Source organism: Xyrauchen texanus, chromosome 24 (assembly GCF_025860055.1).
Source record: "Xyrauchen texanus isolate HMW12.3.18 chromosome 24, RBS_HiC_50CHRs, whole genome shotgun sequence".
Lineage (NCBI taxonomy): Eukaryota > Metazoa > Chordata > Actinopteri > Cypriniformes > Catostomidae > Xyrauchen > Xyrauchen texanus.
This window is the reverse complement of record NC_068299.1, coordinates 5,722,654-5,856,617: the sequence shown is the minus strand read 5'-3', so window position 1 is coordinate 5,856,617 and position 133,964 is coordinate 5,722,654. Positions and strand designations below refer to the sequence as shown.

At 38.7% G+C, this 133,964-nt stretch overlaps 3 protein-coding genes across 9 annotated transcripts; 1 reads left to right on the top strand and 2 right to left on the bottom strand.

The window, feature by feature from the left end:
* Positions 1-12,920: 12,920 nt before the first annotated feature.
* LOC127617947 (actin-binding LIM protein 1-like) lies at positions 12,921-62,666 on the bottom strand. 6 transcript variants are annotated; one of them, XM_052090133.1, is made up of 22 exons: positions 56,189-56,473; positions 48,278-48,412; positions 39,789-39,972; positions 39,569-39,681; positions 38,066-38,192; positions 36,638-36,731; positions 34,062-34,149; positions 33,341-33,399; positions 29,145-29,222; positions 28,356-28,511; positions 26,354-26,398; positions 25,958-25,984; positions 24,139-24,268; positions 23,054-23,101; positions 18,691-18,776; positions 17,670-17,775; positions 17,471-17,532; positions 16,895-16,955; positions 16,676-16,683; positions 16,362-16,436; positions 15,770-15,850; positions 12,921-15,645 (listed from the first exon to the last, which is right to left on the bottom strand). In XM_052090133.1, exons 1-22 carry the CDS (start codon positions 56,415-56,417, stop codon positions 15,532-15,534), a joined length of 2,106 nt encoding a protein of 701 aa, XP_051946093.1. In that variant the 5' UTR covers positions 56,418-56,473; the 3' UTR covers positions 12,921-15,531. The 6 variants fall into 6 exon arrangements, with proteins under 6 accessions (XP_051946093.1, XP_051946089.1, XP_051946088.1 ...); XM_052090129.1 differs by lacking the exons at positions 12,921-15,645; positions 15,770-15,850; positions 56,189-56,473 and adding exons at positions 20,024-20,152; positions 62,387-62,666 and having other exon boundaries at positions 16,367-16,955; XM_052090128.1 differs by lacking the exons at positions 12,921-15,645; positions 15,770-15,850 and adding an exon at positions 20,024-20,152 and having other exon boundaries at positions 16,367-16,955; positions 56,189-56,492.
* Positions 62,667-65,252: 2,586 nt separating this feature from the next.
* fhip2a (FHF complex subunit HOOK interacting protein 2) lies at positions 65,253-84,546 on the bottom strand. Its single transcript, XM_052089916.1, has 17 exons — positions 84,262-84,546; positions 83,322-83,400; positions 82,945-83,114; positions 82,423-82,527; positions 81,847-81,969; positions 81,425-81,667; positions 79,994-80,190; positions 78,538-78,652; positions 78,274-78,350; positions 77,484-77,676; positions 76,267-76,439; positions 75,248-75,391; positions 75,036-75,126; positions 74,315-74,458; positions 70,396-70,536; positions 69,982-70,085; positions 65,253-69,532 (listed from the first exon to the last, which is right to left on the bottom strand). Exons 1-17 carry the CDS (start codon positions 84,304-84,306, stop codon positions 69,421-69,423), a joined length of 2,256 nt encoding a protein of 751 aa, XP_051945876.1. The 5' UTR covers positions 84,307-84,546; the 3' UTR covers positions 65,253-69,420.
* Positions 84,547-85,776: 1,230 nt separating this feature from the next.
* LOC127617828 (zinc finger FYVE domain-containing protein 21-like) lies at positions 85,777-94,927 on the top strand. Of its 2 annotated transcripts, XM_052089927.1 has the most exons (8): positions 85,777-85,930; positions 86,620-86,670; positions 87,979-88,147; positions 90,397-90,472; positions 90,551-90,642; positions 92,338-92,388; positions 93,061-93,191; positions 94,251-94,927. In XM_052089927.1, the coding sequence occupies exons 1-8, from the start codon at positions 85,805-85,807 to the stop codon at positions 94,284-94,286; spliced, it is 732 nt and encodes a 243-aa protein (XP_051945887.1). In that variant the 5' UTR covers positions 85,777-85,804; the 3' UTR covers positions 94,287-94,927. The 2 variants fall into 2 exon arrangements, with proteins under 2 accessions (XP_051945887.1, XP_051945888.1); XM_052089928.1 differs by lacking the exon at positions 92,338-92,388.
* The last annotated feature ends 39,037 nt before the right edge of the window (positions 94,928-133,964 follow it).

The window sequence follows — 133,964 nt, the reverse complement described above, 5'->3', positions numbered from 1 at the left end:
GATAGTTCACCCCAAAATAATCATTCTGTTATTTACTCACCATTACGTTACTTCAAACCTGTATGACTTACTTTCTTTAATGGAGCACACAAGGACAGAATTTGCAGAACTTGCGCTTACTTCCGCATTAGACATCTGGGAATTTGCACATGATGAAGTCGTACAAGTTTATGTGAACAACATCGTGTGAGACCATAAGAAATAGCCAACTTGTAAATTATGTAGACTTTTCATGGGATCGGGTTGATTGCATAGTTAAAATGGATTATGCCATCCAGACTGGCAGAGGGCGCTGCTTGCTCATACAGTGCTTACTGATACTGAAGTGCTGAATGTAGACTATATTTTGAAACATAGCCTTTTAAGGTTTAGCAATCGTACAAGGCCATATTGTCATTTTAATTCAAACAATTCAATGAATTCATGAAGCATTAATGGATATTAATCTGATGTGTTAGTAGTCAAAGTCTGCTGGTTTCAAAGCATTTGGGATGGTTTCCCTTTATCATGTAGTCTACAGGTAAGTGTTACTTTAACAAATGTGACATCCGTTTATGGCATTTTCTTCTACATTAACACAAGACAAGAGAGAATACAATTTAAATATTACATGTTCTAAGGAGTGTCAACCCTTTTACATATTGTGGCTATTATTATTTCTGGACTGTGCATATAATTCACAGCGTTTTTATAAAGTTTGTTACTAATTAATTATAAATCAACCATCGGTTTTTAATATCTGCGTTTCCATGCTTATAACTGTTAAGCTGATGGTTTTAATTTGGTCAATAATTGGCAGATAAATATCAGCAACCGATACATCGGTGCATCCCTAAATGAAAGTCAGTGGTGACTGAGACTGACCTACTCCCTAACATCATACAAGTGTTCCACTAAACTAAAACTTCATACAGGTCTGGAGCAACATAAGGATACGTAAATGATTACAGAATTTAAATTTTTGGCTTCAACTATACCTTTAATATAATGGGTATACAATACTAAACTTAGTTTTAATTATGGAAATCATATTAATTTGTTTTCCTTTAAAAGAAACATGTTTTCATTGTAAGGCCACAGCCTGTCACAGATACATGTGGATACAAGTACACAGGCATTGATGGGTCAATAACCATGGTTGCCAATTGCACCAATTTCCTGTGGAAAATCCCTCAAGGTTTGACATATGCACCAATTTTAGATTTTTGACCAACAAACTTCAGCAAGAAAATAGGTAGAATAAGGTAAGATGGATACTGTATGGTTTTATGGAAACAGGCAAGCCAAGAAATAAGGCATCTACTGGGCTCAACGCTAAGGATTGTTTCTACTGGACCGGTTGGGCCAGTGCTTCAGATTTTTACTGGCCCTTGCAAATTTTTCACTGGCCCCAACAGAAAAATTACAAATAGCTGTTTTTAGCTCAGCGAGTAAAGACGCTGACTACCAACCCTGGAATCGTGAGTTAGAATCCAGGGCGTGCTGAGTGAATCCAGCCAGGTCTCCTAAGCAACCAAATTGGCCCAGTGGCTACGGAGGGGAGAGTCACATGGGTAACCTACTCGTGGTCACTATAATGTGGTTCACTCTCGGTGGGGCATGTGGTGAGTTGTGTGTGGATGCCGTGGAGAAAAGCATGCTATGCCTCCACGGTAACGCGCTCAAAAACCGCTTGATAAGATGCGCGGATTGATGATCTCAGATGTGGAGGTAACTGAGATTCGTCCTCCGCCACCCAGATTGAGGCGAGTCACTACGCCACCACGAGGACTTAGAGCACATTGGGAATTGGGCATCTTGTGGGTGCACACGACTGTGCCTTGGCGCGTCCAGTATATTATTCAATTTGCATATAAATATACTCACACTCGTTCCTCGGTTAGAAGACTTAGTTCACTCCGTGTAATTTTTGTGCTCTCTTGCTTGTTGTTTGCTTGCACTAATGACATAAATGCAGCACTGGCCCGATCAGGCAATTGACACAATAAGTTGTGAAACTCTCCGACATATTAATCTGCTTTGCCATTCACATCTCATTCACATCGAGCACGTTTTTGAATAACAAATATAAGCATAGGTTATGTTGACAGCGTTGCATGAGGGACAGAATTGTAAAGTAAACACAGTTCTTTCTGTGAAAGCCATTGCAGATCATTGTAAAGACAGGGTACAAAGAATGATGGATCTCCCGCTTTTAATAGTCCCAACTACATTATTTTGGTGTTTAAAGGAATACTCTACTGAATGCTGAAATCTCACTCTCCTATTCTGAATTATTCAATGAAGCTTTAACCAAGTCAGACAGCTATAGATAAGTGTATTAAAGGAAACAAAGACGAGATCTTGTTCATCTAGTTTGTGTTGTGTTTGTATCTGTTTTGATAAACAGCTGTGCTCTCACGAACCTGTCATTCAGAAAGAACCAAAGTACACATACAGGTCACATTAGTTCCCAGGTTCCCAGAGTCCCAGACTTTGTTTTTCAAAAGTTTGAGACTCTGCGTTTACATGTTGCAGTAAGTCTGCACATTGTACTGAGGTTTAACACTTGCCCTGTAAAGTGCATTGCATCATTTGTTCAATAGGTGTTTGGGATCACAGCTTGAGCATGCAGAACACCACTTCTAAACACAGGAGGAGACAAATCCCTTCACTTCCTGTACCAAAAGGTAAAATCTCCACAGCAACCCACAATGGAATCTTAAAGGAACAGTTCACCCAAAAATAAAAATTCTGTCATTCACTCACCCTCATGTTGTTTCAAACATATATGACTCTTCTCTCATCCGTGGAATGCATTTTTCTACTTTTTTAGGTATACATAAATAAAAAAAGTACTTTTACTTTTACTTGATTCGATTAAATATTCAACTTCGCTACAGTTATTTTACCACCACTATTACAAAGTACAAAAAAAAAAAAAAAAAGAAATATACAAAATCTCAGATTTTTTAGGAAAAAGAAAGTTACAAGTGCTAAATCTGTTTATAAACTAAAACAGGCTGTGCGCAGCAGCTTGCATAAACTGCCGCCGGTGTCTTCTCTTCTCTAGCTTCTTCAAGACTTTCTGCCCTGTCACTATACAAGAACTGTAATACTGTGATTTTAGGCATATTTCATTTGATTCTGGAAAGACGCCGTTCATTCAGGTATGAGGGACCCGTCTGAACACGTTTAACCACTGATCAAACCTCACTTTGATTTGATTTGACTTGTTTTTAAGTACGCAATGTTTTAACTGTGTCAAACATTAACACAATATAGTTTGACATACTGTATGTGGGGATATCTTGTTAACATGCTAATATATGTCTAAAACAAACTTTTAAATACCAACAATGCAATGCCAATACTGTCTGAAATTAATGGGGACTCGGGGGCAAAAATACCACAGAAATGAACAAAAATATCACGCGGAAATCAAAATATGGTGGCAAAAAATGCCCACTCAACAAGTTCCCGTGCTTTATTAATAAAATCTGTTATTTTCACAATTACATACATTGCAACCTTCTTTTGTCTTAATGAAAAGTCTACAAAAAAAATAATTTTTTTTCCCGCTGTCCAGTTCCTCATGCGCACAGACAGGCTCTGCTTCTATCAAATCGCATCAGTTCGGTATTGTACTCCCGTGTTAAATTCCATATCCATTCGCCCCTCTTGTTTAAAATAAACTGTCCTAGAGGGTAACACTCTCGCTCACGGAGCTGTACTGTACTTCCCTGCCCTGTGCTGCTGTTTATCTGAAAAGCCTCACCCGCTAGAGGCCAAAAGTGCGCAAGGGATGGATGTTATATAAAGAAGATATGAGAAATCACACAAAAACATAATTTAACCAAATGCTACAATTTATTTAACAATATCTCAATATGTTAAATAACCATAATGTTAATTAAGACTTTATTTTTACAACTGTAATGCAATAATACATATACAGAACAACCAATTTTAGTGTTTGAATCAATCATGTCTCTCACTAAACAGTGTGTGAAATGTTTATTTTTGCATTATTTTATTCAGTTGGCATGCAGGAGTTGGTAACAGTGTGCTTAATAATCTCATTCCATATCTGCTGCAATATTATTGAGGATATATTTCCTCTCTATGATACTGCATTATATTAGTTTTGTACAGTTAACTTAATAGCCAAAATAATTGGACATACGTGAATGAGAATTAACTTGAAATAGGAAAGTGTTTCAGTCACAATGCACATTATGTAGATTAGAAACGATTTAGACACATTTAGACAATAGCTACAAATGGCCATTTCTATTTAATTAAATGTATTCTAAAAACTTTCTGTTGGTCCAAGAATCCTCTTGCTGCAATGCAGGTATTTAGAAGCTGCTAGTTTAGGACCAGTGGAGAGTCTGTTTCTCAAACTAGAGTCTGTGTTTTGTTGTGCATCTAGGCCATCCACTTCCCTCTCTGTCCTGGTTCGAGATACTTTTGTCAAAACAGTAATGCATGGAATAGCCTTCATCTCTCTAAAACAATAGAAAATATTATTTCAGTAGAAATGTTCTTTTTGCCTATTTTTAAAACCAAAAATTTACTTGCAAGTGTAAGAACTCAATACCTCAGCAAACGGCTACCAAATTAGCACTTTAGAATGCTTTTGTAAGGAATAGGTGACACAGTATGTGTTTGCCATCACGCGTAAAGAACAAATTTAATAAAAACACAATTATTTCAAATCGTAATTATAATTTGCAATTAATGATTTTGCTAGTTTTTTTTTTTTTTTTATCAATTTAAGGCATCTTTGTGAAAGGAAGAATTAATAGTATTTTGTGTTCTAAAAATGGAAGCGTATATTCTATATATAATATCATTTTCATAAAGTACCTTGTAACGTAATTACTTGAGTAGTTTTTCAAGAAACTATTTATTTACTCTTACTTCAATGAGTCACAATATTTCTCATTATACTTGTACTCAAGTGAATTATTTCTTAAGTAGCAGTACTTTTACTTAAGTAAAACAAATCTGTACTCTTTCCACCACTGCAATGGTGACTGAGGCTAACATTCTTGCCTAACATCTCCTCTGATGTACTTTTTATGTACAGCTCAAAATAATTAGCGCACCAAGCTCTCATTAGTCAGGTGTCAAAGGATCAGGTAACTAATACTGGTGTAAGTGGATCTGGTCACTAGACTATTGTTTATGTATATATGACTATGTACAATCCTGTACATGCTTGCTTAATCTGGCTTGATTTAGAATATTTGTGTACAGGTTGTAGTCATGCTCTGATGGGACAGTAAAGCTTGAGGTGTGATATAAAGTGCCCCAATGTTTAAGAAGAATTTAGCATCAATACTTACGTACACACACTTAATGAGTAGTGTGAGGTCAGTGTAGTACACTCATTAAATCATGCACAGCTCTTTACCTTCACTGGGTTTAGCAGAAACGCCTCTCACCACGGGTATAAACTGAGTGCTAATTGGCTGTTTGTTCCAGGAGGAATCTGTAAACAAGGAGTTGATTGAGAGGGAACACATTTTATACCCATCTAAATACGGAGTTTTCTTGGTGGCCTCTTCAATCTGATCAGTGAAACAATGTTTGTCTTCATGTTCTTTTTGCGTACAGCTGGCATAAATAATCTGCAATGGTAACCTTGTCCTGCAGAATGGCAAAAGCTGTAAGAAAATTATAGGGCCCAATCCATCCAGGCCTCAATATTGCATGAAAGTTTTGGAAAATGAGATTACGTGGTTCATTACACGTATCGCCGCAGTTCTAAGTTGAAATGTCAACTCTGTGGCTCTATAGAGCTCTAAACCAACATCTAACCTAAACTGAACTGATTTCATTAAAAGCGTAACAATAATTTTCCAAAAATGTAGGTATAGTAACTTGATTCTAGACCAGGTTTGCCTAATCATCAGAAAACAGTGCCCTTTGTCCTAAGGCTTACTCCTGGACCTGGTGTAGTGAATTAACAGGAAAAAATGTTTATTTTCTCTGTTTATGGTGTAATGAGAAAGCATTTATTGCAAATTTAAAACAACATTTTTTAGGATATAATTTTTTTTAAATGTTTGTACTTGACAATATATCAATTTGCATGTCCCAGTTCATCACTCTTTTACAGTTTTTGATTGAATTAAAATACAAAACTTCAACATATTTCTAGATTTTACCTCTATGTTAGTTAAAGGTGCAGCACAAAATTCTGGGTTCTCTATCCACATCTGTGGTTGAAACATAAAATTGCAAAAACCCGCAAGGACGAATGACAGAAGCCTGAAATTACTCACCAAATCTTGAACTCGACATCTCTGAATGTAAAATCATTGAACACAGATTTTTTTCTTACTTGCCAAATTATGGTATTTTGCTAATTTCTTCTGCACTATTCTACACTTCCCCCTTTCTGCCATTGCTCAGTCAAACAGGTAGTCCTACCCCAATCTAGCACCGTTGACTAATGCTAATGCTGTTATGCGTAATCACTTTTTTTTTACTACTGGTACATGTACCTCTAAGGTTAAAAAATTACTGAGTACTCAAGAAACCAGATCTTGACCACACAGATTTGAGAAACTTCAGGCCTATTTCCAACCTCCCTTTTTTTGGCCAAGGTCTTGAAAAAGGCAGTCGCCTCTCAGTTACAGTCACACCTGGAAAATAACATGCTACATCTGTTTTCCACCCCGGCCACAGCCCATAGTAAATGACCTTCTTCACTCACCTGACTCAGGTGCCATTAGTTTACTAGTACTTTTAGACCCCCCATTTCATTACTTCTTATTTGTTTATTGACCATTGGTATTACTGATACTGCTCTTCTGTGGCTGACTTCATATCTCTGTGACAGGCAACAATCAGTTCTCGGTCCTATTCTGTTTCTAAATAACAGGATCCTCCTTCGCCAAGGACTGAGTTTTCACAGTTATGCTGATGATACGCAAATTTACAAAATCTCCCAGTCCAAATATTATTTTCCACTGTTACTGACGTTTTTGGATGGCAGCAAACTTTCGAAAACTAAACTAAAATTTTACAAGCTGGCCCAAAATCCCAGGTTTCTTCTAATAAACTGTCATCCATGCTTTCATAACCTCTCATTTAGATTATTGTAATTCTCTTTTTACTGGTTTTCCCACCAATGTGCTTGATTACCTACAACTTGTTCAAAACTCTGCTGATTGTGTTCTTACACAACCAAAAATCAGCTCACATCAATATGATCCTTCACCTATTGCATTGGCTCCCTTCATCCCTGCAGCTGCACTTATTTGCACTCTATTTTTCAAATAAATGATTCCTGCAATGCTGTTTTTGTCTCTGTATTATACTTATTATTATTATTTTCTTGTGCATCCGTATGATTATGATTGTCCTTGCTCAATATCCTTGGCTATGAATTTGATTGAGCATCCCTGCTTACATGTTTAATTTATTTGTACATACATTTCTACATTTGTCCATGGTTTGTGAAGTGTCCTTGAGTCCTTGAAAGGTGCTATATAAAATAAAATAATAACAACAATAACAATAATAATTGTTATAATAATTATTATTTTTATTCGTCCAGCTCAGTTGGGCTGCTTAATGACGGATTGCAGTTCTGTTTGTTGCCAGCAGTGGTGCCAAAATGACTCACTGCACCATTAATAGCAGGTGTAATTGGGGCCTGTGAGTAGTAACAACAACGTGTAACTTTGACTATGGGTTCCATAAACAAACGATTACTGGACTCTCTGTATTAAAATTAACAAGTCGACAAGTTAGAACAGGACAGGGTTTTCAGTGAAATGAAAACACATTATGTAACACATATTCGTTAAAAAAACACAGAGTAATTATTTGTGGTCTGAGGTTAAGACCCATTCATCCGCTCTTAGAATCAACATTCACAGTATTGTAAATGGACGGGTTTGAGTGGGATAGTTATGAATAGAGTTTGGGAACATGGGTTATGCTCCATGTGTTCTGACTCCCCGGAACAGACGGGCGGAGACGATTTCTCTTTCTGCCTCACTGACTGTGAAAGGTTCATGTGGCACTCTGACATTTCATGTGGCCCTTTTTGTGTCTACGTGTGAATCATGTTGATTTGCACGGTTACGTAAAATTGTTTTTGATTTCTCATTCATTTCGTCTGAAACCAACAATGCTATGATGAAAGTCTAATCAAGTTTTGACTAGAATCAAGACACGTAGTCAGAAATAGTACCAATAATGTTGCACAAATAAACTAGTAAAAGGACATTTTGTCAAGACAAATGTTGGGATGGATGGATGGAAGGATGGGAATTTTAACTATCCACAGATATATACTTTAATTTTATGGATGGATGGATAGTAGTGCTGCACAATGAATCATATCGCAATCGTGATGTCAGCCTGTGCGATTATATGGCAATTTTATGTGTGGACGTGACAGCCCATTCTCTCTGAGAGCTGTTTGCCCATTTTCTACACCGCTAATGAAAATGACCAGTCAGTCTCAGTTTAGGGAGTGGCACTTGTGGTTATGTTAGTTTCCGGTGTGCAGCATGGAGGTGAAGACAGATGCCGAGCAGACCGACACTGAACTGTTGGTCAGGAAAAATAACACAGAAACACAGATCACAGCTTGGCGATATGTCTTCATTTCATAAATAATTATAGTTAATAAAATACGGGAGCGTGACATGTAAATAAGCACAAACTCCAAAACTGTCATTCTCTGTGTGGTCAAAGCTGCTTCAACCAGTCGCGGAAGAGACCCAATCTAAGCGGGAGTCGAGACCGGGAGAGATATAAAGTTCCGCCGGCTGATGCGCCCTCTAACACGAAGACGCACGTCTCTCAGCTCGCGACGTGTTGCATCATTGATGAGATCATCATAAGATCAATCTTAGGTGAAAAATAACATTAAAATTACAACAACAATAAAATGTGTATGTATGTATATGTACACAACAACAACAACCGTTTTAGTGGTTTGAATGAACCACACTTTTATATCCAGTTTCCTTTTCAAAAGAGTTTATACAAAATGTTACATCCTGCTTAAATGTCCCTGTTTGTTTGTACAATCTAATTTCAGTGAAAATTTGTATGTTCTTATTTATTGTTCTATTTTATTTAGGTGTAATATTGAGAATATAACAAGTTTGCAGTAATGCAAAGATATTATTTAATTTTGTAAAAATATTTTAATTTGAAATCACTGTGCATTTATAGTTGTTGTTGTTGCTAGTTTGTATGTTTGAGTTGAAAAATACACATTTCAGCATTATCAGTAATCTATTTGTGCATTTTCCTTGATAACCAAGCAAGTTGACTCATGTTACCATTTGTTTATTATATCGCAATCGCATATCGCAATATTAACCTCAATAATCGCAATATGACATTTTCCCCAAATCGTGCAGCCCTAATAGATAGATCGATTTGTTCTAACTGAACCACATGTTTACTGAACCTGTGTCACCTGCTCCAGATCACACCTGAACTAAGGTTAATAGGTTCAACATTCACACTCTCTGAGTAAGAGCAGGAAAGAGAGACAAAGAGAGAGAAAAAAATAAAAATAAAATAAAACAAATCCTGTCACACTGCAGGAACAAGATTCTCTCATGCACTGCTATAGTGTCCCATTTGTTCTCATGCATTCCCCATATTGATAAGTATGTAAATACTGTAGCTACGGTTCAGTGCATTTGACTGAAGTGATCCGAGACACACTGAGAAAAACAAGAACAAGGACTGAAAATACCAAATGGAACAAGAGAAAATGAGTCACAAAAAACATCAACAGAATGACTGCACATGAACACACTGTTAAAGGAGAGAGTTATGTCTGTTGAGCCGGTTTGCTCGGGACAATAACCCTCATCTTTATGGCTTTTTATAATCTGAATGCTCAAGAGATCCTGCTAATCCAGGTTAACATCTTACTGATAACACACAACTCATTCAGTCTTTTCAGTCTCTCTCTCTCTCTCTCTCTCTCTCTCTCTCTCTCTCTCTCTCTCACACACACACACACACATGTTGGTCTACCTATCATTATGAGGACTCTCCATAGACATAATGATTTTTATACTGTTCGAACTATAGATTCTATCCCCTAACCCTCATAAAAAAACTTTCTGCATTTTTACATTTAAAAAACAAAATGGTAGAGTAAAAAGCAGATTACAGTTTTAGATATTTAATTTCAAGTTTATGTAATTTTTACATTATTTACAGTGCCAGTGTGCAATGCAAATTACAACAGTTTTAAACTGTAGAATTGACAGTTTGTTCTGTAAAGTTGTTTAAATTTTCAATAAAACATAGTTTAGTATGTTTAAGTTATTTTAATTATGGGGACACTAGAAATGCCCTCATAAATCACATTTATAGCATAATACCCTTGTAATTACCAGTTTATAACCTAAAAGGAACTCCTCATAAACCACTTAAACCTCTCCAAATCTCCAAAGATCAAATAAATCATCGGATATTGTGTCACATTCATCTTGTGTCATTACATAATATAAGCCTATTTGAAAGAAAACTGTGAGCAAACTTGTGATGCCAGTTTTGATTCATTTTAAAGGAATAGTTCACCCCAAAATAATTGACTCATCATAATGTCGTTCCAAACTCATATGACTTTCTTCCATTTTAACACAAAAGGAGATGTTTTGATGAGTGTGTATGCTGCTTTCTACAAAATAATCAGGATGTGAGGCTTGCAAGCTTCACAAATAACCAAAAATGTTCCATAAAAGTAGCCCATACAACTTGTGTGCTATATTCCAAGTCTCCTGAATCCATTATAGAGATTTGTGTGAGGAACAGACCGAGATTTAAGTCGTTATTAATATCTTCTCCTCCACCATAATTCTTTAATTCTCAATCATCTGCACACATTCAAATCTTGACAGGCCTGGAGCACTGTCTGCTTTCGATGTATGGAAAAGAGCATTGTGAACATACTGGGTGAGAAAATGTCAGAAGTTACATTTTTGGGTGAACTATTCCTTCTGTCCAGTGTATTTGACCTGCTCTCCTGTGTGTTTTCTGCAATACTGCAGGGGTCAAAGAAGACTAACACTCCTAGAATGGGTAAAACACTCAAGAGATCTATTCAAATAAGGAATAAGAGTGAGAGAGAGAAGTCTGTTTGCTTAGGGTTATTACATGCCCTGCTGGTTCTGAGCTAGACTAAGACAGCATGAGTTTAATTAAAGACAGGGCTGTTAATAGCCCAACATGTAAAGAGACACAGGAGTCACAAAATTGTATATCAGTCTGGCAATAAACACGCACACACACACACACACACACACACACACACAGCTCCAAAATGGATCAAAATACAGTGCTGTATTTATGAAATAAAGGCACTGTAAAAGAATCCAAACAAATTTTACACTCTTCTAAAGCATCTTCTGAGGAACACATTCAAAATGTGGGCTGTTATTATTTACTGAAAATCTTCCCTCCATTCTGCATATTTGAACTGGCCCATCATGTTTGTTTATAACACATGCAAGAACCTAAACCACTTTGGCCTCAATGACATCAACCATTTTAAAATTTAAACTTAAGCTCAAATGAGAATTTGAAAAAGATTATCAGTGAATAACGACCAAAATTGGCACCTGTCCATCAGATTGGATTTGTGTTAGTAAAATAAATCAAATAAAGTGAGAAAATAGTGGTCACAGTGTGGGTGGTATTTTTACTGATTTACTTGAGTGTCTATCTCTACCTTAAAGGCGTTTTTATGATTTGTGATTAACCATCTCCATTCACGCATTATTGAAGTGATTTTAATTAACATGGAGATCAAATGATAGGGACCAAGATGTCAAGGGCAGCTGTACTGATTTAATCCAAAGAGATACAATCTTTTAAAATGCTGCAAATATATGTAGCTAATGAACATTCTGGAAATTATCACATTTATATTGAGACAAAATACTTATTTTGAATTATCAATTTTGTTCAAGGTGATTGAATCAAAAGTTTGCAATAACTATCCAGTAAGAGAATGAATATTATCTGGGGTAAATAAGACCCCCATTCAACACACTGTTTTTCTATTACATACTTGAGATGTAATGAAATGTAAAATGTGAAATTAACAATAAATTATGCACCGTTTTAAAGAATCATTATCTTAATTTGTTACTCAAAAAAGCACCTGCTGTCTCAAAAGCTTTTGCATACGTTTACAGAATTGTGCTCTAGAAATATTCAATAACAAAAAATGTAATTCCTAAATCTTTGATACACTTTGTGACCATATAAAAACACATTACCTTTGGTGTGCCTTTAACCCTGCTGTACATTATTCGTTTGGACACCAATTCGCCATGACAAGATCACGATGACACACTGCCCTCTAGTGGAGAACAGCAGTATCTGCATGTCAGAATGAACCTTTCTTATGCAGTACCTTTTGAACTTTTCAAAAATAAATTTGATCAAACAGCATTGAATGCTTTATATTAAAATAAACTAATCATACCATAGAAGAACATTCGGACTTTGTTCTGACTTTACAGTAGGATATATTACAATTCTTGCAATTGCATGAATTGTATTTCTTTAACAGGTGGGGCCCAAAGCAATACAGTCAGGGGGGCCAGAATTCCTTGCTAATGCCCTGTGATTGATATTAAGTTGCAGTTGCAAGGTATTAATCTCTCTTTATCTCTCATAACTGCATGTTTATAAGTTGATATTGCACAATAAACCCTGACAGGGTGATCTGGACCCCGCCACGAAGCGGAAGGGATTTATTTTGCGATAACAACCTGTTGACTGTACATTATCCCATTTATTACACGTCTACTAACAAAATAAATAAATACATAAACATAAAATATCCATTTGCATTGAAACAATCAAATTTGAGAAGAAAGAAATAGCTGAACAGCTGAAATCCACTTCCTGTTGGTGTTTTCTTTGTAAAAATGTCCGTCTGACTCCTCATTATTCAGCCTAGTACAAGTTTACTTGTATGGGGGTCTGGGTAGCTCAGCAAGTAAAGACACTGACTACCACACCTGGAGTCGCAAGTTCGAATCCAGGGCATGCTGAGTGACTCCAGTCAGGCTTCCTAAGCAACCAGCTGGCCCAGTTGCTAGGGAGGGTAGAGTCAAGTTGGGTTAACCTCCTCGTGGACGCAATAATGTGGTTCGCTGTCGGTGGGGCGCGTGGTGAGTTGTGTGTGCAAATTTTTTATCCAATATAGCAAGACACATATGATGGGCACATGAAAGCGTAGGCTTCTCCATATATGACCCATATAACTTTCCTGGATCGTTTTTATGTATTTCTTTATTTTTGCAATGCTGTTATATGTTCACTGAATTAAAAAGAGAGATACGAGGAAAAGGATGCATTGCATTTGCCTACTAAGAATTCAATGTACAAGTTCAGTGTTTTGTGCATGAAGAACTCAACAATACAGTGATACAACATCTGATTCGTTAGTTAATTAAAACCATTTTTAGAGCATTGACCCATTATAATGCCTTTGGTTTAACAGAGTTGCACATTGAAACATTTCCCTTTACTTGGAAATACAACTGGCAGTGTGAGAATCAACTTTTTCAGAAAAGTCAAATGTAGTTTATTGTTTACTTTGTTGTCAATTATTTAAATATATAGTATACTTGGGAAGGGACATCAGCATTTATGTTACAATTAAATTTAAACCAGAAAGCTTTTAGTGTATTTTCTGCACCACTAGTGGCACTAAACTGCAATCTGTTTGTTGAGGGGCCTGAATGAGCTGGACATTACGATTGCCTGAGTTTGCCAATGGTGTGAATTTGGCTGTTGGGGTGAATAATAGAAGTATGAATGTTTAATGGTCATTCATTATTTTTGCATTTCTGTTTTGTGCTGCTAGTGGCGCAGAAATGTCACATCTTTAACAGATGTTTGGAGTCTGATATAGCAGTAAAGGGTGAATACATGGATATGTGCTGTTATGAATTAAATCACTTTGAAAGCATTCAGAACTGTTTTACAAAGACATAGACAGATAGAAAGAGACACACACACACACACACACACACACACACACACACACACACACACACACACACGTGCATGCGTGTTGGTGCGGCTATACTTATGAGGACTCATAATGATTTTTATACTGTACAAACTATAGATTATATCCCCTAAACCTAACACAACCCCTAAACCTAACCCTCACAAAAAACATTTCTGCATTTGTACATTTTCAAAAAAAACATTGTTTAGTATGTTAAGCGATTTGAATTATGGGGACACTAAATGTCCTCATAAACCACATTTATAGCATAATACCTTTGTAATTACCAGTTTATAACCTAAAATAATTGTCCTCATAAACTACCCAAACCACCACACACACACACACTCACAAACACAAACACACACATACACACACAGACACACATGCAAACACACACGCACACACACACACACAAATACACACACACACACGCAAACACACACAGAGACAAACCCACACACCCACACACACAAATGCACACGCAAACACAGGCACACACACACACACATGTTGGTCTACCTATCATTATGAGGACTTTCCATAGACATAATGACTTTTATACTGTACAAACTATAGATTATATCCTCTAAACCTAACACAACCCCTAAACCTAACCCTCACAGAAAACGTTCAAAATTTTACATTTTCAATAAAACATTGTTTAGTATGATTTTTAAGCGATTTGAATTATGGGGACACTAGAAATGTCCTCATAAATCACATCTATAGCATAATACACTTGTAATTACTAATTTGTAACTTACAAAATTGTCCTCGTAAATCACAAAAACACGCACACACACACACACAGACACACACACACACAGACACACACACACACACACACACACAAGCACACACACACACACACACACACGCAAACACACACAGAGACAGAAACACACACACACACACACAGACAGACAGACACACACGCACGCACGCACACGCAAACACTCACGCAAACGCACACACGCAAACACACATACACGCACGCAAACACGCACGCACAGGCAAACTCGCACGCAAACGCACACAAAAAAACACAGACACACAGACAGACACACACACACACACACACACACACAAACAATCCCTCCATGCACAAAAACTGCTGAAGCAAACAAAGATGTCTGCTGGAACACAGTGAATTATATAGATTGTAACCGCAAATTTACAAAGAATCAGATTATCAGACAACATTCTTACCTGCATGAGAGATTTACTATATACAAGAAGAACATACAGTGGAACAAAAAGAGGAAGTCTATGTTCTAAGAGAGGGAAAAACAAAGTGATAGAGACTAAAATAAAGAGACGAGAACTCTAGAGCTTGTCGGGAATGTTTGGACCGAACTGACATCATCTGATATTGCAGCACAGAACTTTCTTGTGGTTACAGTTTTGCATTTAGTTTTGACCTCTGAGCATACAACAAAGGAATGACCAGCAGTAAAAAGCTTTATGATACATAATGTGAGTGAGTGTAGATGTTTTCTATATCCTGTTTAGAAGAGCTTGGCTTTCTTCTTCAGTTCATTGCGTTTCCAGAGAGGTAACCTGTCGAATTCCTTAATTTCCATCCCAAATATTTCAAAGAACATCTCTGGTGTCAGGTGGCGCTAGAAAAGCATTTGTAACAGTCAAAAAAAGCAAATAATACCTAAATATATCTTGATTAAATGATAATACGTGTTTAGTATATGATTGCGCTGGATTCTTGTGGCACATGTTCAGAGTAATTACCTCTAGTCGGGTTCTGTCCACATCTCGGGGCAGTTTAGAGCGACTACGGCTGGTAACCCTGAGCATTTCATATGGATATACCTTTAAAGAATGCATATAATTCAAAGGTAAATACACTACAAAGAGACAAGTCCTGTAAAAGCTTATTTAATGTCTGAAATATTAGATGCCTCTGTTTCAGTTCCCTATCATAACACTAGTGCAGATAAGGCCACACACAATGGGATGTCACTCCCTGTTAGTGGCCAAACTTATACTCACTATAAGGCAGGGGCGAAAATTTCATCAAAATGTTGGGGGGGACAATAAACATAACAATTCTCAAGAGCAATTTTTGAAGGGGACACCAAGGGGTTTTTTGTTGTTGCCCCGTTTGCATTTGTATTATTTTATTTCTTAAACAATTATTTTAAGAATATATCATTATATTATTTACAATACACATATTTTAATGATATTTTAGGGGGGGGACAACCCTCAGATGGGGGGGTCCTGACCCCCGACCCCCCGCGATTTCCGCCTATGCTATAAGGGATAATACCAAGTATGAGAATAACTTTTGATTCACAGGGATAATCAGACAGATACTTGCTTTTGGTTCCAACATATTGGGCATAGACACCCCTCTGTCCATTCTGGTGGTTGAACGATGGCCATCATGCAGGGGCTAAAAACAGCATAGATAGCAAGCTGCTTTTCAAAGCGAGGCTAACCGAATCTTTCAATTTAATTCACAGCATGTAATTCACAGCAAAGCAACCATGTCTCTTATTGCAAGTATGATTTTTAGAGAACAATTACGTAGTCACTATAAGGATGCATTTAGTCTAGTTAGACACAAATTAAAAACTCTCTTTAATTAGTTTAATTCAGCATTCACAAATTAATTACAATTAATCTACATACCTGAAACTCTGTAAAGAAGACAAAAACAGAAAACAGAGCTTTAATATTCTAACATTGAGACAAACTGTATCATTATTTCTGCACACGCCATATCATCCATATGCATCTGCACTATTTCCAAAACACACAGGCCTATATGTGATTCTTATGCTATCGTGACAGGTTCATGGTTCAAGTTCATGTAAATTAAAAGATAAACAGACAGAAAGAGAAACTAACCTCTCACCCCACTGCAAACGTCCGCATAACTGTTATACTGAATGAAATCAGTCGACTGAGGCTGGAAAAAAGATGAGTCCAATAGTTTTAATTAGTGCAGTTACTCAGTGCAGTTATTCAGTTACTCAATATATAGGGGCGGCTGTGGCTCAGTTGGTAGAGCGGGTCAGCCACTAATCACAGGGTTGGTGGTTCGAATCCCGGCCCACACGACTCCACATGCTGAAGTGTCCTTGGGCAAGACACTGAACCCCAAGTTGCTCCCAATGGCAGGCTTGCACCTTGCATGGCGGATCTGCCACCATTGGTGTATGAATGTGTGTGTGAATGGGTGAATGAGTCACAGTGTAAAGCGCGTTGAATACCGTTATGTTTAAAAAGGCGCTATATAAGTGCATTTATTTCAATTACTTTTTACACTGGGAAGGATGTTTTCAATTTTGAACATGCATGTTTTCATAGTACAATAAACTCTTTTATCACAAAACATCAAGGAACAATTTAATTCATTATGATTTGACCCCTTTAAAGCAACAGCACCACGTCCCACAGACCCCACAAGAGAATGGGGCTTACCCGATGCAGTCCATTTCGCCCGTATCCAGGAAGCGAGCCTGTTATAGAGGGTGAACTTTGATCTGTAATTTTTAGAAAACAGCACACGTTCACTACAAAAGAAAACAGGCACAGAGATAGCCTTTCCAGAATCACAAAAAAAGGCAAGATGCAGAACATCACAGTTGAAAGTGGTCCACTGTACGGAGGTCTGGTTTACCAGCATTACTGCAGCGTTGAGCCGACAGGCTCCGTGCATGACGCTCTCGAATCTTCTCTTTCTCCTTCTCCTCTTTAAGGATCATCTTCCCCAAACCAGACTGGATCTGGAGTCAACAATTTTTGACAGGAACACAATGTCATGTTAGCAGGATCGGTCAAAATACCCAATTTAAGAATTGGCTCACTTTCATGGAAAGTTGGGCCCTACCTAACAGGGCGTTGACTTGGAATTTGACAGGAAGAGGAATTTATTTGCAATTCAAAGAAATCCCCCACAGTCAACGCAACAGAGAAATCTCATTAGTCCATTGGTTTATTAGTTAAACTTGACTTATTATGCCGATTTATTCCCGAATATGTACAATGATTACAGATACTTCTCTAAGTCAAAAATAAGCACTTTTTCAGATAAATGTATACAATTAAAATGTATAAAAATATATTGATTATATAATATACAAAAAAAAATTCAGCTTTTAAGAAATCTGCTAAAGGTGGCAACGATTAATCATTAGCTCTTAATCGACTATTCAGCTTGTGCCTTGACTTAAAATGCTGTATTAAGATAGTGCCTCTGTATTTACTAATTTTGTATTTCTGTCTAATTTCCTAATACTTTGTGATCTACATCAACTGAAGCTGTTTGGAAAGTCTGGACAGCGAGCAGTGTTTTCTTCCTCTCCTCAATCAGGTGCAAGCTGTGGTTGGTGCTCATCTTGCACCCTCATTAGAGTTTAATGTGATCTCATGTTAAGTTAAATGTGATCAAACGACTATTCGTCACTGAAAATATTCAGCGATAATTGTTTCAGGCCTAGTTGCCTTTATGTGCTTTGAAGCTACTACATTTTGGTACTTGCAAAATTCAAACATCTGGGTTGGCATGAGGGTGAGTAAATGATGAGCGAATTTTCACTTTTGGGTGAACTATTCTTTTAACCTGTATTGAAATTCAGGAACTGATTTTAAAAAGCATTACCAATTCTGAATGGTGCACAACCCTGATAGCTAGTCCTGACCTTGTTGAGATGTTCCTCTTGAAGATGTCTACGTTTCTGTACATCCTCTTCATCCTCCTCTCTTGATGTTCTCCTGCCATCTGTCCCTGAGCAGCACAATAACAAAAACACATTCAAACACATTCAAAAACAAAAAGTCCTAAATCAGGGATGAAGGGGGAACAAGTGCAAAAGCCAGACAAAAGCTTGTCTATACTTTGAGACATGCTGCATGTAGCTTTTCAAATTGATGTAGCACACATGAAATGATCATGCATTAGGGTAACTGAGACAAGATGTTACACAACAGTTACACATGGACAAAAAAAACAACACAAAAGTTTGAAGTCAATCTCAGTACTCAGTTTCAAAACATACTAGCATTTTCTACACAATTTGTTGACTCAAATATGTCAGTAAATCTGCTCTAAATTCTCTATGCAGCATTAGAGGGGGTATTATTTTCTTTCCTCCATTAAACACAAAAGGAGATCTTTGGCACAATATCTTAGGTTCTGTTTTCCAAAAATGACAATAAAGCACCTTAAAAGTATTATAAACATAGTCCATACGAGTTGTGTGCTGCCTATTAAAACCATATGATAGCTTTGAGTGAGGAGCAGACCAAAACAGAATTCATTCACTGATAATCTTCTCCTCAGTCAAGCTCTCAATTCTCATTTGCGGTCACACTTTTCAAATTTTCCATGTCACAATTGGTCACGCACAGACCAATGGCGTCACTGATGTCAAACCTTGTGCAATGCATCTGAAGTCGCCACTAATTAAATTAATGAAAGGGCAAAAGGGATTTGAGAGCTATGGCAGTTGTGAACATTATAAGTTTATTATCATGGAGTGGTGGTGGCGTAGTGGCTAAAGCGCAGGGCTGTTAATCAGAAGGTCACAGGTTCTAACCCCACAGCCACCACCATTGTGTCCTTGAGCAAGGCACTTAACTCCAGGTTGCTCCAGGGGGATTGTCCCTGTAATAATTGCACTGTAAGTCGCTTTGGATAAAAGCGTCTGCCAAATGCATAAATGTAAATGTATATGGCTTCAGAAGAATTTGACTACAGCACACAAGTTGCATAGGCTGCAGTTTATGATGCTTTTATGGTACTTTTAAATATCCTGTTAATAGCTATCCATTTTCATTGCATGGAAACGAGCAGCTCGGACATTTTGCCCAACATCTCATTTTACGTTTCACAGATTAAAGAAAATAATATGGGGCTGAAACAACATGAGGGTGTGTAAATGATGAGAAAATGTTTATAACTGGGAGAACTATTGCTTAAAGGCCGAAGCAACAAGGCTGTGGAAACAGATGTATCATGGGTGACCACAGTACCTAGGGCAGCATGGGCAATCGGGAAGGACCAGCACTCTGTCTCTATCTTTGCTGGGTAGTCTGGACCACGAGCATATGCTGGGGGGAATTTTGCCGATTTGATGATGTCATCAGCAGACTTGCTCTGGGCTGCAAAGGCAGCTGAATCTAGATCAATAAATCAGGGGGAGCTGGACCATCAGAACAGTGTGGCTACTTTAAACCAATATGTAACCAAGAGACAGCAGAATATGCCTACTGCAAGCCATATGTGGCTAGGGTTGGGAATCGATAACCGGTTCATTGCAGATCCGGTTACATTTTTGATAAATGAATGGTTCTTGATTGTCTGCATTCTTCTTTAAATGTGGATGAAATACTAATGTGTTTTCTGTGCCACTGAATCTACAGGACCATGGAAAAGGTATTGTTTTCTAGTTGTGAGTTTGCAATCTGAATTAAATGTGACTGAACTGAATGGAGCTAGTACTGCAAAATACAATACAAATAAATATATATATATATATATATTAGAACACATATCTATCTATTGTATTGTCCTCACTGGTTACTAACAGTGAATACTTTTTAATTTTATGTAAATTTGGAATGCCCAATTCCCATTACTTATTGGGTCCTCGTGGTGGCACGGTTACTCACCTCAATCCGGGTGGCGGAAGACAAGTCTAGCTGCGCATCTTAACACGTGGCTCATTGTGCATGACACCGTGGAGACTCACAGCATGTGGAGGCTCATGCTACTCTCCGCAATCCACGCACAAATTACCACGTGTCCCATTGAGAGTGAGAACCACTAATCGCGACCACGAGGAGGTTACCCCTTGTGACACCACCCTCCCTAGCAACCGGCCAATTTGGTTGCTTAGGAGACCTGGCTGGAGTCACTCAGCACACCCTGAATTCGAACTTGTGACTTCAGGGGTGGTAAGTGGTATCTTTTTACTCAATTAATCAATAGCACTTGTGGCATAATGTTGAACTAGAGGTTACAGTGAGGTAGTGGACCTAAGTCGGAAAGATTAAATAATACATTTATGATTTGAACCCTTTAAATGCATAATATTTGATGTTTGTCAGTGCTTGATAATCAATACTAGGGAATCATTTCTATACTGTAATTCCAATACAACAAGCTTTAATTTTTTTTTTTTAAATGTATAAAATAACCAAGTATGTTAGAACAAGTTTTACTTTTTTTTTGCAATGATTGATATTATCGATATGGATGAAAGCTCATTGGGTACTTAATAGACAATTAAATGATGATTGATTGGTTGATAAATGTCTATAGTGAAATGAGCTCAGTTGAGAAGATTTCAAACAGTACTTACATGTTTACATTGAGGTAGTGTTAAATAGCACACAAGCAGACATTAATGAGGTGGATGGACTCACATTTTCCATATAAAAACAAACAAACAAAAAACAGGATTATGGCAATTTGACAAACAAACATAGTCATGGGGTGAAATTATTTTAAACATTTAAAAGTTAATATCAAGGTAATGTTATTAGCCAGTTTACCATTGTAAAAATGTGCAACTTCATACACTAACAAGTGTTTATAGATGAAGTGTGAATTTCTGCACCACTAGCATCAACAATCTCAGGCTAAATTACAAATGATTTCAACCTTCAAATTATGGCTTATTTGTAGTTGACCCTGCATATTAGGCGGAGATAGGAGAAACTATTTATCAAAGAAAAATGTATGCACTTCACCTTTATGAATAGAAATATCCTGCTGTTGTCAACCAGCCTTTATCTTCACAGGACATATTAAAAATTGCATGCAGCCTTTGCATTGTATACATTGTTTAATCTTGCCTGCGCATCCTTTGTGCTGTAGTAAATATCATGCACATGCTGAATATTGACTGAAAACAATGAGCAGAACAGCTAGTTCTAGAAGCGTGTGTTTTAATGCTTGCAATGATAAAATAATAATTGCAGGCAGGGGCAGCGCTAGGGTTGGGCTTACCGGGCTTAAGCACCGAATGTTTCAGGAAAAGCCCTGAATGAACCTTGTAATAATCACAGAGTTTTCATGCACACAGTAAAATAAAACCCTTTTGAACAGCTATTCTGCTCGCTGAGCATCAAACAGTGTCTCCTTTTACGTTCATTCACTCCTGACAAGAACTGCCAACATAGACAAGAAGTTCTGACCGACATGTAAACTGGCCAATCGTCGATAAGTAGTTTTATAAGATCCAGCCAATGAGACTGGAACTTTTGGATGTAATTACCTTGATTGCTTTTACAGTCAGATGGTTCGTAGGTGTGCACTTGTCTTGGTGAAGAGATTTATCAGAACATAATTGAAGTAAAACCTGTTTCAGGTATGTGTAACTACTATATAACTTATTTATTGCATTGTCAAATGAGGCCAAATATTTGTTTATAACAGCCATGTATCTGTTATGCGACAACTATAGATTTCATCATTTTATTATTTAAATTTTTTTAAATTGTGATTGTGCATTTTTGCTGATGAATATGAGAGTGGGTGTTCTGTAAGCAGGTTCCTAATTAGACAAGGAATAGCAGCTTGGTGTCATGGCTCTGGATTTGTAGGTTTTAAACATACACTGTAGCATAAATGTTAACAAATGGTAACATTGAGCAGTATTATTAAGGAGGATTGCGGATAATATTGAAAGATTTACTGGACTTGTTGCTGATGTAATATTAAACATTTTTAAATTGTATCCCGTGTATAATGATGCACATGGATGTCTCTGGTCGAAGCCCCAGATGTCCACTGACCCTAGAGCCGTCCCTGACTGTAAGGTCATTTTAAAAGTTGATTACAAAATTGGATGTACATTGTTTTTTTTGTTTGTAAATATTGGCTAGAATTTAAGAACTCAAGCACATGCAATATTCACAATGCAATGCAATGTATTTAGAACATAATAAAGATCAACAGGCATGTGCCAAAATCTGAACTTTCAAATCATTCTTATGTAAAAATGATGTAAATGTAAAAATGAATGTGATGAATTAAATGATTCTAAACGACTGTACCATGATGTTTGTAGATAGGAGGTTTTCTGTAGATGTTCAGCCCTTGATCTAAAAGAAAACAAAAGACAGTTTTTTAGTTACGCTGAAAGAGAAGGGCCTTAATAATAATAATAATAAAAATCTGATTTTCAAACATTTAACTCATAATCAGAGAAACACAATTAACAACACATAAGAAAATGCATAGATGAACAATCACGTCTGAGGCATTGATGACTGTGGTACATGCGGTTTGTATTTCACAAAAGCATTTCATGAAATTGATCAGAAAACTAGATTATGGTGAATTGGTGTTTTCCCATGCAAACATCACCACCACAATGGGTGTTGTGGGTGGTTGCCAGTGCATTGCTACTCTATGTGGTTTCTTAGGTTTTCTGTGTGCGTTCGTAGGTCATATGGTTGTTAAGCTGCTCTTGGTGGTTGCTAGGTGCTTTATAATGATAGAACTTTCATATTGGGCAGAGAGAAAGGGATTTGTATTGTGACAATGTGCTTTGACACAGGAGCATGCTGGGATTGACCCACAGTGGGACAGTGACTGGGCTGCTGTAAGACTCCCAACAGTACCTGGCAGGTGAAAATGTTTAGGAGTCAGAGAGAGAGGGGGGGTTCTATCCCCTGGGGAATTCAGACCACTGGGCTCAGTGCCTCCAATCAGAAACAGGGTTAAAGGTCAATGAAGAGAAGAGTTCAAATTAGGGCTGGGACGTACAGCAAATATGTAATAAATAAAATATATGTATACTGTATATTTAGAAATGTTCAGCTTTCTAATTATATTTAATATCTTGATATTGATCTGAAAAGGCTTAAAAGGGTGTTTTTTTCTTTTTTTTTTTTTCTTTTTTTATCAGAGACATTGGTACATATAAACTGTTGATATATATATATATATATATATATATATATTGGATTCTAAGGGAGAAGAGTGGTGTCAGATCTGCAAAACTGTACTCTATGAAAGAAAAAGTTCATATGAAATATTGATTTGAGCATTTTAAACACACCAGACTGATGGCCAAACACATATGTGCGCACACACACCAAACTTTAGATTTAATTTGATTGTGAGAATAGCTCACCAGGTCTGTGGAAGTGCTGAGGAGAGCGTGAGAGGGTGGGCGTGTAATTGTGGCGGCTGTAAATGGGTGAGCCAATGGAGCCTTGACTTGTAGACCTCTGGAGGATTCGTTCCCTCATGTCATAGTAGCCCTGAAGAAACACAGGAAACATCTGGAGTTACAAAAATGCCACCATGCAATAACACAATACAGTGACTTTTGCCAATACCATGAATAAATATTCTCCACTTGCAATACAAACTGTTACTTCAGGGTCGGGAGGGTTACTTTTAAAATGTATTACACTATAGATTACATAATACATGCTGTAAAATGTCATTTGTGACATATTCAGTTAGATTAATCAAGGTCAGTAATGTAATCTAAATATTTTGGATTACTTCTTCAGCACTAGCAGATTTTTTCCACTTGTTTTGACTATAAACAAGTGAATAATAACGAGTGGGAAAAGCAAATGCCTGTACATTATGACAAAATATACTGAAAAAAGCCTAAATATCTAAATATGCGGAGTTGCTCCTCCAGTGAATGTATTATTTTATGCATTTTTAAACGTTTTACAGTAAACAATACAGAAGTTATTACTGAGAATACAATGGATTACCTAATATCATGTGCCTTACTGGAGAGAAAATAAAAGTGATCTAAAAGGGAATTTTCTCAATAGAATTGATTATAAAACATAAACGTTCCTAGCAGGTATGGGCTGCAAATAGCATTTTATCTTAGCATAAAGTAAAATGTTCACATGGCAATTTACACAAGGTTAACTATTTCTGCTGCTCCAAACTTACTTCAAAACCCCCCAGTGTGTACACAACGACATCTTTTTCTGATTGTTTGTGGATTCTGTTCATAGAACGAGGCAGAAAATATATATTTGTAGCTTTCTACACGATGCTAAAGGCTACATTTGTTAGCATTTCTCATATAAACATCCTTTATTCTTGTAAAAATTCCCAAATCACATAAACAAATATTGACAAACCATATTTTGTTGTAATTCTGTATTTACTGTATTTACGTTTCATCTGTCAAAGCATTTCTAACTGTTTTCTGTTAAGCTGTAGAAACATGGTGTAGCTTCTCTATTTAGCTCCCAAGTGAACCATTTGTCTGCTCGTATGAATGTAATCGCAAAGTTTGCAGACAACAATTACACTTAGTTAAATGCTAAACATTGGTGGTGTCATAGTGGGCTAACGCACTAAACTGTTAATCAGAAGGTCGCTGGTTCGATCCCCACAGCCACCACCATTGTGTCCTTGAGCAAGGCACTCAACTCCAGGTTGCTCCGGGGAGGATTGTCCCTGTAATAAGGGCTCTGTAAGTCGCTTTGTATAAAAGCATCTGCCAAATGCATAAATATATTTGTAAAAACCAAAGCATCCCAAAGAGGCTAATAAACCACAGCAGTGTAGACTCCACACACATGGCAATACTAGGGTTTGCTGCATCACGGAACTGTGAACCTGCCTGGGCAGAACACATATCAGGTTTGGCACTTAAATGACATGTTTTCCATTGGTTAAGAATACCATGTTGCATGAAGTGACAGCTTGATTATTTTTTGTTTGAATTTAATTGTGAGGGATTTTATCATTTGAAGATCTACATACAGTAGATTCTATGTATTGTGCCATTTATGCTCATAGCTCACTGTGCACTTTATTCACTGCTATTTTGATAAGTGTTTGACACACATCCATTGGAATAAACATTCTATATTCCCGAGTCTCGACGCCAAACGAAAAACCTTGCGGTTATCCGAATATTACAAAGGGTTACCGTGCACATCCCTACTCTAAATCCGTCTTACCTCAGCAGTCGGTGTGGGTGATCTGGTCTGAAACAACAGGAAAAAATACAAAGACACAAAGAATTTATGAATTAATTCACATTGTCACTGGGACACTACTGAAAGGATATTTTGGATGCACAAACTAACTATGAGGGCGAAAGAACAATTTGGGTCATATTTCACCGAAAATCAAAAGAAAAAATCTGAAATTATGTTTTATCTTGGTTATCTATATGTTTCAGTATATTTTAATAGGCCTATATTGTGATTTGTTGTACTGCCTTTATATGCATCAATGTAGTAATCTTTTACAACAACAGTGTAAACTGTTCCTGAATTGTGCAATGACATGAGAATAATATAAGAATGAACAGCCTACCAATGCACAGGTGAAAGGTCATGTGATTAACTTACTCTGTCATCTGGCATGGGGGAACAGTCTCTCCTGGAGCTCTGCAGCTGTCAACACAACAGTTTTATATTGCGTTAATTAAACGTAGGTAAATTCTAAGGCAGCATCGCATGTATTGTGCCCCTCAAGTGGGTAATATCGTAATTACGAGTTCCGAGCACATAAATGACCACGCTAAGTCGTATTTAAGTGGGAAAATAATAATTCTAGTTGCGACGTTGGAGAGGTACGTATATATGAAAGTTGATAGAAACCAATGATTTTGACAAATTATTTAAAATCCGGTTCCTTATTTCAATAAAATTAATTTGTTATATATGGCAGTCATCTAATGACTCACCCTTAAAAGTATAGATAAAATAATTAAATCAAACTAAAAATTTACCCACAAAAGACTCTATTGAAAATGATTGTGAGTCGAGTCTCCTTTGCACAATGACATTTTAGTGCCACGTCAAAAAATAAATAAAAAATAGACTATTTTGAGAATGAAGTCAAAGCATTACGAGAATAAAGTCGGAATGTTTAGAGAATAAAGCAAAAGTCGGATCATTATGAAATTAAAGTTTAGTAAATATTTTATGTTGGAAGGAAGGTAACATAAAAGTTATGTGGTGGACAAAAGCAAAGTGGGGCATCTGGGTCTTTGGATACAGTAAACACCACTAGCTAGGGAAATAACACTGACTATGCAATTTTTTTGTCAAGTTAGCCGAGCTGAATTTTTGCAAACTCCCAGTTCATAAATGAGGTGTGCATAATACATGACTTTTCAACATGTGGGTGCCTGTCAAGGGAGGCGTAACTCGCGCGAGATGCTAGTCTTACACTCAACTGAAGCGTAAATTAACTGGAAATGTAAGCGGAGCGTAGTTCTAGCAGGAAGAGTAGCAGGTGTACATCATTACACCATTAGTTAGGTAACTCCTAGCCAATCACATGTGAGCCATTGCTTTATAAGTCTGCTCACAATCTATCACATTGCTGTTTCAGTGTGCTAACACAGCAACCTCCACCACCCCACCACCACCAGTTGAGCCTCATCCTGTATGGGGGTAGACTCCTCACCCCTGCCTCCCATCTCCGGCAGGATATGATGGTTCTGAGTACTACAACTTCGGACTGCCAGACGGGGCTTATGCCAAAGAGAGACATTACTTTTCTGTTTTATATTAATCAAATAAATGTCACCTAGTTTCACTCGGTCTGCGGGTCTTCCTGATAGAACTGCAGTGATTATAGACCCATTTCAAGAAATTGTAAATGGTGCCATGCCCTCAGTTATAATATTGTTTTGAGTGCAAATATCAACAAAAAAGGCAGACCAAGCATCACCCACGCCGAGCGGGACTGCACAAATGTCTCTCTGGTTCTTTCTCCTGTATCGATTCAAATTCTTACATAACTGCTGCGGTGTCCGGATACTAATAATAACTCTTGATGTGCCAAAAGACCAAGGACTTCTTTATAGCTAATTCCTTGTATGATTTAACTAAATCCTCAACATCAATTTCTTGCATTGATGAAACTGCTGACTAGCCATCCATTCTATCGTTGTGATAATCATATGCTGTTTAATTCGTAATTTTTTTCCCTCTAAATATTTCTACTTTATTCACACAATATTCTACTTCATTCTCATAAATTCGACTTTATTCCCTTAATTTTTACTTTATTCTCAAAATGTTATGACTTTAATCTCATGATGCTAAGACTGTTCTTGAAACTTTATTACTTTATTCTCGCAAAAGCATGTAATGCGATTATTCTCAAAACATTTAGACTTTATTCTCATTTAAATCTTTATTTTAAGGTGGCACAGCTACGCCTTTGTAGCTGTGCATTTCTCACGAGGTACAAATTTAGAGTGACACACAAATTATTTTCTGCTTTTCAAGTTTGTCACTTTTAAGGCCCCATGAGGGTTAGGATGCTGCCTTTGATGGCATAAAATGACTACGTACTTGGGTTTCAAAACGGAGCTTATATTTGACTAATTGTTACCTCTCCCACACTCTTTCTCTCATCTGCCTCATCCAGTGAGGTGGTGTAAAGTGGCTCGTAGTTGATTAAATCTGGATGCTCAATGTCATAAATGGCTTTGACCTTGGGAATGGCTGCTAAATCCCTGTAATCAAGGATTTCATTGTCTACTTTTGCCTAGTGGGAAACAAATATACACACAAACACAGATAAGGTGTTACATAGCTATGTACATGACAGCAGTGAGTAAACTGACAATTTTCAAAACTGTTAGAAATTGAAAAAAATATATTTTTTAACAATTCGATAAACATTTAATGGAATACAACACTCATATTTTTATTGGTATGATTTGTTACATAAGACCATTTATAATCTCTCAAAATACAGCTATGAAGAGTTTCCAGAGCATGTAGAGGTTTCAAACAGAAAATATGGCAAATGTTTTATTACACCACTGCTGTCAGAATTCAGGCAGACAGGAAATCTATGTATCAGAACTATCTATTGGGACATCTATCATTTATGCAACTATCTTAAAACAATTACAGGTCTGCTGTATGTCAAGTGTGTAATTTCTGTACCACTAGTGTTATCAAATTGAATTATAAACAATAAAGAACGTTTTCAATCAGGTTTCCCCGAACACTCCCCCAATCGTCCATAGGTCTGACAAACCGATAGTCCTGCCCCAAATGAATCTAATAATTTTCCATAAATATATACTGTGTTTTAGGTGGTTTTGGTAAAGAATGTTTATTCGTCTGTGTGTGTATGTGTGGACATGTATTCACACGGTGATGCACTTACATATATGGTTTGACCCGGTGATCTAGGTATGCTTGAATCAGGTCTGGAGCTAATACTCTCGGATGATGAGTGTGCCAGCTGTGGAACAAGCAGAGGTTTAGAATCAACAACATACTGTATATTCACCTGCAGGCAGCATGAATGAAATGCTTGTACAGGAAAACAAATTGATACATCTTGTGACTGCTTGCTCAGTCTCTTGAACAAGAATCTTTATATAACAAGATACATTATATTATATGAAGAAATTCATGGTGTACTTTCACAGAGGTTAGCCAATTATGGCCCGGAAAGTAGGTCAGTTGATCAATGCTATGCCTCAGCAATTCAGTGACATCTTAAAAAAACAGTATAAGAATGAGGGCCTCTATAGCTAAGCGAGTAAAGACGCTGACAACCACCCCTGGAGTCGTGAGTTCGAATTCAGGGCATACTGAGTGACTCCAGCCAGGTCGCCTAAGCAACCAAATTGGCCCGGTTGCTAGGGCGGGTTGAATCACATGGGGTAACCCCCCCGTGGTCGCTATAATGTGTGGTTCTTGCTCTCGGTGGGGCAAATGGCGAGTTGTGCGTGGATGCTGTGGAGAATAGCGTGAAGCTTCCACACGCTTTCAACAAGCCATGTGATAAGAAGCGCGTATTGGCGGTCTCAGACACTGAGGCAACTGAGATTGGTCCTCCTCCACCCGGACTGAGGCGAGTCACTACACCACCACAAGGACTTAGAGTTCATTGGGAATTGGGCATTCCAAATTGGGCAGAAAAGGGAGGAAAAAAAACTTATAAGAGCAAGGAATCAACACAAATCTGAAATCAATGAAATGTTAATACATAAATCCTTCTTTGCAGATATATCTACCAATGTTCTACAACAAAAACATAACTTTGACATAAACAATGACATATATTATAAAGAAGACACAAGACTGATGACAGAATCCTTGAACCAGCCTAAAAACAAACGTTTAATCATGGAATCATTCATTTGCCTCCTACAAAAAATGAATGACACTCAGCAATGGGAATTTCAAATTTCAAACAACAGGAGATGCATGAGGACCGAAATGAGTGTCAGAAATTTCACAGCACACAAGGCTTGATTACAAAGTGTTGCAAAAAAGGCATGCAAGTCTGAGTTTCCTATTATTACACTAATAACTAACTAACTTACATTTATTTAAGTTATCAACAGTTAACAAACTGTGTCTCTAACAGAAATGAGAACAATAATAAAATAAGACATAAATGTCCACTGAAAATGGTAAAAACGGAAAGGTGTCCAGTGTTGTCACTAACTACAAGTTGTAATGCAACAATATTAGTATATTAGTCATTAGTTAATAATAGTCAAACATTTCTTGCTTTATATACACACACACACACACACACACACACACACACACACACACACACACACACACACACACACACACACACGGCCAAAAGTTTGGAATAATGTACAGATATTGCTGTTTCGAAAGAAAATTGTTACTTTTATTCATCAAAGTGTCATTCAAATGATCACAAAGTATAGTCAGGACATTACTGATGTAAAAAACAGCACCATCACTATTTGGAAAATGTCATTTTTGATCAAATATGGACAGGCCCAATTTCCAGCAGCCATCACTCCAACACATTATCCTTGAGTAATCATGCTAAATTACTAATATGATACTAGAAAATCACTTGCCATTATATCAAACACAGCTGAAATCTATTTGGTTTGTTAAATGAAGCTTAACATTGTCTTTGGGTTTGTTTTTGAGTTGCCACAGTATGCAACAGGCTGGCATGTCTTAAGGTCAATATTAGGTTAAAAATAGGCAAAAACGAAACACCTTTCTCTAGAAACTCATCAGTCATTCATTGTTATGAGGAATGAAGGCTATACAATGCTTGAAATTGCCAAAAAAACAAAGATGTCATACAAATGTGAACACTACAGTATTCAAAGACAAAGAACAACTGGCTCTAACAAGGACAGAAAGAGATGTGGAAGGCCAGATGTACAACTAAACAAGAGGATAAGTACATCAGAGTCTCTAGTTTGAGAAATAGACGCCTCACATATCCTCAGCTGACAGCTTCATTGAATTCTACCCGCTCAACACCAGTTTCATGTACAACAGTAAAGAGAAGACTCAGTGATGCAGGCCTTATGGGAAGAATTGCAAAGAAAAAGCCACTTTTGAAACAAAAACAACATGTTAGCGTGGGCAAAGAAACACAGACATTGGACAACAGATAATTGGACCTTTATGTTATGGATCTTAACCCCATTGAGCTTTTGTGGGAGCTTACAGCTAGACTGTAAGGTGCGTGAAAAGTGCCTGACAAGACAGCCACATCTAAGGAAAGAGCTACAGAATAGAAGAATAGAAGCCTTTATTATGGTCACACATTTTATATTTTTTGCACATATACAGGGAAATTCTTTTTTTCATATATCCCAGCTAAACTGGGGTCAGAGTGTAGGGTCATGATACAGTGCCCCTGGAGCAGATAGGGTCAAGGGCCTTGCTCAAGGGCCCAACAGTGGCATATTGTCAGTACTGGGGCTTGAACTACCGACCTTCTGGTCAGCAACCCAGAGCCTCAACCGCTGAGACACCGAAGCGTGGGATGAAATGTCAACTGAGTATTTGGACAAACTGACAGCTAGAATGCCAAGGAATTGTAAAGCTGTCATTGCTGCATGTGGAGCATTTTTTAATAAGAACACTTTGAAGTAGTTAAAGAAGCTCTGAAAATTTTATTTAAATTGTAATAGTAATTTTTCAAGATATGAATGTCCTGACTATACATTGTGATCAGTTGAATGTCAATTTGGTGAATAAAAATTCCAATTTCTATCCATAACAGCAAAATCTGCACATTATTCCAAACTTTTGGCCACAGGGTACATGTATATATATACACTCGCACGCACGCTGATTGACATAAATGGTTTCATTTATCACTTAATGTCATACAAAGTCCAGTATACATAAAAAAGCTAAATCAATATTCGGTGTGACCATCTTTGCCCTTAAAACAGCCCCAATTCTACTAGATATACCTGGACACAGTTTTTCTTGGTTGATGGCAAATAGGATGTTCCAAGCTTCTTGGACAATTTGCCACATTTCTTCTTCCTGTTTAGGCTGTATCAATTGCTTCTGTCTCTTCATATAATCTCAGACTGACACTGGGCTTTGTGGGGGCCATGACATCTGTTGCAGGGCTCCCTGTTCTTCTATTCTAATAATTTCTATTTGCAAAAGAAATGTTTTGGAGTCCAACATTTATATTTCCTATTGACACACTAAAGCTGCAGATATAAATAACCATCTTAAGATAAATGCTTTAGTGAAACATGTGCCTAAGAATTTTGCACAGTACTGTATATTGACAATCCACTTTACAGAAGTGCCTGTGCACCATTGTTGGATTTTTGGTCTTTATTAAAGTTAAATATTAAGTTAAATGCTATGTTTTTGACTCACTCGTATAATTTGCAATGCTTTCTAGCTTTTCTAATTGTAGTTTGAGTAAATTTAGATTTTTAAGTAATGGTGTCAACCTAATAGTGATATGTTTTAAATCATTCTACGTAATGTGCAGCTTTGTCAAGCTATTGTTTCAAAGTAGCTTTCCCTAGCACTGTAGTGACAGTACATATTTGGCCTCAAAGACGCAATGACATTATGATTATACTGTTATATGTAGCATCACTGTCTATGAGATGGAACAAACCAGATGTTAATGTTTATGGCTAAATCAGTTTGTCTGAACTCTACAGCATCCTTCCAGTGAGGAAGTACTGCAGCCTGACACCTCCAGAGGGCATCACATGGTCCTGAGATGCCATGGGGCAGCTAACAGCGAGTACAGTACCTGCCTTTCTGATTTGCTGAGTAGTGCTAGAGATGCAGGCAATAGCTGTGGATGAAGACACTGGGGTCTGCTTGGACATCAAACATGATTCTTATTCACCTATTTTATAGCTGGCATTCCCGAACAAGTTACAACTTTCTTTGAGTGATAGGACTACTAAAAACCAGCATGAAGAACTGCATAGTTCACAATGAGGTAATATCCGTTTACTTTCACGACAGGGTAAGAATCCAGCAGAGAAGAACATAGTGACAGCAACAACACAGGACAAACATTAAAACACTGGACATGTAATGAGTTGGAAAAGAAGATCTTACCCTCTGTCTCTCCTCGCTTCTAGGTGAATTTTTACAGCTTGGATGCCAAACTGTTGATCCTGCATGTGCAATGAAACAGATGATAAAGTAAATCATTCAAGCCAACCAAGGTAAGATGCCACTTTTAGGGTGAAGTAAGGTAAATTGGGACACTTCTGACAAATCATATTGAGCAGAATTAAAATGTCTATGCATGTAAATAACATTTCCAGAATTGCTTTTTTTGACAAGTCAGGTCTGTTCAGTCTAAGCTCTCTCTTCAATGCTAAAATTATGTAAGAAACAAATTAGTAAATTATGATACAATTTTTATTTTTAGGTTAACTGTCCCTTTAAGTACAAAGCCTTTTTTCTGAAAATTACAGTAATTGGGTTATTCTCCAAACTAATTTTCTTATAGAGCCCATCAACATATAATTCATGATGTTACTTTTAGTAGCTCAAATGCATGTTTTTCTTCCATTCAGTCTCTGTAGAAGGAATTTATCTATCCATTGTTTGTTTGATTGTTTGTTTTTAATGCCAAGCCAGATTCTATGGCTTTTTATTCTGGGTGAAATCCAGTTTAAAATATAATAATTGTTAAAACAGCTAAAAGCCTAAATAAAAAAAACTCTTAAAAAGGATTCTAGACTGACATTTATCTATCCGTCATAGCTTTATCCACCCTGCTGGAAAATGATCTGCTTAAAGCACATGTTGAGTATGCTCTTAGACTTACCTTGCAGGAACATTTCCTCTCCTTCAGTAAACATATGATTACACCTGCTACAGCGAGCACAGCTTGGGTGGTAGTGCTTGTCTCCTGCCTGTAGAATACACAAACACCTTTGTGCATACACTTGTATAAAGTCAGCTGAACAGATAAACATTTGCATGCCACAATCATTTAATGGGTTATTTTAAAAATGAATGGTTCAATGTTTTGCATTCATATCATATAAGACGACACATATTTTATTCAAATGACCATAACGACTGTGCTTATCAAATATAATGCAGAAATGTTCTGTTCACACAGTCTCTTCAGAGAACAAATCATCGGACAACTCCAGAGGGCTACTCTGCATTTACATCAGTCCCACAAAATTCTCAGGTGTTTGTCCGCAAGCAGAAAAGTCTCAATGATGTCACTTCCTCACTCCAAAGGCACTAACTAACTAACTAGACTGAATGAACATAACAGAGTATCATGGTTCAGGGTATCATGTCACATTAATTTCACTAATCCACCCTTTGGAAATGCATACACAGTTTATAATGAAATAACACTCAGATACGCTTTGTCACATACATACGCACTGTCCTCACTCTGCATATACAATGTTTTAGTCTTAAGGGATACTGTACTTACTGAACCTCTGGCCTTGTGTAGTATCCCGTGACCTTAATCTACACTAAGTTCTTAGAGTCCATTATACTCCAGAGCAGCTATACACAAACACATCCTATCATAACAAACAGGAAAGTCTTAAGGTGTCAAAAGAAAGGGCAACTCTCTCTCGTACAGCCAATCAGGTTCAATTAGCTGGATGAAACTTCCTGTACTTCATCCTGTTGCAATACTGTAAAGTCTGCTGCTGCGGGTCTGTTGTGAAACTCTTGTTATCTGTAAGCGTTTTTGTGTCACAATCAGTGACCCCAATTCCACATTGTATTAAGATAAATGTTTGGTGATCAAATCATGAGTGGAGAGCGCTAAATAAAGGTCTAAACCAGGTCTAAAACATTTTGTGATCGGATTACAAAAATCACATACGAATGTGGTCAAAAACAGGGCTGGACTGGTAATCTGGCATACCAGGCATTTTCCCAGTGGGCCGACGCACTTTTGGTCCGATCAGGGCGGAATGTCCAGAACCGAGCGGGCCGGTGGTTTGGCCGTGAAACGTTACATATGCCCCCCCAACAACATTTGGCTCACCCCCCAGCGCACCGTTTTTTTGCGCTTTCTTTGTCTTTTCTGATTTTGTTGCACTTTCATGTCATGCTGTAATACACTGATATAGCGGTTGACGTACTGTCATCATGAAACAGAGACCCTCCCCTTGAAATCCTAACACATGTGATCACAGGAGATGCATTTAAGTGACCAGGTGTGAACAGCGATGTGTCTCACCTGACTACATGTGATTGGATCACCCGAGATGCAACTTAATACAAGGTGTAAACAGGGTCAATGTCTTTGGTTTGGGACATAACTTCATAATAAAGTAGGGTGTCCTTGTCAAGTAATTAATATCTAAAACAGTGGTTCTCAGTTGGTGGGTCACAACCCAAAAATGGGTTGAGGGACAGCAGGTAAAACAATGCTAAATGCAAATAACCCAATTGTGCATAGCTATGATCGCAAACGATATGGGTTTATAAAAGGGAATGAGAAAACGCTTCAAAAATCACTAATAAAACAATGCAATATGATTTTGTGCAAATGAATATTTAATTTAGTGTGATGGGTCACAGCTTGATGCAATTTACACAATTTGCCTTCCTCTGTTGACAAATTTCCTATTAAAACAGGAAGTTAGATATCTGAAAGAGCTTGTCTTTCTTTTACAAATAGTCAATAGCCTTTATTTCATGTCTCAAAAACGTATTTCCTTTTGTTGATATATATACATAATTCATAATTCAGCTCAAAATGTTGCATTTGTGCTTCGATTACATTTCAGCTGCATCTGGGAGAAACAGTTCACCTTTTTTTGCACATTCTTTGTCTTTTCTGACTTTGTAGCACTTTGTGGTTGGATCACCGAGACGCTTAATACAAGTCAGTTGTTTTGGAATTAAAGTCAGTGTCTTTGGTTTGGGACGTAGCGTCATAATAAAGTTGGGTGTGCTGGTCAAGTTATTCATATCTAAAACAGTGGTTCACAATTGGTGGGTCACAACCCAAAAACAGCAGGTAAAACAATGCTAAATGCAAATAATATCATAATCGTGCAGAGTTAGAATCGCAAAATATATGGGTTTATAAAAGGGAACGAGAAAATACTTTCAATATCTTTTGTTCATCAGAAGATGTGCATCCAATCAAATTCAACAATATTTTGGTGCAAATTCATCTGCCACTTGATAGAAGCTAGACAAATCAGGCAGAGGACAAAAACGTTCTGTTCTGTCTTTCTTCTGCTCTAACTTCTGTTCTTTGGTGGCATTTGAATGACAAATTGCTTTTGTTCCTAATTAAGTAAGTCACTTTGGAAAAAGTGGCTGCTGAATGTAAATGCCTACCACCAGCCCAGAACCTTTAAACTGGGCATCCGTTGCACCAGTGTTTCTGTGTTTGTTCTATACCTCCAGTAATTTCCCAGTGATGAATTGCTGACATGCCTCACACTGCACACCAAACAGGACCTGATAATCCCTCTCACAGTAGGGGGCGCCATCTCTGTGCACACATACATAACAAGTGAATAAATGGGTGCATACAAGCTGAAGAGAAAGAAGGGATATTGGATAGTACTGAACAATGTTTTTGATTTAAATGCTTCAATTTTGATATCAAAATCATGCCATTTTGTCATTAACCAAATATCTATTTGATTGTGATGGCATAATAGTAAAGAAAATGTTGATGCAACTTGTGTACAAGGTAAAAGAATCTAGAAAGTTCAAAAGCACAAGTACATGGCCCTGTCTACATAGGCAGCTGTCTTCTAAGGAAGCACCCTAGCCGTCAAGGATCCTATTAAGTAAGTGGTTTAGGTTGCGGCTACATTCATTATACTGTACATTTGTATATACAGTACAAATGTACAGTATATACTGTACTGTGCTTTGTATGCATACATAGATACAACAGTGTTCCTCGTGCAAATTTCACAGTAGACTTTACCAGAGACAGTTTAGCAGAGACGAACCACTGGTATTAAAATTAATTGGGGAAATTAGAATGGCCAACGGATGTAGGCCGTTACAGGTAAGCTTTGGAATTTAAAATGAAAAGAGCCAATCACCTTTTAGATATAAACGTTGCATTAGCTGAACCAGCCTATAAGCTTTTTTAGCATGATCTGAGCTAAAGAAGTTACATTTGTGATACAGTTGTTAGATTTTTCTGCTAATTTGAAATACAGTATGTTCTTTGATAGTAATCTTGACCAACCGTTTTGGAGATTTTGTTTTTTCCCTATTCAAGTCTATAGAAGCTGTACTTTTATGGCACTTGTTTACATAGAAAGTAGCTGGCCGGCCTGCCCTGGGGGCATTCTAAAGATGACCACAGAGTGGATTGACTTGCCTTGAAAGGGACTTTGACTTTACTCAGTTGATTCAAATTTCAATGGTCAAGTTGCTAAGCTAACAACAGAATAAAAAAAGCATAAAAATAGTCTCTCTCTCTCTCTCTCTCACCACATGTTTGTGTGTGTGTGTGTGTGTGTGTGTGTGTGTGTGTGTGTGTGTGTGTGTGTGTGTGTGTGTGTGTGTGTGTGTGTGTGTGTGTGTGTGTGTGTGAGCGTGTATTTATCACTTTGTGGGGACCAAATGTCCCCATAAGGATAGTAAAACCCAAAATGTTTGACGTTTTGGGGGACCTTTTGTTGGTCCCCATGAGGAAAACAGCTTTTAAATCATACTAAATTATGTTTTTTGAAAATGTACAAATGCTGAGAGCTTTCTGTGAGGGTTGGGGGATTGAATATAAAGTTTGTACAGAATTAAAACCATTATGTCTTTGGAAAGTCCCAATAAACATGGAAACCCAACGTGTGTGTCTCTTACTTGCTGATGTATTCTCCAGTCAGGACTTTGGCACAGGATTTACATTTAAAACAGCCCAAATGCCACTGACTTTCTAGAGCCAACAGAGCCTGACCATTCTTAATGCCTCTGCCACAGCCCGCACAACCTGAAACAAACACACAAGACAGAAAGTTCAAGTAAAACTGATTTGTTATTCTGAATTAGTCACTAATTGACAATGGACTTTTTCTCCTATTTACTTTTTTCAGTGCATGTTATTCCAAATTAAAAAAAATATATAAATATTTGTCTTTGTAATCTTAAATCAAAATGTAATAACTTCAGTTCAGTCTCTGAATTGACTTTCAGCTGATGTCTCAAATCCCTCTTACTATACAATCAACTCCTGAAGTTTAAAATCTGTTCCTGCCTTACATTTTTCAAATTGAAATTCCAGTTTCATTTCATTCTGACTTTAAAAGAAAGAACACATCATTCACCTGACCAGAAGCAATGATTTATAATTAAAAAGTCCTTAAATATTGATTTTTTTCTACACCAGAAGCAATCATGTTACTTTAGAAGACATTTATTTAACCGCTGGTGTCGTATGGATGATGTTTATGCTGTCTGTCTGTTATATTTAGAGCTTCAAATGTCTGATCACCATCCACTTGCATTTTAAGGACCTACTGAGCTGAGATATTTTTCTATTTTTGTTCTAATGTTTTCTGCTGAAGAAAGAAAGTCAAGATGGCATAAGGGTGAGTAACTGATTAGATACATTTCATTTTTGGGTGAACCAACCCTTTAAAGGCTTATGGGGAAATAAATAAAAATGATTTATCATAGGTCGATCAAGACCATGTAGCCCCAATATACAGAAACATGGAACATGGCCAAGAGAAATGGATGGTCTGATAATTTACTGTTTCATGTGTTTGTTTCAAGTCAGTGGCCTTAAACATCTCTAAGTAGCTCTACTAGATTTTCTACAATCATCTTTACTTCTCTACATGAATTTGTACAGTTGTCTGTATGCAATCTCTCTACCAGGTACTTCACAGATAAGACAAACATACAGTGATTGTTATTTGTTTGTGACACTATGTAGTGTTACTGCATTAAATAAATGCTGGCAGAACAGAAAAATACTTAACAATTAGAAGTATGGTCTCTTCAGTGGGTTGTACTTTTGTCTAAATTTGTATTAACCCTTCCACTGACGAAACACTGAAAAGAAAAGTCACAAAAACTGCAGAAAACTCAATGTAGGACCTTAATATGGCTTTATGTAGTGCATGCCATACAATAGACTGTAAGTATATCCCTCAAAGCCTCGACATTTTCATCAAAAATAAAATACACGCTATACTCTGAATAAGGTCAATGCAAAAAATAAATGAAAATGGTCAATGCTTCAACGTCATTAAGCAAAGTATTTCCTCTTTTTGGCGGGCTGAAATGTGACTGACTGGCTTCATGAGATTCAACCATACAGTAGTTTAGATGTATGATGCTGTGTTAGTGTTTTGCACTCACTGCTAGGTCCTGTGACATCTTTGGTGGGTCCAGGAGACATTGGCTCAGAACAGTATTGACACAGACAGTCTTTACCATTGAACGTCACTCTGTCTCCTGCAGGAAACGGCTTCCTGTAGGTCATTTAAAAAAAACAGCCCGCTTTAAAATCCTCCTAGACTCACCATAAGCCACAGTGTCAGTAATGGCTAGTCTGTGCTGGTCGGAGAGTGTCTCTTACTTGCAGATTGTGCACACAAAGCATGCTGGATGGTAGGTCTTTCCAAGTGCGCTCACCACCTCTCCCTCCACAAACTCTCCGCAGATGTTACAGCGGGTGCCATGGATCCGCTGGTAGTCCACAGTGCACAGGTATTCTCCATTCTTCATGAAGAATCCACCTTGTGCCAGATCACAGCCACATACTAAACACACACACACACACACACACACACAGCACACACACGCACGCACACACACACACACACACACACGCACGCGCGCACACACACACACACACATGCACGCACGCGCACACACACACACACACACACACACACACACACGTTACTCAGCAACAGTAGGCAGCTAAACTCTACTTTGTGTTATGCAAATTAAAGGGATAGTTTACCCCAAAAATACAATTATCTCATCATTTACTCACCCTCCTGTTATCCCAGATATGTATGACTTTCTTCAGAAGAACACAATCAAAGCTTTTTAGAAGAATATCTCTAGCTCTATAGGTCAATACAATGGAAGTGAATGGTGACCAGACTTTTGTAGGTCCACAAATTACATAAATGAAACATTAAAGTAGTGGACGGTAGTGGCGAGAACTCTACTACGGCGTATCCCTCCTCCTTCCTGGGTTTCAGCACCAGTTTAACGTAGTTCAATGGAAAGGAGGAGGCGAGAACCGACTTGACAATATAAATAATATTTTAATAGCAAACTTAAACAAAAGATACAAACACACACGACGGACATGTCCGTAAACTATCTCTCTCTCCCGCACCACCGCCCGCAATCGGCCTTTATCCCTCTCGGAGGCTTAATTAGCCTGATAAGGGACTGGGTGTGTATCATCACAACCAGGCCCCCCACCTTCCACCCTACCACACTCCACTTTCAGATGTGAAAGTAAAAGTGGAGATTTAGAGTAAAAAGTGACTTAAATTTGTATCTCTTTCTCACCCACACCTTTTATATTGCTTTTGAAGATATGGATTTAAACACTGGAGTCATGTGGATTACTTACATTTTTCCTTGTGATTTTTGGACCTTTGGGGTTATGGTCACCATTCACTTAGAGTTGCATGCTCTTGCATGGACCCACAGAGCTAAGATATTTTTCTAAAAATCTTTCTTTGTGTTCTTCTAATGAAAGAAAATCATACACATCTGGGATGGCATGAGGGTGAGTAAATTATGAGAGGATGTTTTTGGGTGAACTATTCCTTTTAATAACTTCATCCTCATCTTGATTTTTTTTTGTGTGACCTGACCTTCCCTGTATTTTCACATCACTCCATGTTTCTTCAAGCTCTCTCACTTGTAAATGGCGAAAAGCTGTCTTGCCCACTGATATTTACACAAATATGTACAGTAGTATAAATGGTATAGCAAAATCTCAATCAGTAAACACATTTCTATAGCTACATAATATATACCACCATACTGGCCAGCCGTAGCTGGATGGGTTGATTATGACCATCATACATTCATACATACATCAACCATTTTTTTAACATCGAACATGCCATTTCTAACAATAGTTTAAACAGGATATAAATTACAATGGCTCAACAATTATGAACAGCTACTGGCTATAATGGTTTCATTGTCATGTTGCTGTTCTTGTAACAGGATAATGCAGCATCATTGATGCACTAGGAATAGAAACTCTTAAAAATAAACCTCCAAAGAGGACAATGACCACAGCATGATCTTGAGAAAACATAATGGACAGAAACCTTGACATGTCTAATCTGAGCTCTCTGAAACAACAGCCAGTGTGAAACACATTTAGAGCTCATTGTGTTTCATTTTAAGCTTTTTAGAGTTACTTGAGTCATATTAGCACATTTGTCCGGATGTTTAAAACCCCAAAATGGGTTGTAGGTCTGTTCTGAGAAACAATGCTATATGCAAATAATAACATGAATAGGGTTTATCAGCTGATGGTTCGTAATGTTATTTGCAGTGGAAATCCTTTGAATTTAAATGTTTTTTTTTCCATCATGGTTCTACCGAAATTAGGCAAATGCCAACAGGGACAGACTGTAACATGCCCTCATCCTTAAACATGATGAACAAAAAAACAAGGAAAAATGTAATAAAAACCAGACTACATTACCCACATACATACACACAAACAATACGGATAGTAACCCCCTTTCACAGCTTTCTGCACCTCACAGTGGCTGCCTGTTGGACGAACCCTGGTCGTGACTCATGCAGTATGTGAGATTTAGAGAGTGGCACTATAATGGATGTGTAGAGTGTGTACATATGCAGGCAGCTCTGCAGTGCTGTTATGTAACTTCACGGAGCTCCTCTCAGCCACATTTCAACAAGATCTACTCCGATAAAATGAGTTTTTGCACTGGGGAACTCCTACAGAGGCCATTTGCGGACAGTGAGTGTGTTTACATGCACAAAAGCACACCGATAACTTCAACAATCTGGCCATTCTAAAAATCCAACAATACAAGAAAAGTGTTTACATTACATTTAAGTTTATCAGGTTTTTCTCTGGTTTTGACATCAAAATGTAAACAGACATGCACACAACATATGCGCACATCGAAGCAGGGGAGGTAAATATAGCAGAAAAGATGAAGTACTTCCTACATTGAATACATTAGTAGAAGCGTGAACTTGAAAATATTAAGTCAATTCTAAATTTGTACTCAATTCAAACATGACAAAATTATAGTTTAGATTATAAGTAATTATAATTTTATGATTTGTTATCTTTAAAATGCATAATCATGCACCAATCCTGAAGTAGAAAACCGTGTCATATTTATTTGCTAATTTGAGTAAATTTCACAGGTAAATTAAATAAGTATATTTCCGAAGCGGGTGTTACCAGCATGCACCAGGCACAGTGAATAATTAATGAGCTTGCATGGTATTACATTTGACATTTTATGGGTTTATTTTATCATTATGTTTAGGAACTTCTTGTTTTGTGAAGTCTGAAATAAATTTTGTATTAAAAATGACCCGTTCATGATCAAAAAAATGATCTGTTGATTGTTACCATTATCATGTTTTGTGTACCAAGTGTTGAGGTCTACGTGTACAACTCTGGATCTTGTTTCTATTGCTGTTTAAGCAAGGTGATGTTGTCTAATAGACTACATAGCATGTATTAAGCTTATCTGTGGAAGGCTTCTATGAGTCATATGTGCATGACTATGTACATTAAAAATGCATTGAAATTCTAGTCAATTTCTAAAAGAATGGCTTAATTCAGTGTTAAAATATTTAAGTAAAATGCAAAAAACAAAGAGTAAAATATACTCGAAACAGAGTATTGTTAGGTAAACTTTACTTGAGAATTTCGAATTAAAGCCTCCAAGAATTGTGTGTAGCCTTTACTTGAAAATATAATCTGCTAAATTAACAAGCAATTTCTACATGAAAGTTGTTTATTTAATTTTTTTCATTTAACCCCACTTATTTTTTTTTTCGGTGTAACAGTGTTTGCATGCAAAGCTAAACTAGCAGGTTAGCGCTGTTCAGGTTGCAGTCTAAAAACATAATTTGTTAAAAGTACTATTAATGTTTTTACAGGTTAAACTTTTTTACATGGAAAAAGTGACTTAGTGCACATTTAACACACCATTAACATTTAATTTTAAAATGATCTAAAAACATCTGGCAGATTGCAAAAAGACACATACACGTACTGTTAATGTGTACTGTATGTAGCACACAATTTAAAAATATGGTTAACATTTCACAATAAGAGTGAGCAAATGCAACACTTATTAATCTTGGTTAATGTTAATTTCATCATATACTAAAACGTCTTTAAAATTAAAAGTTGTATATGTTAACATTAGTTAATGCATTTCGAACTAACAAGAACAAAAGTGAAGATTAATAAATGCTGTTAAAATATACTGTTCATAGTTAGTTAATGATGACTAATGCGTTAGCTAATGTTAACAAATAGAACCTTATTGGAAAGTGTTACCAAAATATGTAGCTAGCCCAATGTCATGAGGTTCATCAATAAACATATCAATCTCATAGGAATGAACAATCATTCATAGAGTATCTATGAAAGAGAACACACCAATTCCACAACAATATCCATCATGATATGCACATGACAGTTTCTTTTTTGAAAATTAAAATTCAGCACTGAATAATTTTATCTGATGCATAAATGAATAATTAATCAACTTGGTTAAAAACTTCCTTTGAGGCATTTCTTACAAAAAAGACTTTAATCTCTGAACGAGTCAGACACAAAAGAATTAATTTGCTCTAAATTGGCCGTGTTCACTTCCACTGTCCATTCTCACTGTAACCTTCATTTTTGGGTCAATAATTATTTGTGGAAATCAACATTATGCCACAAATGCTGTCAACTGAGCTTAACTTGCATTGAACCCGGAATATTCCTTTAACTAGTTTAATAATTATTAAAATTAACTAAATATAAACAACAACAAAAAACACATTAAAATGTTGACTGTACATGACATAACATAATGATCTATTAGGCTGTGTGTTATTCTCGAACAATTATATTGATGATTATTACACAGATTTACAGTAAGAATGACATAATCCTTGAGGGTGGCCAACACAAAGTGGATTATTCTCAAAGCTCTTTACAGTGATGTTCCTCACACACTCTGATTAATTGCTCAGAGCACTACAGGTCATGTTCAAATTCAATTGTAATATTTGTGCAGCATGTTTTCAAATAACATTCATTGTCAGTTTGTGTATTTGCAATTCATAAGCTCTGCTCCAAAATCTAGTGAGCTGTTACGGCTCCCAACGTGACAATGGCTCCAAAATGTAGGCAGCAAGCATTTGCGATCTACTAAGGATACCTTGATTTCATCTAAATCTAATGCAGCATCACACATGTCCATCCTAGAATAAAATCTATTAATAGAAATAGTTTAATTAAAAATGTCAAAAAATAATAAAACATTTTAAATTTTTGAGTTTGTTCGGAATATGATGCACAAGTTGCATCGACTACTTTTAAGAGACTTTTGGGTCTTTTTTTAAGCTTTAAAGTGAGGTGGACCAGAATGATTTTACTTTTGTGTTCCACAGAAGAAAGAAATTCATACTTATGAGGTTCCAGAATTACTGAGGTTAGCATACTGCTTTAAAAGGCACCTTCCTAAGCAGTAGACAGCAAGGCTGATCACTTCATTTTGGAATGGAGCCATTAACTGTTTATACCCTGTTTATAAATACTGGTGAAACCTTTTTTCAGGTAAATCCCTAGACTAACATAGTGCTGCCAAGTTCCTCTATTTCTATCTCTCTCCCCATGTTGGAGTCTCTGTCTGTGATGTATTAAGGGACCAGTGAGGTCAAAGAGAATTGCATTAAATCTGACCTGTCTTAGGAATAAGGTCCCGTTGATGTGGTACACCTTTACACTAGTCCTGCATTTTACTAATAACAGGCATTGTGTAAAAAGCAAACTAGTCTCATAGCAGTACTGTAACTACACTGTATTCAAATGAAAAATTTACGGTAACAAACTGGCAGCTGTTGTTGTAAAACTGTAATATAAACCATACAAAGTACATGTACTCTCGTTAAACATAATATACATTTTTACCGTTAATTATATGGTAAAATCAAACATTTTACTGTAAAATTTCACGTATTGTATTTTACCGTAGCATTTTTACAGTCTTTTACTGTTAAAATGACAGACATTTTTTACAGTGTACATTTTTGCAAATTTTATGTGCCGCATTGTACATTTCAACACTAGAGGCACAACAACAACAAATGTGCGTTTTATTTACTTTCACACAATTCACGAGTACAACAGCAGATTATGACTTTATAAACACTTATTTCTCGCTCTCTTACACATTGCTATGTAATATTGAAACTTTTATTTGAAACATGACACATTTTAACTATTATATTACAGATATGCAGCTACATTTACACTCTTATTCCTTCATGATTAGCTTGAGCGGTAGCTCACCTGATAGAGTGTTGGACTGTAGCTTCAGAAGACCAAGGTTCGAGCCTAACCAAGCACGCAAGCTGACATGTGTAAGACCAAAGTGTAATAGAAACAACAAAAATTGAAATGGTCGCTTAGATAATGTCATATTTGCTTTTAGGACACTGTTTAGGTGAAGGTTTATGGTAACCATGTTTTGTTTGTCTCTCATTTGCTTTTAGGACACTATTAGTTAGGTTTAGGTTAAAGTTTCAGATTAGGGAGGTAAATTTCACTCATTAAAACCTTTATCTTTACATTCTCCTTAAAACCTTGTCTGGTTATGACAGCATTTTCATTTTTAGGTAAACTATTTAACATAGCCTGCAGATTTCTTAGCCTATTTAATACACATACTGACCATAAAAACTACTTGACTTGACATTCTGTATATTGTAAACTTTATTGTGTGCTTGCAGTTTCCCTGCCACAACTATTTAATATAAACAGACAGGGTTGTGAGGGTTACTTTTGAAATGCATTCAACTACAGATTACAGAATATATGCTGTAAAATGTAATCTGTAACGTATTCCATTAGATTACTCAAGGTCAGTAACGTATTCTAAATACTTTGGATTACTTCTTCAGCACTGGAAGATTTTCTGTCTGACCCTCTGGTATAGTAAAGGTATAGTAGTCACCCTCATATAATCCAAAAACCATATGACTTTTTTTCAGCTGTGAAAAAAAAAAAAAAGTTGTTAGGCTGTATTTTAGTCTCAGTCACCATTCACTTTCATTGCGACTTTTTTTCCATACACTGAAAGTTAATGGTGACTGAAGCTAACACTCTGTTTCACGTCTGCTTTTGTGTTCCATGGAAGAAAGGAAGTTGTATGGCTCTGGAACAACATGAGAGTGAGTGAATTATGACATAATTGTAATTTTGGGTGAACCATCACTTCAATGGACAATATTTGCTTCTTGAAACTGATTTTAAGTAGCAAATGTAACTTTTGAATGCAAATAGTTTCCTAACCATATAAAACACACACAGCATACTGCCCACATGTTAAATATTTCAACATGATTTCAATTAAAATAAATAAATTCTTGATCTGAACAATTATGCCTGTTATTTATAAAACCATCAAATACAATTGTAGCACTACTGATGGTAGATTTTGATTATCGATCAAAATAAAAAAAATAAAAATCACTGACATGCTTGAATGCATATGAAACTACATTTACACTACAGTATAACTTCTGTTTTATTCTATAAATGAATAAAATGTTGCTTTGTAGAAGTTGTCAATATCCAGTCTTCCAACCAATGTTATTAAAATGGTGACCTGCTGTTTGTGACCTCGTCTGTCCCTATAGAGTTAATGCTATATAGACAACAAACACATGTGGGTGGGGTTTATTCTAAAGACTTATTGATGCAGATTCTGAGAAACACAAGCTAAGTAAGTCAAGATGGAAGTTATCTTTAACAACCTTAACAATTAAAAGGTCAGCCTGATATCCGTCGGTGTAGATGAGTCATGTGAGACTCAGGGAGGAGCTTTAAGACATGACTTCAGAAACAATCGAGCCAGAACTGGAGTGCCAAAGACACAAAGGATTGTAACTTGAGTATGCAACCAAAAATCGAGCAGGATGAATTAATTTGTTAGGTAGGTAGTTCATTGGTAGGTAGTTCATTCGGTAGGTAGTTTGTTTAGTAGTTTGGTAGGTAAGTAGTTAATTTGGTAGGTAGTTTATTCAGTAGGTAGTGTGTTCAGTAGGTAGTTTGTTCAGTAGTTTTGTTGGTAGTTTATTCGGTAGTATGGTAGGTAGGTAGTTCATTCGGTAGGTAGTGTGTTCGGTAGTTAGTTTGTTCAGTAGTATGGCAGGTAGGTAGTTCATTCGGTAGGTAGTTCATTTGGTAGGTAGTGTGTTAGGTTGTTAGTGTGTTAGGTAGGTAGTTTGGTAGGTAGGTAGTTAATTTGGTAGGTAGGCAGTTAATTCGGTAGGTAGTTCATTTGGTAGGTAGGTTTGTTCAGTAGTTTGGTAGGTAGGTAGTTCATTCAGTAGGTAGTGTGTTCGTTCGGCAGTTTGTTCAGTAGTTTGGTAGGTAGGTAGTTAATTCGGTAAGTAGTGTATTCATTCTGTAGTTTGGTAGGTAGGTAGTTCATTCGGTAGGTAGTGTGTTCAGTAGTTCGTTTGTTCAGTAGTTTAGTAGGTAGGTAGTTCATTCAGTAGGTAGTGTGTTCGGTAGTTAGTTTGTTTGGCAGGTAGTTCATTTAATTGGTACGTGGTTTGGTAGGTAGGTAGTTTGATTGGTAGTTCATTCATTCATTCGGTAGTTTGTTCATTAGTTAGTTTGTTCTGTAGTTTGTTCATAATATACTATTCCATATATAGAGTATTTTATTATTCTAATTTGCTGTAGAGATGCCAGTACAGCAATAAGCATTAGGTTTCATGGCACTGCTCATGAGTCTCCTCTATATGTAACAGGGACACAAGCTCCATATGTGCATATTTTCATTCACTCACCTTTGCATGTGAAGCACTTGATGTGGAAGTGTTTGGCCTGCACTTGTAACACCTCTCCCTTGCAAACCTCTCCACATTTAGCACAGCGTATTAAAGGCTTCTCCGTCTGGTGTTGCGTTTGCTGTGTATGGGCCACTGTATAGACACAAAAAGAGGCCTATTTTATATCATGGTATGTTCCAATATCCACATAGGTATGGCATAATTATGAGATTACAGATTTGAAAGTAAAGAAGCACTGCATGTTTAACACATTATGGCCATTTTTGGCTCATGCAAGAAAATCAAACTTGTATTTATTGAATGCAGTTCAATTAGTATATAATATATTTCTGCAATATAACATGCTTTCAAGTGAAACGGGATATTAAACAAGAACAAAATGTGTGTAGAACAGAACTCAATTTTACCCATTGGGAATTGATTGGATCATGAAAGTGGCCTCCTATATACCAAAATGTAGTCAGGTTGCTTGAGGGGAGGGGTTGAAACATGTCACAATGAACTGTCATTGTGACGAAAACAGCTGTGCTAAAAAGTGTGGAACTCCACATGATGGTGAATAAATAATGACAAAATTGTCATTTTTGTTTGACCTATTCCTATAAAGTGCATTTTTAGGACTAATAAAGCTGCAAATGGAGAAACTGTCTCTTGGCTGAAGTTGTATCATATACTCAACAGAGGGGCGCACACTCTCTTCCCACAATCACTGTGAGTTAATGAGGCATTTCTAAAGATACTCACTCCATCACTCAGCTGTGTCTTCACTAATCCAGGAGAAAGTCCTTCTGAAGAGTGTTGAATATCAAACAAAGCTAATCCCTGCTCTATTGAATCAACATCACTGGGAAGGCTGCATGCGTGTGCTTCCAAGTGTATGCATGTGTTGGATCGTACAAGCCCCATGGGGCAGACACAGAACTTTAATGCCGACACCATAAATATTTATGAGCAGTCTCTTTTCCCTGCCTCCTCTCCATGCCCCCTCCATCCTCTGTCCCAGCCTAAACAAAGCACTGGATAGACAGAACAGAGTCATATCTCTCAATGAATATCCTCAGTTGAATATCCTTAGTTGAATATATTTGTGGAACTATTATCTGTCATAGACGTAGAAGTGCTTAACATTACAATTATTATTGGGGTAACAATTATGGTGAAAATAAACCAACCAAAACTGAAATATTTCCTCACTCTTATATATGTTGATGACTCTATAAATAGATTCTATACATTTTTTTACATGTGAAAGTGGTACTTGCCCATGCAAGAGTCAAAGATGCAAAGCCACAAAGGTTATCAGGGCACTGCTATGAAGTTGCAAGTGTGTTTTGGGTGGTTGCTTACAAGCAAAGGTCAAAAGAGCCCATCAAGACTATAGATATTGCTCGCGAGCACTATAACCATGGGCATATACTATACAGTACATGTATGTTAAAGAAGGCCCTGATTGGCACTATTGGAACTGATACTAATCATTACATTTGTGAGAATTAAATATTGATTTCAAAAGCAAAACTAAGTGGGAGATATATCATTTATATATAAAATCATGTTTGTGATGGACTGTTGCAGAATAAAAACATATTTACTCCCTTGCATTTACTCTTTTACTATTTCTCTTTTACAAAAAGCATTTACAATATACAGTACCATAGTGGCCCTAATAGTTTTAATAGTGTAAAGAGGAAAAAATCTTATATAATATCATCAAACATATCAATAGTGAAAGTCTACAAGGATATTACAACAAATAGAAGAATAGTTAAAGTGATGGTTCACCCTAAAATAAACAAATAAATTAATTAATTCTGGCATCATTTACTAACCCTCATATTGTTCCAAACCTGCTATGACTTAATTTTTTAAAAGAGGACAACAAAAAGAAGAGCACTTTCCCATAAAATGTAAGTGAATGGTGACTGAGGCTGTCAGTCTCTAACATTCTGCCTAACATGTATTTTGTGCTCCGCAGAAGAAAGTCAAACAGGTTTGGGACATTATGAGAGTGAGTAAATAATGACAGAATTTTAATTCTAAAATTCTAATTTTTTCATTTACTAACTCTAATGTTACTCTTTCTTCTGCTGAACAGAATATCTCAGCTCTGTAGGTCCATTCAATGCAAGTGAATGTGGCCAGAACTTTAAAGGTCCAAAAAGCATATAAAGGCTGCGTAAAAGTAATCCACACGACTCCAGTGGTTAAAACCATGTCTTCAGAAGTGATATGATAGATGTGGGTAAGAATATTAAAGTCCTTTTTTAACTATAAATTTTCCTCCCTGCTCAGTAGGTGGCAACATGCACAAAGAATGTAAATTACAAAAACAAAAGAAGAACTCTTGGAGCGAAGAGCATACTTAGGAGGGTTGGTGAAATTGGACATTTATTGTAAAAAAAAAAAAAAGTACCTAAATATTTATCTGTTTCTAACCCACACCTATCATATTTCTTCTGAAGACATGGATTAAACCAGTGGAGTTGTATGGATTGCCTTTTTGCTGCCATTATGTGCTTTTTGGAGCTTCAAAGTTCTGCTCACTATTCACTTGCATTTAATGGACCAACAGAGCTGAGATATTTTCTAAAAATCTTCATTTGTGTTCTAGAGAATAAATTCATACACATCTGGTATGTTATGAGAGTGTGTAATTGATGAGAGAATTTTTATTTTTGGGTCAGCTAAGTCACAATGTACTACAATAATGTTTTTGTTTAACTCTACTTGAATTTTTGTTCAAAGGCATGTGAAGCTATTAAAATTTCAATGTAATATGGATAAACTTTACAATTGCAGTCTTTCTTCAAAGGTTTTTAAAAAAAAAAATTTTTTTAAAAGAAACTTTTTTACATTCACACTCTTCAGAGTGAAAGATGCTATAATTCTGCATCTCTGCAAATGAACTGCAGCGGGGATGATACCTCTTTAAAGTGACACCCAAAAACCTTCCTGCGAGCATTGCTATGGTTACGGCTGCATAACTACCTCACAGGTCTGCGTCCCATTTAAAACTGCCGGAACAAAACCAATGATGGGAGAATGGAGAAGACCTTTATTCCAATAACTTGTGCACCTTGAGGGGTCAGACTGCAACACATCACGGCTTAAGAAAGGGCTTTCTCTTATTTAACAGTTTCTGTGATTCAGATAGATTACTCACAGCGGCTAAATCCAATCATGGTTCAACCTGGACTCAAGCATAGATTGTCATTCCACATTGACAGAGGGAGAACAAATTACAAACACATATATCACCTCAAGAATCAGATCAAACAAGCAACTCTGGAGGTAAAGAATCTTTCATTTCTTTCACTCTACGTGAATGGGAAGCAAGACTTGTGTATAAATTCTTGGATTAGAAACAAATGATCAGGTTCTGATAAACTTCTTGAAAGATATGAAAGTGACTGTTCTCCAAGGTCATAATGGACTATTTACTCTGAGAGAAGATTATGGATCAATAACTTTCACCCAACCACACACCCAGCCACAAACACACTTAATTACCTTTCTTCTTAACCATGACCATCAGTGATATTTGAAGGTGAATCAATGATAAGTCCTTGTGAAGTTGTATCCAGTGTGATGAGAAACACAGCATCCAAACAACTGAACAACAAATCCAGTAAACAAATATGTATGGATAAGAGAGGTGAAAATGAGTGACATGAATGAGAGGGTAAGAAGATAGCTTGTCTGCTAAATGACAGAGGCAGTCCAGTGTGTGCCTGCTCCCCTGTACCCCCTCAGTCTCCTCCTCCTCTTCTACCACCCTCTTGCTCTGTCCCATCCCCCTTTTTTGTCTCATTAATCCAAAGACTCACACATCTCTCCCTGCAGTGTGGAAATTACTAGAATTGCCATGTGATATAAGCAGAATTTATTACACGCACGGACGCACACTGTAGAGAGTAACTGGCCAATTTTGCAAGATTTAGCTCAAAAATAATTTTTTTAAAATATTTTATACAAATGGTTGAAATATCAAAAGCTAAATCTTCATCTTAAATCTAAATATTAAAAGTAAATCTTAAAAGCGCTGAAAACCTGACAGATAACACTGAAACATGTCCTGAGAAATAAGGTTTTATGTGACATCTCTTGACTCGGTCAAAAGCAAAAAAGAGCCAGGCAGAAATGCTCTTTTCCTGTCATCTTATTTTTCCTGATTGGCATAATTCCTGTAGTGATTTGTGTGCTAAAACAATGCAGACACTGATCAGGCCGGGTTCAATACAAGTTAAGCTCAAATGAAAGCAACAGAGGAATTAAATAAAATAAAAACATTTGTTTCAATTTGTCCTTCCTTTTCTTTAAAAAAGCAAAAATCTGGGTTTCAGTGAGCCACTTTCAATGGAAATGAATGGGGCCAATCTGTAAATGTTAAAATACTGTTTCAAAAGTACAGCCAAAAGACACATTTTTGTGTTAACATGATTTTAGTGATATTAAATCACTTACTAACCTTTTCTGTGTAAAGTTATATCCCATTTTACAACTTTTTTGCCATGACGACGCAACTCTATAAAACCTAGAATCCTACAACAACTGTAAAACAACAATTTAAACAACTTTACAGCTCAAATGCAAGACTTTCTGCCTTTAAACCCTCACAAAAATTGGCCCCATCCACATTCATTGTAAGTGCCTTTACTGTAAACTTGATTTTTGCCTTTTTTAAAGAAAATTATATTTTGTGGTTATCAACATTATGCCACAAATTCTGTCGATTCAGCCAGAGATTGTTTAGCAGAGAAAGGCCACTTCTAATGAAATGAATGGGAGAAATTGGAACGCTCAACCAATGAGCTCTGCGCACCCAACGGTCAAAGGATGAAGAAAGGAAGTCCCGCCTTACAGTTTAAAGAGCCAATCCCCTTTTAGATACTGACATCACCTGTCAATCAACACTAGAATGTGCATACGCATTAGCTACATAAGTTGGGAAAATCTTGTTTTTAGCACAATTTGAGGAAAAGAATCACAATATATGTTACCAATATTGACAGATGGAGAGGTGGTGTTGTAGTGGTCTAAACCACATAACTGGTAAACTAGTAATCAGAAGGTCACTGGTTCGATCCCCACAGCCACAAATGTAAATGTAATTTTCATGGAGTGGTGGTGGCGTAGTGGGCTAAAGCACATAACTGTTAATCAGAAGGTCGCTGGTTCGATCCCCACAGCCACCAGCATTGTGTCCTTGAGCAAGGCACGTAACTCCAGGTTGCTCCGGGGGATTGTCCCTGTAATAAGTGCACTGTAAGTCGCTTTGGATAAAAGCGTCTTCCAAATGCATAAATGTAAATGTAAATATATTTTTTTATTTCTTTCGGTTTTAAAAGTTTAGAAATCAGCAAAAAATAAAAAATACATAATGAGTGCCACTTTAAGTGTCCCTGTATCATTTGCTGTCATATTATCAAAGAATAATTTGTGTAAAGTCCTCACTGCGTAGTATAAAGAAAAGTCACAAAATGATGTGCGTAACATAGTTGGCTGGTCATAAAATAACGAAACATTTCTGTCTTCTGTGATGAAACAGACAAGCCGTGACGTTTTCTCCTCAGGTATACTGACCGATCACACAGGTTTGTCTTGTATGGACAGACAGTTTGTTTGAATCACTGTGAAAAAGCACTTGTACTGTTAAATAATTATGACTCATCATTATTGACAAAAGTGCACTGAAGTGTTTGTCATCCCATCATTTTTTCCATTAAAACCACTGCAAGACTCCAGATTTTCTGCATCTCTCAAACATCTCTATAAAAGCCTTTATATTTTTCAAAGTAATATAAGGAAAAGAGCTCATCTGACATGGCCAGGTGGATCTATAAGTTCTGGAATGAAAGGATGGGGATAATACAATTTGAAAATAAATCTACCAATATGCAGGTAGGCATAGACAGAGCGCACTGAAATGGATCACATTGCAGGTCTTAAGAGGTGTTTTCCAGTTAAACTGCCTTTAACTTGACACAGCTTCATATTTATGTATGCTCATATTATTATTTTTGTACTTTTTTACTTTTACCTTTGTTTAAAAGGTACAGTACCGAGGTTCTTATTTTTATATATATATTCGCTTTAAAATAAAGCGAATAAAGGGTAAGGGTGTAAATTTAATCAAATACGCATTCCTGTTTACCGTCTTACATCATTAACAACTAAAAATAAAACTCGCTTTTGGCGCCACTCTGTGAACATTTCACCTCCAGAAAACTGGAGCTCACACATGCCCATATGCTCAACAACATTTACAGTTTCAGCCACTGGGGGCAGTGATTCTAATTTTGCTAAGCACAGACCGATTTAAGCAGAACATCCAAAATCACAGTGCGATCATCAGTCTGATAAACTTCAGCCTAAAATATTGATGTTGATTAAAAAAAAAGTGATTGGACTTTTTATGTAAACAATGCCTCCCTTCAACATAAAAAACAAACCAAAACATACAATTATACTCTTGTCCACAGTGATTCAATTCAACTGAAAATATGTTACCAAACAACAGTTACAAGCAAATCCCATGAAATCTGCAAACTTTGTCTTTGGCAGGCTGTGGATGGGAGAAATCAGACAAGCTAGATTTGCTTGATGGTTTCGTGTAATACTAGATTAAAGTTGTTTTTTGGTTGCCTCAATCATCCTTTTAAAAATTACATAAAATGAGAAGTGAAAATGATGTAACAGTCAACTTTGCCATCAGTGTACTGATACATGTACCATGTATAATGCATAATGCTCTTTCCACTTCAAACAAACACAAAAAGTTTTATGTGTCGACATGTTTCTTGACACAGACAAGCAGTGCCTCTTGATTAGCATAATTAATTACTTCCATCCTATTGACAGCATGTAATCCCTTTTCACTTTCATAATCTGCTTTAGCCCTTCTTACACTCAATGAAATATCAAAGCACCACTCATGAGGGAATACAAGTGGTCATCCCAACATCAAACATCTGTTCAAGCAAGATCAAATCTTCATAGGAGAAAAAAGGCAACAAAAGAAGACAGCAAGGATCCATTTACACAGGAAATGTTCTTGCATTTAAAACAACTAGATGGAACACAACAGAAAGAAGCACAACATGTTTTCCAATGTTGAATTACTTTTAACTACAACAGATGTTAGAACTATGATAGATGTGACTAAGACAGTTTGTATTCCAATTTTCAGTTTGTGAAAATTGGACCTAAATTATACCCAAAATAAATGATACTCTGACTGTAGCGTTTTAAAGGGATAGTTCACGCCAATATGAAAATTCTCAGCTCTGTTGGTCCATTTAATGTAAGTGAGTCATGGCTGGAACTTTGAAGCTCCAAAAAGCACATAAAGGCTGCATAAAAGTAATCCATATGACTCCAGTGGTTAAATCCATGTCTTCAGAAGAATATGATAGATGTGGGTGAGAAACAGATCAATACTTAAGTCCTTTTTTACTATAAATGTTCACTTTCACTTCAACATTCTTTATTGTGCAAATCACCACCTACTGGGCAGGGAGGAGTATTTAGAGTAAAAAATGACTTCAATATTGATCAATATTTGATCAATAATTGATCAAAAACCAATAATATAGCTTCTAAAGACATGGATTTAACCACTGGAGTCATATGTATTACTTTTATGCTACCTTTATGTGCTTTTTAGAGCTTCAAAGTTCTGGCAACCATTCACTTGCATTAAATGGACCAACCGAGCTGACATAATTTTCTAAAAATCTTTATTTGTGTTCCACAGAAGACATAAAGTCGCACACATCTAGGATGGTATGTGGGTAAGTGATGAGAGTTTTCATTTCTGGGTGAACTATTACTTTATCGTGTGAATGTTTGAAGAATAATTCTTATATAAAAGTTTAACCCTTCAAAAGCATCCAAAATTGGTCATACCGGGTGACAGGCTCTCACTCAAGTAGTAGTCATCAGGATTAATGAATGGCAGCTGCTGCATCATGGACTGTTTTGGGATGAGGTACAACACCTCTGCCACATGACCGTCCTCTATGATTGACATGCGTTTGACGGAGTTCCTGCGTTTGATCTGGGTGCGGTCCACATGTTGACTGCGTCCCGAGCCACATATCTTCCCCAGGCTATTCAGAGTGGGAAGAGAAGGCATGGTTGTGGTCCACACTTAGTCCACACAAACTTGCCGATTTAGAAAGCAGTCTTAGTACCCTCAGTATATTGAATATCCAAGTTTAACGATGACTGATGATCTCCCAGAAACACCTTTGACCAATAGTTAGGGCCACATCTGCAAAAAGAGCCAAACTGCTGAGAAATCGTCTGATCTTTGGATTAACAAATCCTCAATTTCTCACCACTTGGTCTACACAAACAAACTTGGTGTTTTTAGAAGTAGTCTTACTTGCCTCAATAGACTGAAAAGGTAGATGATGAGTGATGATCTCCCTTTGATGTAGTCAGGGCCACATCTGTAGAAAGAACTAAACTGGCGAGTCCCCCAACTCAATTCAAATAATTCAATCTTCAACCAAATGCTCAACTGTCCTGAGAGCTTGTTGTTGTGATCCTTCTTTCTTTGACAATTATATTTCCAACCTCAGGAGCTTGAACACAACAGTGGCCCTAATTCAGGTGAAGAGCACAGGTCATGCCAGCGTACAGCAAGGAAGAGGCTCGATGAGCTCCTTGGCTTCTCCTAAGAGGCTTAACCCTGACGTCTACGCCAAGATTATCTCTTGGACAGGGTTATATGATGACACTATAGCTGCTGCACCAGCTCCTTGGTGAGAGCGTTTTAAAGACACAACTAAAATACTCTGTTCTTAATCCACAACGAGGATGGGTGTCTTTCAGGTAATAACCATGCCCTTATTAGTACCGTTTAATTCTTTTTTTAGAAGTTGCTCTCCGTAAATGTAATGCACTTAGAATGAGTTGTCTTGCAGAGATCAGCTGAGAATGCATCTGTGCTTACAAAATACAAGCAGGTATTAATGTGACATACTCCTTTAAATGTTTAATCATGGGATTTTCTACTTCATCCCTGGAAAAGCCATCAGAAAGAAAAAAATCTGATGGTACAAAGATGAAAAGATTATGATGTTACATTGTGGCACCAACAATAAGCTTTATGAGCTCAAATATGCATGCAGCTAAGCAAGTATATATAGTCAGAATGGAGGGGTTTTGAGATATGTTTTGGAGAGTGTTTTTTTTATATTTTGATATCATAAAATTATTATTTTTTTTAAACAAAAACTTGAATACAATATTATAAAATATGATAATATTATATAAATATTGCACTGTTTGTGGTGGTGTAGTGGGAGGTTTAGTCGCATGGCCCGAAAGACGTCACAGTTGCGGTACCTGGACAGCACATTTGTGCTTCTGAGGGATGTGTTGAACCAGTAGAAAACATGGTAACGTGATAAACGTAGCATCTGCAGACGCCTTACGTAATGTATGTGAACACGTGTAAGAACATGTTTGCGTGTGCATAGGAATGAATTCATTTAAAGTTGGTTTGTCATGAAATTAGAAGGCACCTGAAACTGAGTGCCCAGATGAATACTGTAGTCTGATGTTTATTAACTTAAGCATTTGGTTTGGAGCTTTCCAGCTTGTTTTCATAAATCTTCATAATTGGCACGGGGTGACTTGTCTCATTTGACAAGTGCGTATGAAATCGTAAGAGTCTGTACCTGAGAGTTGGATTTAATAGATATTATAAGAGCACCGTTTGCAGTAGTGTGGTGAATAAAACTGCATGTTTATATTGATGACTTGTAATTAAATTATACAGAAAATCTTAAATAGTGGAATATATAGCAAGGTGCCAAGCTGAATCGTTCGCCGTCGATTTAAACCGGTTACTTTAAACTTGGGTGGAGAGTAAAATTATGACTGATCGTTGAAGCTTTTAAAATCATGCAGCAATTAAGTTGCATTGTCAAGCATGTAAATAAAAGTTTGTAATCCAATGGTTCTGGCAAATGTAGAGAAGACTATCTGTCAAATAAAATGATAGACTGTATAGCTTGTGTTATCGGGGCTGCGTGGGGAGCTCGAATGCTGAGAGGAGGCGAGGCGAGTTTGCGGAATGATGCCTGTTCGGACAAAGGCTGTGTATATCTGTAGTGTGCTGTGGAATGGTCAGAGCGAGTGCTGTGTGGCAGCGAGCTCGCATTAGAATGTCTGCCTTGGTTTGAAAAGAAGTTGTAATTAGAGTGTCGATCGATTGCAAGGAGTTCGCTGTTGCATGATTGCCCCTGTTTTCCAAATGGAATAAATCACGCTCTGAAGGGCACTTTAAAGGGAGAATGATCATGATATTCATTTAAGAAGTTCACAAACAGAGACGCTGAATGGATCACGCACAAAACGACCTGTGCAGCAATGAGGCTGACTGGAATCACATGTGAGGGCAGAACCAGATTGAAACGCTGGGGGGTGTTGGAATCGTGATTTAATTAAATAGTTATTCTTTTGTTTTCCTTGCGTTCAAATGAAGCTGTAATAGAACTTGAGAGGCATGAGCCGGAGCAGCTCCCATTAACAGAGGCAGGCCTATGTGTTGAACTGCTCCGGGTGGGAATTTAGAGTCACAGACTGACTGTGGGTGTGAAAACAGATCAATATTTAAGTCCTTTATTACTATAAATCTCTACCTTTGACCAGCCACAACCAGTAGATAGCTAAATGTGAAGGTGAAAGTCAATTACACGCCAGAATGTGAAAGTGAAAGTGTAGATTTACAGTAGGAAAGGACTTACATATTGATCAGTTTCTCAACTACGCCTATCACATCACTTCTGAAGTCATAGATTAAACCACTGGAGTCGAATGGATTACTTCTATGCTGCTTATATTTTTTGGACCTTCTGAGTTCTGGTCACCATTCACTTGCACTGAATGGACCAACAGAGCTGAGATGTCATACACATCTGGGATGGTAAATGTTGAGAGAATTTTCATACATAGGTGAACTATCCCTTTAAACAGACAATATGGATGGTCTTTCTGTGCTCAGAGGCATTAGAGATGCTGTGACTCAGCAGTTTATACCTATTAAACACACTCAGGCTCTGTTCTACAACCTAGTGAGATGTCTATGTAGACAGCATTCCGAGGCATCATAGGCATGACGACATGAAGGCTTTTTCATAGGAAAAGATAACTTATTTTGGCTAAATTATAAGGCAGCGTCTATCCTTCACAGAAAAGGCAATACCACAATTCTCGGTGACAGGCTCCAATGAACTGAGAGAAATGTTGATTATAAGAATACATAGTTCATTCAGCTAAAAATATCTCAGTTTAATTGCAAAAGGCAGTAGGCAGTAAATATTTACATTTATGGCTTTGGCAGACACTTTTATCCAAAGTGACTTACAGTGCACTTATTACAGGGACAATCCCCCTGGAGCAACCTGGAGTTAAGTGCCTTGCTCAAGGACACAATGGTGGTGGCTGTGGGGATCAAACCAGTGACCTTCTGATTAACAAATAAACAGCAAAGACAGCTCACTCATTTTTGTAATAGATCCAAACTGTTTTTTGTTTTTATTTCAAATGCTGAGAGACAAATTCACAGGCATATTTTGAACCAGTCCGAGTAGGATTAGAGGGAATATTAACTATGTCGTGGGTCTTAAGGTTATACATGAAAATAATTTACATGTAGACTGAAAATTTGATTTTAAAGGGAGGGGTGTAAAGAGATTTATAGTGATGGAGGAGGAGGGTTCAAGAGAGAGAGAAAGAGGGATGGACTTGCATTTCTCATGATGCTTCGCTGGTTCTGAATGATATAGTGCTTCAGGAATAAAAGAGCTCTGCTGTTATGAAGCTGTTCTCGCTCTCTCTCTCTCTCTCTCTCTCTCTCTCTCTCGGAAATAGTGTCAAATAAGGATAGGTAAACAAGGTTGCTAGGTAGCAAGAAGGCAGTATGTGTTCACAATAAATGTAATAAATATAGTTGAGCTTAGAAGTGAAAAAAGTTGTGGTGATTGCTTTGAACCAAAACAGAAAAAAAAGGACATGTCAAATAGAGGTTCACAAAACTTGAACATGACCATGATTCGGCAATGAATGGGACCTTGCAATATTTTCTTCAAAGGGGCAAAAATGATCATGAAATTGCTACACACAAAAAATATTATCCGGTATTACAATTCTAAAAAAAAAACACAATATCTGCTGCCAAGTCATTTCCATCTTTTTTTGTGGATGTGGTTTCATAAGCAATCAAAGCAAATGCAAACTGAAGTCCCAACTGCTATCATAAGCTCTGAAAACATCTTACTGTACATATGGCATGACATAACCAAAAAAAGATAAAAGACTGAAGAGTTTATCATGCACTTGAGTACTGAAATCATTCATGCATTGATATGAGCTCAGCATCTGCTGTGATTGAAAATGATTACAAGCAAAACCACAACACTGGTTGAAGAACACTTAATCGTGGAAAGCCCCAAACCACCACAGTTGACCACAGTAAATAAATGCTAATGCTACAATTAGCATACTATATAAATATTAAATTTTTCTAATTTATTTCCTTATTCTCATTCCCATTGAAATCCATGTTCTATGGTCAACTTTGCAGTTTCTGTAGTGATGTGAAGCATTCATTGTAATAGTTTAAAAGCCATACCAGAGGAAAGGCAGAAATAGAGTGAGAAGAAGGCTTTCTGGCAGGCTTGGACAAAAATCTGATTTTAGAAATTGGCTCCCCATCAGTTTATGGTTGGGATTTGAATCGAATTACAGGAATATTCATTTACCGAACTGCATTTCAAATAAATTCAACAGTCACACAACAGAGGAATTTCATTTGTCATTTAAACATAAAACATATTTACATTATTTAAGGAATAGTTCACCCAAAAATGAAAATTCTCTCATCATTTACTCACCCTCATGCAATCCCAGATGTGTATGACTTTCTTTCTTCAGCAGTACACAAAACTAAGATTTTTAGAAGAATATCTCAGCTCTGTAGGTCCATAAAATGTAAATGAATGGTGGCCAGACAAGGCAGCATAAAAGTAATTCACATGACTCTAGTGGTTTAATCCATGTCTTCAGAAGTGATATGATTGGTGTAGGTGAGAAACAGTCATTTTTTCCTATAGCTAAATCTCCACTTTAACTTTATCTTCCAAATTCTTCATGCATATCACCACCTACTGGTTGTGGATGGTCAAAGGTGGAGATTTATAGTAAAAAAATCTAAATATTGATATGTTTCTCACCCACACTGATCATATTGCTTCTGAAGACATGGATTTAACTGCTGGAGTCATGTGGATTACTTTTATGCTGCTTTATGTGCTTTTTGGAGCTCCAAAGTATCACCATTATCTTGCATTGTATGGACCTACAGAGCTGATATGTTATACAAATCTTCATTTATATTCTGCTGAAGAAAGAAAATCATACACATTTGGGACTGCATGAGGGTGAGTAAATGATGAGAGAATTTTAATTTTTGAGTTACCCTTTCCTTTAACTTTGACTAATTATGGCAATTATTCCATGCATTATATATGGCAATATTTAATTTGTTTAGCTCCTGTTTAAGAACATTCAAGGAAATAAAGTGTTTGTCCAACACAATCATTAATAGGTAAATCTACAATTATGGCATTTCTTGATAATTAATATAATTGAATATTAGAAATACCCAATATGTTGTTTGCATGTTAACATTTATCGGTAATTGAAAACTACTGAAAATTGAAATGGATTATTAAATATTACAGTGTTACACTGCGATTGTATGAATTCCTTTGAATGTCATTCCATTTTAATTCTACTTCCTTAAATTCAAATTAAATTCGTAGTTACTACATCCTGTTTGCTACCTCACTCCAAACTGTGGAATCTCTCTATTGCAGAGCAAATCATCACATTTCACCTCACATTACAGATCTAGCATCAGCCACAGTGTAAAATTAAGAGGCAACTCCCTTACCTACCAAAGCAATGACACATGTACACATGCCAAAGGCAGACACATATGAATTAAGCCTCCAGCAAATACAAATGCATAAATCATATGCAAAAAGCCAACTTGGCAGCTCTCTCATGGTCCGAGACCTCGCTTACCATCAAGTCCGAAACAGGATGTAATTTTTTGGGCATAGTTGCACAGTCCATCGTACGGAGGCTGTTTTGGCTGCTGCACTGCACTCCTATCCCCCATGTCAACTGACAAACACACACTCGCACACACCCTTCCACGCTTACACACTCTCGTTCCTGCTCATACTCTCACAGGACGGCCCAGGCAGAACATTCTGAGGCTCTGTCCTCATCCATAATTTACATTCACATGCAGCCATGGGCACACACACACACGTACCAGACTCACACACTCTCGCACACACATACACACTCACAAAAGTGCTGAGGCAGTGTGCCCTCGCTGTGTGTTCTGGTGTCCGGACTGAGAGGAAGTGGAGGAGGAGACTCGGGTTACCTTGGTACCCATTGACAAGGATAGGCCGGTGATGCTGCAGTCTAACAGGTAGAAGTGAGCTGGTGCAGCAGAAGGGCAGGGCATATACGGGAAGAGCAGTGCTATCAGCTCTCTAATGGACCTGATGAACACAAAGATACAAGCGCACACAAAAACAAAGATTTAACAAATACATGCACATTGTCTGTTATATCAAGGTGGAAATAATGTAGAATATATATACACACACACACACAGTGCATTCATAAAGTATTCAGACTCAAGTTGCAGCCTTATGTTAAAATGTTTTAAATTATTTCAAATTATTAATTATTTTATTATTATCAATCTACACTCCATACCCCATTATGACAAAGCAAAAAACTGATTTTTGATAACTTTGATAAATTAATAATAATAATTTAAAAAAAAACGGATATAATATTGAAATAAGTATACAAACCCTTAACTCAGTATTTAGTTGAAGCACCTTTCTTCTGTGCAGTTCCTCTCAAGCTTTGTCAGGTTGGATGGGGACAGTCGGCGGACAGCCATTTTTAGGTCTCTCCAGAGATGTTCGATTGTGTTCAAGTCCTTGCTCTGGTTGGGCCACTCAAGGACATTCACAGAGTTGTACCTAAGCCACACTTGCGTTGTCTTGGGTATATGCTTAGGGTCATTGTCCTGTTGGAAGGTGAACCTTCGGCCCATTCTGTTGTCCTGAGTGCTCTGGATCAGGTTACATTCAGGATATCTCTGTATTTTGCTGCGTTCAGCTTTCCTTTAACCCTGACCAGTCCCCCAGTCCCTTTCACTGAAAACACCCCCACAGCATGATGCTATCAACATGCTTCAACGTTGGGATGGTATTGCACAAGTGATGAGTGGTGCCTGGTTTCCTCCTGACATCACACAGTTCAATCTTTATTTCATCAGACTACAGAATCTTGTTTCTGACAGTCTGAGAGTCCTTTAGTTGCTTTTTGGTGTCTTGCACTGAGTAGAGGCTTTCGTCTGGCCACTCTGCCATAAAGCCCAGATCGGTGGAGTGTTACAGTGATGGTTGTCCTTCTGCAAGTTTCTCCCATCTCCACATATGATCTCTGGAGCTCAACCAGAGTGACCATCGGGTTCTTGATTACCTCTCTTATCAAGGCCCTTCTCCCCCGATTGCTCATTTTGGCCAGGTGGTCAGCTCTAGGAAGAGTCCTGGTTGTTACAAACTTCAATTATGGAGGCCACTGTGCTCTTGTGAACCTTCCCCAGATCTGTGCCTTGACATAATCCCATCTCTGAGCTCTGCAGTCAGTTCCTTTGACCTCATGGCTTGGTTTTTGCTCTGATATGCATTTTAAGAATGATTAAAAATGGTATACCTTTACTTGAGTACATTTTAATTGCTGTAACTGTACTTTTAATGCGCTATTTTCCCACTATCGGAGTTCGCTACTTCCCTGTCCTGATTTTTTTTTTTATTCATCAACATGATTGACTAGTGAGAGTCTCATGACTCCCGTCAAATCAAATCACACATGAAAAACTTGAACAGCAGCTGCAGATCTGATGCGGGAACGAGATTCCTCAAGCACAGTTCAAAATCTGAACATCACAGCAGCACCTGAAAGGGATTTTCATAGTAAGGCCATTGCTTGATCGTGTCATGCGAGTTTAACTTGCTCAAGCCAGATATCAGCATTAATCCTGCCTCTAATTTGAAGAAACCTATTGAGGTAAATTTTATATTTCTACTCACTAGATTATGTGTGTATAATGTAGCCTGTATATTAGCTTTCTTTCACTGAGATTATTGGGTTTAATGTGAGAGATTAAGACAATGTTATCAACTGGGCTGGCCGATAAAAAAAATCTTGACATTTATCTGAAAAAAAAACGAGAGATGTCCGCAATGTCGATGATAAACTTTTGAGTAACTTTCTATACCTAGCCTATATTCTACACCTAGAACAGGGGTGTTCATTACATTGATCACAATAGCGAGACAACCACTGATTGGTTGATCTAAATAAAATATAAAAGATTGACTTTTTTTCCTGACATCTGTCGCTGTGTGCTTTTTGATTGACAGGTACTACTGTTTGAGCGCTAAAAAGGTACACGCTTAAAAAATAAAATACGATAAACGATAAAATACACTTTATAATTCCACCAGTGCCCATCTTGAAGAAGCATTAATGTAAACGCAGTTGGTTTGGTCTAAAGTGAACGTAAACAGTGGGACAAAGAGTATTTGCATCAAAATTTTGGACGAAATGTACATGTAACCGAATTGAGCACTGTCTAGTAGGCCATATCATATAAAGGCTATTAATCAAACAACAATAACAAGGGAACAAGAAAATCACTCACTACTTTTGGCTGAATAACTTGAGTAGCTTTAAAAGTATTAATATAATATAATACATTTATTAATATATATTTTTAAAATATATATATATTTTTTACAATACCGACCCCTGATGTAGAGAGAGTTTTAATTGGTATAATAAATAACAAGGAAATGAGAGATGATAAAATAATTTATAATAACTTTCTCAAGCTTTATAACAACTTTCCTTCATGCTGTTTCACGTTGATTTCAACTTGTTCATTTGATGCTAACTGTCATCTCTTGGCAAGATAGGGATTTCTGTTGAGATGTTTTTTTACTGGTCACATACATGGCAACGTTTTGGGAGTGATGACCACACAAATCATGGGTGTTGAATCAGGGCCTCAGTTAGAACACTGTTCCATATTTTTCCAGAAAGATGCTAGTTGCATGCAGAGAATGTGGTCTGAAAAGCGAAAATTGCAATACCAATCCAAACCAAATTTGAAGAAAGCAAATGTTTTAATTGGGACTGACTGAAGTGAATAAAGGAAAGCCACAGGAGAAAGCAATTCTCACTGCAGAGTTTTACAGCCCCAAAATTAAGCAATTCAGATCAAATGTCATTTTATCCCAAAAAGCAACCCATTTAACATCCTTGTTCTTTTAAAAAGTGTCATGTTGTGACACCATGGCAGTGACGTTCAAATTCAACTTGTCTGACAAATAACTGTAATCTGTACATTAATGGGAACACATATGTCATGCAAAACACCTGTAGGTCTACGCAGATGAATTACATGGAGAAAACAAAACTTTATAAGTTCTCAGAAGACCAGATTCTTTTTTTTTTAAACCAATTGGAATACATGTTTTTACAACTTTAAAAAAATATTTTTTTTCTTAGACAACTGAAATCAAGGACTGCAGAGGTCATATACTATCACATTCACTGCATTTAAAATAAGGCATCACAAATATCCACATAAATAGGCAACTGAAGACAAAAGACTATTGATTAAGTCAGGGAGAGAAAGGGAATATGCATGCATTTCACACCAGACATGTCTACGGTTATAATTGTACATTTGTATATACATGGTTCAAAAATGATTCAGAACTTGGTATAAAATGTGCACGATTAACAATGAAAAGATGCTATATTGTTCTTTTTCTCTGAGACAGACAAAATGCTCCTATGCGGATCCTTTGGTTTTTTTAAAGAAAATAAAATTAAAAAGACAGACATAACATTTATGCATATGTAAAACTGACAAATATACCCTAGTGTGCAACTCTTGTGGCTATAAATGCAACACATTGATGCAGCTTTAAATATATGATGGATGGAAAATGCAATTCATTTTTGAAAGTTTAAGAAAAATTTTTTTTACCACAAACATTGGTCTAAACCCTGTAAAGAACATTACATAAAAGCCGCAATGTCAAGCCATTTTGAGAAGGCCCTGGAAGCTACCTCTTCCAAAAACTAAAAAACAACTCTTTCAAGCTGTGCCCCTTCTTTGCCAAATGTACACAGTCTGGTTTTAGAACAGTGTGTCCCTTTTCAAAGAGAAGGAGCTTAGCCTGATAACACTTGCTGGTATAATTTCATACTGCTAGATAATGCAAATATAAGAAATAGTTAATTCACCCCACAATTTAAAATGGTAATAATTTACTCACCCTGTATTTGTTTTCTTTTGTCTATGAAACACAAAATAATATCTTATAGGTAGAAAGTCTGAGAAGCTCATTTCTCATTTCCATACAAAGAAAGTGGATGGTGATATTTACTGCCAAGCTCTAAAAAGGACAAAAAAGCAGGGGGCCTGGGTAGCTCAGCCAGTACTGGGCAACTCCAGGGGTGGACTACCACCCCTGGAGTTGCAAATTTGAATCCAGGGTGAGCTCAGTCAGGTCTCCAAAGCAACCAAATTGACTCTGCCATCCGGATTGAGTCACTACACCAACACGACGATTTAGAGCACATTGGTAATTCCAAATTAGGGAGAAATAAAAAGCACCATAGAGGTATCCTAAAAGTAGCCATTATGACTCATGCATTTACAAGTCATAGAACTGCAATTTCAGTTATTATTCACTGAAAATCTTCCCCTCGGCTGTAGCTCTCAAACCTGGCACGATGAATCCAAAGATGCTACTGTCGAATTGAACACAAGCACGAATGAGATTTGTGAGCTCTGGCGGAGGGGATGATTATCATTCAATCACAACTTCAATTTTGGTCTGTTCCTAACACTAAAGTTATCTAATTTTTCCAGAAGACTTTGAATATAGCACACAAGTCGCATGGACTAATTTTATGGTGCTTGTTGGAGCTTAACATCATAAATGACAAACCAAATTTGTTATACAGAAAAAAGAGCTGCCCGGCAATCCTAGGATCTCCTTTTGTGTTTCATGGACAAAAGAAAATGATACAGGGTTGAAACAACATTTGGGGAAGTATGATGGGTGAACTATTCCTTTAAAGGGGTCATGACATGAGAAACCAAATTTGCCTTGATCTTTTGGTATATAAGAGGTCTTTGTATCATTAAAACGTCCTGCAAGTTTAATATTTTAAGACGTCCTCCCCATTCTAAACGAATCATTTATTTAATCAAGCTCAAAATACAGCTCGTTCTGGATTCATGGTTAGAAGTGACGTGACGGTTAGAAGTGACGTACCAGCGTTTGCATATGACCGCCTCCAGCACAAGACAACTACGCTCATTTCGTATCGCCGTGCGCCTCACAAGTGTTCAGTCGATGGACAGCGAGCTCTGACAGAGACTACTTGTGCACAGGAAAATTACGATGCCACACAGATGTGCTGTTCCTGGCTGCGGTCAAACAAAACCTCTGAATAAGCTGCCGAAAGATCCAGACGTCAGGGAAAAATGGATGCAGTTTATTTTTTGCGGACGTCCCAGTCACGGCAGTGTTAACTTAAGCGTTTGTTCTGTACATTTTAAGGATGACTGTTTTGAGAACAAATCTCAATATGATGCTGGCTTTGCCAGAAAACTGTTGCTCAAAGATAAGTCCGTGCCGACTATTCTGGGAACAACGACGACGCAAACTGTAAGTAATCTATTTTAAACTTTAAACTACTTTTTAAAGCGCAATTTCATTCATTATGAATAATCACAGTGTTTTTACTTAGTTTACTTGCATATTGTTCTGGCTGGGGGCGTCAATAATTGATACATAGGCACTGACGTTAGCCAATCATAACAGTGGGCGTTAACACTGAAGTCTTAAATGGAAAATGCCCCCAAAACAGACTGTTTGAATCAGAGGATGAGAAACAGGGTGCGAAAAGGTCATAAATCACTAGATTTTAAAAGTTTTTCTTAAAAAAAAACATATTAATACTATAATTGCACCTAAGGGAACATAATAATACAATAAAAAAACCCATGTCATGACCTATTTAAATGTCATTTTAAACCTGTAATAAATACATGATGATACAAGATGATGGAAACAGCTATTGTCGAGCTGAAACCAAGGCACACACATAACATAATTAAGTTACACAACTAAAATGTTTTAGGAACACTGTCAAGAAAATAAAGGCTGAACCACTCTCCGGGGACCCATGTCAGTGGAATTGAATCAGGTTTGTTTACAGAGTGCAAATGTGTTAAGTCTGATTCAGATCGTTCCAATTCAGATTCCACACTGCTTTTAATACGGTTTACAACAGCGGCAAATAACATCAGAAAGAAAAAGAGAGGACTAGCTTAAAAACTTTTTCAGATTCTCCAATTGTTTAAAAACAGACATTGAATCCTGAGTTATTGCGATTTTACATCACAAATGATTTTATGTAGCATTTGACATTCGTATTTAGCTACTAGTGATTTTTTTTCTCAGAAGAACAAAGAACGCAAAAAAACAGTATCTTTGATCCTGTAACTAACAAACAATAATGCACAGTTAAATATTCAATTTAGTGTGTTCTGCCATTTTTGAACTTCGTATTTAAATAGATTCTGTTTTTACTTACAGACAGAATTTTTTGGCATTACATATTGTTCTTAAGATATGAATTAATACAGTTTTTTACTTTATCTCCTCTCCAGCTGGACTGTTCTGCAAGAGTGAAAAGTCATTCCAAAATTCAGTTTGTCTCTCCAATGCCTTTATCAGAGCGGTTTGCTCAGCCAGTTATTGAAACATCCCCAGATACCGTGCAAGAAACATCCCAGAATGCACGTTTTGTCGCAGGCTGCAGTCTGCGCTGAGGGATGAGTGCAGTTTGGTTTACCATTCCTGTGTCATCCTCCCCCTTTCGTCTGTTTATTCATCCGTTTGTGTCCCGCGTACGGCGGCAAACATTCAGGGAGAAGTGGAGGCGGATGCATGAAACTTGACAAATGCTATAGCGGCAAGCTCTTTGCAGAACTCCTCCAGAACAATGATCCCCTCGAGCAATGTCACGTGATCAATGCTGGAACACAAAAATGATCCTTTTTATCAGATCTAAACTGATTCATAGTAAATGAATGAGTCTTTATTCAACAAGTAAGGGCTGCTATCTGGTAAGGGATAATGTACAGTCAACTGGTCATTATTATGAAATTCTCCCACAATGGGGTCCTGATCACCCTGTAAGGGGTAGTTTTATGACAGTATCAGTATCAACTGACTGTACATGATACTGCTTATAACCTGGCTACTTAGCAAATAAATAAATAAATGGACATGCAATATTGATTTGAGTTTAAATTATTTTACTATGCGAGAAGAGGCTGCATAGTGATATAAGAGACTAAATGGCTACAAAGCCAAAATGCAGTAATTATAACACAAGTGAAACAATGTTTCAAAGGCAAAAACCTTTCTTGATCGTCCAGTCAAATGTGGATTATAAAACAGAATTTCTGAAAATAAAAATACCTCATCCCCTCAGGCTCGAGTCCCAGGAGTCTCTTCCTCACCAGCAGAAGTTTAGGGGTGAAATCAGGAATGCGGTGAGTTCTCAACATCAGATCTCCAACCACCTGATCAAGCATCCAGGCAAACAGCAGTACAATGGGTTAAACAGTTTGCATGGGTATGAATTGATCCAATTCAGCCTTATTTAGGCCAAGCTGAAGTATCTGAACAAATATATTTTGTCAAAACTAAAATCTTTTCTTTCAAGATGAAGTCGTATTGAGTCAGGGCCGGTTTTCAGCAACACATTTTGAATCCATAAATTAAAATGCCTAGGTTCATGCCTGTAAAACTGAAAACTGCAGTGCTAGGATTATTGATGTTATCACTAATAGGGTTTAAGTAGTGATTCAGTGTGGAGAAGAGCAGTCGTACCCTGACAATGACTGAGAAGAGAGACCTGCAGCCCGGCGCCAGGTTAATGTATGGGTCGAGCAGATACTCATGAAGATGAGCGTGAGGCAACAGAGAGAGTTTAGACAGCACAGACGTCACCTGCAGGTTAACATCATACGGCTGGACGGAAAAAGACAGACAAACAAAGAGAAACATCAAGAGAATTTCAAACAATGAAAAGGCTTTAAAGCAGCAGCTGATACATCACAAATTCTAGACACCAGGGACCGGATTCATGAAACGTTCTTAAGAAGGAAATTCTTCTTCACTACCATATTCTTCTTATTTTGTACATTAAGTTAAGAATATTTAGTATTCCCGAAAAAAATAAAAAGAAAAAAAAATCTTTAGAAAGCTCATTGGTTTTCTTAAAGGTGCAGTATGTAAGATTCAGAAACCCTTGTTATTAATGACACCTGTGGCCGTTAAGTGAACTGCAGCCTAGGGTTGTGCCGATGGACGATATCATCGTCCATCGTGATGGCTGACCAACATCACGATGTAGAGCCACCATCGTGATGCCACGCCCCCTTTTGCGAGTCTTGCTACTGTGACTCACTAATCCTAGTCTCTTCTATAGTTAACCTAAAAACTTTGCAGGGATTGCTCTGTAAATTAAATTGAGAATATAACTAATGCATATATGCTATTTTAAATACTGTAGTATATGCCAGAGACGTGACGTGTTAGTCTGTGAAAATACCGTGTCAGGCAGGCTACACAAATATTGATCTTGATTCATTTGTTAGCTTCTTGTCTTTTTTTTTACATGTCACTGTACATTTAGATTAAAATATTTTATGTTGTAGGCTACAAGAAAATAGCCTTTATTAATTAATTATTAGTAGTTGTAGTGTCTCAGAAAATCTTGCTCATTGTCACATAGCTCTTGTATACACTGAAGCGGCAGTTTAAGATAAACCCAGACCAGCGAACGTCAAATAACTTTTGTCTGGTTAATACTTTTAAAGAAAAATTTCCTTGGCCATAAATCCATAATGTCAAATCAAATGAAAGAAACAAGGTGAATATGAATAACACACATTTATTAAAACATAGAAGAACAACAAGAAAACAGGAACAACACTCAGACTAACATTTCACTTATAATTAGCAGCACAATTAAATTCAGCACAGGCTACAAAATAAATTAGGTTATTGAAATATTGTAAAGCGGTCATATGAACTCCGCAACGGATGGCGAAAAATGCGTAAAGAAGTCTAATATCTTTCACCATAGACCATGTTTAAATTTCGATGTTTCTGGCCAGAAATACCAACATATTCACTTTATCTGGTTTTAATAAGCTGCGGATTGCAGTAACTACACACCCGCTGTGCTGAAGACCCGCTCTGATGGAGTACTGGTAGCACATATGCACAGATATTTCCGTGCTAATCTTGCCATGAACGGAAACCTTTTGTCGTTCGTTTTCCAACAAGTCAGCGGGTCCTCTTCCCCATCAATGGCCATTTCCTGCAGGTACATGGTCATTTCTGCCTCGACCTTTTGCTCATCAGTGAGTAAAATAACGAAATTATAGTTTTTAAGTGGAAAATAGTATTTATGTAAAGAGATATATTAAAATAAAAAGTGCACAACTCTTCTTAAGTGAAAGCTAAAAAAAAATGCTTCACGTGTCGTGCAACCTACTGATAAAGCGCCGACGAGTCATTAGTTGGGTTAGTAAAATAACGAAATTATAAATTTTCATATAATTTTTGAAAATTATATGAAATTATATAATCCCCCCCCCCACCCAACCGACGATATCATCGTCCATCGCGATGTTTTACTGTCAACATCGTCAACTGCCAATTTAGGGGACATCGTCCAACCCTACTGCAGCCAGCTACCTGTTGCTCCATAGGGACACGAGCATCGGCCAAAACAATGTCGTAACGTACAAAGAGACAACGTGATTCACCGGCATCATGCTGACAGACGAGGTAGCATAATTAAAATTACACAGTTATGATTGTTTTACTACAAACTTTGAGAATGTATATTATTATATGTATATGACTCTCCTGTGCTGGAACAGGGCTAAAACAAAGTGTGGATATAGGTTTGTCTATGCAAGACTGTAGTTTGAGGTAATCACTTTTCATTGCATGATACATTGACTGTATTTATACGTTTTATAATAATAGAATGTATATATTTTCAGTATAACCAAGATACGTTAAACTAATGAATGGGTCTTTTTGCATTATCTTGAACATTGTCTAGCATTCATTTCATGAGTTATTGTAGTTTACCTTGCTGAATAATTACAGATTATTTATTTAAACATTGTTTATGACAGTTAGCCCTACTGTGCAGGCAAAATCACGTTAGCTAAAATGATGTTTGATACCCAAAACTGAACGAAGGTCCCTCCAGGAATCAAATGCTCTGTCGATGTACACTTTAGTTTTCGCTCGACCACGATCATGTTCCCACTTAGCCAGATGGGATTCAGTAGATAAATGTTTTTTGTTTTTTTGGCTTACTCTGAGTCGGTGTTGTGCTGGTATCCGGACGTTTGCTGGATTCCATCTCTAAGATAATGTTATCTAGTGTTGCAATTTGTTGTCACTGTTGAATAGCGGAAGATAAGCTATTACTGAGGCAAGGCTCTCGGGAGTGCGCATAAACATCAAATCCTTTGGATTTTCCAGGCAAAAGCGACCCACTCCCTTCACATGAAAATCAGTCTACATGCTTTAATAGGCAACCTAGGTAGTCCGCGAAGGGCTCATTTTTTTTTGTTGCGCTACAAGCCCTTCACACATTGGCAAAAATTACATGAACATTTTTACATATTGCACCTTTAAGAAAAACGTTATTATGTTTTTTAAATCGTCATAATAACATCTTAAATTTATGATTATCTCACAGTTGATTTTTTATTATTTATTATTTAATGGGCTGTTTTTGTAGAAATTTGATTATCGAGCAAAACACGTTTTGGACTGTTTTTGGTTTTATGTTATTTTTATTTTAAACATTCAAACTAACCACAAACTTCAAACAATACATTATAATTTGAAGCTTCTTATTGTGGTGACCAATCATGCAAGTCAATTCAAATGAATGCACAGCATAACGTGCTCACTCTGCGATCTATATAGTCCATAGAAACATAATTATATCATTAGAAAGCGGAGACTGTCCTCCGCCACCCTTTCCCATGCGATATAATTATCAAGTTCTGAAGGAGACCATTTTTCCTTGCAGTAATTTCCTCAGTGAGAACCTCCAACTCTTGTAAACTCAAGATGTTCACTTTCTTTTCCTCTATGTCAAATTAAGTTATCAAATATTTACCAGCAAGAAGTTCTCCAATGATGATTAATGTTGTTGAAGTAACTCATCTCACGCACTTTACATATCAAGACAAAATCATGAGCAGGCTAGTACAATCAGAAAATCTGATTATAAAAGAAAAAACTAACATGCTCTTCAGAAAAGAATTGAGAATGTCTTGAGGAAGTTTTCAAGAATTGCACTTAATAACATTTGTATGAAATGCTTATAATTTATCCTAAGAACTTTCTTCTTCTTCTTTTTTTTTTTTTTTAAGAATCTGGCCCCAGGACATTTGAATAATAATAATAAACAAAATAGATATGGGTGAACATGTCCAGCGCACATTTATCTCCAAAACCAAAAGAAAAATATACATATTTAGCATGAAGAAAATTAAAGCCTAATTAACAGCAGAATTAATAAGTGCTGTTATAAAATTACAAGCTTCACATTGTTGCCTTAAACTCTCCAAAATTGGCTATTTTGTCAGGTTTTGTGAGATTCACCCTTATGTCCTATACTGTAAATACTATTGCATGCTATTGAATCGCATTAACTATCAGCACATCAACATGTCAGTACACGTATCTATAGTTCACACACCTGGTCAAGGATTCGTCCCATTCTGTCAAACAGCACTTTGAGGAAGTGTCCCTCGAAAAAAGGACTTTCCAGATCACACTTCTCAAAGGGTTTGGGACAGCTTCGCCAGTCCCACCTCTGACAAACCCCACAGAAGTCCCGAAACTGTCAACATACAACCAAATATTATGACATTGGCATTAAAAGGTCTGCACTTATATAGCGCCCTTTTAACCTTAACGTTATTCAAAGTGCTTTACACTGTGACTCATTCACCCATTCATACACCAAATGGCGGCAGAGCTGCCGTGCAAGGCGCTAGCCTGCCATTGGGAGCAACTTCGGGTTCAGTGTCTTGCCCATGGACACTTCGGCATGTGGAGTTGTGTGGGCCAGGATTCGAACCACCAACTCTGCGATTAGTGGCCGACCCGCTCTACCAACTGAGCCACAGCCGGCCCAAATCTGACATTTGTAATTATTTTCATGGGAAAATATAAAAAAGCAACACTCGACATCACAATGCAGCAACAAATGGATCTTAATAATAATAATGGTTCAATAAATTTTGCAATTCTACCTTGTCACGCAACTTGCAATTAAAACAGATGCTCTGAAAGTGCCTCTGATCTAAACTACTATAGCAAAAAAGGCATTAGAAATGCAAGATTGATTGATTTCCATGAGTCAGTTTAAACTGTCCTGTAAATGAACCATTGGTATCAACAGTTTAATTCCTCACCTGTCTGTGTGCATCTCTCAAGTAAGTGTCATAGCCTGTGCCCTCAACCTGATAGGACGATTTTGCCTCATCTGGCACCAAACACAAGAAACTATGGGGAGAGAACATTAAATGATTTCCAGCAAAGATAACATTTGTCATAAAATGATGAAAGAAAGAATCTGACGTATCAAAGCTGGTCAGATGTGACATGGAAAGGTATGCTGGGGTACCTGTTAACTATCTTGTGAACCTCGGTCTTCCCATCAGGTTTGGTGTGTTCTGTGCTCTGTGGCGGAGAGCACCTTAACCAATCAGGACTGGAGAGTCTGTTATCAGGGGAAAGGTCTGAGAACAGCGGGTCTTCCTCCAGATCTCTGAGGAAACAATGCAAATCACCCATAAGACTATAAAATGAGAACATGCATACAACACCTCATACAGTATGTGCTTTGATCTCTGAAAATACATACTTCACACAACCCAAGACTGCAGTATAAAGCATCCCAAAAGAAATTACTGAAGAAAAAGTGGTAGAATTGTTATGGTGCAATACCACCATAATGCAGAGCTTTATATATATATATATATTTGAAAAAGCATCATTATAAAACATTTATTTCCGACCTAAACACTGATTTTAAGAATCACACTCAAAGCCATTGTAAAAGGCTGATAAACTCACACCTGTTAATGCTATGTTAATGTGCCAAGTGCTTGGCCACAACAGATACATACATTATGCTAATTAACTATATCACTTAGCCCAGTATTGAAATTTTTTATAAAAATGAACTATTTTTAGAGCATTGGTGTCTTTTATCCTAACATTGTTACCAGCATTTTATAAAACATTAGGTCACTCAAGGTCATGTGTGACATGTTTAACTCAATTGCGATAACTGCGATTATTTTGAAAATTATTGCGACTTTCATGCGTTAACAAACATTTTTAAATAGTAAATGTTTCCCTTTGACCAAAATGAAGTCATGGCCAAACATGCTTAATTGCCAATAGAATTTAGATTTTATTTCGATTAGTTGTTCAGCCCTACATAAAACAATGATTACCCTGAAATGAAAAACTTCATGAACAGTCTGATTACACTACATCCAACACAACATTTCAAAAATATAACTTCAGTTGTCATGCATTTAAGTTTTATTCATTCATAATTGTGGTGAATTCAGGATCTTGAAAAAAGCAGGGTTTGGAAGTGTAGATCAGAATGATGGAGACAGCAGCTCTTACACAGCATCATGTGGTTGGCCGTTCTCCATGTGTTCCCGCTCCTCTCGTTCCTCTGGCTGTTTGTTTTCCATGTAGTTGCGTTCCTCTAAGCAGCGCAGCACCAGGTTCTGTAGAATGTGCTGACAAGGCTTCTGCAGCAGATGCTCAAACAGCCTTAGAGTCATGATGCTGATCTAGAACCACACACAAAACCACACCTTCATTGAGTCCTTCAGAAGAACCTCAATACTGCAGAAGTATATATGTAACGAGCTGATGAAGATTTGTGTAGAACATCTTATGTGATATATCCAAATCCACTGCCACCTGTTTTCAATTCCAAAATGTAGATCACATTACATTTGAAAAATTAGGTATTGTTGACCCAAAAATGAAAAGTCTCATGATTTACTCACACTCCTGGCATCCCAGATGTGTCTGATTTTCTTACTTCTGCTGAATACAATTGAAGATGTTTAGAAGAATATCTCAGCTCTGTAGGTCCATACAATACAAGTGAATGGGTGCCAACATTTTGAAGCTCCAAAATCCAAATCAAGGCTTCATAAATGTAAAACATATGAGTCCAGTGGTTACATCCATGTGTTCAGACACACTATAATAGGTGTGGGTAAGAAACAGATCAATATTTAAGTCACTCCCTGCCCAGTAGGGGGCGATATGAAGGAAGAATGTGAATAACCAAAAACAGAAGGTGAAAGTAAAGGAAAAAGGACTTAAACATTGATCTGTTCCTCACCAACACCCATCATATCACTGCAGAAGACCACCAGTGTTATCTGGAGTACTTTTGTTGCCCTTAAGTGGATTTGAGCTTAAACATTTTGGCACCCATCCACTTGCATTGTATGGACCAACAGAGCTGAGATATTCTTTTAAAAATCTTCATTTGTGTTCAGCAGATGAAAGAAAGTCATATACATCTGGGATGGTGAGTGGATGAGTCAATAACAAGAGACTTTTCATTTTTGGGTGAACCCTTTAAGGCCATTTTTAAGGCCAGTACATGTGCAAAGATTTCAGTACATGTGCATAGAGTTTCAGATCTATGCTAGAGAATGAAACCATGTTTCTCTGAACGAAAACAAATAAACCCCAGACTCTGGTCCACACCAAACAAAATGTGTGAAAGGTCCCTATAGTCGACTATAGATCATAGATCTAGATCATCCAGTCAAAGCAGGATGAGGTGATGTGTAGAATGCAGTCAGGGTTACCTCATCTGACAGGTGGTCACAGTGTTCTATGAGTCTGTGCCTCAGGGGATGCTGGGTAATGCCAGCAAGTGTCTCTGGTCCTGTTTCCTCTCCCAACAAGAAGTAAACTGTCTCTTGCAACAGAGCCTCTGAAGTCACCTGTCTTATGATCCTGTTTAACAGGGCTGTGGACGTCAGAATACCGACCTCTGACCTAGAATGATACATCAATGAAAAAAGTTAAGAGCAAGAGTGTGTGCAAGAGAGAAAGATAACACTTTTTTTTTTAAAGCAGAGTATTGGGGTTCTAGTGCATAAAAATTACATACTAATACTACAAGTACATTAGCAGTGGAAGTGAGAATGGCTGGAGACAACTTAAAAGTCAACATGAAATCTAAATGAATCCCATTTACTTTACGTTATGTACATTTACACAACATCAAATAAAAGTAAATAAACTATATGTCTCCATAATCGGTTATCATATTGTAATAAAGTGCTTGACCTCTTAAACGACATTCCTTTTTGGCTGATGTCATCAAGCCCTCATACCTTTTAACCCGTCCCCTTTCTGGTATGTAACTTTTCACAGTCCAATCAATTCCAAATGGGTAAAATCAGATCCCAAACCTAATTTTTTCACTTACAAATATGTCAGATCATGGAAGCAATTGCAAACTGCATTCTATGTTGACTTTCAATTCTTGTTTTACTATATAAATGTCTACCCCTCGTTCTCTTGCCAACACACTCAATGAACTACATTGTTCTATACAATGACATTTTACAGTATTTAAAGGTAACTTACGTTTGCATTAGCTGAGGCTCCATTACAGCAACAAAAAAACATTCTCTAACGGCACGGGCCAGAACTGCAGCAGCTGTCTACAGTACAAAACAAACACCTAAACTCATAAATGCTACAAAACAAACACCTCATCCTCTTTGTATGAAATTGTCCATCTGGTCCAAAAATGTCTCCATATATTCTAGTCATATTTAGTTTGATAATGGTTAGTGAGTAATGTCTATTTGCCAGCTTCATCCAGGTTTTTGATTGAATTGTTTTTACCTTCTGAGCCTCTTTGATGAGCTGATCGCAGTAGTCCAGCCATGATAGGAAGGAAATGAGTGCACGTTTGCCAGCAAAAGCCACAGCATCCTCCTTTAGATTATACACATCCAACCTATACACATACATACACTCCAATTTAGGGCTGGGTATTGATACAGATTTCCCGATTAAATTTGATTCATATGCTCTCGATTCGACAAATAAATGCATTCAATCAATAAATAAGATCTTATGTTTCATATATAATTTGTACTATTTACAAATATTTACATTAATTTGTTGAACACGTAAAACCATTACTGTCTCTTTAAAAAACAAAACAGCATTTCTGTAGCAGCACTTTTAAATGAGCGCATGTTAACTAGCGAGGACTCGAATGGCTTTACCTCATCTGTGCGATGCATAATTAGAATTAGAATTTTTGTTTTTGGAGTTGTTTTTGATCAACAACTGATTGTAAAGACCATAAAGGGTATTAAAAGAGACATTATTCAATGACAAATGGGATGCGTAGATCTCCTCTTTGGACACATTCCACAGAACAGTTTTTACTCTCAACACGCTGTGAAAGGATCTCGCTGCTGAACATTTCACAACTAAACTACACAATTACTAGTGAGTGAAATGTAAACATTTACCAGCCAGTTACCAAATATTTTCATTTTATTCACAAAATTTGGTTGCAAATGCAAGTGATTTCCTCTCTTAGTGGAGGGTTGCACATTGAGTGATAGATCGATTTTAGGATTTAATAATTGATATGGAGATCATTCAATCAAAGATCGCGATGCATCGGAAAAACACTATTTTTACCCACCCATTCTCTAAATAAATACAAAAAAGTAATTTTTTTTTTTCCATTAATTTTAGGATTGCTCTTAAACATTTTTTTTAAAAGGTTAGATATACTTATTTTTTGCATGTTCTGGATTTTCTCACGAATGGTCGACCACGTTAAGCGTGGTGAGAAGAACGTGTCTGACGTATGCCCACTACAACTTCTTTGTGATACTCTTTTAGTAAAGTCAATGGCCCGAAGATGCGCACATACGATGACTGCATCCGCGAGTTGAGAAAATCCGGCCGGCCTAGATTATGAAGAAATTTACGTCACGCATACTCTGCGTGGATTGATCCATGTTTTAGAGCGTAACTTGTAAACATTTATATTCAGCCAATACATTTCTTTGATTTTCCAATATTATTTTAAATACATTTTCAGCCTGGAAATCACCATTTAAAAAATTCCTGATGTTTTCCATTTTTTTCATGACTGTAGGAACCCCGTATTTAGGTTAAGCTTTATCAACAGCATTTGTGGTCTAATGTCAGTTTCCACAGAATATATTTTCTACTCAATCCTCAGAACTTACAACATTACTTTAAAATGTAAACTTGGTTATGTTTGAGTAATATAATGTAGGTTTTGGACTAGAAAGGGTTATTCCTGTACCCCCAGTTTACAGACTCCACAGTTTCTATGTCAAGGGGGTCCATGGACTGTGGCAGGGCCCGGTAGAACTGTGCCAGCCGGTCTGTGAGCAGGTGACTGAGCTCGGTGTTCTCAGTGAGGCATTTGGCTGCAGCCGGTTCAGGCAAACTGACTATCAGCATCAGCCCCTCACATGCTTTCACCACAATACGCCCATCCTGAGAGAGAGAGAGAGAGAGAGAGAGAGACTACATCAGTCAACACACATAAACAACACATCTGTCCTCAAATTATCTCAACAATCACATTCAAGTATTTAATAGCTGGACGAGTCAAAAGGTTAGAAGAACTGGCTCACAAGCACAATGCATAATGATCTAGGCTACTATCACACTTAAACCCAGGTTACTTTAAATATGCAACCCCTGTAGGCTATTTAGTACATTTCAAGTTGCCTTGGCTTGGATTAGAAATAGTGCAAAAACAGTAAGTGACAATAAAGGGGTCATGAATCCTACATTTTAATAACAACATGCTTTTTCTGAGGTTAACATAAATGTTAGTAAAAGTTTTTGCTCCAAAAATCATCTCTCAAACCAAGATGGACGCGTCCAGGCAAACCTTTGTTGTGCTTGCTCTTTCGGAATACAAACGGGCGGAAAGAAGTAGCCATTGTTGGCAATACTAGTCGATAAAAACATCAAAAAGCAGTATTTTGAACAGATAATGGCAAAGTATAATGTCCACATATAGAGGTTAGGTAGTACTGTGAGCACCCCTGACTTTATTGAGACACAGACAAACAGAAGTGCTAATGAACAATATATTACTAATGTTTCACTTACTGTTGATGCGCTGAGCAGCCATTTTGGATTCTGAAGTCTGGGTTGTTGACGTTCATTTGAGTTTCCGAGTTGGAACTCTGACTTTAGGGGGCGTTCCAGTTAAAAGTCCCTACTGGGAACTTCGAATTTCTGACTACCGAGTGCAAAATATGGAACGCACCATTACATCATCTTCTAGCGCTTAGTGACAGCAAAAGCTCAACTGTGCTTGATGACACCCACTAATAAGTGCAAATAATTCCAGGTGCCCACACATACTGCGCGTTCAAGAGTATGCACGGTTAGAAAAATCGGGCCGCAATGTGTTCAGTGCTGGAGTACTCTACGGATGAAAAATTTGCATCAAGCGTCCTATACGCAGACGCCTAGCATTCACGTCAAACCAAAGTATTCAGTTTCAGATTAAGGAGATATAAAAGAGATATACTGTTGGGAGTACCACCAGGAACAGGGTTGAGAAACACTGCATTATAGTATGTTTTCACATTTCAATGAAGTCTAATCCAATTTGATTCCTTTTAGAATCCAAACATCTAAAATTCATAAGGATGACTGATCTTGTTTCAGCCAGCAGGGGGTGAGTGTGGTAGTGGAGCCATGTACTCACCGGACTCTTAGTGAGGTTGAGCAAGGAGTTGACTAGGTTGCAGTTGTCATTGTTTGACAGTGTAGAATGGACGGAGGGACTAGCTTCTCCTGGGTTGGTGGCTTTATGCACTGCATCTTCCTGGGTGGATTTGACTGGACTGATATTTTGGTTCCGATTCTGCCCCGTGTCTGGAGAGGATGGATCCTCTTTTACTAAATCATCTCCATCATCTTTAGCAGCTTCCAACTTTTTTGTCTTATTCTGCAGATACAAGCATAACTGGAGAATGAAGAACTACAAGAATGCCAATAGTAGTTCTGTTCCAAAAACTTTTAAGGCATCATGGCACAAAGTCAGTTCAAAAGTAATAAGATTATTACTTTTCAGACAGAGTGAGAAAGAGGGAGAAAAAAAACACAGACATATTTCACAAAACTCACTTCCAGGAAGAAGTTGACGAGGTAAGGGTCCTGCTTAAGTTTGGCACAGACGGTACACAGAAACTGAATCTCTTCATTCTCTGTAGGAGCAGCCAGAACCTCCCCACACAGATGGATCAGTTTCTGAGGAAACACCACACAACATCTTGTGTGGTCAGATAAACATCTGAAGGATTTATTCTATGTCTTTATCAATGACATTACAGCTGTATTAGAGACAGATTTGCAATAATCAATGCTTTCTAACAAGCTATATGAAAATTCAGTCAGGAAAAACTCTTACTATTTCTGGAGTTTATAGTACATAAACACAGTATGCAAATTTACTGTATGCAGAGAATACCCAGATCAACTACATTTGGCAAAATGTGCAGTATACAAAAGAGCACACTGCGTTGTGTAATGTATCTCACAATGCAATATAGTAGACTTGATCTTCCATTTCCCATGTGACAAATGAAAAATTGTTAAAATTTGTTAACAGTATACAGTGTGTACTGTGCAGTATGCTTATATTCCTTTCCAAACATAGGCAGTGTGTAAAGTCAGAACGGAGTATAAGACTGTGCTTATCACCTGTACAGGTCTGTGCACATTGATGTGAGGCAGGAGCGGCTGGCGAATTCGACCCAGCAACTTAGTGTAGAAACTCAGAACCTGCTGTTTCATTCCAGGAGGGCACTAAGGGAAAAGAAATCCAGTTTAAGCTACATAGACCAAAGAATCACAGGTACGCTTACCGAGGGTACACCTGTGGAGCTACATATTCATGTGATTATCTAATCAGCAAATCGAGTGGCAGCAGTGCAATACATAATTCTCTATGGAGAATGGCCAGACTAGTTTGAGCTGACGGAAAGGCTACACTAACTCAGATAACCACTCTGTAAAATTGCAGTGAGCAGAATAGCATCTCAGAATGCACAACACGTCGAACCTTGAGGTGGATGGGCTACAACAGCAGAAGACCACGTTGGGCACTTTATTAGGACCATAGTGTACTTAGAACAGTGGCTTTCTAATCTACCCACAGCTCATTTCTGGGGTGTCACCACCAAGCATTTGTTTAAAACAGTAATCATCATCATCCATACTCACATCTGCCTTGCCCAGGGTGTAGAGTGTCTCCAGGATCTTGTGGTGGAGAAGATATTCCATACAGGGTCCCGTCTCTCCTGACTCTCTTTCCCTCTCCTCCTGGGTCAGAATATCCAGCATCTGCTGCAGGTGGGAGGGGATGTTGGTATCCGTCACCGGGGCTTTGTCATCTACATAAACAAAAAAAAGCAGATATGACAACAAAGAGTTATTTGGCAATGTGCAAAAGCATGTCATACACATTTAAGTCAGGTTATTAAATGCTTCCATTCTGCTGCTCCTATTTATCGTTACCAACAAAAGGCATGGCTAAACACATTTTTAGTAACATTCACAAGGTAAGTCAGTATGGAGAGCCACTGCAGATAAGCTCTCACCTGAGGTCTCTATGTAGTAATGTGTGATGGCCTTCCAATGATAGACAAAGTCCTCTTGCAAGGGCAGTGATGGCGCAAGCTGAAAAATCAAATAATCGATCATAAACATCTGTCGATTCTCACACCAAAATTAAATGCATACTAAATGATGAGGAAAATCAAATTGCTGCAAGAATTAATGTGTGTTTGGTACACTAAGCTAATACAGGTGTAGTTCATCAAATTAACTATAAACATGTTCCATAAGTTTGACAACCAGACTTTAATCCAAACTTATTTTTTGCTTTCTTTCAAATAAAATCCAATTGGTTTGACATTCTGCTATTTAATTCAATACAACTCTTGTTCGTGGGACAAAAGTAATGTACTCAGAGATTTTACGTCAACAGCCCGACAGTGACGTACAGAACAGATATTGTTTTGATTACTAAGTGTGTGACACAGAAACAACTGTTTGTTTACATCCTGAAAATGTCTTGCTAGCATGCTAATTGGCTAATCCCTATACATGCTATGCATAGTTCACGTCATACTGGCAATATCTTCGTAAAAATGTGTGATAATATTAATGTATATTCATTATAAGCTCGAAATATTCACGTACACGGAGACATTCAGCCAAATAAACCACAAATTGCGCAAGACTTAGCACAGCTGCTACATACAAATACAAAGGCTGAATGTGACACGACTGATCGTAAAAATCACAATGTACTACAATGCCAACGACACAAACCTTCAAACACCCACCAATAAACAGCGAGGGACTTTTAAAAGGTGTTTTCCATTTGTTGTTTGTAGCATCAGCTAGTGTGTTTAGTAGCTAGTGTCTAGCAGGCCTTTAGCGCATCCAAACAAACTGACTCTCACTTTCCGAATTCATATTTAATCAGTCAAACTGACAGTAAATGTGTTCTTATAGTATTGTTAAAGGTCTCACCGCCTCGACAGCGTGCTGTAGGATGGAGGTGAATTTGGAGAACATGTTGTTTTTGGACAGGAGGAGTCTGGTTTTGGAGATCTCCCCTCTCTTGCCTCTGCTTCTCTTGCTGCGGTGATCCAGATTGAAAATTTACACTAAAACTCACGTACATATTCCAATACACTTCGATTGTGTGTATTTACAGTTCACCACGTGCACACTGTAAGGTAGGTAAGGAAAACCATGGACAGTTACACTGAGAATAATGTGGGTTTGTCTTTTTAAGGACACGGTGGCACTTTCCTTCCGCACCAGACATACAGAAAAATTAGATCAGTGACCACTGCCGCCAATGTACATCAGATTCTTGCAAAATAATATACTGAAAATAGATGAACCAATATTTTTTTATACTTTGTAATAATTTTATTTTAAACGAGGCTTTAAGAAGAAGAATATATATATATATAATTGAAACTGACAAGACATTAATGAAATTTTGGATAATTGCAAGTTTTTATTATATATATATATATTTTTTTTGCAGAGAGCACACACAATTTTGTACGTTTTTTAATTATTATTATTATTACTGATGTTGATGTATATAAAATACTTATAACAAAAAGACTCTTATTGTGAAATTTACAATCCAGGACAGGAGCATGGGGCAAAAATGCCATTATGACAGAAATGCCCCTGAAATTAAAAAAATGGGGGCAAATGAATTCATTTGTTTTTTACTTGTACTTTTTAATATTCTAGAATAGCTCTGGTTATACTTAATGGCACATAAATGTGAGTTGATGTAAAGTAAGAAATGTTCAGTCTAAAGAATTTGTATTAATGGACTGATACAAATGTACGTATTTCACACTATGTTTTACAAGTTTGGAAAAATGATGCCCGCATAAGGGTAAATAAATAAAATTGCCCCTGAAAATCAAATCCAGTGAGCATATATTGCCCCTTAATGTAAAAGTTGCTTTCTGACACTGGTGCCTTGTAATGTGGTAAGAATATCTGTTCAATAATAATACAATTGGCATACTGTAAATAGACCAGCCAATCACATTGCGCTAACATTTTTTTATTTTTATTTTAGTAGGCTTTTGTTTAAAAACTGAATCTCATTCAATTTGAATTACATGAAATCTGGAGTCATTGCTAAATGCAAATATCAAACACTTTTTCTTTTATTTATTTTTTACAATGTTGTACATATTTTTTTAATAATAATTACAACAATATTAATAACAATGGTAACACATATGGCCTAATGACCCGGGATTTAACTACAAACAGGATGTACAGTATATATCCTGTTATTTTGGAAGTGATTTATTTACTTAGATTTTTTATGATTTTAAGCCATTTTTAAAGACTCGTTTAAAAAAATTTTTTTTACATTATTATTATTATTATTATTATTATTATTATTATTATAGGACACTTATAGTGAAGTGAAGGACTTTTATAATGAAGGTTTATGGCTGATAGTGCTGCTGATGTCGGCAATATTTCTTTCTACAGCAGCAGCTGCGCATTAAAAAATACAAACATGGCCGTGGTGGCTGACGGCAAGAAGCTGGTTCGGAGCCCGAGTGGGCTTCGCATGGTTCCGGAGAATGGAGCTTTCAACAGTCCGTTTTCCTTGGATGAGCCGCAGTGGGTTCCGGATAAAGAAGTAATTAATATTTATCAGACATAATGATGCTGTGGTGGGTCTCTCTGGCTTTGGGCGTTGTTTGCTCAGCAGGAGTCAGCAGAAAATCTCTATAACTTTCTCGCGATCGCAGGTTAAATCTCAGATCCATTTGTTTAATTGTATAGAGTGTATATGTGAGTTAATGTCACATTGAGACTAACCTGTTCATGTTAATAAGTAATTGCATTGTAGGGGTTTCATTATATAGTATGAAGGGTTACACACCCCTGAAACCTACTTTTTTAAGCACCATGCAAATACACATTTGCGTCCAAATTATTTTGGATGGCGAAAAAAGACACTTTCAAAGGATTAGGCCACGCCCTCTTATTAATTATGTGGGACTGAATCGACAAGCCGTTGATTTACTGACGCACAAGTCTGTGGTGTGTACAGTAATGCACTAACGTTTTGCCATCCAACTGGACTGGGGGGGGCACAAGGAACTAGGGGGCAAAACATTCTCCTGTGTATCTTTTCCCCTGTATAATTTTGGCCTTGATTATTTTGCTGCTAAGCACACATGAGACCAAATTTAAGATTAAGTGTCTCTAGGGTGTTTTGCCACACCAGTGGATCTTCATGAACTCAGATTGAGCATATTGAGTTGCCCTTGTTTCTTCTTTTATATGTGCATCAGTTAATTTTTCTTCCTGTTCCTCTCTTAGTGCTCCAAGTGCATGCAGTGCGAGGCCAAGTTTGACTTCATCACCAGGAAGGTAAGCAGGCATCTCCAGTAGAGGGGTCAGGAATGGAGTAACTGGTTCTATCAGTGTGGAACAGAGTTTTGGGGTGTTCACACTTACAACAATTTTATCACTGGAGCTCACAGAATAGCTGTATTGTTGGTTGTAGAGGGCTGCATAATTGCCATGGCTTTTTAAAAATGATCCAAAACAGAATTTTTTGCAGCTAAAAATGTACAATGTAGTGGGACAACGTTTTAATTGTATAAATTGTAGCAGTGCATATTGCATCAAATCATGAACAAGAAGAATGATAATAAATGCATGAATCAAATCAATGAAATTGGTGCACATTAATATTAAATACATCTTGCTTGCATTAAACTACAGTATCTTAGAGGAAATGGATCATGTTAGCTCCAATGTCTTCACTCTTATGGACCCTTTTCATATTTCCAGGTTTGGAATGCGGTAGTAAACTATAACAGGGTAAACTTCTATAGCGGTGAATGGGTGACCACAGCAAATATTATTTTTGCATTCTCCCAAACTCCAACATCAGAAGAAAACTCCACTATGACTTAACTACATCTTTCCAAATGGTGAAAAAATAAATAAAAAGTTGAAATACGGAAGTTAGAACAGAGAAATGTGCACAGTTTAGAAACCCCATCGCAGCAGTGGAAACTAGTCGTCGTTGTTTTAAAGTAATGCTAGGGTAATATAATGCAAAGTATAACGTTTTTAAAATGTACATTAAAATAATTAAAAAAAGCTAGATTTATGCTGCTAAATTGGGTGGAAACATGTCATCACAGTCTTTGAAATGGTTAATTGGTAGTCACAGCATCACTGCACCTCATTTGCATAAAAACAAATATTTTCAACTTTGATGTGTCACTGGACACGCCCACATTACATTGCCAAAGTTTGCCAGAAAATGTGATCTCTGACGCTTTGTGTCCACAAATTACTTTTTGTGCGAACACCCCTTAAGGAGAGCATTTTGTGGTCGTTTTAGCAGTTTTATTTTGTTCCTATTCAGTAATTTTATATAGATTTCTTTTTTTTTTAATAGATTTTTTTGCAGTTCCTGTTTTAATTTTCCCTCCTTTGCTTCCTTCTTTTTAATTGTGCTTGCTTCCTTGCAGATTTTTATAGAATTTCTGAATCTGTGTATTTGTGATTGTGTACTTCCGTTATATTTATTTAATAAATTCATAGTTAGGCTATTTGGTAACTATGTTTTTGTGATTTTCTATTTTGTTGTTGTTGTGCGTTTGCTGAAATTGTTGTCATGGATTTATGTTATTAATAAGTATTTCTTCTGTTTATATTCAGCATCACTGCCGGCGCTGTGGCCGGTGTTTCTGCGATAAATGTTGCAGTAAGAAAGTGGCTCTGCCCAGGATGTGTTTTGTGGATCCGGTGAGACAGTGTGCAGAGTGCAGTCTCATCTCACAGAAAGAGGTGGAGTTTTACGACAAACAGCTTAAAGTGCTCACTGCCGGTGGGTTAAACGAACACGCAAAAATGCTTTTAACTCTAGTTCACTGACACACATACTGTATACCCTCTCTTTTCCATTCTTAAACTCACTGTTAGTGTTTGTACTAACCTTTTATTGATGATGATGTTACTATATAAAGGGCAATATATGTTATGTAACCTATTCTGTAGCTTGCAGCTCAGTCCCTCTCTAGTATACCCTGATTTAATGAGTAATCCTTTACCTGAAGCTGCTCTTAACTGCTGATGGAAATAAACTTTAGTGTGTGTTTGGCAAGGGGGTTCTGATGCTATCGAGTACAATTCTGGGATAAAAATTCACCACAGACTCCTCCGTGTTTTGCTTTTGAGACAAAACTCAGGACATAAAATCAATATTTCTAATTTAATGAGTCGTGTTGAAAGACGTTGTAAAATGACTATAAATGCATTCCTGTAGCCGCACATTCTTTATTAATGCACCAAGTTGCTGTTAATTTGGTTTGTAAAAAACTGTCTATGCTTATGCTAATTAATTGTACTACTTGGTGCAAGTATATGTTTGTAGCAATAATTATTGATAATACATTTTATTGTGTATTAAATATAAAGCGGCAGTAAGCTATTCTAACTCTCATTAATATGAAAATACCGGTATGTCGCTAAGGATAATGTTAAAATATACAGTTTAGTAGTCATTATGTAAAAAAACAATTTACCTTTAAATGCTGCGATTGACCAATCAAAATCAAGTATTCCAGAGACCCATGTAATGGAGTGCAACCGTCTGTTTCAGACATTTTTCCATAGGGAAATTGGTTAGCAACGGTAACTTATAAACCTTTAAAGACAGATCTACCATGAGCTTAAGGTTGTTATTTGATGGTATATGCTACTGCTGTATATACTTCCATGATGCACTGCGAATGTGCAACCATGTCAGACTCAAACTACTTATATATTTGTATTAGGGCCATCGATTTATCGTGTTAAATCAGTGCAAATAAAACACGTAATTTTTTTTTACACAATTAATCATGTGCCCAGAACGTAATAAGGAATATTCCTACCATCGGAGCAAATTAAGCTTGAAGTACCACCTGTTGTCTCCAGGGGCAGTAAGCCAAAGTCCAGTTGTATAGGTAATGCACAGCCATACAGAGAACAAACCACACTCAGGCTTGCTTGACACCAGCGACAGCAAAAGATGAGAAGAACCCGTTCTTGCATTCAAACACAGCTTTATGTAGCACAAATCTGATTCTGAACACAGGGATCTCAAGACATGTTTTTAAAAGTTTCAAATTACATTTAACTACAATTAACTAGGTTTGACATGTCCTTAGAAAACCCCTTATAATAAATCTATCCCGGCCAGATTGATCGCAAAATGGATTGCTGTAAACTGTAGGCTTATGTTCAATAGTATGGAAATAAACACTTTATTGGATTCTAAAACCACTTTTTTGTCTTATCAATGCTTCACCCATCTGCTACAAAAATGTAATGCATTTTAATTATATTAATGTAATAATTGAATTATAAATTATATTTTATAATTATTTAAATGTAACTATATATAAATATACTATTATATAAATATAACTATTTATTCATTTATTAAATTATTGGTTTTTGATGGGCTTTCTCAGCAAATAAATATATATGCAATTAATTCCGACTAATTTGATTAATTTAACGGCATACCATGTCATTAATTTGATTACTTTTTTTTTTATCAATTGACAGCCCTAATTTGTATACATCTGAATATTTTTCAATTGACTTAAAATCTATAGTTTCTATACTTGTAATCAACAATTTTGAATCAATAGTTGTGTGTTTTCCCATCATTTTTAATTTGATTATATCATTCACTATGCCTCATGGGATTGTAGTATATTCACACATTCCTGTACCTTTGTCTTTTTGTACTTTTATTGCTTTGAAGTTTAAATCAAAGTTTGTAATGTTGGGACTCCGCTAGGAGCTGGTTGGTTTGGTTCATAGTTTAGAACTATTTTATGAAATATTTTAAGAAATCCCTACTGAAAAAATACATTTGAAAAAAACACTTCCAGAACCAAGACTGCTAAGAAAGTGGACATGTAGTGTTGCGCTCTATACAAATAATAAATAGCAACTCCTACCATGACGTACATTCTATGGTGAATCTGAAAACGTTTGAAGATTTCATTTTCTTGTCACAGTGCAACTAATATCAAATACTGTTATAATAATTACATACTTTTTCTTTTCGCTGCATTGTAGGTGGAACTTTCCTGGTCAAAGTAGGTTCCTCAGAGAAAACGGAGACCATGGTGTGCCGCTTGTCCAATAATCAGAGGTATGCATGGAAACACTCAAATAGACATTTTTAAATGTGATCTATTTGCAATGCGATGTCTCTCTCCTCTTTCCTCAGATATCTCTTCCTAGATGGTGACAGTCATTTTGAGGTGGAGCTGTCTCGCATTTCCAGATCGCAGATGTTGACTGAGGGATCAACCCCAGGAGGTGAGCCTTTATGTGGACGGACGCGCATGCATGATGAAAAAAAAGTGAGACGCGACACAAGGGCCAATGATTTCCATCTGCATATATACATGGTCCCAAAATGTAAAAAAATTCTTGGCATCCTACAATAATTGTCATTTATTGTTGAAGGTGGTGGACTTCTTACAAATGCGGCACTTTGATGGCTGTTTCGGCAGTGCTTTAAAGGAGTAGTTCACCCAAAATAATAATTCTCTCATCATGTATTTGCAATTATGCCATATCAGACTCGTATGACTTTCTTCTGCGGAACACAAACGAAGATATTTTGATGGGAAGATATTCACACAATTCAAGTTCATGGGGTCCAGCACTTTCAAGCTCCAAAAAGGACATAAAGGCAGCATTACGGTAATCCATACGACTCACGTGGTTTAATTCAAGACTTCTGAAGTGATCCAACACTTGGCGCATACGCAGAGCGCGTTTAAATCGTTTGTTCATTGGTAGAGCACGTTGACCCCCATTGCCTTGCATTGAACGAACAAAAAGCATCATATTTCATTATCAAATGTCTTCGTTTATGATCCGCAGAAAGAAAGACATAGGAGTTGGAGATGGCAAAATGATGAGTAAGTGATGAAAGGATAATCAGTTTTGTGTGAACCATTCCTTTAAAGTGAATGAAAATCAACGTCAGGGTTAAGGGGTTTTTTTTGTAAGCATGCTAAAGCACAGCATGCTGCCTGTTAGCGTACTAAAAACCCAGTCTGATAAAACTACATCTCTAAATTCATCCCCTTTAGGGCACTGCCGCTATAAAATGTTAAAGTTTAAAACAAAGAAGAAAATGTAGATCAACTCACAAGTCAAACTTACTAATTGATTAGTAAGTTGTTGGTCTAGTCCACCATCCTAGCCCACTTTTATGAAGTATCATTATGAAAGACCATAAATAACTTCTAATGGCCTTCTTGTCCTGATGGATCCTAGACGCCATTCCTGTCATTCTAAATGATACAGATTTTTACTGACCTCATACTGTTTGAATGTAAGCAATTTTGTTTTTAATCAAAGAAAACATTATTTTAACCAACGGCCATTGAAGCCAATTAGATTGATGAAAATGTTTGATGGAGTGGTGGTGGTGGTGTAGTGAGCTAAAGCACATAACTGTTAATCAGAAGGTCACTGGTTTGATCCCCACAGCCACCACCATTGTGTCCTTGAGCAAGGCACTTAACTCCAGGTTGCTCCAGGGGGATTGTCCCTGTAATAAGTGCACTGTAAGTCGCTTTGGATAAAATCATCTGCCAAATGCATAAATGTAAATGTAAAATATAATTTTTTATTAATAGACATGGCATGACCTAATAATGTGAATTATCAAATGCCACATTTATTTGAAATCTTCTCTAGATTTGATGATACGTGAAGCTTTGCATTATAACTTGACTGGTATTTTTGAATGCTGAGTGGGTTTCCACTTTAACAGAAAGCTGATGCCAATGAAGTAGCATTCCACTTTAATATTGAGAAAACAACTTCTTGATAGCACTGCACAACTATGACATGTACTTCCATTTTTGGTTGAACTTCCTTAAGCATCCAAATATTTTTTGGGGGGCCACTCTATATACACACCTGATTTAAACACACACTAATCTTTCTTTCTTTCTTTGTATTTCTTTAATTTCCTCTCTCTTCTGACTTAAGAGAAAGAAATATGCTCTTACACCAGTTTGCTGGACAGTGACATTTCTGAAGGTCAGCGCATGCTATAACTCTTTCTTTTCCCCCAGTGTATGTGCCATGATGAGTTTCTATTGTTGTTGTTCTCTTTATATAAGTAACTTAACATGCACTTGTTTCCTCAATTTAAATATTACTGCAAAAGCAAGGACATCTCATTAAAGCCTGCATGAGCATGCTCTCTTGTGCCAAGAGTGTTTATTGTGCTGTTGTGATTATCCCTGTCCTCTGGTGTTTAGGACATTGTTTCCCATGGATTTCCTGTCATGCATTTTATGCTTGCTGCAGATGTTACCATCTCACTCTTATGGAATTATGTTAATATTGTATTATCAGTTAAACCCACATCTAATGTAATGCATGCACAAAGTACAAAGAGTAACTAGAAAAGGAAAGTTGGAACTTTTGAAAGTTTAAAATAGTTTCGAAAGAGACTGTTTTAACGTAGCTCTGTATCACTTTCCTGGATGTGCTAAATTCATTAGCAGAGTTTGACATTTCAAAGTCATGTTGAATGTTACTCGTATCCATAATTACACTTATCTTGAGCATCAGTGTCTAAATATCCTCCATTTAGAATTGTGTAACTGATTGGATGCAGAGCAATGCATGGATCTTGGGTGCTTTTTTAACACTGTTGCTTCATTGGGTATTGTAACTCTTCCTTGAACTATGACTTGTTTATAGGCGGTTCCCCCCGTGCCAGCGGCATGATGCTTCAGTACAAGCCACCAGGATCTCAGAACCTTCAGCAGCTCCTCATGGAGAATGCAGAAGACAAGCGCACAGCGTCTGCCTGGCTCGCAGCCATGCACAAAGTAGGTGTGAGTGCTGTTGAGCGTTGTTACTAGGGCTGGGGGATATCTAAGAAATTACATCACTATTGTTTTAGCCTTTTGATTATATTAGGTAAATATCTCTTTATTTTTTTAAATCATAGAAACCACCATTTTGACCAAATAGCCATTGTAACCAAAAATATTTTACAGTATTATTCTGGATTCAATACACGTTTTCAAAAGTATAGCCACAAAACATGGATGTTATATGTGCTAACACTATTTTAGGGTCATTAAATCTGAAATTGACTCGTTTTAGGATGTTTACCAGATTATTGGTGTTAATTCGTCATGACAACAAAGGTGTAACATTGTCTATAACTTTACACAGATAAGTTTAGTAAGCGATTTTGTCACCCTAACATCATGTTAACATGCACAATGTGCGTGTCTTGTGGCTATTCTTTGGTAACAGTGTGTAATTTAATGTTTACGGACTGGCCCCATTCACTTCCATTGTAAGTTCCTTCCGGTAACCATCATTTTTATTAAAATCTTTTATAAATTAGGGACTTTTTGCTGTCGATTTGAGCTTAACTTGTCTTTAAGCCGGCAAAATTCCTTGGATGAAAATAAAGAAATTAAAGTTAAATTAAAGTTAAAATCTAGCTGAAAATAATCAAGCAATGTTATTCACTAAATGAACACAAAGAAATGCATGTAATTTATCACTCGCATATTTTAGTACATTTTCCAGTGAACAACTTCTGTGAACAATTTTGAGTGACATATCGTTGAATCAGTTTTGAATCAATCAAAATGGACAGTTTTATTTATATTATTTATAACAGCTCTATTGTTTAGTGCTGAAGTTTAAATCAGAGTTGCTATTAAAATGTATTACAGCGCTCATACTCACAAGTTGTGAGACAAGGGGGCAATGCAAAATTAGCCTAATGACTTGCTTTAGAAAAAGACTAAATAAACTGCATAAAAAAATCATCACGGATATATTGTGAAAAAATATTACCTTGCCCTAAACTGTTATACTGTGCTTGCTTCATTGTTGTTATTTATCCATTACATGTTTTTCTACAGGCTGCCAAACTGTTGTATGAGTCAAGGGACCAGTGAAATGAGGAAATCAGTGAAAATAAAAAAAGCACAGTGTGAAAGACAGAGAGGGATGGACAGAATAAGAAGAGGCAGAACAAAACCAAGTTATTTATTATTAAGTCTTACATGTACTCTAAGATGCTTGTATGATTTCTATCAAATCCTTTGCTTCTACTACGTCAAGACAGACCAGATGTACTTACAAACTGTCTGTCTGTGCCAAGGGGAGGACCAAGTTTTCAGATGACTCGTGCAATATGAACATGTATGATAATATATAAACACCATTTAACAGATGCTTTCAGTGTAGTCTCACGTATCAAACTTTTGTAAACAAAATATATTTTGTCAGATATTCTTATTTTAACACAAAAAGCTGTGTATCTAATTTGTACTGCCCAAGTATTTACAATATTTAGTGCTTTTCTTGTTGTTTAAAACACTTTTGAAGAACACTTGTTTTTCCTACACTACAGAATGATATTTCATGTGTTGATTATGTGTTTTATGTCTGCAGAGGAAGATTTCTCTTTTTTTTTTTTTTTTTGAAAACTGAAATTAGAGCAGCCAGGTTGCTTGGTCACATTTTAAACCTTGTTCTAGGGCATCTTGTTGTGTTTTCTAATTTACATTTTTCAATGTACACCAAATAAACAAGTTGAATCTATAACTTACCTGTTTATGTCTGTACTAATTTACTTTCAGAAATACAAACACAAGATGGGAATTTTTTTAAGTAAATGACTTCTTGATAGCAAGGCACAAAAGTATTTAGACTTCTGAGTCAGAAGTTTACATACATTTAGGTTGAAGTCATTAAAACACATTTTTTGACCACTCCAGAAATATAATAGCAAACTATAGATTTGGCAAGTCGTTTAGGACATATACTTTGTGCATGAGTTATTTTCCAACAATTGTTTACAGACAGATTGTTTCACATTTATTGACTATATCACAATTTCAATAAGACGTTTACATACACTAAGTTAACAGCTTGGAAAATTCCAGAACATTATGTCAAGCCTATAGACAATTAGCCAATTAGGTTCTGATAGGAGGTGTACCTATGGATGTATTTTAAGGCCTACCTTCAAACTCGGTGCCTCTTTTTTGACATCATGTGAAAATCAAAAGAAATCAGCCAAGACCTCAGAAAAGATATGCAAGTGGGACACCATGGGATGACACAGCCATCATTCCACTCAGGAAGGAGATGCATTCTGTCTCCAAGAGATAAACGTAGTTTGGTGCGAAAAGTGCAAATCAATCCCAGAACAACAGCAAAGGACCTTGCTAAGATGCTGGAGGAAACCGGTAGACAAGTATCTATATCCACAGTAAAACGAGTCCTGTATCGACATAACCTGAAAGGCTGCTCAGCAAGGAAGAAGCCACATCTCCAAAACTGCCATAAAAAAGCCAGACTACAGTTTGCAAGTTCACATAGTGACAAAGATCTTTCATTTGGAGAAATTTCCTAAGGTCTGATGAAACAAAAACGTAACTTTTTGGCCATAATGACCATCATTATGTTTGGAGGAAAAAGGGTGAGGCTTGCAAGTCAAAGAACACCATCCCAACCGTGAAGCATGAGGGTGGCAGCATCATGTTGTGGGTGTGTTTTGTTTCAGGAGGGACTGGTGCACTTCATGAGGAAGGAAAATTATGTGGAGATATTGAAGCAACATCTCAATACATCAGCCATGAAGTTAAAGCTCAGTCTTAAATGGGTCTTCCAAATGGACAATGACCCCAAGCATTCCTACAAATTTATGGCTAAATGTCTTAAGGACAACAAAGTCAAGGTATTGGAGTGGCCATCACAAAGACCTGACCTCAATCTGATAAAAAATATGTGGGCAGAACTGAAAAAGCATATGTTAGCAAGGAGGTCTACAAACCTGACTCACACAAGTTCTGTCTGGAGGAATGGGACAAAATTCCAGAAACTTATTGTGAGAAGCTTGTGGAAGGCTCCCCAAAATGTTTGACACAAGTTAAACAATTTAAAGGCAATGCTACCAAATACTAATACGTATGTACATTTCATCACTGGGAATGTGATGAAAGAAATAAAAGCTGAAATAAACAATTCTCTACTATTATTCTGGCATTTCACATTCTTAAAATAAAGTAGTGATCCTAACTGACATAAGACAGGGAATGTTTTCTATGATTCAATGTCAGGAATTGTGAAAAACTGAGTTTAAATGTTTTTGTCTAAGATGTATGTGAACTTGATTTCAACTGTACATATAGATCTAACGTAAATGAATATACCTGACATAAAGTATACAGTGACGTACAAAACTCAGACTGCATTCAAAATCTGAGGGTTTTTTCTAAGAAGTTTTAGGATTTTGCAAAATTTAAAACAGAAAAGTTATGATGTGAAATGAAAATAAATATGAAACTATTTCTAGGTCACTAATCTGTGAAAGTGACCATAAACTCCTTTATACAATTCTTTTTCCAACTATCCAAGATAAATTATGTTAATATTTTAATTATGCTAATATAATATGAAATTATAGTTTTAATATTAAATAAGACAAATGCATAAAAGAATCATTTCTAATGGTCTCAGACTTTTGATCCCCTCTGTGCATATTAATTAACCTGACATATATATTTGGGATTTATATACTTGGAATTTTAGACTTCTATTCTTGACATTTTTATTTATTTGTTTTGCATAACATATGATCTCAACATGGCAACTAAAATATGGGGCATACAACCCTTATGTACAATAAAAAGGCTGTTTCTATCACACTGACATGACAGGAGTCTTCATTTGGAGTGTCATTTTTTTTACATAATTACCAAAAATACTAACTTCTTAACTGGTAAAAAGAACTTAGGGCACCTGCATGTTGTCTATGCAGATGGTTTTTCTTCCCTATGGATGTCCTTCTGCCTGCAGATAGATTTCATTCTCCCTCATTCTGTTGCTGTTCAGCACCGGCCTGAAGAGAGATAATCTTGATAATGGATTACTGCTGCCCTCTTGTGTTCTGTGTACAACAGACCAGAAGACCGACTAGACCTTTAGGACCTTAAAAATACATACTGTATACCATGTATTCCACAAAGACCCTTTTTCAAGTTTTTTTCAAAAAATTTGATGCAATAAAAGGATTCATGCTGTATTAAAGTTTAAATATGCAAACTGCAATTTATATACATAAATTGCAATTAGTGACTCATTTATTCCTATGAGGGATACAGGGAGAAATGTCCAATATAATTTGGCTTTTTTTTAACAAAGAAAACCACGTTGAAAAGCTGTTGTAAACATTTTAAACAGAGTTTGTATTTTATCACCAGCCAACCGAGATAGCAAGAAGCCTGAGTCAGACATTTGTTTTACAGATAAAATAAAAAGATTGAAACAGATGGACCCACAGCTATGTACTTAAGCATTTGATACAATTTATTTATTTATTATACATACAGTATGTAGAAGATTAAGGAATAATTTTCCCCTTCAAATTCACCTGTCTCCTTCAGTTGAGACTTCTAATTCAAGCTTGAAACCTAATCTTTTTACATTGGCCTTTTGAGTCTGAGAAATATAGTTTAATACTTAGAACACAGCTTGAGATCCCTTAGTTCGAATTTGCGCTCCATCAAGTTTTTTGAACTCAAGAAAGTAACGCATGTTTGTGTTGTGCTGCTGCTGGATGGTTGTTTTCTTCACTGTATAAACTACGCATTGCTCATACAGCTGAAGTTTCACTTACTGCCCTCTGGAGTAAACAGGTGGTACTACAAGCTTGCATTTCTCAGGAATCTTCCTTATTATGGTCCGGGGGCATTGCGATTAGTTGCGTAAATTTTTTTAACGCATTATTTTTATAAAATTAACCGGATGGAATTAACACATTAAATCGACAGCCCTAACATATCAATATAAATAGTCATGTTGTTAATATTCTATGCGCACAACCACATAGAAAGCACACCTAAGGTGAATTAAGCTTAATTAAACCGCCAGCATCTCAAACCCCATTTGTTTATTTTGTTGTAGCCTTTATTATAGCCAAACTTCATCAGAACTCTGATGGTTCGCAATGACTGGTGGGTACATTTCCCTCTCCACTTCCTGTGAAGTCATGTATCTATGTACACTTATTCCCTATGTCGCTTGGAGTGCCCTTCCAACTGAACATGTATTCTCCCTTCGGATTGGAATCACACGTAAGATGGCTGAAATCCGTGTGAAGTCCACTTCTGAGGATCCTAACGGTCAATTGGAACGCATCTTACATCTTTCCCTCACAGCCTCATTTTCGTTCCCGTCAAAAATTAAATATGTCATTATTGTGAATAAGGTCTATGGTCACAGGGATTTATTTTCCCCGCTATGCACTGGTAGAAACACTGGTATCATTACTTCTCAATTTTAGCATCGTCTTGTGTAATTGTCAAAATAATTGTTACTTTTGACATCAATACAAATGGGAAAAAAATTATATAAAAATGTCAGGGATTTACTAAATACATTTGGGGCTTAAAAACCAGAAGTGCACCCATGGTCTCCAATCTTCCATATTTGCTGAAGTTGACCAGATTGTGGTAGACATAGCTGCAGCTCCCCTGTTGAGAAAAATCTGTTGCAGAAAAGAAGAAACAGGCAGAGTGATTGACAGCTAGGTGGGTGTGACTTCTGTTGCTCCAGAGGACTGTGAGGTGGAAGGAACCTCATGGATCAAGTCTTGCTTTGGTTTGCTGTAGTTGGGTAAGAGTAATTTGTTCCTCTGCCAGACAAATCTGTACTTCTGCTCTTTCAGTTTCTTGTTAAACAAGTGATTTATAGGCATCATCATCTTCGTTTGAGAAAGAACGCTTCTGGCCTCTTTTCGGAGGGCCAGTGGCAATAACTACTGGCTCAACCAGTGAGGATCCACTGCTTCCTCAATAACACGGCTGAAATCCAGAATAAATGCTCCTTCTGCATTAGAAGTATCTGTGTCACTTTCCTTTTCAGTCATGGACTCAATGTCCCCAACAACACCTTTAATCCCATGCAGAGATTGAGAGTTTCTACCTCCAATAATGTCAAGAACTACATCTGTGTAATCACCTCTCCTAAAGGGCCTGTTGCCTGTTTGGGTGGATTTTTTCTTCAGCATGGTCATGGTCTATGTTGCCCTGGCCTTCAGATTTTTCCATCTAAATTTCACTTGCTCTGTAGTCCTCTTCTGGCCATTCACATTTTGGGTGATTTCATCCCAAATAGCTTTTGTCTTTTTGTTAGACACTTCTCCACACTTAGTAGAATGAAAACTTCCTACTATTGAGGCATAATGGTGCCTAACACCCTCCAGCAATGTGTGGGTTTCTGCAACTGTGAATTTAGGTCCTTTTGAGTCCATGGTACCACCTCTTTGTGTAGTGAATGTAGAGTTTATAGGCCTTGGTCTTGATTGATTTAAGTGAACACAAGCCAAAGCACATCAGCTAATTGATGTTTACTGGGTGTGTGTCTGAAAAGATCAGTCACAGTCTTCTTATTCAACCTTTCTCAGAGGACTTGCAGAGAGGCACTGACATGGCAGGCATTGTCCATCGCCACCACCAGTTTGGAAGGAGAGAATTTAATCAAAGGGTATATGTTGAGCGTACAAAACCACTGGAGCAGTACATCACTGAGGAACTGTATGCTTGGTTTTGCTTTGGGAATGCTGATATTAAGTACATTGCAGAACATATCAGGCCAAAACTTCAACGCAGAACCCGAAGGAGTCACGCTCTGTCTGTGGAAGAACAGGTCCTCATTGCTCTGTGCTTCTATGCAACTGGAACTTTCTATCAAGTTGTTGGTGACAATATAGGAGTGAACAAATCAACTGTCAGTTATGTGATGTCATTTGTGCCAATTCAATGAATTTGTTTCATTTCCAAAGGATGACCAGATTGCCTAGAGAAAGCACAAGCTTTTTCTTTAAGGAAACATGCCCAATACTATTGGGGTTGTTGACTGAACTCATGTGCACATACAAGCACCTCATGAGAGGGAGTGGGAGTATGTCAATCGAAAGGGAAGGCACAGCATCAACATCCAACTTGTGGACGATGCTGACCTCATCATCACAGACTGCGTTGTGAGGTGGCCTGGGTTTGTCCATGATGGATCCTGGGGCAGAGTGCTCTATAGAGAGCTCCAAAACAGCAGACAGGATGGCATAATATTAGGAGACAGTGTCTATCCTCTCCTACCATCGACCCCTTTTCTAGCAGCAAACACACCTGAGCAGGCATGCTTCAACACTGCTCATTACAAAACAATATGTGCAATTGAGCCCTTAAATGGAGTCCTCAAGAGGTGCTTCACATTCCTGAACTACTCACGAGTGGAACCACAGGGAGCATGCAACATAATACTTGCCTGTATTGTCCTGAACAACATTGCTAGAAGGCGCAATGTCCCTCTCTGTGATGAAGATAATGATAATGATCCACCTGTGCCTGCTGAATACCCAGACCAACCTCCAGCATTCTCTCAGAGTGAGGAACTGACTGGACATGCAATAAGGGACGCAATCATTAAAAACGACTTTTGACTGGTTGGTCTCTAATCGATTGTAATTAATATACTGTGACAAATGACAGTAAAAATGAAATATTATTTGCTATTGACATCTGTTTGGGGGATAAAATCTCTAGGGACAAAATCTTTTATTCTTTTTCACTTTACTGAAAGGCTTAATTGGTAGCCCAGTGTGTACTTTATACTTTACTTGTATACTTTGTCACTGTAACAGTTAAACTAATCAAATTTTTGTATATACTACATGATACAAATGGTGTGCTTTCGACCAATTTTAAAGTTTGATTACTATTTTGTTTTTTTGGATCAATAGTATCCCAATCTAACTAAAAAGTTTTGAACAAAACAAACTGATGATTTGATCCAGATCAAATCCAAGACTTTGTAGATCCAAGTGATCTAATCGGATTTCAGAATCCTTTTTTCTTTTGAACAACCCATTTTCAAGATTTGAACCAATCAGATTACTTTTGAACAACTGGCCCCTGGAGATGGTCGGGTCTCCATGCAGCACCTGTGCAACTCTCCATTGAAATGAATGACTTCTGGTCTGTTGTTTTCCGGATGCGATGTAAAGATGGCTGTATTCCGACCTGACATGAACTCAGCAAGCAACGCAGCACAATGGTTAAAGTTGTCCTTCTAGTGCATGTTTACATAGGAAAGGAATTTGAATTTGTGTGCATTCGGTGTGAATGGTACCCAACACTAGAATCCTATCTTATCTTGACACCTGAACTTCTCAGATCTTAACAAACACTTCAGCAATATGGCCTCATTAAGATAAACAAGCAAAACATTGCAAATTTGATAAACTCAGATAGTCTTTTAATTATGTAACTAACAAAATATTTAATCTTGTAAAAGGAAAAAAAAAAAAAACTAGGACAATTATTATTATTATTTTTGTTATCAAAATGACTTTAATTAGTGGGCCCATTTTGCCCATTTTGTCTTTAATGTGTTAATGGCATTTTTTTTTGGCAACATCTTTTTGATATTGTTTTATACAAATTTCCTTCAGTATTTCTAGTGTTTGCACTAAAGTTCTTTATAATTTTGGCCTTGGAGCAGATATGTCCTGTTCATAGTGAAGAGAGACAAGAGCCTTTCTGAAACTTGAATCAACTGCTTTGCAAAATTATTTGGTTTTGATTCACTGTAAACACCAGATTTGCCCTTGTATATTGGTTATGTTCTGACGTCTTGGTTTTGTGTTTTAAAAGATGATTTGCTGTTGTATTTAATGTTGTAAAGGTGTCTTTCACTGTACACATTCAAACACTCCGGCTGAATGCACATTTTAACTTAATTTTTGTTTTATTATATTAGTATTAGTTGTATTAGTTTTACAAGATTTGGTTTCACAAGTTAACCATTGAAAACAAACCCAGTCTTCAAAAAGACACAAACTACTTTAGAGTGTTAAGTTCAGTGTGCTTGTTATTGCAGTTGAGAGGGCAGTAGAGTAAGATTGAATTGTGATTTATTAAAGGTTTGTGTGATGCTGAATTGAGCTGTTAATCACTCTTCACAGTACAACATCTGAGCTTATTGAGTTTGTCCTTATGAAAACAGCAGTAAATAGTTGATAATGAGGCATACGCCAGCAGGTTGCCGTAATCTTTTTAACACGGATGTAATTTTGGAGGCTTATAATAGCCAGTTTAGTTTTGCTGTGGGTGTGGAAATCTTTTCAACTGATGCAGAGTCATCCACTTGATGTACATTCTTTCATTTTACACACATTTCAGATAGGCTCTGTGGGAGAGGAGAATTACAGTTTTAACATGTTTTAAATGGAAGGGGTTAGATGATAATAACTTCATAACAGCTAAATGAGAAATGTTGAACGATTAAACAAATAACGTTTTTAGAATGAACAGCAGAGGAGAGTCAAGCTCCATGAAAACAAGCAGTATGCAGTGAGCACTTTTGATCTCTTTGCTGCCCTCATGAGGAATAAAGCTGATAAAAACAAGGCAAGCTTCATACAAGATCATGAATACATATATGCCATCACATAAACCTTCTTAACCTGCTGTTAACTGAAACATTAATAATAGATATCATAAATCAACCAGATTAAATGCTTATTTTTATTTATAAACAATAAGTGCCATTTTATTTATGTGCACTTTTATGTGCTCTTATTTATTTTGCACACTTTAACTAGTTTATTAATGTATCTAATAACAATGTCCAACAATGCATATACATGCATCAGTGGAGAATTCTACCTTATTTTCTGAAAATCATGAACATTTCTATCAGGAAGACTTGCAGACTTGAGTGAGATTTAAGATAACAGAAAAGTAATGTCTCTCTTTGACGTTGGCCCCATCTGGCAGTCCGATGAAGTTGTACTAGGAACCGTCATATCCTGCCGGAGATAGGAGGCAGTGGCGAGGAGCCTACCTCTGTGCAGGATGGGACTCAACTAGTGGTGGTGGGGTGGTGGAGGTTGCCGTGTTAGCACACTGAAACAGCAATGTGATAGATTGTGAGCAGACTTATAAAGCAATGGCTTACATGTGTTTGGCTAGGAGTTACCCAGCTAATGGTGCAATGATGTACAGCTGCTAGTCTTCCCGCTAGAACTACGCTGCGCTTACATTTCCATCATATCTCAAATTATGTCTGTTTTTAATAGCTTTTAATAAACATTTTAACTTATTTTATCATTACATATATTATTGTGGGTGGATGAGGGTAATGACTTATAAGGGTCTGCAGAATCATCAAGGAAGGATGAAATGTGGCAAGAACAGCCAGACACTACCTTGTCTTGTCTGACCTTGCAGCAGCAGGTCAGACAAGAAGATCCAGATCCTGGTTGAGCACCATAGCACAACTGAAATAAGGCACCGTCCTCTGGATGAGATGTTAAACCGTCCCAGAATATGGATCTAGCAGCTCAAATGATTGCTCTCAGTAAAGAAGGGCTTTCTATAATGAACTACTCTACTTGTTTGTAGGGAGACTGCATGCCAGACTGATTGGGATGATAAGAGTCTTAAATCTATTTACTGGGCTGGACTATTATCTACTACTATGGTAATGTGGATTTACCTGACACCAGGAATCTCACATGGCTATGTTAGCCTTGGAGTTAAGAGTTTTTACCCTCCAAACAATACTGTCAGTTCCTTCCCATGCTAAACTCTGAATTCGAGCCCTCCCCAGCTGCCTTGACCTCAGAGACCTCTGAGTCCCCCGAATGTCTTGACCTCTCATCCCTCTGCTTCCCCAGCTGCCTTGACCGCTGAGACCTCTGAGTCCCCAGGCTGTCTTGACCTCTCAACCCTCTGCATCCCCAGCTGCCTTGACCGCTGAGCCTTCTGTGTCCCAAGCTGTATTGACCTCCACATCCACAGCTGCCTTGACCGCTGAGCCCTATGCATACCTAGCTACCTCGACCTCTGCGTCCCCAGCTGCCAAGACCACTGAGCCCTCTTCATTCCCAGCTGCCTTGACCTCTGCATCCCCTGCTACCTTGACTTCTGAGACTTTGGTTGCTTTAACCTCACTGTCTGAGTCGCTGGCCACCTTGACCTTACTGCATGAGTCCCTGGTTGTCTTGACCTCCTTCACCCTCTGAGTCTCTGCCTCTAGTGGCTCCGCCCTGGTTGCCTGGAATGCCCTGGCCTCAGGGTCCTCCGACAGGACTGCCCTGGTGTCTTGGTCCTCCGGCTCTGCCCTGGTCTACTGGTCCGCCATGGTCTCCTGGCCATCTGCCGGCTCCGCCCTGGTCCCTGCCCACTTCCGATTCCTCAAAATCATTGTTTTTTCTTGATTAGGTCATCAGATCAAACCTTGGCTGCATGCATCCGATGTCCAGCTGCGGAGGGTGGCAGGTAGACCGCCGGAATTAATGGGGCAAAATTTCCGTATTGGGAGGCTCCAGTCTGATGACCCTGTAGCTAGACATCAGAATTTAAAATTATATTTTAAATTAATTAATACAATTTTAAATTGTATTAAGTTGTTCATTGTAGTATCACTGATGCCACAACTGTGGGATAGTCAGAATTTCTGACAAATCTAAATCATTTTCACATAATAATTTGTATATTTTTCATTTTAAAAGTATAAAATATTTAAAATATTAAAAATGTGGGTCTGTGACAAGGGTAAAAAATACTATCTACGAATACATAAAAAGCTATTGAAAGTATGTATAGTATAAATGTAAAGTATGTTATAATGTGAGCTTCATATAACCAGTGTTAAAGTTAGCACATACTCTGGCTGTTCGAATGACATACTACCATATTACTTGTACTATTTCTGCTTTAAATAGATATGGCAGAAATATTAAGCATGGTAGTACGCCATTCTAAATATGTCCTCTTTATTCCTTTGGAAGCCATGTTTGTCTGTGTCTGATTGTGTCTATGGCTAGGCTGTGCTCTCTCTCTCTGGCCTGGATTCTTCCTGTCTATGTGGCCACTTGGTCCTCTAGGGATCTTATTAACTAACACTCATGTTTTATAACACCTCTTAAACTCCTCACTGTGATCTCTCATTACCACCACACTCCTGGCCTCTACTTTCACCAGCTCAATGTTAAACATAAAAGGGCAAGGAGTTACACAAACAGTCTTCACACATACACAGACATGACCTTAAAACTATTGAGGCTTTCGAGGCCTCTGGTTGCTCCACAACCCAGCCCAGAATCTACAAAATACCCTTCTCGCTCATTACTTTAAACAACGAGTCCCTTTTCCCCCCCTAATCTGGCTCTCTGCAGGTTCTGCTGTATTATTTATGAATAGAATTCCTTGTCTACTCAAAAGAAATAAACGAAATTGATGGCGAAAGGCCACCAAGGCCCGCCAGCTCCGCTCAGTGAGGAAGATCAGCTATTCCGCACCTCTCATTCTGACGTATATTGCCCCCGCTTCAAACAACTGCCTGGGCGATGTTTTATCTCCCAGAAATGTTCCATAATTCATCATTATCAGATCCAATTATGGGCAGCAAAGCACAATGCAATATTCCTCTACCTGAGCTAAAACAAATAACCACCCCACCAACTTGTATTCTATTCCTATCTCCATTGTCTTCTTCTCTCTCATTTGCTCTCTAGCACTGATTAATAAATGTAATTAAATTAAGGCATGAAACACATTTATAAGGGGAGTCTAGTTGTAATTACTGCAAGCAGTATTCAATCTTTGTGCAATAAAGTAGAACCAACGAAGACTTAATTAGGCACAAGTGTGTATTTACAAGCAGGCATTTAAGGGGTGAGAGGGCCGCCCACCCTGTCACATGAGAATTTCCTGATTGTGGTAATATGAGAAACAAGATAAACATGAGATGCAAGGGACAGTGCTGAAAATATTACTGTTAGGCCTTGATGATAGTGTGTTTTGACCCTGAAATGATTTCTGAACTCAAGGCTGCTCTATGAGCTCACAATATTTTGTCACTAAACAAATTATTTAGCCCAGTTGTTCAGATCTGGTACTATCACGAAGACTCCATGGTTTGCAGGTAATGAGAAGTAGACAAAAACTAAACTCTGGCATTTGTTCTATAAAGTTCATGTCAGTATATCTGCATGCACGATTTATAACATTTATATATATATATATATATACACACTGTTTACTCTGTAAATTAATGTGCTTTTAATAGGGCTGCGAATCGATTAAAAAAAATCAACTAATTCATCACACAGTTTTCTGTGATTAATCATGATTAAATTATGGCTCATGATACATTACAACAAACATTAAAAAATCATTATAAATAAATTTACTTTTTACTGTGTCTCAAAGAACTTGGTTATCATTTATTTTGGTTATTTAAATATATACTAGACACATTTTTACAGGTGTAGGATATTTAGTATGATACATTTAGACGGGAACCGTTAAAGTGCCCTCATTCTCACACCATTCTATGTAAGGGAATTTAGGGTCTTGAAATATGTCGTGATTCTACATTACTATGTATGGCAACTTATAATGGAATCAATCACGCTTGACAACCGTTATAATTTTGATAAATGGTATATAACTAGACTATTTGTCTGAATAAAATTCTCCACCATTAAATCCATAATACAATGTCTCGTTGTTTCCGCTCACAATTTCTACTGTAAAGAATTAGCTTTAATAAGTGAATTATGATTAATTCACTTATTGGAGTAATAGTATTCTCATGGCTTATTGAAAACAATATCACACGTATTTAGGTACAGCTTTAAAGCTAAATCTTTAAGAAACAGGGATGAGATTATTTATCAAAATATACCAGTCAAATCATCTTTGAATACAGAAAAACTTTATTGCTATTCTAAACATAGATTTAACACATATATACATGAGACAGGTTGGTGAGAAGAGTGACATAATGTGAAATAAATGATCAATACAGTGAAAATGAACTTTATGGACCTTAATGGTTCAATGCCTTAAGAACCATTTGACCTTATTTGAGTCTACATCGATTTGCAATCTGATTACCCAAAGTATTTAACTAAAACACCAGCACTTTGAACACAATATTGGAGATGTACTTGCGTGTCGTGGTGTTTCCTTGCGTTCTATGTGTCGCTTGGTTCTTGGCTCTTGGTCGAAAGCTCGTTCCGTCGATGTTTTGGACCTCTGTAAGATAGGAAAGTAACTGTCAGTATGAATGAGGAGATTGGCTTTGAAGCGAGGCCTTCTAATGGAGTGAGTGGTTTCCTAGGGACTTTGAATCCCGAGCTTCCTTGGACCTCACATGGCATGGATCTGGTTCCGAAGGGATCCAGAGAAGACCACGAGGGAAGAGCAAGTGCGAAGTCTGAGCAGTCAGAAGAGCAGAAGAAGATGAGAGAGAGAAGAGAAAGAGAAGAGACAAGAAGAGAAGAGACGAGATCCCCAAAGGTGTCCTGCACCAATCAGAAGTGACTTTTCTGAGTCACATGGTCAACTGGGCTGTCTTTTCCGACAGTTGATTTTATGGTCCATTGTTTCAGATTCTTTTACAAAAATCCAGCTCAAAATAGTGCATGTTTAATCATTACATTTATATCTTGCAAATGGTACAAGAGGCATGATATTCGCTGTCATCAGCTTTCTCTGCATACGCCAGCAAACGTTTACATACTAAACATGACATTCTTTCATGGATATTGTACGTGTAGGTAACATAACCTGACAATCCCTGGTTATAAATCATACTGGTTAATTCATTGGTTATACAACATGGATAAAACATTACACACATTTTAAAGAGGTACATCAGGCTATAATCATTAATTTGTCAGCTATACAAGTCACCACAGTTCAAAGCAATTGTCAGAATTACCTAGCAAGACTAGGAATTTTATAAATCGTGGATTTAAATGCATTCTGTACATTTTAGAAGGTTAAATCAGTAAAGTACTGTAACTTTGTGTAGAATGTTCCTGGATTAAGATGAAATGTGCTAGTACTCGAGTCGTGCAAATCTAATGGTCTTATGGAAACCTTTCAAAGAAAAGTCTACTTTAACTCTGTGTGGAAGTTCAGAAGGTCATGCTGAGGGGCCTTTCTGACATTGACCCCTTTTTGCTTTGAATTATGGTGTTTAGAATGTCTTGACAATGTCTTGATGTCATGATATGACACCTTCATATAACATTTTCTAGAAACTCAAGTGCACATTGCCACTGCATTATCAGACACTATACATACAGATATAAAACACTGTATATTGAATGCTGTAGTTTAATTAGCTGAAGTTTAAAATCTCAAAAATATTGTTTTTTCTGGTTGCCATTCAGAATCACAAGTATACACACTAGGTCACCGCTTGCGGGTGAAATCTCCATTATCAGTATAGTAAATCCGCTCCCCTGTTTATTATGTCTGGGACATGCGTTGCATGTAATGAATATTCATGCGTTGCTCCACATTACCAGTTTCTGTGCTATGATATTCAGTTGAGTCGAGCGTGCACCTCCTGAAAAGTTATATATGGCATTTTTTGCCACAGAAAGTGGGGGAAAACAAGTTTTGCCATTTGTACTAAGGTGCCTGGATTGGAGGAACAACTCATGATACCTTTTTCAAATTGTGTGAGGTTCCAGGAAGTAAAATAAATAAAAAAATTATAAAAAAAATTGGATACTGCCTTAAAGGGTTATGCTGCATTCCATTCAAGCCAGATGTGGGATATTCCTACAAGATCTCTATCCATTAATGCATTCCATTGCCAGATGCTCGGAAGATGACATTTATGGAAACAAAACTGTAACGCTCATCTGTAACGCTCCTGTTAGCTTTGCAGGTGTTTGACTTTCACCAGAGATGTCTCCTAGCAACCCAATTCATAAAAAACCTGCAACAATTGTGCTATAGGTGTACGATTACCAAAAGATTGTATAATTTATCATAATTTGAACACCTGCTACTATGTTAACATGATATTAATTAATAAAAGTGAATGTTTATCACTAATTTTGAATATCTTCATGGGTGCCTTCCCGGTTTGTGTGACGTCACGCACCTGCATCTCGGAGAAGTCGAATTTGAACATTTCTGCACAAGTTTCTCAGTTGGAATTCCAACTTCAAGTGGCGTTCCATTGCAATATTCCTACTTGGAAGTAGGAAAATGTGACTTTCTGAGTTGAATGCAGCATTAGTTCACCCAAAAATTAAAATTCTCTCATTATTTACTCACCCTCATGCCATCCCAGATGTGTATGACTTTCTTCCTTCTTTATTTCTTCTGCAGAACACAAAATGAAGATTTGTAGAATATATCAGCTCTGTAGGTCCATAAAATGCAAATTAATGGTGGCCAGAACTTTGAAGATCCAAAAAGGACACACGACTCTGGTTTTTAAATCCATAACTTCTGAAGTGATATGATAGGTGTGGGTGAGAAACAGATCAATATTTATGTCCCTTTTCCTTCCCTTTCCCTTTCTTCTGTTTCTTCTGGTGATTCAGTCTTCAAGCCCCCCTTACTGGGCAGGGAGGAGAATTTATGGTAAACACTGACATAAATTTTGATCGGTTTCTCACCCACACCTATCATATCATGTCTGGACACATGTATTTAGTAACTGGAATCATATGGATTACTTTCTTTTATATGGATTTTTGAGCTTCAAAATGTTGGCACCCATTCACTTGCATTGTGAAGACCTAGAAAAATGAAATATTCTTCTAAAAACCATAATTTGAATTCTGCAGAAGGAAGAAAGTCATACACATCTGGGATGCCAGTGGGGTGAGAAAATCAAATTAAAATTTTTGGGTGAACTATCCCTTTAATTGCATGATTTTTTTAACAGGTTAAACAAAAATGATTAATCGCAGAAATTAAAGTGTTAAATTTACCAGCCCTAGTTTTTATATCATGAAAAGACCAAGGGATATTTTCTTGATTACCCTATGTGCTGCTCTACACACAATGATCTTGCACTGTCTTATCCAATTTTCACGAGGACGTTAATTCTAATCTCAATTTCACTGCCAGCGCAAATCATAAGTGGCTGTGGGTGGGAGTTTTTGCACTATTTGTGGGTGTATGCACGCAAACTGTGGGTGTATTGTATATTAATGTAGTGGTGCAAAGCTCAATTTGCTATAAAAAAAAAATTAAAAAAAACGTCTGAGAAGCACGTCTATTCTCAACGCAAAGTCTAAAATCTAAATCTAAAATAAACATGATATTGAAGAGCCGTCAATCACTTTTAAAATTAGCCATTATTTGTCTATCGTTAGATGATTAATAATAATAATTATTATTATAATAATAATACATTTATTTTTTATGGCACCTTTTAGAGCTCAAGGACGCTGTACAGAAATTAAAAATAAAACATTAAACAGAGAAATATATAACAAATATACATTTCAAAGCATGATTCAAGCATCTCATAACACCCCCAAGACCGCAGGTGAGACAGGCTGATAGAAAACACATGAATCGCAGTCTGGACGCAGGAGGAGACACAAACATACTTTGTAGTATTTCACTGCTAAACACCATAGCACTGTGAACAATGACAGACAAAACACAAATGGTCCATATTTATGTTCTTCTAGTGCATTACATACAGCCCAATTACATTACCAAATTAATATGAATGGGCTTTCTTCTTTTATATCAACATCACTTGACAGGAAATATAATATATAACAGGATGCAGCAGGTGCAATAACTGGAGAAAACACTCTGAATTGAATTGAACTTGACCCAGCCCATTAGTGCTTTATGTGTGCGATTTTACCAACCCATTTACGTCCAGGCTTAGCTTGCACAAACATATCAAAACTTCATGGCCACACCCACTGATTTTGCACATATGTCGTATCTGATAGCACTTCGCTTAAGGCATAGTGCTCTTAAAATAGGGCCTGAGTTTAAAACCCTCCAAGACAAATTAGAGATGGACAGCAATCGTAAATTGTTTGAGACTGATATAGGACGTGACTCGGACAAGTGTAAATGTGTATGGTTGTTCAGGCCACACACACAACGTCTGACAAATGGGACTGTAGTGCGCCAACATTAAATTGTCAAAGCAAATTTTGGTCACTTTCTGTTTAACCATCCTTCCTTCTTGGCTTATTTATAAAATCCCTCTAACATATCTTGAACAGTAAGAGGGATTTGTGAAAATAAAATAGACTATTTAACTCTGGAATACATCAGATTATGGATGTAAACGGTTGTGAACTTCATTTCACATTTACTTTAAGAGTTTTATTTTAAGTTGCCTCCCAATACTAGATCACAAATGTTAAAAACAATGTAAAATTTAGCATTAAATGCTAGCCTAAGGCCTCATGATTTATTAAAACACCACACGTTTTTATCAACAAAGTGTCATTTAGAGCTAGAGAACAGTTAGGAGATTGCTCTAAAAGGAACTTCATTGCATCACATTGGCAACCCTAACTCTTGCCAACCCTTACCCTAACTTTAGAAAGATCATAAGATGCCGCTTTCTACTTAGCCTCCCTCTATCTTCTCATTAGTCTATGGTTTATGCTTTGTTGTGAGCCCTTTTAAAAATCTTTTTATACATCACAGGACATTTTAAAATGAACTAGAGTAGGCAAAAGGGTGATTAAAAATGGTGAGAAACTTGGTAGAACTTGGAGAAATGGTGACAAATTACACGAATAATCAGATTGTACACCACTTGTATTAAAATGAATGTGAGAAATTGGAAAATCCAATATGGCGGATGTAGAAATGGAAGTACTGCCTTACAGGTAAAAGAGCCTGAGAGTTATCTCGAAAACCTGCTTGTGCATTAGATTGACCAGCTTGATTTTTTTTTCCATGACCTGAGTTAAATAAGCACAATATATGATTCAGTTGTTTTTATATTTTACATGTCAAATATGTAAAGCTTAATTTATCCTTGAACAAACAAAGTTTTCTAATGAAGGAGATTTGTATAACATTTTAGTCTGGATCGTTTCATTTCCCCAGGAAAGTTTAATAGTATATTCTTATGGCTCTGTACTTTTACATTATTCCGCTTTGGCAGTGTTTGAAGTGTTTGAAGTCAAACTAATGAGTGCTCTTATTTCATTATTTTTTAAATGTACTGTGCAACACCTGTTTTTTAACTAAGCAACATTATCTCTGCAGTAAGGATGGTGATAAAAGATGTTTATCATTTATTACATGCGTCTGCTGATTATAATGATCGTAATGGCAGTGATTGTTGCCGGTTTAATGACTCTCCCCTGTTGTTTTTCATCCTACCCTGTCTATGCGTTCATTATGAATTCCTTACTACAGCTGTACCAATCCACAAATCACCTCCTATTTGTGTCTGGGTCTGTCTTTACTCTGCATGAAGCAAGGAGGGAAAGATAGATTCATATCGTGGTTATATGGATCTGCAGCATTTATCCCCTTACCATAATGCTAAATCAGAGTGAGTATATAGATCTGTAAGTAGTTGTGAAATATATATGCAATGCCTCCTTTTTACACAGGGTTATACCAGCCAATAATAGCCTTGCAACCACTCAGACAACCTTAGTAATAGCTTAGCAACCACCTAGCAAATGCCTTAACCACATAGAACACATTAGTAACTGTCTAGCAACTGTTTGCAACTTTCTAGCAACTACCTACTAGTACTGCCTTAGCAACATCAAAAACTACCCAAGCAACCACCGACGAGTTTGTAACTTCTTAGCAATCAAGCAGATCCCATTAACAACCGTTTAGCATGTGCCATAGCAACAACCTAACTTGAGTCATTATGGACGTCAGGTGTTTGGTTTATACGTGTCATTAGTTTCACAGGTTTAAAATGGCCATTTGTAATTCTCTTAGGATATACAACAAAATGTGGACGTGGTTCATTATTTAGCATGATTTATGTGAATCTGAATATTATGCATTACCGTTTGTCATAATTCCACCATTTTGTCAGATCTTTTTGAGATCACTTGAGTCTATGCCTAAAATTCTAGTAGTATCATTTGAATCAAGGGATCATTCGAAACAATGATTCAATGACTCACTCATAACTCAAAATATTGTGCTTAAAGAAATGTGCTATGTATTTTTTCTTCCCTCTTCCTCCCCAATTTGGAATGCCCAATTCCCAAAGCACTCTAAGTCCTCGTGGTGGCGTAGTGACTCGCCTCTATCCGGGTGGCGGAGGATGAATCTCAATTGCTTCTGCGTCTTGAGACAGTCAATCCACGCATCTTATCACATGGCTTGTTGAGCGCGCTACCGCGGAGACATAGTACGTGTGGAGGCTTCATGCTACTCTCCGTACCCCTCCGAGAGCAAACCACATTATAGTGACCACGAGGAGGTTACCACATGTGACTCTACCTCCCTACCAACCGGGCCAATTTGGTTGCTTAGAGACCTGGCTGGAGTCACTCAGCACGCCCCGAATTCGAACTCACGACTCCAGGGGTGGTAGTCAGCATATAAATGTTATAAGAAACCTACGTTAAGTAAAGGTTAAGCTCAGTCGACAGCATTTGTTGCATAATGTTGATAGCCAAAAAAAAATTATTTCGACTTGTCCCTTGTCTATTTAAAACAAAGCAAAACAGCGACGTTGTAATATAGCAACTTTACACAGATAATGTTAGTAAATAATTTGATCACACTAAAAGTCATGTTTACATAAGTAATGAAAAAGCAGTGTTTACATCTTGTGGCTATATACTTTTGAAACAATGTGTATTTTAACATTTATGGACTTGCTCCATTCACTTCCATTGTAAACGGCTCACTGTAACACTGTAATAGCTTTTTTTTTTTATAATTGTGGGGCAAGTCTAAATGTATTTAAATGGTAATCAATATTGTACCACAAATGCTGTTAATTGAGCTTAACTTGTATTGAACCTAAATCATCACTTTCCAGATAGCAAACGCACTATACATCTTATTTTTACAAACATTCTAAATCATAAATGTTTTAATGACATCTACTAAATGTCTTTTTGACACATCTTATAAAAGTGATGAGCAAACATCCTAAAATCACGTCTTCCGTACGTAAACACACACATGAAATAGACGTCTGGGTGATGTACACGTGCTATCAGGGATTTAATTGTCATGAAATGAATGTCACAATGCAAAGAATGGTCTTACAAATAGTCTTCATTTTTTTTATTCTTTTTGTTTCTCTTTTGATTTTGGAGTAAAAATGCGACCTGGGAATATTTTTGTGAGATGCACTCGAAACAATTAGACATACTTTTATTATATCTCTTAAATGTTCACTGGGAACACTCAATATAAAATTATAAACAGTACAACAGTACAGTTCTTTGCAAATCTCTCCGAATTCACCAAAGTTGTTCTGTAAAATATTACCTGCCAGCATACACAGGAATGCTGCACAAGGCCACAACCAGGTTACAGACGCATAGTCTGTGTTGTTCACAGCTCTTTGAATTTCAATTATTTTTAAAGGTGTTTCATGGATCTGTCACTTGTGTTATATTTAAAAGGGAGAGGAACGTGCCTTTGACAGGAAAATAAACCAAACACAATCTTGTGGCATACCAACCTCTGGAGATGTGTGGCTTTCACTCTGTTTTCCAGCCTCATGTCTCTAGTCTATTTCACAGCCTCAATTTAGAGTGACAGTAGAATGGTGAAATGACGGCACCTGATCAATTGCCTAGCCCACCTGTGTTGAGACTCTCATGGTAAATAACAGCGTCTCAAAGCAGCACTGACAGGAACCGGTTTAAAAAGCTATTAGACTTGTTTCCAACTCGTTCTGAAATAATACAATAAAGAGCAGAATGTATAATGAAATAAGAGCTCTATAATCCAGTTGCGCTACAGATCCAATCACATTTATATAGTCAACAGAGGTTCCGTAGATTCACATTGCCCACCCTCTCTCTCTCTCTCTCTCTCTCTGAACTCTCCATTTAATCTCCCTGAGTGATTCAAGAATGTTCTACCACAGAATCCTCAGCATGGGGCAACATGGCTCTCTCTGACCCCTCCATCCCCTGCTCTATCTCCAGGGCTCAATATATCCTAATATATGTTGTGCTTGTGCTGAATTACAGGCGATATCACTGCAACTTTTCTTCATTTTGAGTGCCATTACAGCAGTTCTAACTGCGTCTTAGGTTTCCCTGATCAAATCAGATTCCTCGTCGGCTCACGGCAATGAAGAGCCGACTCCGACACACTACAAGTAAACACGGCATGTTGTGAGAAACACCTAATGGCTACATCCTGTGTAACTCCTTAAAATTCATTGCTGTGGGTGCAAACATTACATAAAAATTTTTTTATTGAAAACACAAAGATAAATAAGGCTCTGTAAATCTCAGGCTTAAAGCTTTTGTGACACTTTTAAACATATATTTATTTAGTTGCCTCATTAACGATGACTGTAAAAGTGATGTAGTTTGTGAATGATATTTTAAAGCTGATGCGTGTGATTTTTATTGATGAGCTCTAAATAATGTGTGTGGTGATGGGGCGTAGTTGTGTGTCTGTTTGCGGGAGAGAGGGAGTGGTGTGGCTCGTCAAGCTGGTCGACATGATTTCTAACAGCTGTTTTTCATTACAGTGATAGCGGAGAGAGTCCTTAAAAACAGCTGAACACGCCAGAGAAGAGAGAAAGAAAGAACGAGTGTGCAGTGTTGCCATCTGTTTACATTGAGCGTTGACTCTATTGAGTATTTGTGAAGAAGTTTATGTTTATTTTGAGAATGTGCATTATTGAACTGAGTGAAAACAATGAAAGAGTGCATACGCTGCACACGAAGGCAAAGAAAATAAAAGCCTGACCTGAAGTGTGTCACTGCGTTACTGAAGCGTTATCCTCCTCATTTCCCCACACAAACCCTGTCGTTGTGTCACACTGGTTCCGAGACCCCAGGAATAAATTCAAGGAGATAAGTCGTCATGGAGACCTCACCATTGAGTGAGGTGATGAAGATTCTCTCCGGCATCCAGCAGAACCAGCATCAGGCCCTTGTTGAGCTGCAGCTGGAGCAGCATTTTCAACTCCTGCTCCAGGCCCAAGCGGTGGACCGACATGTTGCCCCATATCCTGATCAGACAAGAGGGGGTTGCTGCGGTGGCCCTGAAGCACACCTCAACTGTCCAGCCGGTAAACCTTGTGAAAAAGGGGCCAGCCGACAATCCAGAAGACTACTTCGATTTCTTCAAGACGGCCGAGGTGTGGAATGGTCGCCTGACCATTGGGTGGCCCGACTGTTGCCGATAATATCCAGGGAAGCGCAACTTGCGGCCCAATAGGTCCCTGCAGCTAAACTCCTCATCTACGCTGACTTGAAGAGAGACATTCTGGTTGGCCGGACCCTGAACATAGCCGTTCCGTACCCTGAAGCTGGGCAAACACGGCCGCCTATTCGCCTTCTCACAACAGCTGTGGGACGGGGTTATTTAATGGCAATCTAAAAATTAAGCTACATTGTTATTATTATTTCAATGCATGTTTTTATTCACAATTAAGTTTCCTTTGAGCATGTCATTAGATATGTTTCACAATCCTTGACATGTATGAAACCATTCAGATGTTTTCATTGCATATCTGAATTAAACATTAATAACATGAGTTCTTAAAAAGTAATGGCAAGTAATGCGCTTTCAAATGTGGAGGAACAAGCCATTCCAGTGTAGATGAGAGGCATATATCAATATATAAAAAAATACAAATAAAATGTACAGTATTGGTATGGACTGATCTATTTTCAATTTTCTAACGACATTGTTTTCAAAGTATGCGGTAATGCTAAAAGTTTTCTAAATGCTGTTTTACTGGAGAAAATACTGTTCCATAGTGGATGAGAGAGGTGTAAACATAGTGAAATTGATGCATTTTCAATATGTGTGGTTGTGGCCTTAGAGATTTTTGTCTGGAAAGCGTTACAGTTTTTTTTTTTTTAAACATCTCATAAACATCTTAAAAAGAATTTACATACGTTCTAAATTATAAAATGTCTCAAAGACATCTGCTGAATGTAATTTTGACATCCAGAAATGTTTTCTAGATGTATTGGAGATAAGCAAACACTCTTAATAAAATACACCTTCCAGATGAAAACACACCATGTAGACGTTTGGCAAATATTTGTCTTCATTCCTGTAACAGTTAAGGGATGGGCAAGGAGGAGGCGGGAACCAGCTGAACTGTAAGCAAAGATTAATGATAAAACTAAACATAAAACAAACACAAGCAAACCCAGACACACATGCAGCATGGCCGTGTGTGTCCCTCTCGCTCTCGAACTGCCGCTTGCGTCTAGTCTTTATCCCCCTCCCAGCTGATTAGCCCGATTCAGGGCCGGAAACCCCCGGTATGATGCACTCCCCTCCTCTCCCTTCCGTGCCTGCAGGCAAGTCTTCCCTGCCATTTGGAGCCCTGGGAGGGGAGGGAAAGGGGAGAGGGAAAGAGTGAGGCGGAGAGAGATCGAGAGAGAGAGATCGAGAGAGAGAGAGAGAAAAAACTTGCCGGCTCACAGGCGCGCTGTCGCCCAGACCTCAACCGCTACTCCGACCTCTGGGGGACACCAGTTCTCTCCTCCCCCAACAGACGGCAGCAAGTCCTCCGGCCTCTGGCAAACGGACGTGGCTGCTCCCCTGGCAGATGGCAGTGGCGAGGACTCCCCAACAGCACATCCCTCCTCCCTCCTCCCTCCCAGGCTTCGGCAACAATATAACACATAAAGGACTTGCAAGGAGGAGGCGGGAACTGGCTGAACAGACAGAACTCAACATAAAACAAACATAAACAAACCCAGACACACATTCTTTCTTGCTCTCAAACTGGTGCCTCTGGCTAGTCTTTATCCCCCTCCGGGTGGATTAGCGGATTCAGGTCTGGCCATGTGTCCTCACTGGCCGGCCCCGCACTCCACCTTGTCACATTTCCAAAGTGATCCTGAAGACAATAAAAAGCCTTTGACCACAGACCAAAAATCCCCTTGAATGAATTCATACTGTGCTCTGACATATTTTGCTGCTGTTCCTGAATAGATTGTCTCAGATTTACAGCATCACTGTAATGACTGTAATATGCCATTGAGATGAAACATAAAACGTTCACTGTGATAACCAATCTTCACCTATTGCTTTGTCTCCATACTGAGAACTCTCCAGATGTAATCTGACAACTCTTGGAGATCTCTGGTTGTGAAAAATGCCCCAGTAGGGTCTCTGTAGGCCTTGTGTGACAAGGAATGCGGGAAATTGGTTTCTGTCCATTGGTAACAGAGCAATTTACGCATTTTGGTTCTCTGCCCCTCTGAGAAATGTTACTAATTTTGCACCTTTTCCTGAGTGAGTCAGCGTCTTTCTTCAACATGCATCAATTTAACTGTTCCCCATTACACAGGTACTTAAAGAGCTACTTCTCTGAATGTGAGGGAGTAAATTAGAGGTAAGAAAGAAATAATAAGACTTTTTGCCGCCGAGTGCCACAGCATTTCTCAACACTCATGCTGGGCTCTTGGAGGACACAATGATTATTTTATTATAATTTACACCGGTTGTCGATGTGTTTAATTATTTTAGGTTTTTGATTGTGTTTGATGGGCTTCCTTGTTATTTGCATCAGTATTCTCTACTGCAAAGGGTTCTTGAACTTTTCAGGTCTGAACCAACTTGTCACCACAGATGTTCCTTCTAAATTCTTTTTAGCATAGAAAAAATTTGATCTTTAGAATCTTAAAGTAATAATTTATAAATATGAACTCATTTTTGTGTTATTACAAATTCATATGCTGCTTTTTTTTATTGCATGGAACACAAAAGTAGAAATTTCAAGGAATCTTTTTATTTTCCAACACCAAGTCATGGTAGCAACATTTGGTTGCAACCAGGGCTGGACTGGTAATCTGGCATACTGGGCATTTTCCCAGTTGGCCGACGCAATTTGGGGCCGATCAGGGGCAGACTTGCAATCGGGAGAAACAAGCGGGCTGATGTGTCGGCAGCGAAACGGCCAAATGGGCCGCAATTAGCTAAAATGAGCCACAGCGTTATGCATAACTGACCTCAAAATGGTGCTGTGATATGTAGAAAAGGAGAGCGGAGATATGCAGGAAACAGAGGATAGGATTTGTACAAGTACAAATATTTAAAGTTAACATTACCCCCAATCAATGCCACTTTATAATTGTGCACACTACTTTGTATGGTTGACAACCCAAATTATATATGAGCCAACTCAGCTAATCTCTCTGGATTTAGTAAAAGTTTTCCAAAGCTTTGAGAGACAGCGAGTATGTCTCAGAGAGAATCATGATGGTTAACCATCCTTTGCAATCAAAATGTAAATATTCATTACTCACCTGGCACAGAAGAACGTTACCATGACAGCACAGGGATGTGGGCTCTCCAAAAGCTAGTCTTGACAGCCTTGAAAGCCCACAAGTACTAATGTTAAATGAGAGATGTCAAATGTCTACAGAATTTCATACAAAGCCATCAGGTTGGCAGTGCAAATATTAGTGAAGAATTTTATAATCTGAATTCACTTTTTGTTTTTTAATGTTATCATGTCCAATTCCAAAATCCCATTTTTCTGGGACATATTCATGCTCTGTAACCTCTGCTATAGCCAGACATTTCTCTGAGGCCTTCTCTGCTTCTCCTATGCACTATGACTTTCATCGAAGTCTTTGCACAGAGATAGTCATGCTTTTTAACAATACCTGTATTAGCATTGTAGAATCCTTTTATAGGAATGGAATGGAAAGCAGAGCGTAAATGGAAATATAGACAGACTGCATACAAGCACTCTGTAAAAGATGTAAAAGACAAATAACTTTCTGATATATATATAAAAAAAACGCATAATCCAAAAATTCAATTTAGCATGATAAAAACAGTGCTCACTCCTGCTGCCACCTCTTGTCTTGATGCTACACCTGAAACTTCGGTAGCGTTTTTAGATTTCTTTATTTGTAAGGTTGATGCTTTTCTCCTCAGAGAGGTGCTGGACTCTGTTGGTTCTAGAGTGTTGCTATTATGAATAGCTCCATATTTAATGGCATTGTTCCATCCTGCTTTAAGCAAGCATTGATCCAGCTACTTCTTAAGAAGCCAAATTAGGATCCTACAACCTTAATAATTTCTGACCCATTTCTTAATGGCCATTTTGTTCAAAAATCCTTGAGAAATTTTTTAGATAACATTTTAGACATATTTCAGTCTGGCTTTAGAGCTCATCACAGCACAGTCTGCACTACTCAATTATTTACTGCTCACTTTGGATTCTGGTAGACCTGCGATTTTAATGTTACTCTTATTGCTGCTTTCGATACAGTTGATCATACTGTCTCCACTTAGACCGTCTTAGGTGCGAAGTTACTATTAATGGCACAGCCTTAGATTGGTTTACATCTTACCTTTCAGATAGAATTCTGAATGATAGTATTGGGAATACTTCCAATCCCTCTGCATATTTCACTTGTGGGGTACCTCAAAGTTCCATATTGGGCCCTATTTTCTTTTCTTTATATATGCTTTCCCTGGGTTAAATTTAATTGTTATGCCAATGATACACAGCTGTATGTTCCACTCAGTTCTGTTGATTCATATTCTGCCATTTTTAGATCGGCCTGGGATTTGATTTTCCATAGCATCTGGCCCAAAAGTCTCCCAAAAGTATCGCGGTGTCATTTTGAGGTCCGCATAACGCGGTGGCACATTTTAGCTTATCGTGGCCCATTTGGCCAATTTCACGGGCGACCCACTGGCCCGCTCGGGTCTGCCCTTGATTGGCCCCAAAGTGCGTCGGCCCACCAGAAAAATACCCAGTATGCCAGATTACCAGTCCAGCCCTCCTTTGAGGATATTAAATGCTGTACAGCTAGAAACTTTCTCCAGCTAAATGAGAGTAAGACTGAAATTGTGTTTGGCCTCCCAAGCACTGTCTCTGATATCACTAGCAATCTAGCGACCTTGTCATTAAATGTTCACCTCTTTGCTAAAAACTGGGTGTGATCTTTGACTTGGCTCTAAATTTAGTAAAACAAATAAGTGTTGTGGTGAAGGTCAGTTTTTTCCAACTCAGTTTGATTGCTAAAGTAAAACCATTGCTCTCATGTATGGATTCTGAGATAGTTATTCATGCCTTCATCTCATCTCATCTCAACTTGACTATTGTAATGCACTGTACATGGGTCATGGTCATTCATCTCTGTATCACTTGCAGTTAGTCCAAAATGCAGCTGCTAGTTTGCTGATGTCACGAACCCCGCTCCTCTGCTTCTCCCCGCATCGTCTAGCACACACACGCACACTCCCTCACTCCGCCCCCTCGAGCTTTTCACGCTCTTTTCGCTCGCTCGAGCCCTCACGCCCACTTTGCTCCTACTCGCTCACATGCTCGTAGGCAATCTCCCTTCCTCGAGTTTCTCACGCGCTTCCAATCCCCAGAACATTATGACCACCTGCACTCGCGTCATCTGCACTCCTGCACATTAGTTTCACCTGCACTCGTCTCATCACCTGTTCATTGTTTACACCTGCACTCGCCCCTATATATATCACCACCCTTTCGCTGCACGGGTGTTGGTTATTGTATTTAGATTCCCGTGTCTTTGCCCCCCGCTAGTCTCGTCTAGTTTTGACCCCCCTGTGATTCGTTACCCCTTAGCTTGCCAGCTCTCTTGTTCCCCTAGCCCCCTGTTTAGTCCTTCCCGCTACTCTATTCTGATTACCCCGGCTTTGACCCTCGCTTCCCTCGACCATTCTCATTGGATTTGCCCCTTGTTTATCCTTTGATTCCCCGGCTTTTGACCCTACGCTTCCCTCGACGATTCTCCCTCTGGATTTACCCTGTTATGTACTTTTGCCTGCTTTATTTTTATTAAAGCAGTTTTTCCTCCGACATTGTGACTGTCTCGTCTTGTGTGTGTGTGTGCGGGTTACAGAATAACCAACCCCACCGTTGACAGTCACAATGCCCCGCGCTAAGGATTCGTGCAGCTCACTAGAGCGGAGGTGCACGTCACATTCGGCGCGAGGAGCTACAGTTTGGAGGCAGGACCGAGCGCTCGCGGCCCAGGGGCAGCAGGTATGTTCTTTTTCTGATTTGTTTCACCCTATTTCACCTGTGTCTGCCCCAGAGCCCGTTTATGCTTCCAGTGCATTTCTGAGCGCCGTGCACTCTCCACCCCCGGAGAGGTTTTATGGCTCTTCGGACGCTGACCAAGGGTTTTTTATGCGAGGCAGCGGTTGTGTAACTCATAACCCCGCCCTCGACATTATAGAGCCAGCGGCCCGACTCGTGGGGTTGCGTCAGGGGAGTCAACCCTTGGAGGTTTATGTTGTGGATTTTTGTGCCCTGGCCAACCAGGTGAATTTTAATGAGGTGGCTCTGAAAACCATTTTTCAATTTGGACTGAATGAGCCAACCTCATCATTCATGCCTTGTGGTCGCTGCTCTCTCAACCTCTGGTTCCTCGTTTACTGTGGGGGAGGCAGACACTGAACCAGCGCTCCATACCACGGCCCCCGTCTCGAGGCCTACCACGGCCCCCGTCTCGAGGCCTACTACGGCCAACGAGCCAGCGCCCATGCCCGTCAAGGCCAACGAGCCAGCGCCCATGCCCGCCACGGCCAACGAGCCAGCGCCCATGCCCGCCAAGGCCAATGAGCCAGCGCCCATGCCCACCACGGCCAACGAGCCAGCGCCCATGCCCGCCACGGCCGGTGAGCCAGCGCCCATGTCTGCCACGGTCAGCGAGCCAGCGCCTGTAGCCTCGACCGCCCCAGAGCCAGCGCCTGTAGCCTCGACCGTCCCCATGGCCACATCCCCTGTTAGCCGAAGACGTAAGAGAAGGAAGAGGGCCCCTTCTCCCCAGTCTCGTCTTGTGCTCAAGACCGCAGAGGTTCCCTCAGAGTCTTCCACAGCTCTACCGACCTCTGCTCCGCCCTCAGAGTCTTCCACGGCTCTGCCGGGTTCTGCTCCGCCCCCAGAGTCTTCCACGGCTCTGCCGGGTTCTTCTCTGCCCCCAGAGTCTTCCACGGCTCTGCCTGGTTCTGCTCCGCCCCCAGAGTCTTCCACGGCTCTGCCGGGTTCTGCTCCGCCCCAGAGTCTTCCACGGCTCTGCCGGGTTCTGCTCCGCCCCCAGAGTCTTCGGCCTCAGAGCCCTTGCGGGCTCCTCCTCTCGAGCCCCCCCGGGCTCCGCCTCTCAAGCCTCCCAGGGCTTCTCCTCACGAGTATTTCATGGCTCCACCCCTCAAGCCTCTCACGGCTTTGCCTCTTGAGTCTCTCAGGGCTCCTCCCCCTCCTTCCAAGCCTCTCAGGGCTTCACCTCACGAGTCTTTCAGGGCTCCTCCTCCCCTCGAGCCTCTCAGGGCTCCGCCCCTCGAGTCTTTCATGGCTCCACCCCTCAAGCCTCTCACGCTTCGCCTCTCGAGTCTCTCAGGGCTCCTCCCCCTCTCAAGCCTCCCAGGGCTTCCCCTCTCGAGTCTTTCAGGGCTCCTCCTCCCCTTGAGCCTCTCAGGGCTCCTCCTCCCCTCGAGCCTCTCAGGGCTCCGTCCCTGGAGTCTTTCATGGCTCCACCCCTCAAGCCTCTCATGGCTTCGCCTCTCGAGTCTCTCAGGGCTCCTCCCCCTCTCAAGCCTCTCAGGGCTTCTCCTCTCGAGTCTCTCAGGGCTCCTCCCCCTCTCAAGCCTCTCAGGGCTTCGTCTCTCGAGTCTTTCATGGCTCCCCCCTCGAGCCTCTCGAGCCTTCCAGGGCCCCACCTCTAGAGCCTCTCGAGTCTTCCACGACCTTTTCCCCCGAGCCTCTCACGGCTCTACTCCCAGAGACTCCAGAGCTTCCTAAGGCTCCGCCTCCCGAGCCTCCTACGGCTCCGCCTCCTGAGCCTCCTACGGCTCCGCCACCCGGGCCTCCTACGGCTCCCCCTCCAGAGCCTCCCACGGCTCCACCTCCCGAGCCTCTCACGGCTCTGATCCCAAAGACTCCAGAGCTTTCTAGAGCTCCACCCCTCGAGCCTGCTATGACTCTACCCCCCGAGACTACAGAGCCTGCCAGGTCGTCGCCTCGGGGACCTCCCATGGCGCCACCTCCCTTGGCTCCACCTCATGAGCCTTCCAGGCCTACCTCGCTGGAGCCGCCCACGGCGCCACCATCATTGGCTCCGCCTCCTGAGCCTTCCAGGCCTTCGCCCCTAAAGCCTCCTTCGGCTCCACCTCCAGAGCCTTCCAGGCCTCCGCCTCTAGAGCCTCCTGCGGCACCACCTCCCTCTGCCCTGTCTCTTGGGCTCCCCATGGCGCCGCCTCCTCAGCCTCTCAGTACCCCGCCTGCCGAGTCTCTCACGGCTCCGTCTTCCAAGGCTCCGTCTTCCAAGGCTCCTTCTCCCAAGTCCTCCACGGCTCCGCCTTTCACGGCTCTTCCCTGGCCCCCTGACCCTGTCCGGTGGCCCCCTGACACTCTCCCTGTCCTGTGGCCTCTTCCCTGGCCTCCTGACCCTGTTCCTGTCCGGTGGTCACCTTCCAGACCCCCGGACCCAGTCCCTGTCCTCCAGTCGCCTTCCAGACCCCCTGACCCAGTCTCTGCCCTATGGCTGCCCCCTAGATCTCCCGACCACCCGCCTGTCCACTATGTTCCCCCTGACCTTACCTTGAACTGCCCATGGACTGTCTCACTTCCCTTTGTCTGTCCCCCGATCATCCTGCACCGCCTCCCACGGCCGTCAGGAGCCGTCCTATTCAGAGGGGGGAGTACTGTCAAGAACCCCGCTCCTCTGCTTCTCCCTGCATCATCTAGCACACACACGCACACTCCCTCACTCCGCCCCCTCGAGCTTTTCACGCTCTTTTTGCTCGCTCGAGCCCTCACACCCACTTTGCTCCTACCCGCTCACATGCTCGTAGGCAATCTCCCTTCCTCGAGTTTCTCACGCGCTTCCAATCCCCAGAACATTATGACCACCTGCACTCGCGTCATCTGCACTCCTGCACATTAGTTTCACCTGCACTCGTCTCATCACCTGTTCATTGTTTACACCTGCACTCGCCCCTATATATATCACCACCCTTTCGCTGCACGGGTGTTGGTTATTGTATTTAGATTCCCGTGTCTTTGCCCCCCGCTAGTCTCGTCTAGTTTTGACCCCCCTGTGATTCGTTACCCCTTAGCTTGCCAGCTCTCTTGTTCCCCTAGCCCCCTGTTTAGTCCTTCCCGCTACTCTATTCTGATTACCCCGGCTTTGACCCTCGCTTCCCTCGACCATTCTCATTGGATTTGCCCCTTGTTTATACTTTGATTCCCCGGCTTTTGACCCTACGCTTCCCTCGACGATTCTCCCTCTGGATTTACCCTGTTATGTACTTTTGCCTGCTTTATTTTTATTAAAGCAGTTTTTCCTCCGACATTGTGACTGTCTCCTCTTGTGTGTGTGTGTGTGTGCGGGTTACAGCTGACTGGAATCAGGAAAAGGCAAAGTATTTCACCTGTTCTAGCATCTCTTCACTGGTTACCCTGCACAGGATTATTTTTAAGATTTTCTTATTTGTTTTAAAAGCTATAAATAATTTAGCCCCATCTTATCTCTCTGAACTCCTTAGTCATCAACAATCCTCCAGGACTCTCAGATCCTCTGATAAGTTTAAGTCTTGAAGTTTAAAGGGGATCGTGGCTTCTCTGTAGTCGGCCCTAGACTATGGAATAACATACCTCTACACATTAGATCTGCTCCTACTCTTCTCATTTTTAAGTCTGAAGACTTATCTATAGTCTTTGGCTTTTGTGTGAATGTATATTGTGTTCTGTTTAATGTCAATCTTTTTTTATTTCCCCTTAATTCATTTTTTTATTTGCCCTTGTTGGTATACACTTGTTGTTTTAAATGTGCTCTATAAATAAAATGACTTTGTCCTTGCCTTTACATGCAGACCAATACATTGATAAGTAACTTGCAAAAATAAGCTTATTAAAAAAATCCAACAATTCCAGGAAACTGCATGTATAAGAAATGGTGGATTAAAGGTGCTGTAAGCGAATTTCACATTCTAAAGCTGTCATGTGACTGAACCATTGAATTAGCCACGCCCCCTCATTCAAAAACCCACCCTCCAAAGATAATTTTGAGACCAAAACAAAGCAAAAGAGCAGCATTGTTTGTTCCTTTGGCTGTCAAATTCAACAGTCGCACAATAGCACCCTCAACTGAGAAACATTATGAATCATAACCTCAATGATCCTAGAGGGTCCTCGCTGCAGACCGTAGCGTGATGATGTAGCAGATCTAGTCCTCTGCATAGTAGATTTTGGTGATGAAGTGGATGTTTTGGTTACATAGAGTACATTATTACATAGTATTAAAGTATTAGACTGAGATATTTGTTTAATATAGCTTAGCTTTTAAAAATGGTCATAACCATGGATTTCGTAAATTACTTTTCCTTGTTTTTCCTCTTCACCAACAGAAAATAAATATATAAATTAAGCAATATATTCCTCACTATAACGTGCTCCTCATTTTAACATCTCCTCCGCTGTACATAAATGCAATGGGGTAAATTATTTGTATATTAACATGCAATGGTGTAGATTTGGAGGGGGACCAAATGTGGATACAGTGGGGGGTGGGGTTTGGGAGGGTTGTTGTAATGTTTCATTACAACACATTACATAATGCATTATAACAGTTGAAATTAATGCAAAGATAAATAAAAAATATATATTCAGTGTATGGATGTCGCGGTGTGAGTTTTTGATGGTTAGATTACTGTCTGAGAAAAAAAATCACAGTTAACCGGTTTTACGATTATTTGCACAGGCAACAGCAATGATGAAATACATGCATATCATATAACAATTTAACATCTACGTGGATGTATTTCTGGGGGATATGTGGATGCTAAGGGAAGCCCTACAATAAGAAAACTGATAAACACACACACACACACAAAAAAAACTACATTTTCAAAAAACATAATTTAGTATGATTTATAAGCTGTTTTCCTCATGGGGACTGACAAAATGTCCCTACAACATCAAAGATTTTTGGTTTTACTAACCTTATGGGGACATTTGGTACCCACAAATTGATAAACACACACACACACACACACACACACACACACACACACACGAGGTAATAAGAGATGCTCCAATCCACTTTTGCACATCCCGAGCACAGTGATGTGCTAATGTAACCAGAGTGCTTCAAAAGTGTGTAAATGTAATATTACTGTGGGTGCGCAACGTGTAGTTCACAGCATTCAAAAGTTTTTCTTTCTGCATCAGTTTATTAAAGCAATCTGTTGTTCTGTCAGACACCCCAACATAAAGAATTGTCAACAGACTCTGAATACTGTTCACAACACCTTACAAATAAACCTTTAGACTATGCATAATAACGGGAGCATTGCTTACAGCAGGCAATTTAAAAATCACCTTTTTAAAGAGTGTGGGAGAAGTGCCACCCACGTCCCCCACGTCTGCTACACCCTTGGTTCTTTCTATGCATTTTACTGTGTTCTAAGCACCTGCCTGTAAACATGCATGTGTCTGAATCATGTTTATTTGTTCTCTAAAGATTTAAAACGATGGGGTTTTGTTGCAGTAGTTATTTCTGTGCTTTGTTTCATAGGTTCTTGATTAAATTGTCTAATGCTTCATTGTCAGTGTGTCACTTGAAATGATTTAATAAAAACAAATATTCAAGTGTGAGTTTAAATTTAGTTCCTTTACCCGATCTATCAATACCATACATTTTTCAAATAATAATTTGTAATATTTTATGTATATAAAAAACAATGTAAAAAAATGCGTAATCTAATTGAGGTCTTGAAGTCTGTCCCAAATGCACACTTTTATTACTCATGCACCCTCTGGACATGCTGACTAGCACCCCAACTGTCTGCACTCAGAATCAGAATGAGCTTTATTGCCAAGTATGCTTACTCATACAAGGAATTTGTCATGGTGACAGAAGCTTCCAGTGCAAGAGAATGCAATGTGCATACATACAAACATATACATTTAAACATATATACATATAGTGACATCTACTGTACTGTAACAGATAAAATAAGAGAAATCTACAATAGCGCAATTATGTTGTTAGAATATTTTATATACAGATATATAGTTATGTGCAGGTGATGTAATGTATTGAAGAAGAGGTAAGATATGTTAAAGAATATAAATAAAATATGGATATAAGTAGGAATGGATGGAATGTATATTGCACATGGTTGTATTGACCAAAGGAAAGTATTTGGGGGGAGTTTTCACTGTTCATGAGGTGGATGGCCTGAGGGAAAAACTGTTCCAGTGCCTAGCTGTTCTGGTTCTCAGTGCTTTGTAGCACCGGCCAGAAAGTAACAGTTCAAAAAGGAAGTGTGCTGGGTGAATGGGGATAAGAGTGATTTTCCCAGCCCTTTTCGCCACTCTGGATGTGCACAGTTCTAGCAGGGTGGGTAGGTGAGTGCCAATAAACCTCTCAGCAGTCCGAACTAACATTTGAAGTCTTCTTATGTCTGACTTGGTAGCCGAACCAAACCAGACAGTTATAGAAGTACTCTATAGAAGAGGACAGACTCACTGACTGCTGAGTAGAACTGTGTCAACAGCGCCTGTGGCAGGTTGAACTTCAACTGGCAAAGGAAGTACAACCTCTGCTGGGCCTTTTTCACAATTGAGCCTATCAATCGAGGAGCTTCCGATGTCGACCCTGCGGGCTCGGCTCGAAGCATGCAAAACCGAAGCCGCCGCGCCGCCTTTCGTTTCGCCGCGCAATAAGAAGCGCCGCTCCCAAAGGCTGCCGGAACCGGTGTTAGAAGCGACTGCCTCGCCGGAGCCTCTCTCTCGAGTCTCGCTTTCACCCTCCCGCCCCGGGGCCGCGCAGTTGCCGCCGGCGGCCGCACTGCTGCCATCTGGGATGACGAGGCGGAGGATAAGGGTTGCTGTTCCATCATGGCTTCAGACAGCGAGGAGTGGTCAGGCTCCCAAGCCTCCTCCTCGGCCCAGGAATCCAGAGGATTCGGTAGCAGCACACCTTTGCCTGCCCTCCGCGAGATGGCGGTCTAAACCGGTGCTCCCATCTAGGCCTGCAGAACTACTTCCGCCTGTGTTGGCCGCGCCTATGCCGCCGCCGGCCAAGCCGCATCTGCTCTGCATTCCATGGCCGTCTTACAGATCCTCCAAGCGGACCTCCTTCGAGAATGGGATGAGAAAGGCGGACACCCAGAGGCTGTTTCAGATCTAAGGAGCGCGACGGACAACGTGCCGCTCTCTCCGTCCGGTCTCTTCGGTTCCACGGTGAGTGACATTGTTGACCGTTTCATGGAAGTCCAGAAAGCCACCCAAGCCATGAATCTCTTCCTGCCTCGTCGCGCTAGCTCCTCTGCAGGCCGCCCACGTGACCAGCCTCCTGCACGAGCCTCTTCACAGTGCCCAGCTCAGCAAAGCCAGACTTTTCAGCGTCGACAGGGCGGCCGCCCTAGGTCGCGCTCAGACAGCCGCCGCAGACCGCCGCCCCCCCGCGGGCCTCGGCCTAAGATTGCGTTGAAACCTGAGCAACCGAAGTCCTCCTAGCTTTGTTGAGAAAACGACGGCTCAGTCCTGCCGCAGCCGGACAGCCGTCAAAGTTTCGCCCTCTGTCAGTCCCCTTCTCTCAGGCTACTGCAGTGGTGGATTCAGAAGCCAACAAGCCGGTGATACTGCCCGCTTGCCTGCACTCAAATGCCGTTTTCACGGCGACCCAAAGAAATCTTGTAAAGAGCAAACATGCCTTATGTGTAGAAAATGTGCCCACAATCCAGTGTTCACCCCTACACACAAGCATTACACTTCCCGTGTTCCTATCAGAGCCCACTCACATAAAGCGGACACAGCCCGCTCGAGTGTTAGAGTCAATAAGCGCCCACGAATCCGTCGTGCGCCCTTCTCTGGCAGCTCTGTCACACGACCAGCCTTGTGTAGAAAATGTGCCAACAATCCAGTGTTCACCTCTACACACAAGCATTACACTTCCCGTGTCCCGATCAGAGCCCACTCACATAAAGCGGACACAGCCCGCTCGAGTGTTAGTCAATAAACGCGCTCACGAATACGTTCGCGCGCCCATTCTCTGCCCGCTCTGTCACACGGCCAGCAAACACTATTCTGTATGTAAGTCCCGTGCCCATGACTAGGCTCGCGCATCACTTAACAGATGTGACTCTTTCCCCATTCACCTCAATCGGGAAGTCACTCACAGAACAGCCTGTCCCTGCTGTCTGCGAGCAGTCATGCATAAGCACAGTAAGCGCGCTCACACATTCTGTTCAGCACGCTGTGTGCGGCAATCAAGGCGATTTGGCCATTCACCCTCTAGCGTTACGCTTCAAAGTGTGGGAAGCTATCCCAGGATATCCAAATGGGTGTTAAGCACAATAAAACAGGGCTATTTGCTACAGTTCGATCGCCGCCCTCCCCGCTTCAGAGCGTGGCTCGAAACTATTGTGAACACGGAAGCAGCCTGCATGCTTCGTTCAGAAATAGCAAACCTTCTGTGCAAAAGGGCCATAGAGAAAGTGCCGCCTTCGCTGAGCGGTTTTACAGCCGTTATTTTCTTGTTCCCAAGAAAGACGGCGGCCTCAGACCAATATTAGATCTCAGGGTTTTGAACAAGGTGCTTGCAAAAAGACCGTTCAAAATGCTTACAATCAGGAAACTCCTCGCGCATACGCGCCAGGGGGACTGGTTTATCTCTCTCGATCTGAAAGATGCCTATTTTCAGATTCAGATAAATTCCCGTCACAGGCCATTCTTGAGATTCGCCTTCGACGGCCAGGTTTATCAATACACCGTCCTTCCGTTCGGCCTGTCTTTAGCACCCCGTACATTCACGAAGAGCATGGATGCGGCGCTCGCACCCCTGCGGAGTCAGGGCTTGCGAATTCTGAACTATTTGGACGACTGGCTGATTATGGCACAGTCACATACGGAGCTTCTGTCTCACAGAACAGTTCTCCACAGCCATCTGAACAGTTTGGGTCTTGCAGTCAATTGGACCAAGAGCTCACTACAGCCCAGTCAGGCAATTTCCTTCCTTGGAATAGAACTAGACTCCGTGGCAATGACGGCTCGCTTATCTACACAGCGTGCGCGTCCTTTCAGATGAACAGCCTCACGCCTCTGAAAAAATTTCAGAGAGTGCTAGGTTACATGGCCTCAGCCGCAGCAGTACTTCAGCTGGGTTTACTGCGCATGCACCCGCTTCAGCATTGGCTAAACACCCGCGCGTCTCGCCGGGCTTGGGCCACAGGCCGCCAGCCGATCAAGGTGACTCAGACCTGTATTTCAGCTCTGCAGCCCTGGACAGTGGCCGAATGGTATCAGCGGGGAGTGACGATGGGAGCTGTATCTCACCGAAAAGTCACCTCGACAGGCAGCGTCCAACACGGGTTGGGCGCGGTCTCGCGAGGGCTCTCCGGTTTTTTGGCCTATGGTCAGTTCAGGAAAAGCTCCTTCACATAAATTGTCTGGAAATGATAGCGGTCGAGTATGCGCTTGTGCGCTTTCTCCCGGTCATTCAGGGTCACCACGCCCTGGTCCGTTCGGACAACAGATCTGTGGTATCCTACCTAAACCGTCAGGGCGGTGTCAGATCCAGGAACCTCTTCCATCTGACGAAACGCATACTGAGTTGGTCCCAGTGCCACCTGCGCTCGCTGAGGGCGATGCACGTGCCAGGCCACCTGAACGACGGCCCAGACAGACTGTCCAGAGACAAGATTCCCCCAGGGGAATGGTCCCTGCACGCTCAAACAGTCCAGAAGTTATGGCGCATATTCGGCAGAGCAGAGATAGACCTCTTTGCGTCAGAAGAGAACTCTCACTGCCCAATATTTTTCTCGAAAAGCGAGGACGCGCTGGCCCAGGACTGGCCCAACCGCCCGCTTTACGCCTTCCCTCCCGTCTCGCTATTGCCACAGGTAATGCAGAGGATCAGGGAAACGTGTCACTCGGTGCTCCTCATAGCCCCGCGTTGGGAGAATCAGACATGGTTCCCGGAGCTTACGCAGCTGTCACTGACAGCGCCATGGCCCATCCCAGTGAGAGCAGATCTCCTCTCTCAAGCTCGCGGCACGATCTGGCATCCAAACCCAGAGCGCTGGGCGCTGCACGTGTGGGTGATCAACGACTACCCGACGCTCTGCCAGAAGGGGTAATAAACACCATCATATACGCTAGAGCCCCTTCCACGAGAAGACTCTATGCGTCAAAATGGTCTGTGTTTTCAAAATGGTGCACAGACAGAGACCTGGACCCATGGATATGTGGGGTGTCGTCGCTGCTCGTGTTTTTACAAAGAGCTGCTGGATAAGGGCAGATCCCCATCCACGCTCAAAGTGTATGTGGCGGCCGTCGCAGCGTTCGCTGAACCCCTGCACGGCCAGTCACTGGGAAAAAACGAGCTGGTCATCCACTTCCTCAGGGGAGCTAGAAGGATGAACCCCAGCGCCCCCATCGGTTCCTATCTGGGATCTTTCTATAGTTCTCGAAACTATGAAAGCCCCCTTTCGAACCGCTTCAATCCGTGGATTTGAAATACCTTTCACTCAAAACCGTTTTTCTGACTACCCTGTCATCAGTCAAACGTGTGGGAGACCTTCACGTGCTGTCTGTCAGCGCTGCGTGTCTTGAGTTTGGACCAAGTGACTCCAAGGTCATTTTAAAGCCTAGACACGGCTATGTTCCCAAGGTGATCGGTACTCCTTTCAGAGCACAGGTCATTTCCCTATCGGCGCTGCCAGCATCCGATAGCGAACGCGACGGCAATCTCCTTTGCCCAGTCAGAGCACTGAGATTGTATACTGCGCGCTCCGCCTCTTTCAGACGCGCTGAGCAGCTTTTTGTTTCGTTCGGAGGGCGCACCAAAGGTCTCGCCGCCTCGAAACAGACACTGTCTAGATGGATAGTGAACGCTATTGCTGCCGCATACGCGTCAAAAGACCTGCCATGCCCGTTGGGCATTAGGGCTCACTCCACTAGAGGCATGGCCTCATCGTGAGCATGGTCCAGCGGGATTTCCATTCACGACATATGTGTGGCAGCAGGCTGGGCTTCCCCCTCCACCTTTGTCAGATTTTACAATCTGGAAGTGCCCGCCCTGCAGGCAAAACTACTAGCGGTTTAATACGCTACAGCTCCCCTGGTGAGCTGCACTGATGGGACTCATTCCACACAGACCGGCACTGCCGCTCTGTCGTTCCCTTCCCACAATGTGCTTATGTATTACACACACACTGGCCCGCACTCTTGCCAGCCAAATATTATTTCCCCACTCACAAGGGCTCCCGGGTCCCCCACCCCGGGGCTCATGCAGTGGATGCTTGGCGCGCACGGCGTTGACAATGGGTTCCGTGAGCGTAAGCTAGCTTACGCAATATGAGAGAACCTCTCGTAAGAGAACGAATCGGTTACCTAACGTAACCTCGGTTCTCTCTAGACGAGGAACGAGTATTGCGTAGCCGGCCGTGCTTTCAGCGCCACGGCGACTTTCAGCTTCATTCAATGAAAACCAGGGTTCCAGCCTACGAACTACGCTTATATGCACTCTAGTCACGCCCATTTTGGCGGGCTTTGATACAGTAAGCGCGCGGACGCCTCTCATTGGACGCGAGTTCGCCCAAGTTCGTCTATAGGCTGCGGCAGTTGCCGCAGAGCAACCA

Coding starts and splice junctions, on each gene's coding strand:
- LOC127617947 (XM_052090133.1), bottom strand. CDS start 56,417: ATGCCTTCTCTTCCCACTCTGAATAGCCTGGGGAAGATATGTGGCTCG. Junction 39,973..48,277: donor CAAGTGCTTCACATGCAAAG/GTGAGTGAATGA, acceptor GTGTGTGTTTAG/TATGTGGCTGTGATCTGGCA. Junction 17,533..17,669: donor TCAACGCTGCAGTAATGCTG/GTAAACCAGACC, acceptor TAAAAATTACAG/ATCAAAGTTCACCCTCTATA.
- fhip2a (XM_052089916.1), bottom strand. CDS start 84,306: ATGTTCTCCAAATTCACCTCCATCCTACAGCACGCTGTCGAGGCG. Junction 80,191..81,424: donor TCAACCTCACTAAGAGTCCG/GTGAGTACATGG, acceptor TCTCTCTCTCAG/GATGGGCGTATTGTGGTGAA. Junction 76,440..77,483: donor GTGACCACCTGTCAGATGAG/GTAACCCTGACT, acceptor GTGTGGTTCTAG/ATCAGCATCATGACTCTAAG.
- LOC127617828 (XM_052089927.1), top strand. CDS start 85,805: ATGGCCGTGGTGGCTGACGGCAAGAAGCTGGTTCGGAGCCCGAGTGGG. Junction 86,671..87,978: donor TTGACTTCATCACCAGGAAG/GTAAGCAGGCAT, acceptor GTTTATATTCAG/CATCACTGCCGGCGCTGTGG. Junction 92,389..93,060: donor GGACAGTGACATTTCTGAAG/GTCAGCGCATGC, acceptor ACTTGTTTATAG/GCGGTTCCCCCCGTGCCAGC.